Here is a 144,179-nt window from a genome sequence, read left to right on the forward strand (position 1 = left end):
TCATGTAGGCTATAACCGCACTGTATCTGCTAGCTGTTGGCTAGAGTGCAGGTGCCAATACCAGAGTGGGCACATTCACTATAGAACATTCGCTACATACTTCAGTAAATGTCCTTTTCTAGTTTGTTTTGTTTTTCAAGTGCTTTGAGATTCTTTCTGTAATGACAAGTGCTATAGAATAAATTCTTATTATTCTTATTATTAAAGGGATACTTTGGGATTTTGGCAATGAGGCCCTTTATCTACTTCCACTGAGTCAGATGAACTTGTGGATACCATTTTTATGTATCCATGAGTTCCAGTCATTGCGCTAACGCTAGTTAGCATTGGCTAGCGAAACTACCTCTAACTTCCTTCATACTGGACACAGAGACATAACAATTGTATTCACGACTCTGGGGAAGTAGTTAAAGGGCCTCATTGCCAAAACCCCGAAGTATCCCTTTAAAAGGAGCAGATAAGGGATGGCATGGATGGCATACAAAATAATATGCCAAGTACAGTAGTGTATTGTCCTTGACATGTTACAACCAATAATGTGTATAAACCCTTGATGACTGACAGGGGGCACTGTATTGAAGCCACCACGGAGCCATCTTGTAACTTTTTTTGTAACTTTGGCAAAAGGTAAAGTCTACAAAACTTAGTCCACTCTATTCATTACATATTTTAGTTTTGGGAACTGAAAACTGTATTGAGATCAAATGTTTAATCGATGAGAAGATTAGCAGAATGTCAGCCAAAATCCATCTCGTTCCATCTTCTCCCACTGCCGGCCACAAGCGGATGCTTCACATTTATACATCCAGTGAAATATCTGTCTCATTGTTCTATCTGTGATAACAGCCTCCACTCATCTGGGAAGGCTTTCCACTAGATGTTGGAACATTGCTGCGGGGACTTGTTTCCATTCAGCCACAAGAGCATTAGTGAGGTCGGGCACTGATGTTGGGCGATTAGGCCTGGCTCGCAGTTGGCGGTCCAATTCATCCCAAAGGTGTTCGATGTGGTTGAGGTCAGGGCTCTGTGCAGGCCAGTCAAGTTCTTCCACACCAATCTCGACAAACCATTTCTGTATGGACCTCGCTTTGTGCACGTGGGCATTGTCATGCTGAAACAGGAAAGGGCCTTCCCCAAACTGTTGCCACAAAGCTGGAAGAACAGAATTGTCTAGAATATTATTGTATGCTGTAGCGTTAAGATTTCCCTTCACTGGGCCCTAGCCCGAACCATGAAAAACAGCTCCAGACCATTATTCCTCCTCCACCAAACTTTACAGTTGGCACTATGCATTGGGGCAGGTAGCGTTCTCCTGGCATCCAAACCCAGATTTGTCCGTCGGACACCCAGATGGTGAAGTGTGATTCATCACTCCAGAGAATGGGTTTCCACTGCTCCAGAGTCCAATGGCAGGGAGATTTACACCACTCCAGCCGACGCTTGGAATTGCGCATGGTGGTCTTAGGCTTGTGTGCGGCTACTCGGCCATGGAAACCCATTTCATGAAGCTCCCGACGAACAGTTCTTGTGCTGACGTTGCTTCCAGAGGCAGTTTAGAACTCGGTAGTGAGTGTTGCAACCGAGGACAGATGATTTTTACGCGCTTCAGCACTTGGCGGTCCCGTTCTGTGAGCTTGTGTGGCCTATCACTTCGTGGCTGTGCCGTTGTTGCTACTAGACGTTTCCGCTTCACAATAATAGCACTTACAGTTGACAGGGGCAGCTCTAGCAGGGCAGAAATGTGACGAACTGACTTGTTGGAAAGGTAGTATCCTATGAAGGTGCCACGTTGAAAGTCACTGAGCTCTTCAGTAAGGCCATTCTTCCGTTTGTCTATGGAGATTGCATGGCGGTGTGCTCGATTTTATACACCTGTCAGCAATGAGCTTCTACTTCTAAAAATCCACCTTTCCAGAAATAAGTCTCTCACTGTTGCCGCTTGCTACAGACCCCCCTCAGCCCCGAGCTGTTCCCTGGACACCATATGTGAACTGATTGCCCCCCATCTATCCTCAGAGTTCGTACTGCTTGGTGACCTAAACTGGAATATGCTTAACACCCCGGCCAACCTACAATCTAAACTAGATGCCCTCAATCTCACACAAATGATCAACGAACCTACCAGGTACAACCCAAAATCTGTAAACATGGGCACCCTCATAGATATCATCCTGACAAATTTACCCTCTAAATACACCTCCGCTGTCTTCAACCAGGATCTCAGCGATCACTGCCTTATTGCCTGCGTCCATAATGGGACACTGTAAAGTCCATGGAGAATAAGAGCACCTCCTCCCAACTGCCCACTGCACTGAGGCTAGGAAACACTGTCACCACCGATAAATCTACAATAATCGAGAATTTCAACAAGCATTTTGCTATTTCTGGCCATGCTTTCCACCTGGCTACCACTACCCCGGCCACCAGCTCTGCACCCTCCGCTGCAATTGCCCCCCCCCCCCCCCGCTTCTCCTTTATACAAATTCAGACAGCTGATGTTCTGAAAGAGCTGAAAAATCTGGACCCCTACAAATCAGCTGGGCTAGACAATCTGGACCCTTTCTTTCTAAAATTAGCCGCCGAAATTGTCGTAACCCCTATTACTAGCCTGTTCAACCTCTCTTTCGTAACGTCTGAGATCCCCAGAGATTGGAAAGCTGCCGCAGTCATCCCCCTCTTCAAAGGGGGTGACACTCTAGATCCAAACTGTTACAGACCTATATCCATCCTGCCCTGCCTTTCGAACGTTTTTGAAAGCCAAGTTAACAAACAGATCACCGACCATTTTGAATCCCACCGTACCTTCTCCGCTATGCAATCTGGTTTCCGAGCTGGTCATGGGTGCACCTCAGCCACGCTCAAGGTCCTAAACGATATTATAACCGCGATCGATAAAAGACAGTACTGCGCAGCCGTCTTCATCGACCTGGTCAAGGCTTTCGACTCTGTCAACCACCGCATTCTTATTGGCAGACTAAATAGCCTTGGTTTCTCAAATGACTGCCTCGCCTGGTTCACCAACTACTTCTCAGATAGAGTTCAATGTGTCAAATCGGAGGGCCTGTTGTCTGGACCTCGGCAGTCTCTATGGGGGTGCCACAGGGTTCAATTCTCGGGCCGACTCTATTCTCTGTGTATATCAATGATGTTGCTCTTGCTGCTGGTGACGCTCGGATCCACCTCTATGCGGACGACACCATTTTGTATACATCTGGCCCTTCATTGGACACTGTGTTAACAAACCTCCAAACGAGCTTCAACGCCATACAACACTCCTTCCGTAGCATCCAACTGCTCTTAAACACTAGTAAAACTAAATGCATGCTCTTCAACCGAACGCTGCTTGCACCCGCCCACCCGACTAGAATCACTACTCTCGGCGGGTCTGACCTAGAGTATGTGGACAACTACAAATACCTAGGTGTCTGGTTAGACTGTAAACTCTCCTTCCAGACTCACATTAAGCATCTCCAATCAAAAGTTAGATTTAGAATCGGCTTCCTATTTCGCAACAAAGCCTCCTTCACTCATTCTGCCAAACATGCCCTCGTAAAACTGACTCTCCTACCGATTCTTGATTTCGGCGATGTCATTTACAAAATAGCCTCCAACACTCTACTCAGCAAATTGGATGTAGTCTATCACAGTGCCATCCGTTTTGTCACCAAAGCCCCATATACTACCCACCATTGTGACCTGTACACTCTTGTTGGCTGGCCCTCACTACATATTCGTCGCCAAACCCACTGGCTCCAGGTCATCTATAAATCACTGCTAGGCAAATCCCTGTCTTATTTTAGCTCACTGGTCACCATAGCAACACCCACCTGTAGTCTGCGCTCTAGCAGGTATATCTCACTGGTCATCCCCAAAGCCAACACCTCCTTTGGCCGCCATTCCTTCCAGTTCTCTGCTGCCAATGACTGGAACGAACTGCAAAAATCTCTGAATCTCTTATCTCCCTCACTAACTTTAAGCGTCAGTTGTCAGAGCAGCTTACCGATCACTGCACCTGCACACAGCCATTCTGAAATTAGCCCATCCAACTACCTCATCCCCATATTGTTATTTATTTTGCTAATTTGCACCCCAGTATCTCTATTTGCACCCCAGTATCTCTATTTGCACATCTATCATTCCAGTGTTAATACGAAATTGTAACTATTTTGCACTATGGCCTATTTATTGCCTTACCTCCATAATTTACTACATTCGCACACACTGTATATATATTTTCTGTTGTATTTTTGACTTGATGTTTTGTTTACCCCATATGTAACTCTGTGATGTTGTTTTTATCACACTGCTTTGCTTTTATCTTGGCCAGGTCGCAGTTGTAAATGAGAACTTGTTCTCAACTGGCTTACCTGGTTAAATAAAGGTGGGAGAAAAATAAATAATGGGTGTGGCTGAAATAGCCATATCCACTCATTTGAAGGGGTGTCCACATACTTTTGTATATGAAGTGTACATAATTGGTGACAACATGTCATGACCTAAATATAGGCCTATTGAATAGTTTCCATATTTTTTGCAGAGCCTGAAGTTCAGTTCACTACAATTTATAAAAACAAGCTCATTGATCAGATTGTGGTCTTCTTCTTCTTCTTCTTCTTACAGTAGGACACAATTACATTACAACAACACAGAACAGTACAGAGGCATGACTACTGTAGTGTTTTCAAAGCTCTATAACTCTCATGATCATCAATCATTGAAAATGACATGTCTATATGACATTACGTTTTGTGTCTTATCATTCTATGATGTATTTTCTACGACCAAGATTCTACAAATAAACATTCATGTTCAATATTCACACGAGGGCAGATTTGTACTTTTTCTATCCGTCCTGCTCAATATTGCAATATACTAATAGATCTGTGTAGCACAAGGAAACATCTCATGTTCATTTCAAGGGAATGCGACAGTCCTGATGTTGTAAAGACGAGTGCGCTTTTGGAGCAGCGTTGGATGCCGTCTGTTGTTCTTAAATACTACATTACCCAACATACAACGGATAAGTGCGCCTTCTGAGAACTGCCTGTATAAACGTATTTGTTTTTGTTAAAAATGTCACATAATACGCGCAGAATGTGTCCCAAATATATTTTATGTACCAATACATTACATTGAATAAGAAAATGTTGGAGATTTGGAATTTGTAACTCTGAGGCGTAGAGAGCCTCACATTCTAAATGCTGGGTTGAAATCTCAAACATGAACGATTTCCATTCTTAAAAGGCAGGGTCCTCACATAGCGTTTGCCATCTCGAACGGTGAGCTGTCCATCAGAAGTGAAGTTTTGACGAGCACTAACTGAACTAATACTTATCGGGAGCTTGTCTCTTTACGGAGTCAAAATCTAGAGTTGAAGGCAGCGGGAGACCATGGACGTGGGCCGGGTGTTACTGTGCCTGTTCTCGGTGCTGGTGTCTGAGAAGTTCCTGGTGGCCGCGTTCTCCCAGAGCCTGGACAGCGACTTCACATTCACACTCCCCGCTGGACGAAAGGAGTGCTTCTTCCAGACAATGAAGAAGGACGCGTCGCTGGAGATAGAATATCAGGTGCCAGAGGTTTATTATTGGTTTTACAAGGGGAAAGTGTGAACACAAAGTTGTACATGAGCACACTTGATAAAACTAATGTGGGCAGCTTTGTAGACGTCGCTCTACTCACATGACTTCACAAGAAGTCCCATGTTCTGTGCATATCTCATCATTGATTGTGGTTAGCGCTGTCGTATCCAGTGGTGGAAAAAGTACCCAAATTGTCATACTTGAGTAAAAGTAAAGATGCCTTAATAGTAAAAGTGAAATTCACCCAGTAAAATCCTATTTGAGTAAAAGTCTGAAAGTATTTGGTTTGAAATATACTTAAGTATCAAAAGTAAAAGTAATTGCTAAAATATATCAAATGTATTCAAATTCCTTATATTAAGCAAACCAGACGGCACCATTTTCTTGTTTTTTAAATTTGCAGATAGCCAGGGGCAGACTCCAACACTCAGACATAATTTACAAACGAAGCATTTAAACTCAGCAAAAAAGGTCTCTTTTTCAGGACCCTGTCTTTCAAAGATAATTTGTAAAAATCCAAATAACTTCACAGATCTTCATTGTAAAGGGTTTAAGCACTGTTTCCCATGCTTTTTCAATTAACCATAAACAATTAATGAACATGCACATGTAGAACGGTCATAAAGACACTAACAGCTTACAGACAGTAGGCAAATAAGGTCACAGTTATGAAAACATAGGACACTAGAGGCCTTTCTACTGACACTGAAAAACACCAAAAGAAAGATGCCTAGGGTCCCTGCTCATCTGCGTGAATGTGCCTTAGGCATGCTGCAAGGAGGCATGAGGACTGCAGATGTGGCCAGGGCAATAAATTGCAATGTCCGTACCGTGAGACGCCTAAGACAGCGCTACAGGGAGACAGGACGGACAGCTGATCATCCTCGCAGTGGCAGACCACGTGTAACATCACCTGCACAGGATTGGTACATCCGAACATCACACCTGCGGGGCGGGACAGGTACAGGATGGCAACAACAACTTCCCGAGTTACACCAGGAACGAACAATCCCTCCATCAGTGCTCAGACTGTCCGCAATAGGCTGAGAGAGGCTGGACTGAGGGCTTGTAGGCCTGTTGTAAGGCAGGTCCTCACCAGACATCACCGGCAACAACGTCGCCTATGGGCACAAACCCACCGTCGCTGGACCAGACAGGACTGGCAAAAAGTGCTCTTCACTGACGAGTCACGGTTTTGTCTCACCAGGGGTGATGGTCGAATTCGCGTTTATCGTTGAAGGAATGAGTGTTACACCGAGGCCTGTACTCTAGAGCAGGATCAATTTGGAGGTGGAGGGTCCGTCATGGTCTGGGGCGGTGTGTCACAGAATCATCGGACTGAGCTTGTTGTCATTGCAGGCAAGACATCCTCCTCCCTCATGTGGTACTCTTCCTGCAGGCTCATCCTGACATGACCCTCCAGCATGACAATGCCACTAGCCATACTGCTCATTCTGTGCGTGATTTCCTGCAAGACAGGAACGTCAGTGTTCTGCCATGGCCAGCGACGAGCCCGGATCTCAATCCCGTTGAGCACGTCTGGGACCTGTTGGATCGGAGGGTGAGGGCTGAGGGCTAGGCCCATTCCTCCCCAAAAATGTCCAGGAACTTGCAGGTGCCTTGGTGGAAGAGTGGGGTAACATCTCACAGCAAGAACTGGCAAATCTGGTGCAGTCCATGAGGAGGAGATGCACTGCAGTACTTAATGCATCTGGTGGCCACACCAGATATTAACTTTTACTTTTGATTTTGACCCCCCCTTTGTTCAGGGACACATTATTCAATTTCTGTTAGTCACATGTCTGTGGAACTTGTTCAGTTTTTGTCTCAGTTGTTGAATCTTGTTATGTTCATACAAATATTTACACATGTTAAGTTTGCTGAAAATAAACGCGATTGACAGTGAGAGGACGTTTCTCTTTTTTTGCTGAGTTTATTTAGTGAGTCCGCCAGAACAGAGGCAGTAGGGTTGACCAGGGATGTTCTCTTGATAAGTTTGTGAATTAGACCATTTTCCTGTCCTGCTAAGCATTCAAAATGTAACAAGTACTTTTGGGTGTCAGGGAAAATGTATGGAGTAAAAAGTACAGTATTTTTTTTAGGAATGTAGTAAAGTAAAAGTTGTCAAAAAAATAAAGTACAGATACCCCCAAAAAACTACTTAAGTAGTACTTTAAAGTATTTTTTCTTAAGTACTTTACACCACTGTTAACAAGTACCTTTGGGTGTCAGGGAAAATGTATGGACTAAAAAGTACATAATATATATATTGTATATACTGTATATATATTTATATATATATTTTCTGTTTGTATTTTTGACTTTATGTTTTGTTTACCCCATATGTAACTCTGTGTTGTTGTTTTTATCGCACTGCTTTGCTTTATCTTGGTCAGGTCGCAGTTGTAAATGAGAACCTGTTCTCAACTGGCTTACCTGGTTAAATAAATAAATAAATGTTCTTTAGGAATGTAGTGAAGTTAAAGTAAGTAAGTAAGTACAGATACCCCAAAAAACTACTTAAGTAGTACTTTAAAGTATTTTTACTTAAGTACTTTATACCACTGGTTGTATCTGAACTAGGAACTAGTTGTGGAATAGGTTGAAATAAATTAAATGTATTGTAAATTCATGAAACACTAATTATAGGCCTATGTGATTTTGAAATTATGCCATCATACTAGTTTAGAAACTTGTTTTTACCAGAACTGGCTTAAAAGTTCCTTTCTAATTCAGACATTCCATCCTAGGCTGTGGTCCCTGTTACTCCTGTTTCATTGGCCTAGCCCTAGATTGTGCTCTGCTGATGTGTTTAAAATGTTTCCAATTTAGTAGTGGCCCAGAATCACATATCTCAACACAGAAGTCTGGTAAAACCTCTATTTCCTATGAAATATCTTAACATTTCTGACATTCAGGGATTGTCATACCATCACAGTAGGACAGCCTAGCTGTAGCCTACTACCACCATAGACAAGCTATCTCTGGCATGCTGTAGCCCACCACTCTGCCCTTGGAGTGAAAACAACACTTTGATAATGTCCTTAGTTTGTGGAGACACTCATTTCTAAGTACTTCATGGTATCTGCTCAATGTCTGTGTTTTGAAATACTTGAATAACTAGTCATGAAAGTTTGGAAACCCTGTCATTCTTTGCTCCTGAGTAACAGAGGAGGCAGAGATATGTGGAAATGCTGAAACAGTAATGCAACTGTAGAGAAACAGTTACCAGGGACTGGCCTGTTCACTTATTGTCTTGAATGGACTCAATCCAACCATATTTCACTATTGAAAATGGGCCATGTTCTTGGACTGGACATTGTGAAGCCCTCTGCCTGTTGTACAACTTTTCAGCACCAGCTCTCCTCACCTCTTTCTCTGAGTGCGAATTACACTGACAATCGGGGTGGTCTCTTGGGTGAATTTTTTAAAGGGAATAATAATAATAATAATAATAATAAAAACGTCATTTAACTGTAAAATGAATGACCTTTTAATGTGGCATGAACACAACCAGTCATGGTTTTCATCTGATTCGTCATGCAAATCACTTAAAGTAGGCTACCTGTGCATGTTCGTCCACTCCAAAATAATTCCAGCATCAAAACAGTGCACTGCATGTACTCATGCCATTTGATGAATGGAAATGGACATCTGTTTCCAAAACACCAAGAAGTGTGCCTAATGACATTTGGCGATTGCCATTGATTAGGCCTACATTAATTGATGCGTCTTGCTGACAAATTAACATTATTTGTAGCCTGAAAAGTCAGGACACCTGAAATGGGGATGAAAATGTCCCGTGAAAAAACAGGATGGTCACCCTAACACACACGGTCAATTTACTAGACTAGGCTACAATGTGTTTTACCATGAACTTCAAAAAGGCCTACCGGTAGCCAGTGATGTAGTGGTAAAAAAGATAGGTGGGTAAACTGTAATTGTCGGTCGAGGTGAAAAAAAGTAACGTTCCCTATACTTTCAATGCATTTTTCTGAAAAAGGTGGGTAGACTGCGTTTACTTGCGTTTACCCTCCACTAGGCCAACACCACTGCCAGTAACCTACCCTCTCAGCCGAGGCAATTTTACACACATGAATACAGTGCCTTGCAAAAGTATTCATCCCCCTTGGCGTTTTTCCTATTTTGTTACATTACAACCTGTAATTTAAATTGATTTTTATTTGCATTTCATGAAATGGACATACACAAAATAGTTCAAATTGGTGAAGTGGAATGAAAAAAATAACTTGTTAAAAATTTTTTCAAAAAAATTAATAATGGAAAGGTGGTGTGCATATTTATTCACCCCCTTTGCTATGAAACTCCTAAATAAGATCTGGTGCAACCAATTACCTTCAGAAGTCACATAATTAGTTAAATAAAGTCCACCTGTGTGCAATCTAAGTGTCACATGATCTGTCACATGATCTCAGTATATATACACCTGTTCTGAAAGGTCCCAGAGTCTGCAACACCACTAAGCAAAGGGCACCACCAAGCAAGCAGCACCATGAAGACCAAGGAGCGCTCCAAACAGGTCAGGGACAAAGTTGTGGAGAAGTACAGATCAGGGTTGGGTTATAAAAAAATATCAGAAACCTTGAACATCCCACGGAGCACAATTTTTAAAAATCCATTATTAAAAAATGGAAAGAATATGGCACCACAACAAACCTGCCAAGAGAGGGCCGCCCACCCAAACTCACGGACCAGGCAAGGAGGGCATTAATCAGAGAGGCAACAAAGAGACAAAAGATAACCTTGAAGGAGCTGCAAAGCTCCACAGCAGAGATTGGAGTATCTGTCCATAGGACCACTTTAAGCCATACACTCCACAGAGCTGGGATTTACGGAAGAGTGGCTAGAAAAAAGCCATTGCTTAAAGAAAAAAATAAGCAAACACGTTTGGTGTTCGCCAAAAGGCATGTGGGAGACTCCCCAAACATATGGAAGAAGGTACTCTGGTCAGATGAGACTAAAATTGAGCTTTTTGGCCATGAAGGAAAACGCTATGTCTGGCGCAAACCCAACACCTCTCATCACCCCGAGAAGCAGCATGGTGGTGGCAGCATCATGCTGTGGGGATGTTTTTCATTGGCAGGGACTGGGAAACTGGTCAGAATTGAAGGAATGATGGATGGCGCTAAATACAGGGAAATTCTTGAGAGAAACCTGTTTCAGTCTTCCAGAGATTTGAGACTGGGACGGAGGTTCACCTTCCAGCAGGACAATGACCCTAAGCATACTGCTAAAGCAACACTTGAGTGGTTTAAAGGGAAACACTTAAATGTCTTGGAATGGCCTAGTCAAGATTGCTGTACACTAGCGGAACACATCCAACTTGAAGGAGCTGGAGCAGTTTTGCCTTGAAGAATGGGCAAAAATCCCAGTGGCTAGATGTGCCAAGCTTATAGAGACATACCCCAAGAGACTTGCAGCTGTAATTGCTGCAAAAGGTGGCTCTACAAAGTATTGACTTTGGGGGGGTGAATAGTTATGCACGCTCAAGTTTGTTTCACAATAAAAAAATCTTCAAAGTGGTAGGCATGTTGTGTAAATCAATTTTAATTTCAGGTTGTAAGGCAACAAAATATTGGAAAATGCCAAGGGGGGTGAATACTTTCGCAAGCCACTGTACACGCAGAACAGGTAGCCTACATTCAATATAATTGGCCTACATGAGATGAATCAAAACATGTTTACACCCTAGTTCATGAGTTGTCCATAATTCATTAGTTGAATGCTTGGAGTCTTCATAGATCACGTGACATAAAACACTACCTTTCTTTCCTTACATGAATGACATTTATGACAGTGTTATTTGTTATTATTAAACATTTAACAATTGAATTAGAACATTGAACTTAAACCCTGTATGAATCCTGGATCTTGGAGATCTCCGAAAGTGCACTATTTGTGTAACTATGCCTACGTAACATTTTCATTATCTTTCGCCGTGAAAACAGTTTTCATGGGCACACAAATCCAAAATAATGTAGGCGTATGCAATTGCAAAATGTAATGCTTGTAACCGAAAGAGCCAACTATAGGCCTACTGTCATTAACGTACACTGAGTGTACAAAACATTAAGAAAACCTGCTTTCTCTATGACCGACTGACCAGGTGAAAGCTTGATGTCACCTGTTAAATCCACTTCAATCAGTGTAGATGAAGGGGAGGAGACAGGTTAAATAAATATTTTTCTATCCTTGAGACAATTGAGACAATTAAATGTGCCATTTTAGAGGGTGAACGGGCAAGACAAAAAATGTAAGCGCCTTTGAACGCGGTATCTTAGTAGGTGCCAGGCGCAATGATTTAAGTGTGTCACGAACTGAAACCCTACTGGGTTTTTCACACTTAAGTTTCCCGTGTGTATCAAGAATGGTCCACCACTCAAAGGACATCCAGCCAACCTGACACAACTGTGGGAAGCATTGGAGTCAACATGGGCCAGCATCCCTGTGGAACGCTTTGCCCTGACGAATTGAGGCTGTTCTGAGGGCAAAAGGGGGTGCAACTCAATATTTGGAGGTGTCCCCAATGTTTTGTACACTGTGTATACTTGTTGGATGGATCAGATGCACATTGGTGTCTAGCTGTAGGCTAGTTGTCTAGTGATATTGTCGACCATCTGCTGATCAAGGAAAGAAAACAAATATTGATAGAAAACAATCAAGCTAAATAAATGGTCTACTTCTTTTGGCACAGAGAACACCAATACCCACGTGCACCTGAAAAACAAATCAATGACCACTATAAACAGCTGACTGACAAAAGCAAACAATAATGAATCAACGGATAAATCTAATGCATTGGAATAAAAGCATAGGCTATAAATGGTTTAAACCATGACATTTGGAAGGTTTTATTTTCATATTTACCACTGCATTTTAAACAAATAGGAGAATGGTTAAATTAGCATTATTTAGAGAGCCCCCTGAAAGTTGGACTTTTGTTGCATTTAGGGGAGCTAATGTCTCATTCAGGGGAGCTGACCCCCCCCCCCCCCCCCCCAGGTCCTCCGTAATTTGCACCATTCTCTCTCTCTCTATCTCTCTCTCTTTCAATTTCAATTGCTTTATTGGCATGATGTAACAATGTACATATTGCCAAAGCCTACTTTGGAAATTGATAATTCATTAATAATATCAATAACAACATCAATAAGAAATAAGAAATAATTAGTTTGCCATGGTGTACTGTCGATTTAGGGCCAGATAGCACTGCATTTTGCTTTGTGCTTGTGTTTCCCAATAGGTGATGTTGTTTTGTTTTGACTCTTTGTCTCTCTCTCCTCTCCTGTCTCTCCTTTTACCTGTCTGTCTCATATCATCCCACCTGTCTGTGTGTGTCCTCAGGTGTTGGACGGAGCAGGTCTGGATGTTGACTTCTCCCTGTTCTCTCCTACTGGACACGTTCTGTACAGCGACCACCGCAAGTCAGACGGAGTACACACGTAAGACACACACACACACACAACGCAAATGTGGAATACACACTCGCATGGAGTTGGACTCACTCGCTCTCTCTCACGCTCTCTCCCGGTATGTTTCTATTAGTGTAGAGACGGAGGATGGAGACTACATGTTTTGTTTTGACAACTCGTTTTCTGCGGTGTCGGAAAAGATAATCTTCTTTGAGCTTCTCATGGACAACATGGAACAGGAAGGGGAGGAGCCAGAGGACTGGAAGGAGTACGTCCATGGGACCGACATGTTGGACATGAAGCTGGAGGACATCATGGTGAGGGGGTGTGCTTACACTACATCTAGGCTATGTCCTGATTCTCCACCCTTCTCCTGAAGTGTGTACTTAAACTTTCTCACATGGATTTTACAATGGTGGAAACTCCCTCCAACAAATGCTTACACCAATTCTATGCTTTGAAATCCATGACAGGGAGTGTGCAAGTGCGTACTTCTGGAAAAGGGTGGAGCTGTAGTCCTAGCTAGGCCTGGAGGCATGCTTTGCTTTTACACGCACTATACATGTATGACATCATGGAGGGTGCGTTTTTATCGCACAACATCTGTAGCACATCATGCGAGGGGGTGCGATTTCACACACAACATTTCACAGAATTCACACATGTTCTTTGAAGATCTTGGAAAGTGATTCTGGATACTGGATAGTCAAAAGAGAATCCCTGTGGATAGATTGGGAAAATAAAATAAAAAATTCCTTGTGCACAATGACTACTTTTAGCAATTTACACTGAACATTTTACAAAAACACATTTACTGGAAGAACTGTGCAGATGCAAAGTTTGGTAACAGAATTTTTTTTAAATCTACCTCAGTTTTGCTCCCAATTAAGATTAAACGATGTCTGCAAAAATAATGGGGTGTCAGCTATGACATGACACATTGACTTTGAAAAACATTTTTTGGGTTATTGATCTACAGTAAGTGAAGTGGATTTACACCCGGTAACAGAATTTCACCATGGGTCCCTGATCTGTACTACACAGAAATGCGTAATTATGGATATAAATGTCATGCTCTTCATGGTGCTGTATCCTAAATGGGTACACAAAGGAATAACTATGCAATATCCTCATTATTTTAATGAGCTCTGCCCCCAAACAAGACCGCATTTGGCTGGACTGGACCAAATCTGAACCAATCATAGATGTCTATGTTTCACAAGTTTGGACATCAATGTAGAGTTCAGTACAGTAGAGTTTAGTACAGTACATTATAGTGTACTCAACTCTAGTGTGCTCTAACGTGTATTGTACTGAACTGTACTGTACAGTACTTTACTGAACTATACTTTTCTTTACTGTGCTGTCCAAACTTGTGAACCCAACTGTGATTTGTGACTACTATGATTTGGTAACGGAATTTCGAGTTTAATCACTTAATAATTCATAAAATAAAATGGATATCAGTAAAAACACTAATTGATAGGTTTACCTTTACTTTTTACTTCTGTGAACTCATGAGGGAGAGAAATTAGAAAATATCTTAAAGATATGTGGGTTTTTGGTAGCGGAATTTCAAGGCACAATTAAATGTTTCTTAAACTGACAGAAGGTAGGAGGGGTCTTTATTTGTAATAACTTTTGTAAGAAGTTTTCTGGTAGATGTTTTCTAACCCCTTTCCATCTGTTCCTAATTTTTAGGATGTAAAATGATTGAAACATTTTTTTAATGTTTCAACCATAAAGACCCTTAGCTTTCATAACGCCAAGGTAGTGGGTTCGATCCCCGGGACCACCCATACACAAAAATGTATGCACGCATGACTGTAAGTCGCTTTGGATAAAAGCGTCTGCTAAATGGCATATTATTATATTATATTATTATTTGACACCCAATTTGACATGCTCCTATGAACTTCACGTTGGTGCTCATGGGTCCTTTTACATGGAAATGAACATTAGAAATGGTAGAGTGGTTAAGTGTGTGACCAGACGGGCAGAAGAATCTGGCTCTTGTCTGAGGCCTGTTATCTGTTGACATTGGTGTCTGTCCTTTCTTTCTGAGCCAGTGTTGCACGGTATACCGAAATGTAGGTACTTGTTCGGTGCTAGAACCTAAAAAACGGTTCAGTACTAGAATGTTTGTTACTTTGGGTACTTCTGTCAAATGTGTCTCACGTCGTCTACTAATTGAGAGAGGATCAAGTCTGTATCAGCACAGCTGATGTCCCTTTATAGCGCGTGCCTAGGGCTGTTGCGGGTAATCTCTTTTTATGCACTCTGGACAACGCGTTAGTAGTACCCAACTTGCTAACGACCATCAGGTCGCTAATGTATTGGCCTTTATGGGAGTGTTCAACAGGGAGGCCTGCTTTTCAATGGACAACCTGGGGCACAATGGACACGTCTCTCATCACTGTCTGGGGCTGGTAACCCATCTTCATATGAAGAGGAATAGGAACTTTCTCATGTGTCAGCGTTATAGCAAGCATAAAATACCCCAATTGTGTATATACTCCAATAGATATACACTACTGGTCAAAAGTTTTAGAACACCTACTCATTTAAGTGTTTTTCTTTATTTTTTTTTACTATTTTCTACATTGTAGAATAATAGTGAAGACATCAAAACTATGAAATATCACATATGGAATCATGTAGTAACCAAAAAAGTGTTAAACAAACAAATCAAAATATATTTTATATTTGAGATTCTTCAAATAGCCACCCTTTGCCTTGATGACGGCTTTGCACACTCTTGGCATTCTCTCAACCAGCTTCATGAGGTGGTCACCTGGAATGCATTTCAATTAACAGGTGTGCCTTCTTAAAAGTTAATTTGTAGAATTTATTTCCTTCATAATGCGTTTGAGCCAATCAGTTGTGTTGTGACAAGGTATGGGGGGTATACAGAAGATAGCCCTATTTGGTAAAAGACCAAGTCCATCTTATGTCAAGAACAACTAAAATAAGCAAAGAGAAACGACAGTCCATCATTACTTTAAGACATGAAGGTCAGTCAATACTGAACATTTCAAGAACTTTAATGTTTCTTCAAGTGCAGTCGCAAAAACCATGATGAAACTGGCTGTCATGAGGACCGCCACAGGAATGGAAGACCCAGAGTTACCTCTGCTGCAGAGGATTAGTTCATTAGAGTTACCAGCCTCAGAAATTGCAGCCCAAATAAATGCTTCACAGAGTTCAAGTAACAGACACATCTCAACATCAACTGTTCAGAGGATATTGTGTGACTCAGGCCTTCATGGTCGAATTGCTGCAAAGAAACCACTACTAAAGGACACCAATAAGAAGAAGAGACTTGCTTGGGCCAAGAAACACGAGCAATGGACATTAGACCGGTGGAAATGTGTCCTTTGGTCTGGAGTCCAAATTGGAGATTTTGGTTCCAACCGCCGTGTCTTTGTGAGATGCGGTGTGGGTGAACGGATGATCTCTGCATGTGTATTTCTCACCGTAAAGCACGGAGGAGGAGGTGTTATGGTGTGGGGGTGCTTTGCTGGTGACACTGTCTGTGATTTATTTAGAATTCAAGGCACACTTAACTAGCATGGCTACCACAGCATTCTGTAGCGATACGCCATCCCATCTGGTTTGGGCTTAGTGGGACTATCATTTGTTTTTCAACAGGACAATGAACCAACACACCTCCAGGCTGTGTAAGGGCTGTTTTACCAAGGAGAGCGATGGAGTGCTGCATGAGATGACCTGGCCTCCACAATCCCCCGACCTAAACCCAATTGAGATGGTTTGGGATAGGCCTATATATATGAGCCCAAGTCCGAAAAATATACTGAATTAAAATGATTGTGCTGTTATACAATACATACCCTACCGTATATTACGCTTGGCAGAAAAACATTGAAAAAAAACTGATTTAAGATGTATTTGGTAATTGGTCTATCCAATACTCCAAAATTAGTAAAATTTGAGTAATCGCCTTTGAGTGTAGACTGTGTTATTATGGCGTAGTAGTGCAGTTGTGTTTTTATCGTATGTCTGTAAATAGCCTGTAAATACCCTATTTTTCTGTATTTTTCGTACATATTTCCATATCAGACTTTTCATCCTTCTACAAAATATACTTTCCTGCAACCCGCCTCACTCAATGTGGAACGGATTCTATTATTGACTTACCTTTATCTAGAATCTAGAATCTCCAGTTGAAACTAGCTAGCCAGCTAGCCAGCTAACTAGCTACTTGCTATTAGCCTCAGCTAGCGGTATTTCACCCAGAACATTGGATTTTTTCTGCGGGATTAATTTTAATCACTGGACATTAATCACCGGATATTCGGCCAGTCTGCACAGCGCGTTATCGACCCAGAACATATCAGTTTTTCCGCCGGAATCACTGAATCACTGGACCTTTAACTCCGGATTCATCGCTATCAGCTAGCTACAACAAAACGGACGCTGTGGTCTGGCTAATCATCCTGAGCTAGGCCCATCTCCCGGCTATCTACCTCTCTGTCAACCGGACGGGACCACCTAGTGTTGACACAGAGCCCCGCCGATCTTACACGACTGGTCTGCCGACGAAATCGTCTGATGTGGTTACGACGTTAACCACGAAGATTCCATCCATCTGCTAGCCCCGGCCCGCTAGCACACGCTAGCCGTGGCCTCTTACTCACTAGTTTACCACCGGACCTTATGATAACTCAGCTATACAGCTGATGTCTGCTGGACTGTTCCTTTTTACGGTACTACATCCTGTTTATGTTTAGCCTCAGCCCAAACATGGTTAGTTTATTGTTGTTTCGGTTATTTCTAATTTTACTATATCACTGTAGACCCCCCAGCCTAGCTAAACCTGCCTTAGATAGCTCCTTTGCCCCTCCCCCTATACACGTGGAAACCGACTCAATTGATGCCTCCAGCGATGCTATCTCTTTCATTGTTACCCAACGCTTAGGTTTACCTCCACTTTACTCATATCCTTCCATATCCTTGTCTGTACATAATGCCCTGAATCTTTTCTATAACACCCGGAAATCTGCCCCCTTTATTCTATGTACCCAACGCACTAGAAGACCAGTTCTTAAAGCCTTTAGCCGTATCCTTATTCTAGTCCTCCTCTGTTCCTCTGGTGATGTAGAGGCTAACCCAGGCCCTGCAGCCCTCAGTATCACTCCTACTCCCCAGGCGCTATCATTTGATGACTTCTGTAATCGCAAAAGTCTTGGTTTCTTGCACATAAATATCAGAAGTCTACTTCCTAAGTTTGAGTTATTCACTGCGTTAGCACACTCTGCCAACCCTGATGTTCTAGCAGTGTCTGAATCCTGGCTCAGGAAGGCCACCAAAAATTCTGAAATTTCCATCCCCAACTATAACATTTTCCGTCTAGATAGAACTGCCAAAGGGGGTGGAGTTGCAATCTACTGTAGAGAGAGCCTGCAGAGCTCTATCATACTATCCAGGTCTGTGCCCAAACAGTTTTTATTTTATTTTATTTCACCTTTATTTAACCAGGTAAGCCAGTTGAGAACAGGTTCTCATTTACAACTGCGACCTGAAAGTTTGAGCTTCTACTTCTAAAAATCCACCTTTCCAGAAATAAGTCTCTCACTGTTGCCACCTGCTACAGACCCCCCTCAGCCCCCAGCTGTGCCCTTGACACCATATGTGAATTGATTGGCCCCCATTTATCCTCAGAGTTTGTACTGCTTAGATGCCCTCAACCTCACGCAAATTATCAACGAACCTACCAGGTACAACCCTAAATCCGTAAACATGGGTACCCTCATAGATATCATCCTGACTAACATACCCTCTAAATACACCTCAGCTGTCTTCAACCAGGATCTCAGCGATCACTGCCTTATTGCCTGCGTCCGTAACGGGTCCGCGGTCAAACGACCACCCCTCATCACTGTCAAACGCTCCCTAAAACACTTTAGCGAGCATGCCTTCCTAATTGACCTGGCCCAGGTATCCTGGATGGAGATAGATCTCATTCCGTCAGTAGAGGATGCCTGGTTGTTCCTTAAAAGTAATTTCCTCTCAATCTTAAATAAACATGCCCCATTCAAAAAATACAGAACTAAGAACCGATATAGCCCCTGGTTCTCCTCAGACTTGACTGCCCTTGACCAGCACAAAAACATCCTGTGGCGTACAGCATTAGCATCAAATAGCCCCCGCGATATGCAACTTTTCAGGGAAGTTAGGAACCAATATACACAAGCAGTCAGGAAAGCAAAGGCTAACTTTTTCAAACAGAAATTTGCATCCTGTAGCACTAACTCCAAAAAGTTTTGGGACACTGTAAAGTCCATGGAGAATAAGAGCACTTCCTCCCAGCTGCCCACTGCACTGAGGCTAGGAAACACTATCACCACCGATAAATCTACAATAATCGAGAATTTCAACAAGCATTTTGCTACAGCTGGCCATGCTTTCCATCTGGATACCACTAACCCGGCCACCAACTCTGCACCCTCTGCTGCAACTTGCCCATGCCCCCCCCGCTTCTCCTTCACACAAATTCAGACAGCTGATGTTTTGAAAGCGCTGCAAAATCTGGACCTCTACAAATCAGCGGTGCTAGACAATCTGGGCCCTTTCTTTCTAAAACTAGCCGCCGAAATTGTCGCAACCCCTATTACTAGTCTGTTCAACCTCTCTTTCATAACGTCTGAGATCCCCAGAGATTGGAAAGCTGCCGCGGTCATCCCCCTCTTCAAAGGGGGTGACACTCTAGATCCAAACTGCTACAGACCTATATCCATCCTGCCCTGCCTTTCGAAAGTATTTGAAAGCCAAGTTAACAAACAGATCACCGACCATTTCGAATACCACCGTACCTTCTCCGCTATGCAATCCGGTTTCCGAGCTGGTCACGGGTGCACTTCAGCCACGCTCAAGGTCATAAACGATATTATAACCGCGATTGATAATAGACAGTACTGTGCAGCCGTCTTCATCGACCTGGCCAAGGCTTTTGACTCTGTCAACCACCGCATTCTTATTGGCAGACTAAATAGCCTTGGTTTCTCAAATGACTGCCTCGCCTGGTTCACCAACTACTTCTCAGATAGAGTTCAGTGTGTCAAATCGGAGGGCCTGTTGTCTGGACCTATGGCAGTCTCTATGGGGGTGCCACAGGGTTCAATTCTTGGGCCGACACTTTTCTCCGTGTATATCAATGATGTCGCTCTTGCTGCTGGTGACTCTCAGATCCACCTCTACGCAGACGACACCATTTTGTATACATCTGGCCCTTCATTGGACACTGTGTTAACAAACCTCCAAACGAGCTTCAATGCCATACAACAATCCTTCAGTAGCCTCCAACTGCTCTTAAACACTAGTAAAACTAAATGCATGCTTTTCAATCGAACGCTGCTGGCACCCGCCCACCCGACTAGAATCACCACTCTCGACGGGTCTGACCTAGAGTATGTGGACAACTACAAATACCTAGGTGTCTGGTTAGACTGTAAACTCAACTTCCAGACTCACATAAAGAATCTCCAATCCAAAGTTAAATCTAGAATCGGCTTCCTATTTCGCAACAAAGCCTCCTTCACTCATGCTGCCAAACATGCCCTCGTAAAACTGACTATCCTACCGATCCTTGACTTCGGCGATGTCATTTACAAAATAGCCTCCAACACTCTACTCAGCAAATTGGATGTAGTCTATCACAGTGCCATCCGTTTTGTCTCCAAAGCCCCATACACTACCCACCACTGTGACCTGTACGCTCTTGTTGGCTGGTCCTCACTACATGTTCGTCGTCAAACTCACTGGCTCCAGGCCATCTATAAATCACTGCTAGGCAAATCCCCGCCTTATCTTAGCTCATTGGTCACCATAGCAGCACCCACCCGTAGTCTGCGCTCCAGCAGGTATATCTCACTGGTCATTCCCAAAGCCAACACCTCCTTTGGCCGCCATTCCTTCCAGTTCTCTGCTGCCAATGACTGGAACGAATTGCAAAAATCTCTGAAGCTGGAGACTCTTATCTCCCTCAATAACTTTAAGCATCAGTTGTCAGAGCACCTTACCGATCACTGCACCTGTACACAGCCCATCTGAAATTAGCCCACCCAACTACCTCATCCCTATATTGTTATTTATTTTGCTCTTTTGCACCCCAGTATCTCTATTTGCACATAATCTCTTGCACATCTAGCATTCCAGTGTTAATACTATTGTAATTATTCTGCACTATAGCCTATTTATTGCCTTACCTCCATAACTTGCTACATTTGCACACACTGTATATATATTTTCTGTTGTATTTTTGACTTTATGTTTTTTACCCCATATGTAACTCTGTGTTGTTTTTATTGCACTGCTTTGCTTTATCTTGGCCAGGTCGCAGTTGTAAATGAGAACCTGTTCTCAACTGGTTTACCTGGTTAAATAAAGGTGAAAAAAATATATATATATACTGGATGATGGTTACCTTATGCACCAACATTTCTATCCATGAGTCTGGGAGAGAAAGTATAGCCCTAGGTGATGCTGTTGGTTCATTGATTGTGCAGCGCGGCTTACAGTTGGCCTATAAATATAGTGCATTTGTATTTGAATAGCCTATTAATAGGGAATTTTTTTATTTTCATAATTAATTGGGTGACACATTACCTTTTTAGCTATACAGAATATCTCACCACCATGCGTTTTCATCTCCTCTCTCTACTTTATTCCTTTATGTTAATTAATGTTCAATAACCGTGAGACCAGCACTATTTTGCATGACACGAACTGGCTGACGACATGTCATGACTGCCACAGCCCTAACCGTGCCTGCTCCACTTAGCCAGCCCTAACCGTGCCTGCTCCACTTAGCCAGCCCTAACCGTGCCTGCTCCACTTAGCCAGCCCTAACCGTGCCTGCTCCACTTAGCCAGCCCTAACCGTGCCTGCTCCACTTAGCCAGCCCTAACCGTGCCTGCTCCACTTAGCCAGCCCTAACCGTGCCTGCTCCACTTAGCCAGCCCTAACCGTGCCTGCTCCACTTAGCCAGCCCTAACCGTGCCTGCTCCACTTAGCCAGCCCTAACCGTGCCTGCTCCACTTAGCCAGCCCTAACCGTGCCTGCTCCACTTAGCCAGCCCTAACCGTGTCTGCTCCACTTAGCCAGCCCTAACCGTGCCTGCTCCACTTAGCCAGCCCTAACCGTGCCTGCTCCACTAGCCAGTCCTGAGGAACCACTGCACTCACTGGGAGTATGGGCTGCATCACCACATTGTTGTGACGTGACTTTCATTAATATGATGACTGTTATTTATCGAATCAACTAACTATGTTTAATTGTTACTCGATTAAATTAATCATGTAACAATTAACTCATTCGAATTTGGAGCACCACGGGATAAGTTGTTTCTAGAGTTACCATCTCCCAAATTAAACTCTAAAAGGTCTTTACCTATCACTATGTATAAAAGAGTCAACGTATCAATAATTACCTCTTATCAGTCTCATTCTGAACGTCGCATAATCCTTGAATCCGCAAGAACCCTAACCTTATTGATGAATAAGCAATACACAAATTGGCTTAATTATTTTACTAGCTAGCTAAATAATAACACAGAATACATAAACACACACACACGGTATAGGTTATTGATTACTAACATAATACAATGAAAACAGGTCCCTAGTGGACTAACAACAGCATGACTGCTTGGTTAGGGGAAGGAGGGGTCAATAGAAATAGAGTGAAAGGGAGAGACAAAGAGATTCAACTTATCGTTGTTACATTTGGAAACCACCGCTCATTCGGATAAGAAATGCAATGCATATTTAAGCGTAGCTGTCTTTGATCGTCGTCTCTCTGTTGAACCACTTTCTCAAAAAGGGTTTGAGTGTCCTATCCCACTTCGGTGAGACTCGGCTTGTCTTCGAATGGAGTGTTTGTTAGTATAGATACTTCAGATGTACCAACGGTTGTCTGAGATGGGATTGTCCTTCCCAACTTGTCTTTAGTGAAAGTTCTAGACTACTTTACATGCCAGCTGCAGACTGGTAATGCTACGGTCTAGTAAGAGATTGAGAGTTTGAGTTTCTCACCATTTCAATCATGTGGACTAACGTCTCACGTTTCCTAGTCTTAGTGTCAACCATTTGTAACGTTCAGCTCCCGCTGCCGGTAGCTTCCAGTTTTGTAGGCTAACTTTCCTCACTAGCTTACATGAAGCTAACATCAATTCACTACCCTATTACCTTTTTTGTGATAATATGCAAATCATAATGCCAAATATTGCTGATTGTCACCAAAAACTTTATTCATTCACTTCATCTCCCCCGCTTCACGTCTCTCCCAGTCAAGATGATGATGATGATTACAATACATTTTTTAACAATAATAAATCAATACAACAGTACACGGGGAACACAAGTATACATAAATAATATACAAAGGACAGTTGAGCTAGGGATGGGGCTAGGGTCTACAATAACACATTACACAAAGACCTTTAAGGGATATACACACATTTTATAATTCTGAGAGCTTTTTTGTTGGGAGTATTTCATTGTGTTAAAATATTGTTCAATTTCCTTTTGTAAGGTAAGAAAAAGGTCCTGCTGTAGCCATTGATTTACACTGAACAACAATATAAACTAAACATGTAAAGTGTTGGTCCCATATTTCATGAGCTGAAATAAAATATCCCAGACATTTTCCATACGCACAAAAGGTTTTTTATTTCTAAATTTGTGGACACATTTGTTTACATCCCTGTTCTTGAGCATTTCTCCTTTGCCAAGATAATCCATCCACCTGACAGGTGTGGCATATCAAGAAGCTAATTAAACAGCATGATCATTACACAGGTGCACCTTGTGCTAGGGACAATAAAAGGCCACTCTAAAATGTGCAGTTTTGTCACACAACACAATGCCACAGATGTCTCAAGTTTTGAGGGAGCGTGCAATTGGCATGCTGACTCCAGGAATGTCCACTAGAGCTGTTGCAGAGAATTGAATGTTCATATCTCTACCATAAGCTGCCTTCAACATCGTTTTAGAGAATTTGGCAGTACGTACAACTAGCCTCACAACCGCAGACCACGTGTAACCACGCCAGCCCAGGAACTCCACATCTGGCTTCTTCACCTGCGGGATCGTCTGAGACCAGCCACCCGGACAGCTGATGAAACTGTGGGTTTGCACAACCAAATAATTTCAGCACAAACTGTCAGAAACCGTCTCAGGGAAGCTCATCTGTGTGCTTGTCGTCCTCACCAGGGTCTTGACCTGACTGTAGTTCAGCGTCGTAACTGACTTCAGTGGGCAAATGCTCACCTTTGATGGCCACTGGCACGCTGAATCCCGGTTTCAACCGTACCAGGCAGGTGGCAGACAGCGTGTATGGCGTCGTGTGGGCGAGCAGTTTGCTGATGTCAGCGTTGTGAACAGAGTGCCCAATGGTGGCGGTGGAGTTATGGTATGGGCAGGCATAAGCTACTGGCCAACTAGCACAATTGCATTTTATCGATGGCAATTTGAATGCACAGAAATACCGTGACGATCCTCAGACCCATTGTCATGCCATTCATTCTCCGCCATCACCTCATGTTTCGGCATGATAATGCATGGCCCCATGTCGCAAGGATCTGTACACAATTCCTGGAAGCTGAAAATGTCCCAGTTTTTCCTGCATACTCACCAGATATGTCACCCATTGACCATGTTTGGGATGCTCTGGATTGACGTGTACGACAGCGGGTTCCAGTTCCCGCCAATATCTAGCAACTTCGCACAGCCATTGAAGAGGAGTGGGACAACATTCCACAAGCCACAATCAACAGCCTAATCAACCCTATGCGAAGGTGATGCCGTGCTGCATGAGACAAATAGTAGTCACACCAGATACTGACTGGTTTTCTGATCCACGCCCCTACCTTGTTTTTAAGGTATCTGTGACCAACAGCTGCATATATGTGTTCCCAGTCATGTGAAATCCACAGATTAGGGCCTAATGAATTTATTTCAATTGACTGATTGACTTATATGAACTGTAACTCTTTGAAATTGTTGCATGTTGCGTTTTATATTTTTGTTCAGTGTAGCTTCTGCTGTGAATAACAGGGATAAAATGTAGGAAGCCTCTAGACTTCTGATCCTTATTACATATTTAGGCATAACCATTACTATCTTATTTCACTGGAATACCAATATATGAGGGTGTCACACAATCTGTCACACAACCCATGAGTTCGCATGTATTAACGTTAAGCTGCTTTGTCAAGAGCATCTTTGATTGAGCCTTGAACTGACTGTGGTTCTTAAAGAGACAGCGCCGACTTTTATAAAAGAAGAGTGCTTATTTTATGCAAATGTTGTTGATCAGTACAGTAAAATAGGTCCCAAATGGAAAGGAAACTGTAGCCAAAACAAGGTCAATAACTCAATGCATTCACAAGCTCCTATTTAATATGCATTCACCTGTATTGTAAATAAGCCTACGGTACATCTTGATTAACCCAGTTTATTAATAGACCATTCAAATAAATGATTACCATTATGTTGTTATGTAGTTAGATTGGTAATGTGTCACCCAATTTTGTTTATATTTGTAATTGATTGATTGTATGATTTGTGTAATTGATTCATTAATGCATACATTTTTAAAATGTCAAATGTAATGATATTCAACTCAAAAGATCCAAGTGCCATTCTGTGACTTTGGCTAATACGCCTTCTTCTTTTCCCTTGGTATTGTTTTGATATCGTTTTGGTATCATTTTGGTATCGCGTATCGTGACGGTATCGAGGATCGTGATGGTATTGTGATATTAAACCTGGTATCAGTATCAAAGTCAAAATTCTGGTATCGTGACAACACTACTCTGAGGTAGAGATGCCTGGACTTACAACACGTCAGTTTACAGAGTACACAACTACAAAGGTGGTGTCACTTTGACCCAGCTCACACACACACACTGCCAATACAAAACACACACTGTCAACACAACAGCAGAAGGTCAGAGAGACTGAGCACCACAGCCATCAATGTCACAACAACACACACGCACCTGAGAGCAAAATGGTTTGATCTTTCTACCAGAACCCCCCCCCCCTCCCCCAGTATCAGTACACAGACACAGTCAGAGACAGGAAATGTAAAGCACAGCTGTGGTCCCTTGAGAGGACTCACCGACTTGGCGGCTTTGTTTACATGCACCCACCACTTCTCCATCCTGTCCTGTTGCCTAGGTCCCTTGGAACCTCTTTAGTAGACCGATACAATCTATTTTACTGTGTCATAGGTAACATTTATAATCTGCATGGTCCTGAAGTCTAGTCTACTTTCTGTACTCAGTATATTGCTTAATTCTAGTTCCAGGATGGTTCTAAGACTATCGCAATAACCCAAACTACTATCTCTCTCTCCCTCTGCTCTCCAGGACACCATTAACAGTGTTAAAGCCCGGCTGGGGAAGAGCCTTCAGATACAGACGGTGCTCAAAGCATTCGAGGCTCGTGACCGCAATCTCCAGGAGTCCAACTACGACCGGGTCAACATGTGGTCCATGACCAACCTGCTGGTGATGATGCTGGTGACGGGAGTGCAGGTCTACCTCATCCGTGCGCTGTTTGACGACAAGAGACACACGCACATGTAACATCCCGCCCACTGGGAAGGGCCAGGGAGAGACTGACAGCTCTGTCTACACCAGCCAGCCAATAGCGAGCAGGACTGGTGGTGAAAATGAGATTGTAACTCATAGGTTTCACACGCGCATGTAACACTCACACACAGAAAAGTTTATGGTCATACGCACATCCTTAAAAACATAGGTGCTGGGCTAATAAAGAATACTAGTATAGAACAAGAAGGCCCGCACACTGTTAAAGCTCCCAATTCACCACTTTATTGACAACGTTTCGATCCGAAACTGATCTTCGTCAGGTCACACACTCATACATTACGTCACACATCCTTACAGACCCAAATGCCCTACACGTCCAGTCTCTTCCTCTGCTTTGTTCTCCTCTGTCTAGCTGCTGTTGGTCAGAGGGTCTGTGTTGGTATCTGCTCTGTCTATCTAATAATCAGTGGAGGGTGAGACACTAGCCAGACCTTCAGTCATTGGTGTTTAAAAGCGAGCGTAAACGAACAAGTGTTTATCATTAATATGGTAACGTGACCTCAACTATTTCTTCCAGACACAGTTGTGTGACTGTCTTGTCTCTGTGTTACATCTTTCGATGTCTTTCAGTATATGACCCGTGAGTCATGTTGCGAAACACTTTATTGTAGAGTAGGTTATTGATACGCCTTATAGATTCTGATTTAGCTGTCTGTGCCCAAACTGCCAGAACTGTGGCCTTCCAAACACTGGCTGGAGTGGACAGCAACACTGGGGCAGAACACACACACACCCTTTCACTCTCTAACTCTCTTTCAAGAACACACACTCATTCACACACACACAATCTCTTACTCACAAACACTCAATAGAAAACTGCTGCTGTCTGCCAGTTCCCCTGCTGTCTGCCAGTTCCCCTGCTGTCTGCCAGTTCCAGCGAATGGAGAAGTGGAGTAGGGGAAGGGGAATGGTTCCATCTGTAACCCTCTAAATCCCTGCTGTTCTCTTCTACTCCCTCCTTTCAGTTCTCCTATAACTCTGTCCTGATGGTCTAATGTCAGACTTAGTGGCGACAGGAGAGTCGGGTTTCAGTCATACAGGCAGAAGCGATATTGAGCCTGCCCTGCCCCTTTCTCTCTATCTAACACACAGCTGTGTCACCACAGCAATCACACTCTGCACCTGGGGGGTAAGCGAGGCAGGGAAGGTTGCGGGAAAAGGGTTGCGGGGGACTGAAGGAGGTGGGTGTGGTTAGGAAATCGTCTAATTTACTGTTATTTAGCTTTATTTTATTGTTTTGTAGCTCTGTCATATACGCACTTGGACAAACATACATGTGGTTGATGCACTAAGATATGTGCCAACATCTTGGAGCAGCTGACAAGTTTGATCTGATTTCTCTCTCAAAATGCTCTATGTTACAAAATAGTTTTTCTATAAATACTCGCTGTGTTGATGAGTAACACCACACCGCCATCTTTTGGCTGGACACCAAGCTGCTCACGCAAAACAAAACATTACTAGCTCAGGTGCGCTAGGACTGAGGGGTATACTACAAAGCAGGCTCAATGAATTAGCCAGGTAACTTTGATAAATAACCAGAAATAACTATTGGTTTTCTGGTTCATTTAAGAAAGCTAAACTTCGATATGTGTTTTGGATTGTTGAGTCAATTAGACCATGCCCATTTCAACCAAAAAAAATAATAATTCTGAACATTCAGGCAAGTTAGCTGGATAATTCATTGAACCTGCTTTGTAGTAAACCCCTCTGGCTTTCAATCTATCCCTGCTTTTAGATATTAAATATTAAATAAAAAAAATGTTAAAAAAGCAATGCTACAGTGACGCAGTATCCACTCTCTTTCTCCTCTTTTACACTGGGGGAATAACTTACTAAAAGATAACAGGGCATTGTTTGAGGGGTCTTGCACTGTGCCATTATGAGCCCCCCGTCCCCCCGTCCCCCGTCCCCCCGTCCCCCCGTCTCAGTTACAGCTACTCTAAGCCAATTACAATGGGTTGTATTACCACGGTCTGTCTCTGCCCACCATTTTGTGTCAAAGTATTTTAGCTGATGCTCAGGCAAGCATCACCATGGGAGATTTAATCAATAAAATGAAATGTTGAATTAACAGAATGTCATTGATATTCTGTTCCAACCTTTTTTGTTCCTTTCTGCACAATACAATTATGGCCTCTTACTAAGAACAAACTCAATGTTCTGAACCTACAGACAAGTTGTTTAGGAGAAGGTGTCTATTTTACTAACCTGACGATGGAACGAGGAGAGTATATTCTGGGATATTTATCAGACTAATGTTCTATATATGTAAATGTCTCAATTTCTAAAATTCTGCTTTTCTGAACATGGTGTCCTGTTGTGTCCTTTGACTTCAAATGAGTGGTAGGAAATGAGAAGAAGCCACTGCCGACTACAGACAGCACTTGTTTTATCCAAAGATCTTTCATTTATCGGTGGTAATGAAGGAGAAGAGGTTAGGAAAGCAAAACATTTAAAAGTATTGAGTTTCAACACTCCTTGCAAATATCTTCACCGCTTGCATTACCCAATGTGGAAAAGTGACTGTATCACACTCCCACCACTTGGTGTCGTTGTCTCGGAATCCTGTCATTGTTGTGAATGCGTACACTTGGCCCGTTGTTTGAAATGTGTCTGTAGCCAACATGGCGGACGAGCTGGATGTTGATATCGAAGGAGACGAATATGATGCTAAATTGGGGTAAGAGCGTTTATCATTGATGGGCTAAAAGTAATTAATATAACGTTTAAACGATATTTGGCGATTCAGAGAACCAGAGCCACTAAATAACCCGTTGGACACTCAATAATTATGGCTAGCACGGTAACTAGCTGCTAACGCTAGCTGATGACAACAGGGTCGCTTGATCATTAGATTAGCTAGATAATTTAACATGTAATGGTCACCCCTTCGACTACCTAACAACGTCGTAGAGACACATTTCAAAGACATGGATGTGGCTCCCGGCATCTAACTGCCTCACATCCACGTGAAACCTGACACTCATGACACGCCCATTCCACTGTCTTTGCTGCAGCAGATCTTTTTTGATAGACCAGGGATGTGATTTTTTTTCCCTCTTCTGATTAATCAGGAATTCCTGCTTTTCTGACATTTATCCTCCATTCATATATAATAGCCAAAATTGAGAGTTTCCTTTGTTAGTAATAATAATAATATGCCATTTAGCAGACGCTTTTATCCAAAGCGACTTACAGTCATGCATGCATACATTTTTGTGTATGGGTGGTCCCGGGGCTTGAACCCACTACCTTGGCGTTTCAAGCGCCGTGCTCTACCAGTTGAGCTACAGAGGATTAGGATCCCCGTTAGCTGTTACTGAACCAGCATCTACTCTTCCTGGTGTCCACACAAAACATAAAATATGACATAATACAGTACATCTATGCCGCGTTCAAGTGCTAGTCGGAACTAGGAAGCTCGGACATTTCCGACTTGCTAAAAGGTTGTAGTTATATTACACACGTGCAGCGTTCAAGTTAGCAAATGTTGTAGTTCTGACTAGCACATGAATTCGGCACAATAGACAATAACAGTTCAAGGATTGAACTATTTTATTTTATTTCACCTTTATTTAACCAGGTAAGCCAGTTGAGAACAAGTTCTCATTTACAACTGCGACCTGGCCAAGATAAAGCAAAGCAGTGCGATAAAAACAGTTACATGTGGGGTAAACAAAACATCAAGTCAAAAATACAACAGAAAATATATAAACAGTGTGTGCGAATGTAGTAAGTTATGGAGGTAAATAAGGCAATAAATAGGCCAATTAGTTACAATTTCGTATTAACACTGGAATGATAGATGTGCAAAAGATGATGTGCAAATAGAGATACTGGGGTGCAAATTAGCAAAATAAATAACAATATGGGGATGAGGTAGTTGGGTGGGCTAATTTCAGATGGGCTGTGTACAGGTGCAGTGATTGGTAAGCTGCTCTGACAACTGACGCTTGAAGTTAGTGAGGGATATAAGAGTCTCCAGTTTCAGAGATTTTGGCAGTTCGTTCCAGTCATTAGCAGCAGAGAACTGGAAGGAATGGCGGCCAAAGGAGGTGTTGGCTTTGGGGATGACCAGTGAGATATACCTGCTAGAGCGCAGACTACGGGTGGGTGTTGCTATGGTGAGCTAAGATAAGATGGGGATTTGCCTAGCAGTGATTTATAGATGACCTGGAGCCAGTGGGTTTGGCGACGAATATATAGTGAGGGCCAGCCAACGAGAGCGTACAGGTCACAATGGTGGGTAGTATATGGGGCTTTGGTGACAAAACGGATGGCACTGTGATAGACTACATCCAATTTGCTGAGTAGAGTGTTGGAGGCTATTTTGTAAATGACATCGCTGAAGTCAAGGATCGGTAGGATAGTCAGTTTTACGAGGGCATGTTTGGCAGCATGAGTGAAGGAGGCTTTGTTGCGAAATAGGAAGCCGATTCTAGATCTAACTTTTTTGATTGGAGATGCTTAATGAGAGTCTGGAAGAAGAGTTTACAGTCTAACCAGACACCTAGGTATTTGTAGTTGTCCACATACTCTAGGTCAGACCCGCCGAGAGTAGTGATTCTAGTCGGGTGGGCGGGTGCAAGCAGCGTTCGGTTGAAGAGCATGCATTTAGTTTTACTAGTGTTTAAGAGCAGTTGGATGCTACGGAAGGAGTGTTGTATGGCGTTGAAGCTCGTTTGGAGCTTTGTTAACACAGTGTCCAATGAAGGGCCAGATGTATACAAAATGGTGTCGTCCGCATAGAGGTGGATCCGAGTGTCACCAGCAGCAAGAGCGACATCATTGATATACACAGAGAATAGAGTCGGTCCGAGAATTGAACCCTGTGGCACCCCCATAGAGACGGCCAGAGGTCCAGACAACAGGCCCTCCGATTTGACACATTGAACTCTATCTGAGAAGTAGTTGGTGAACCAGGCGAGGCAGTCATTAGAGAAACCAAGGCTATTTAGTCTGCCAATAAGAATGCGGTGGTTGACAGAGTCGAAAGCCTTGGCCAGGTCGATGAAGACGGCTGCGCAGTACTGTCTTTTATCGATCGTGGTTATAATATCGTTTAGGACCTTGAGCGGGGCTGAGGTGCACCCATGACCAGCTCGGAAACCGGATTCCGTTGCGGAGAAGGTACGGTGGGATTCGAAATGGTCGGTGATCTGTTTGTTAATTTGGCTTTCAAATACTTTCGAAAGGCAGGGCAGGATGGATATAGGTCTGTAACAAACAAGTAAATAAGAAGAATATAACCAAAATAGAACGCTACTGACAGTTACAGTGAGGGAAAAAAGTATTTGATCCCCTGCTGATTTTGTATGTTTGCCCACTGACAAAGAAATGATCAGTCTATAATTTTTATGGTAGGTTTATTTGAACAGTGAGAGACAGAATAACAACAACAAAATCCAGAAAAACGCATGTCAAAAATGTTATAAATTGATTTGCATTTTAATGAGGGAAATAAGTATTTGACCCCTTCTCAATTAGAAAGATTTCTGGCTCCCAGGTGTCTTTTATACAGGTTACGAGCTGAGATTAGGAGCACACTCTTAAAGGGAGTGCTCCTAATCTCAGCTTGTTACCTGTATAAAAGACACCTGTCCACAGAAGCAATCAATCAATCAGATTCCAAACTCTCCACCATGGCCAAGACCAAAGAGCTCTCCAATGATGTCAGGGACAAGATTGTATACCTACACAAGGCTGGAATGGGCTACAAGACCATCGCCAAGCAGCTTGGTGTGAAGGTGACAACAGTTGGTGCGATTATTCGCAAATAGAAGAAACACAAAAGACCTGTCAATCTCCCTCGGCCTGGGGCTCCATGCAAGATCTCACCTCGTGGAGTTGCAATGATCATGAGAACGGTGAGGAATCAGCCCAGAACTACACGGGAGGATCTTGTCAATGATCTCAAGGCAGCTGGGACCATAGTCACCAAGAAAACAATTGGTAACACACTACGCCGTGAAGGACTGAAATCCTGCATCGCCCGCAAGGTCCCCCTGCTCAAGAAAGCACATATACAGGCCCGTCTGAAGTTTGCCAATGAACATCTGAATGATTCAGAGGAGAACTGGGTGAAAGTGTTGTGGTCAGATGAGACCAAAATCGAGCTCTTTGGCATCAACTCAACTCGCCGTGTTTGGAGGAGGAGGAATGCTGCCTATGACCGTAAGAACACCATACCCACCATCAAACATGGAGGTGGAAACATTATGCTTTGGGGGTGTTTTTCTGCTAAGGGGACAGGACAACTTCACCGCATCAAAGGGACGATGGACGGGGCCGTGTACCGTCAAATCTTGGGTAAGAACCTCCTTCCCTCAGCCAGGGCATTGAAAATGGGTCGTGGATGGGTATTCCAGCATGACAATGACCCAAAACACACGGCCAAGGCAACAAAGGAGTGGCTCAAGAAGAAGCACATTAAGGTCCTGGAGTGGCCTAGCCAGTCTCCAGACCTTAATCCCATAGAAAATCTGTGGAGGGAGCTGAAGGTTCGAGTTGCCAAACGTCAGCCTCGAAACCTTAATGACTTGGAGAAGATCTGCAAAGAGGAGTGGGACAAAATCCCTCCTGAGATGTGTGCAAACCTGGTGGCCAACTACAAGAAACGTCTGACCTCTGTGATTGCCAACAAGGGTTTTGCCTACCAAGTACTAAGTCATGTTTTGCAGAGGGGTCAAATACTTATTTCCCTCATTAAAATGCAAATCAATTTATAACATTTTTGACATGCGTTTTTCTGGATTTTGTTGTTGTTATTCTGTCTCTCACTTCAAATAAACCTACCATTACAATTATAGACTGATCATGTCTTTGTCAGTGGGCAAACGTACAAAATCAGCAGGAGATCAAATACTTTTTTCCCCTCACTGTACATGCATACAATACATCAGTACATATATATTACATTTACATTTACATCATTTAGCAGACGCTCTTATCCAGAGCGACTTACAAATGTCGTCCTTGTTATCAAATAACATTTAATTGGTCGCATACACATATTTTGCGGGTGTCATCGCAGGTGCAGCGAAATGCTTATGTTTCTAGATCCAACAGTGCAGTAATACCTAACAATACAAAACAATGCACACAAATTCCCCCAAAATTTAAGAAATAAATTAAGAAATATCAGAACGAGCAATGCCAGAGTCCATATATATACATACATACATACAGTGGGGAAAAAAAGTATTTAGTCAGCCACCAATTGTGCAAGTTCTCCCACTTAAAAATATGAGAGATGCCTGTAATTTTCATCATAGGTACACGTCAACTATGACAGACAAATTGAGAAAAAAAAATCCAGAAAATCACATTGTAGGATTTTTAATGAATTTATTTGCAAATTATGGTGGAAAATAAGTATTTGGTCACCTACAAACAAGCAAGATTTCTGGCTCTCACAGACCTGTAACTTCTTCTTTAAGAGGCTCCTCTGTCCTCCCCTCGTTACCTGTATTAATGGCACCTGTTTGAACTTGTTATCAGTATAAAATACACCTGTCCACAACCTCAAACAGTCACACTCCAAACTCCACTATGGCCAAGACCAAAGAGCTGTCAAAGGACACCAGAAACAAAATTGTAGACCTGCACCAGGCTGGGAAGACTGAATCTGCAATAGGTAAGCAGCTTGGTTTGAAGAAATCAACTGTGGGAGCAATTATTAGGAAATGGAAGACATACAACACCACTGATAATCTCCCTCAATCTGGGGCTCCACGCAAGATCTCACCCCGTGGGGTCAAAATGATCACAAGAACGGTGAGCAAAAATCCCAGAACCACACGGGGGGACCTAGTGAATGACCTGCAGAGAGCTGGGACCAAAGTAACAAAGCCTACCATCAGTAACACACTACGCCGCCAGGGACTCAAATCCTGCTGTGTCCCCCTGCTTAAGCCAGTACATGTCCAGGCCCGTCTGAAGTTTGCTAGAGTGCATTTGGATGATCCAGAAGAGGATTGGGAGAATGTCATATGGTCAGATGAAACCAAAATAGAACTTTTTGGTAAAAACTCAACTCGTCGTGTTTGGAGTACAAAGAATGCTGAGTTGCATCCAAAGAACACCATACCTACTGTGAAGCATGGGTGTGGAAACATCATGCTTTGGGGCTGTTTTTCTGCAAAGGGACCAGGACGACTGATCCGTGTAAAGGAAAGAATGAATGGGGCCATGTATCGTAAGATTTTGAGTGAAAACCTCCTTCCATCAGCAAGGGCATTGAAGATGAAACGTGGCTGGGTCTTTCAGCATGACAATGATCCCAAACACACCGCCTGGGCAACGAAGGAGTGGCTTCGTAAGAAGCATTTCAAGGTCCTGGAGTGGCCTAGCCAGTCTCCAGATCTCAACCCCATAGAAAATCTTTGGAGGGAGTTGAAAATCCGTGTTGCCCAGCGACAGCCCCAAAACATCACTGCTCTAGAGGAGATCTGCATGGAGGAATGGGCCAAAATACCAGCAACAGTGTGTGAAAACCTTGTGAAGACTTACAGAAAACGTTTGACCTGTGTCATTGCCAACAAACGGTATATAACAAAGTATTGAGAAACTTTTGTTATTGACCAAATACTTATTTTCCACCATAATTTGCAAATAAATTCATAAAAAATCCTACAATGTGATTTTCTGGAATTTCTTTTCTCATTTTGTCTGTCATAGTTGACGTGTACCTATGATGAAAATTACAGGCCTCTCTCATCTTTTTAAGTGGGAGAACTTGCACAATTGGTGGCTGACTAAATACTTTTTTTCCCCACTGTACATACATACATACAGTACCAGTCAAAAGTTTGGACACCTACTCATTCAAGGGTTTTCCTTTTTTTTTTTTTACATTGTAGAATAATAGTGAAGACATCAAAACTATGAAATGACACATATGGAATGATGTAGTAACCAAAAAAGTGTTAAACAAATCAAAATATATTTTATATTTGAGATTCTTCAAATAGCCACCCTTTGCCTTGATGACAGCTTTGCACACTCTTGGCATTTTCTCAACCAGCTTCACCTGGATTGCTTTACCAACAGTCTTGAAGGAGTCCCCACATATGCTGAGCACTTGTTGTCTGCTTTTCCTTCACTCTGCCATCCGACTCATCCCAAACCATCTCAATTGGGTTTAGGTCAGGGGATTGTGGAGGCCAGGTCATCTAATGCAGCACTCCATCACTCTCCTTCTTGGTAAAATAGCCCTTACACAGCCTGGAGGTGTGTTGGGTCATTGTCCTGTTGAAAAACAAATGATAGTCCCACTAAGCCCAAACCAGATGGGATGGCATATCCCTGCAGAATGCTGTGGTAGCAATGCTGGTTAAGTGTGCCTTGAATTCTAAATAAATCACAGACCGTGTCACCAGCAAAGCACCCCTACACCATAACACCACCTCCTCCATGCTTTACAGTGGGGAACTACGCATGCAGAGATCATCCGTTCACCCACACCGCGTCTCACAAAGACACGGCGGTTTGAACAACAAATCTCCAATTTGGACTCCAGACCAAAGGACACATTTCCACCGGTCTAATGTCCATTGCTCGTGTTTCTTGGCTCAAGCAGGTCTCTTCTTCTTATTGGTGTCCTTTAGTAGTGGTTTCTTTGCAGCAATTTGACCATGAAGGCCTGATTCACACAGTCTCCTCTGAACAATTGATGTTGAGATGTGTCTGTTACTTGAACTCTGTGAAGCATTTATTTGGGCTGCAATTTCTGAGGCTGGTAGCTCTAATGAACCTATGCTCTGCAGCAGAGGTAACTCTGGGTCTTCCATTCCTGTGGCGGTCCTCATGAGAGCCAGTTTCATCATAGTGCTTGATGGTTTTTGCAACTGACTGCACTTGAAGATTGACATTTTCTGCATTGACTGACCTTCATGTCTTAAAGTAATGATGGACTGTAATTTCTCTTTGCTTATTTTAGCTGTTCTTGCCATAGAATGGACTTGGTATTTTACCAAATAGGGCTATCTTCTGTATACCAACCCTACCTTGTCACAATACAACTGATTGGCTCAAACGCATTAAGAAGGAAAGAAATTCCACAAATTAACTTTTAAGAAGGCACACCTGTTAATTGAAATGCATTCCAGGTGACTACATCATGAAGCTGGTTGAGAGAATGCCAAGATTGTGCAAAGTTGTCATCAAGGCAAAGGGTGGCTATTTGAAGAATATCAAATATAAAATATATTTTGATTTGTTTAACACTTTTTTGGTTACTACATGATTCCGTATGTGTTATTTCATAGTTTTGATATCTTCACTATTATTCTACAATGTAAAATTTTTTACAAATAAAGAAAAACCCTTGAAGGTGTGTCCAAACTTTTGACTGGTAGTTTATATATATACAGTCATGTGAAGAAGTAAGTACACCCTCTGGAAAGTTGTCTTTTTCTTTTTTTATATACATATTTGGACAGCTGAATATGTAATCTTCACTTCAACACTATTGACAGATAAAGGTAACCTGATTTAACAAATGACACTGAACGATTATACTTTGCAATCATTTATTCATCATAAATCAACAGAAATACAATTCCATAGTGCGGAAAAAATAAGTACACCCCTAGCTTCAATAGCTTGTGTTGCCCCCTTTGGCTGAAAGAACTTAATGTAGACATTTCTTGTAACTGTATATCAGTCTCTTACATCGACTGGGAGGAATTTTTGCCCACTCTTCTTTACAGTACTGCTTCAACTGTGTCATGTTCGAGGGCTTTCTTGCATGCACGGCCCGCTTCAAGTCCCCCCACAGCATTTCGATAGGATTGAGATCTGGGCTTTGACTCTGCCATTCCATAACCCTCCATTTCTTATTTTTGAGCCATTCTGTTGTAGCTTTGCTTTTGTGTTTTGGATCATTGTCCTGTTGCAAGATCCATGTTCGGTTCAGCTTCAGCTTTTTGACAGATGGCCTCACATTCTCCTCAAGATTTCTATGGTACAATATATAATTCATGGTTGACTCAATGATGGCAAGTTGGCCAGGCCCTGAGGCAGCAAATCAGTCCCAAACCATAATGCCACCGCCTCCATGCTTTACGGTTGGTATGAGGTTCTTCTGTTCAAAGGCAGTGTTTCGTTTTCGCCAAACATGGCTTCTGGCATTGAGGCCAAACAACTCCACCTTTGACTCATCTGTCCAGAGCACATTGTTCCAGTAGTTTTGGTCTCTACCCAGGTGTTGTCTGGCAAACGTCAGTTGTGTCTTGATATTCTTTTTTGAAAGCAGAGGCTTCTTCCTTCCTGACCTCCCATGTAGGCCAAGTTTGTGCAGTCTCTTTCTGGCAGTTTACTCATGCACTTCGACATTGATTGTGGCAAGAGAAGCCTGTAGATCCCTTGATGTTACTCTGGGGTTCTTAGAGACTTCTATGAGCATCTTTCAGTCAGCTCTTGGGCTGAATTTGGTGGGACGACCTGTCCTAGGTAGATTGCCAGTGGTCTGTAATTATCTCAATTTGTAGATGAGCCGTTGGACAGTGGAATGATGTACTTCGGATTACTTGGAAATTGATTTGTAACCCCTCCCAGACTCATGGGCATCAATAATCTTTCTTCTGAGGGCCTCGGGTAGGTATTTTGATCTTGGCATGATGTGTTACCACACACCCATATGGTTAAGACCAAACCAGACCAAGTTTCTAATCTTTATGGAAGGCTGGAGCCTCCTAAGGTTTTCTCTAATGATTTTCTAATCATTTGCACCTGTTTTGATGCACCTGATTCTAATTTTAGCCATTTTATGTGATGGTAAAGGTAGGGGTGTACTAACTTTTTCTGCATAAGGAAGAGTCATTTTTGTTTAATTTAATTGCATAACATTTGCATTATATTTTAATTTTTTTATTTGTTAAATTGGGTTATCTTTATTAATGAATGTGGTGGGAATTTAGCTCAAATATCCATGTCCAAATAGGTTTAAAAAAAAGACCACTTTCCAGGGGGTGTACTTACTTTTTCACATGACTGTATATAATGGTGTGTATGGACAGTATCTGAATAGAAAAGGTGTGTACAGCATTATCACATTCCTGCTGGAGTGAGAGATGCATAATAGCTATATCACTTCTATGTCAGGGGCTTTGGTGACGGAGCAGCGCTACTCCAGGACCAGTACCTGCAGTCAGCATGGAAGACCAATACTGGGGTCTTGGTAAGAAGTGTTGCTACCAAATCAATATGGCACGATGGAAGTTAGGTGGGTACTGTGTGTTGGTCTTCATGTGAGTGTTGACTCTCTCTTTCCCCTATAGCCGTGGGAACTAGACAGCTCTATCAGTGCAGAGAACAGAGAGGTGATCGAGAACATGCTGCTGGAAGAACAGTATCCTTCTCAAAGACCGTACACACACCCCTGGGATAGATTTTGATGTGTTTGTTTGTCTGTCTTTCTTGATATAAGATTGTTCTAGTCCTTAAGCACTTCTCTAGGTATTATTTGACAGGTAAAGAGCTGCCCAAGAGTGTGTGGGCCAACTCACCTAACTGCAAGCCTAAACCCAAAGTGAAGAAGTGAGTCAGTCGTCCCATTTGTCCTTGTGTTGATCTAAACCTCTTGTGAAAATGTTCACTTCCCACCCCTCTGATGTGTTGTTGCCTCTGACATAATACTGTTACTGCTGTGTTTTCACCAAGGTCTCCTGCCAAGCCTTCAGGTTCAGGCTCCTCTACAGCCACTCGCTGGTCTCAGCAGGAGAAGGAGCTGTTTGAGACAGGACTGGTATGACCCTCTCCTCTCCTCTCCTCTCCTCTCCTCTCCTCTCCTCTCCTCTCCTCTCCTCTCCTCTCCTCTCCTCTCCTCTCCTCTCCTCTCCTCTCCTCTCCTCTCCTCTCCTCTCCTCTCCTCTCCTCTCCTCTCCTCTCCTCTCCTCTCCTCTCCTCTCCTCTCCTCTCCTCTCCTCTCCTCTCCTCTCCTCTCCTCTCCTCTCCTCTCCTCTCCTCTCCTCTCCTCTCCTCTCCTCTCCTCTCCTCTCCTCTCCTCTCCTCTCTCAGATGACACCCTACTTTTTATACCCCCAGGCGCAGTTTGGCCGTAGGTGGACTAAGATCTCCAAGCTGGTAGGCAGTCGGACCGTTCTACAGGTGAAGAGCTACGCCAGACAGTACTTCAAACACAAGGTAACACTGTCCTCTAGACGACATCTCTTCGAGCTCAGCCAACCAGGATATATTTGAGAGATCCTACGGTCTCTGTCCTCTCTCACCATATCACTCTCCCTGTCCTCTCTGCCTACAGGCTAAATCAGAGGGCAATGCTATTGCAGTGGCGACCCCTACAGCCCCGGTGGTTTTAGGCCAGGTCACAGAGACAGGGTCAACAGTGTCCACCTCTGGCCTGTCTGTCCCCACCCACCTGTCAGCTCTGACTAACGCTGTCCGGATAGAGAGACTGGGGGACGAAGAGGAGGAGGAGGTGGACATCACTGACGACTTCAGCGATGAGGGTGGGAGTGGAGAAGGAAATGGAGGAGAAAGAAGGATTGAGGGGATTGGCGAGGACCTCCAGGCAGGAGTTAGGACTGAGACACGTGAGCCTGGAGCGCCAGAGGAGCTGGACAACCATGGAGAGACCCACCAGGTGCAACCCAACCAGACACACCCCAGGCTGGGAGAGACTGATCAGGAGCAACCTAACTGTAGCCCTCCATCTCCCCTCACAGCCCCCTGCCCAGCAGAGCAGGCCCCCAGTGGACAGTGTGAGGGGGGAACTGCTGAGCCCCTGAGGGAGTCTGGAGAGGAGACAGGGGGGTCTGGGTGGCAAGAAGCAGGGGAGGAACAAGGGGAGGAGTCTGAAGAGGAAGAGGAGGAGCTTACAGCCCCCGAGCAGGAAGTGGAGCTGGACCTGGCAACCATCACAGAGGAGGAGAAACAAGCTATCCCAGAATTCTTTGAGGGACGGCCATCCAAAACCCCAGAGAGATACCTGAGGATCAGGAACTACATGCTGGACCAATGGTAAACGCATACACACACTGGACCCCAGGAAGAGTAGCTGCTGCCAAGGCAGCAGCTAATGGGGATCTATAATAAATACAAATACAAAATACACACAACCACAACCAATCAGAGACATCAAGTTTTCACTTTCAACATGCTTTTTGTGTATGTTTGTCTCAGGTTGAAGAGTAAGCCCAGGTACTTGAACAAGACGTCAGTGCGTCCTGGTCTGAAGAACTGTGGAGATGTCAACTGTATCGGCAGAATACACACCTACCTGGAGCTGATAGGAGGCATCAACTTCAACTGTGGTAACTAGGACTCACTACTAGTCTGATTTTCTCTCTCTTTTTCTCAGTCTCGATCTTTCTTGGTTATGCTCATTTTTCTGATTTGTCTGATCTACCTTGTCTGTTCTCTCCACTCTTCCCCTCCAGATCAGGCAGTGTATAACCGTCCCAGGGTGGTGGATCGTTCTAAACCCAGAGAGAGCAGAGACACTATGGAATACCAGCTGGCCCAAAGACTACAGAGCATGGTGAGTCAACCTCTGACCTCTGTAACCTCTGACCCCCTACTGTACCCCAGAACCCTCTAGCTGGTCCAGATGATAGAGCATGGTGTGAGAACACCTATCTATGTCAGGTATTTGTCAGACGTAGGTTTGTCATTTATATTCGGTTTATTAAAGATTGAATCTGCATTTGGGGAAACAGCGCCACTGTTTGCTCAGAGCATTTGTTGTTGTTTTGTTGATGAAATGGAGGAGAGGAGCGTCCGGCAGCATGGGAAAAATACTTGCAGTACATATTGTGCTGTTGTATCCATAGACATTAAAACCAGTAGATAGTGATAGCGCGGACGTCATCCATGTATTCCTGTGGAAAACGCCCGATGGCATATGAAGCGTGCCATATTACTGAATGGGGCTGAATGGCAACAACAAGTCACTAAGGATCATGGTGAAAGTGGCCGTAACTAGCAAAGGATTATGGTCATTTAGGCGTTTTCATCCTGCCAGAGAGTCAACTCTACGCTGCCGGCCCATGATTGGTCTGTGTCAGCACGTGGTTCTGTGTGACGACAAATGTAGTAGTCAGAATGGATCACTATTTAATTAAATGTCTCGAATTGTAGCAAACTTTAAAATAATTCACAGTGGGGCTCGAACTTGATCATAATAAACACATTTTAGAGCCCAACATTTTTTGATTTTCGCCGTTCTGGCGATCGTAATTTACATAGGCTTTCTAGGGCAGACCAGGGCTTTTGGCACCGCTAGGTAGCTACGCAGTGGCCAAACAGCAGAGCTCGTGACTTCACGCTCCAGACCGGACACTGGGGATCTGGTTCTATTGCATGTGCAATGATGTAAGTGGGGAAAAAAACGTGTTCGTTGTTTGCAGTAACTTCTTTGTTGTTGTAATATCTCAAACGGACGAGCAGTTTCACAAAATAAGTATTTTATCTTTAAAGGTGCCTATACATGTCTATTACAGTACTATAATACTTCCATTACAGTTCTATATAAGGTTTATCATAGCTCTTCACCAGGTGTATGTAGAAAGTTTGTCACTGCACAAGTACAGTGAAATGCCTTTCTTTCTTGCATGCTCAAACCCAGCAATGCAGTAATCAATATAGCACTAAAAATAACATAAGGTAGTATAAAAACACACGAAAAATGGAAATAAGAAGAACACGAGAAAGTGAGAAGCTATATACAGGGTCAGTTCCAATACCATGGGACAGTGTGCAGGGATACTGGAGTGATAGAGGTAGATACACTATATATACAAAAGTATATGGACACCCCTTTAAATTAGTGGATTCGGCTATTTCAGCCACACCCGTTGCTGACAGGTGTATAAAATCGAGCACACAGCCATGCAATCTCCATAGACAAACATTGACAGTAGAATGGCCTTACTGAAGAGCACAGTGACTTTCAACGTGGCACCGTCATAGGATGCCACCTTTCCAACAAGTCAGTTCGTAAAATGTCTGGCATGCTAGAGCTTCCCTGGTCAACTGTAAGTGCTGTTATTGGTAAGTGGAAACGTAAAGGATCAACAACTGCTCAGCCGCAAAGTGGTAGGCCACACAAGCTCACATTACAGAACTGGTGAGTACTGAAGCGCGCAGTACGTAAAAAGAATCTGTCCTCGATTGCAACACTCACTACCGAGTTCCAAACTGCCTCTGGAAGCAACGTCAGCACAAGAACTGTTCGTCGGGAGCTTCATGAAGTGGGTTTCCATGATCGAGCAGCCCGCACACAAGCCTAAGATCACCATGCGCAATGCCAAGCGTCGGCTGGAGTGGTGTAAAGTTCGCCACCATTGGACTCTGGAGCAGTGGAAACACGTTCTCTGGAGTGATGAATCACGCTTCACCATCTGGTAGTCCGACGGACGAATATGGGTTTGGCGGATGCCCGTAGAACGCTACCTGCCCCAATGCATAGTGCAACTTTAAAGTTTGGTGGAGGAGGAATAATGGTCCGGGGCTGTTTTTAATGGTTCGGGCTACAGCATAGAATGACATTCTAGACGATTCTGTGCTTCCATCTTTGTGGCAACAGTTTGGGGAAGGTCCTTTCCTGTTTCAGCATGACAATGCCCCCGCGCACAAAGCGAGGTCCATACACAAATGGTTTGTCAAGATCGGTGTGGAAGAACTTGACTGGCCTGCACAGAGCCCTGACCTCAACCCCATCGAACACCTTTGGGATGAATTGGAACGCCGACTGTGAGCCAGGCCTACATCAGTGCCCGACCTCACTAATGCTCTTGCGGCTGAATGGAAGCAATGTTCCAACATCTAGTGAAAAGCCTTCCCAGAAGACTGGAGGCTGTTATAGCAGGAAAGGGGGGACCAACTCCATATTAATGCCCATGATTTTGGAATGAGATGTTCGACGAGCAGGTGTCCACATACTTTTGGTCACGTAGTGTATGTATAGGGGTAAGGTGACTAGGAATCAGGATATCTGATAAACAGAGCAGCAGCGTAAATTATGATTGTGAGTGTGTGTGTTTGTGTAGAGTGAGTAGAAATGTGTGTTCATGTTATGTGTGTGTGAGTGTGTAGAGTCCTGTGAGTGTGCATAGAGACAGTACAAAATACAAATAAGATACAAGAGGCAACTCAGATAGTCCATGTAGCCATTCTGTTAGCTATTTCTTTAGCAAATTCTGTGGTCTTCTGTAGCTCAGCTGGTAGAGCACGGCGCTTGTAACGCCAAGGTATTGGGTTCGATCCCCGGGAGCACCCATACACAAAAAAAATGTATGCACGCATGACTGTAAGTCGCTTTGGATAAAAGCGTCTGCTAAATGGCATATTTTTTATTTTTTTATTTAGCAGTCTTATGGCTTGAGGATATAAGCTGTTCAGGAGCCTGTTGGTGTCAGACTTGATGTACCGGTACTGCTTGCCTTGAGGAAGCAGAGAGAGCAGTCTATGGCTTGGGTGGCTGGAATCTTTAACAATTTTCTGGGCCTTCTTTTCACACCACCTGATATAGAGGTCCTAGATGGCAGGGAGCTCGCCCCAGTGATGTACTGGGCTGTCCGCATCACCCTCTGTAGCTCCTTGCGTTCGAGGGCGGTGCTGTTGCCATACCAAACAGTGATGCAGCCAGTTAAGAAGCTCTCAATGGTGCAGCTGTACAACTTTTTGAGGGCTCATGCCAAACCTTTTCAACATCCTGAGGGGGAAGAGGCACTGTCGCTCCTTCTTCACGACTCTGCGCGTGTGAGTGGATAATTTTAAGTCCTTAGTGACCCAGGAACTTGAAGCTCTCGACCTGCTCCACTGCAGCCCCGTTGATATGGATGAGGGCATAACTAGCCTTTCAAAGCACTTCATGATTACAGATGTGAGTGCTACAGGGTGGTAGTCGTTGTGGCATGAAGCCTTGTGAGTGTTGATCTGATTTAAAGACCTTACTCACGTCGCCCTCGGAGAGCGAGATCACCCAGTCCTCTGGGTCGATGGGGGCCCTCGCGCACGGTTCGGTGTTATTGTCGAAGTGTGCATAAAATTAGGTGTCTGTGACCCGTTATAGCTAGCTGTATGACATGTTGATTGGTTGTGTATTGTAGCGAACCAGGAAGCGTCGTGTGAGGGATGTGTGGGGGAACTGGCGGGACGCTAAAGACCTGGAGGGACAGACATATGAGCACCTGAGTGCAGAGGAGCTAGCCCTGAGGAGAGAGATGAGGAGACCGCATAAACCCTGTAAGGTCTCCAGGCACAGAGGGTGAGTGGTTGGTATATACAACCAATGATGCCTGTGTGTGTTGTCACGAAACACTGTGGATCCTTATAAATGTGTACTGTACCTTACATTCAATAAATGTCTCTCTCTCTCCATTGTCAGGTTGCTGGATCCGTTCCAGCTGATTCCGTGTCGTGAGTTTGGAAAGGAAAGACAGGAGCCCTTCCAGGTGATAGTATGTGCCGAGGCTCTCCTCATCATGGACATGGTAGGTACACACATCTACACATGTATTTAACAAAGCAACCATGTTCACACATGAACACACAGACAGAGATATCAGTGTGCGTTGTTTACCAAAGTCTTAGGGCTCAGTGTCTTTGTGTTTGTATTTTTACCCAGCATGCCCATGTGTCGATGGGTGAGGTCATCGGGCTCCTGGGAGGAGCCTACAGCGAGGTGGACAAGGTCCTGAAGGTGAAACTACCACTTCATGATGATGTTGACAAAGAAAATGCTGAAAACTAGTCTATCCTGTGTGTGTGTCTCTGTATCTACAGTGCATTCGGAACGTATTCGGACCCCTTGACTTTTTCCACATTTTCTTACGTTACAGCCTTATTCTGAAATGGATTTAAAAAATAATAATCCTCATCAATCTACACACAATGCAGCATAATGAAAAAGCGAAAACAGGTTTTTTTTGCAAATTAAATATTCAGACCCTTTGCTATGAGACTCGAAATTGAGCTCAGGTGCATCCTGTTTCCATTGATCATCCTTGAGATGTTTCTACAACTTGATTGGAGTCCACCTGTCGTAAATTCAATTGATTGGACATCATTTGGAAAGGCACACATCTGTCTATATAAGGTCCCACAGTTGACAGTGCATGTCAGAGCAAAAACTAAGCCATGAGGTCGAAGGAATTGTCCGTAGAGCTCCGAGACAGGATTGTGTCGAGGCACAGAGCTGGGGAAGGGTACAAAAACATTTCTGCAGCATTGAAGGTCCCCAAGAACACAGTGGCCTCCATCATTCTTAAATGGAAGAAGTTTGGAACCACCAAGACTCTTCCTAGAGCTGGCCGCACGGCCAAACTGCGCAATCGGGGGAGAAGGGCCTTGGTTAGGGAGGTGACCAAGAACCCGATGGTCACTCTGACAGAGTTCCTCTGTGGAGATGGGAGAACTTTCCAGAAGGACAACCATCTCTGCAGCACTCCACCAATCAGGCCTTTATGGTAGAGTGGCCAGAAGGAAGCCACTCCTCAGTAAAATGCACGACAGCCCGCTTGGAGTTTGCCAAATTGCACCTAAAGGACTCTCTTTGGCCTGAATGCCAAGCGTCACGTCTGGAGGAAACCTGGCACCGTCCCTACTGTGAAGCATGGTGGTGACAGCATCATGCTGTGGGGATGTTTTTCAGCGGCAGGGACTGGGGGACTAGTCAGGATCGAGGGAAAGATTAACGGAGCAAAGTACAGAGAGATCCTTGATGAAAACCTGCTCCCGAGCGCTCAGGACCTCAGACTGGGGTGAAGGTTCACCTTCCAACAGGGCAATGACCCTAAGCACACAGCCAAGACAACAGTCTCTGAATGTCCTTGAGTGGCCCAGCCTGAGCCAGGACTTGAAGCCGATCGAACATCTCTGGAGAGACCTGAAAATAGTTGTGCAGTGACGCTCCCAATCCATCCTGACAGAGCTTGAGAGGATCTGCAGAGAAGAATGGGAGGAACTCCCTAAATACATGTGTGCCAAGCTTGTAGCGTCATACCCAAGAAGACTCAAGGCTGTAATCGCTGCGAAAGGTGCTTCAACAACTACTGAGTAAAGGGTCTGAATACTTATGTAAATGTAATATTTTCGTTTTTTATTTTTAATAAATTTGCTAACATTTCTAAAAACCTGTTTTTGCTTTGTCATCATGGGGTATTGTGTGTAAATTGATAAGGGGGGAAAAATACAATTTAAACCACTTTAGAATAAGGCTGTAACATAACAAAATGTGGAAAAAGTCAAAGGGTCTGAATACTTTCCGAATGCACTGTATTGGTGTGTGTCTCTATGTGCTAGATTGTTGCAGCGGAGCCGTGTAACAGTGTGAGTACAGGTCTGCAGTGTGAGATGGACCCTTTGTCTCAGACTCAGGCCTGTGAGCTGCTGTCTAGCCTGGGCTTGGCTGTAGTGGGATGGTACCACTCTCACCCCACCTTCCACCCTAACCCCTCTCTACGGGATATACACACACAGGACCAGTTCCAGGTACGTACAGGTGTGTGTGTGTGTGTGTGTGTGAGTGACTGTGTTCTGACTCTCTCTCTTTCTCTCAGAGTTATTTCTCTCGAGGCGGAGCCCCCTTTATTGGGATGATTGTGAGTCCGTTTGACCCTGCTAACCCCTCCCCCCGCTCCCAGACCACCTGCCTGATGGTCAGAGAGGACCAAGGACCTGGACCACAGAGTATGACACACATACACCTCTAAACATGATCCCTTTCACAACCTCTGATCAACTTGGTAAAACAATAGATATAGTCTGAGCGTGCGTATTCATCCTCTCTCCCTCCCTCTACCTCTCTCCTTCCCTCCCTCCCTCCGTCTCTCAGAGCTGCCCTACAGGTTTGACTACCAGTGTTCCCAGCAGCAGCCTGACTGGAGCCAGCTGATGAGGAGGGCGGAGTGGATCATCCACAAATATAAACACGCCCATGGCAGTGTCCAGATGGACAGGCTGTTCCGCAGGGACTCTCATCTCACCTGTCTGGAGAAGGTAGGTCACCTTGTCTCTAGTCACTCTATCTTACCCTGTCTCATATTGCTGTCTCAGCCCTCCTTCTCTCTGCTTGCTGTCGGAGTCCTTTTTCATCTTTCTCTTTCATCCCTGCCTCACTTCCATTTCTCAACATCTGTCTCAACCTTGTATCCTATTCCTTTCCAATCCCTGTCTTGCTCTCTCTCTCCTCCCTGTCCCAACCTCCGTCTCTCTCTTTCTAGATGATGTCATCTTTAGGGAGGTATCTGGAGCCCCTGCTAGAGGAGGAAGGAGACCCCTTCCTCTCCCAGATCCACACTCTCTTCTTGTCACACTTTGTTACCGAGAAACCCAGAGACCAGGATGAGGGTGAAACCTCTGACTCCTCAGAGCCAATCAACACTCATGCCTTCCCCTTCGCTCAGCCAATCAACGTCCGAGGAACAGACGACACAGGAACACAGGAAAACTGGGAGAATGAATCGATCTCGCCAATTGATAATATAGAAACGCCTAATATAGAAAATACTAACTCACACACAGCTAATCAAGAGAATTTACATCCAATACAGTTTGGTTCTGTGTTGTTGACTGGTCATGATTATCTATTCTGAATCTAATAGATTTCTCTATTTATCCAGTTCGTAAAGCTGCAATCAGCTGTTGAAACAATAACAAAGCGTTTTCCCTGCCCCTGTTTCGGTAAAAAGCTGGGGGATGGGACTGGAGATGTAACCACTCCTAAATTCATAGACAGAGCTATGGATGCAAGAACTGACCATCCATGATATAAAAATGATCGTTTCAACCATGTTTTGAGGCTATATAGTGTTTGTTTGCACTTTGTTTACAAACATTGTAGTAAAACAAGTGTATATTTTGGGTTCTGATGGGGTACGACAGTTCAAGAATCAATGGGTACATATAAATAATTTATCATTCCAAAAATGGATGTGGCTCCAGATTGCCCCTTTTTTTAAATCCATTTTTTTAGGTTTGTTAGTAGGCGTACTTGATTTAGCTCGACTGGTGCACTATGTGGAGTTTGTTTCCAAAAGGGAAAACTCTGCCTACCTGTTGCACAAGGCAAGCTAAATCAAGTCTGGCTACTGTTTTAGAAGGCTTTATACTGTATTTAATGAGAAAAAAAACATTGCTAGAACAAGTAATGGACCAAGTTTTTACATGTTACTTTTCATACCATATGTATAGGAAGTTACACCATTCCACACCTTTGTGGAAAAAATTAATGAAAGTCTATCATTTCAATGTTTAGGTTTGCACATTTGATGTTCAAATGCTTTATGGTGAAGTTACCTTAAGAAAAACAGACAATAATAGTTCCTGTATAGAACCTGTATCACTGTCGATAATAAAATGTGTATATTTTGTAATGCATGTAATTTCAGTTTATTAACACTATGAATTTATCAAACATTATTAATATACACAGTCTGCAGAATGTTATATTTGACGAGACGGTCATTGTCGGAACGTTGTTCTTGCGCATGAAGTTGCAGCGGGATTTGTACTCACAACACGACTGTTCCTCCAAAGAGAGTACACTACAGTATGGTTTATAAACTCTGGTTCCTCCTTTGCCATGCAAATTTTGACTTGCAGAGGACTGTCAAAGTAAATGGAAAATGCATAAATCAGTATTTCTTTGACAAGATGGAGCCAAGGGGTTTGATTTGATTTATTAGGATCCCTATTAGCCGATGCCAATGGCGACAGCTAGTCTTACAGGGGTCCGAAGTATAACGAAAAGACATTACAAACAAAATACTTGACAATTTACATACATTAACATGGAATGTGTGTGTGCATCTATCAGTTACACATACATGTCAATACATACACACAACAAGTAGGTCACATGGGGGAGAGGCGTTGTGAGGTGTTAATGTATTTGTTTTTTTGAAACTAGGTTTGCTGTTCACTTGCGCTATATAGGATGGAAGGAAATTCCATGCACTCATGGCTCTGTATAATACTGTACGAATTTGTTCTGGATCTGGGGACTGAAAATACCCCTGGTGGAATGTCTGGTGGGGTAAGTATGTGTGACAGTGCTGTGTGTAAGTTGACTATGCAAACCATTTGGAATTTCTGTTTCTTATAAAAACAAGAAATGATGCAGTCAGTCTTTCCTAAACTCTTAGCCAATAGAGACTGGCATGCATATATTATTAGCCCTCAGAGGATCGATCATACAAAGGTAAAGTGTCGTTTATGCATGCCATTCTTACCGGTGCATTTTGCTTCAAGACAAGCTAGCTAACTTGCTAACGTTTAGCGCTGCTGCGCTTGAGTTGGGGAAACTGCAATGACATTGAATCTCTGTTAATATTATTAGCTATAAATAGAACTACATAACTCTACTACTCAACCAACACGTTGGAATCTACTGCAGCGCGAAACCACAGACTCAGTTTGTCAATTTCAATTGAGACTATCTTTGTCTCAGAGACTACTTTTCTTGTCTGAGAATGAACAGGACTTCTCCCAGTGGGGACCCCCCAGACTTGGCCCTCTTGTCAACTGTGTCTCTGTTATATGGCTGTCTCAGTGTGGACAGAACCTGTTCCATACCTCTGTTCCTTACCGCGCCCTGCCTTCTCCTTTAATATGTCTGGTACTCAAACCCCTGCAGAAGATAGTGACTACCATACTGCGCAGGTAAGACACACACAGATCTGAGTGCGGTCTCAGCCCGTCCATCTACATTGATAAGGTTTATGATGGTGAGATGAATCAGATGTTGCTGCTACATGGTGTTTTTGGTGTCCCAGTCTCTAGTAGTACTACATGGTGTTTTTGGTGTTCCTCTAGGAGTATCAGGAAGTGGTGGCTGGCCCTCCTGCGTCAGGATGCCTGACGCTGCGGTTGGCAGCTGGTGGCTGGGGGTATGGTTGCTATGGTGATCATGGCACTTATTCCTCACTAAACCTGGACGAATCGCCCGTCACGGGACGCACATGCCTCCTAGTGATCAGTAGAGAGAACTACATGGAGCTGGCTGCAGTGATCAGACTGGGTGAGACAGAGTGGGGAGATGGGTGAGAGAGGGGGGGGGGGGGGGGGGGGGTGGAGAGAGAGAGATGCTGTTAACCCTGTGTGGGCCATATAGAGCTCGCCAGCTTGTAGTCTTAAAAACAGGAAATGAATAACCTCTGGTTCGTTCAGCCATTCCTATGGAGGGCAAGAATGGGGTTTTGGGATAAATGCCGAAAATAAGGTCTGAGGCTAACACAGGTTTTGGAGATCTTATACGTTTTGTACTATGAGATAATATCAGTCAGTTAACATTACCTGTATTCATTATTGAGCCTTTATGTGCTTGTTTTGATTACATAAATGCTTCAAAATTCACAAAAGTGATGTTAGCTGATGAAGATTACCTCATAGAACAAAATGTATAAGATCTCCTAAGCCTGTGTTTACCACAGACCTCATTTGCGGCATTTATCCAAAAAAACCATAAATTTCCCCATAGGCTTTGTCTAACAAGACATGTTAGTGCCTACAAAAAGAAGCCATTACTATTGTTCTCTATTCAATCTAATAATGAAGATCATTATTTTAAACCATTCAGATAAACCTATTTATTATCCGATTAGGACTGAACCAAGCCTTGTTTGTCTCCCCAGTACATGGAGGAGTTTGCTGAGTTGTTGGTTCCAGAGAAGGACCCTCGTCACCAGGTGGTTGAGAGAGTGGTGCGTCACCTGGCCCAGAGGAACAAAGACATCCCAGAGGTCTCCTGTTCAATGGAGAGTCCACGTGGTCGACAGCCCTATCGTCAACGCCTTCGTACTGCCTGTGAGTCCCAGTCCCTGTGTGTGACTGATGTGTTTGTTTTATTCCCAGTACAGATCCATTCAAACCAGTAAGATAAAGGTGGATCACTTCAGCTACAGCAAAAGTTAACAGTTGTTTGTATGATACCTGTCTCTCTCTACTCTAGAATGGTAAGGTGTTTATGTTCACTGGGATGTTAGAGGTCGTAGCAGATGTTCATCAGCTCACATTCATCCTGGGACATGAGATGGCCCACGCAGTGACGGGACACTGTGAGCATACACCCAGGCCTTTCTGTTTGTCTCTCTCTAGTATGAGTGTGTGAGTTCTGAGTCTCTCCTCTTATCTCTTATTTTTCAGTTATTTCTCCACCTTCATCAGTATGTGTGTGTATGTGTATGCTTGGGGGCTACACAGAGTTATGTCCTGTTCTGTGCAGGGTGACTTATCAGTCTCAGTAATGCTACACTAGTACTGCTCTCCTCTCCACACTTTCATCCACATCACCTGACCTAAAGCTCAGAGCTCAGATCTGCTGCAGGTCTACAGAGAGGATGTCATTAATTGCAGTGGGGTTGCGTCATCAGCCATAGTTTTAAGAAGCTGGCAGACAGACAGACAGACAGACAGTACTTTAGAAGTCTGAGACACTGTTGTTGTTTCTGGACCGATGGTACAGCTATTTAAGTAGCAGAGAGACTCTAGTCTCAACCCTTTTCATTTAAATCAGAATCACTGACTGTTCTAATCTGATATTCTTCTTGCTCTGAGAGAAATATTTTGAGTTAGTTTCTGATAATTTCCTCTGAGAACTTCATACCCTCCAATACAGAGGAGAGTTTAATTAGATGAAGAAAATGTATATGGATTAATCAGTTCCAACCTCGCCCTGGGTGTCTTCTATTAGATTCACTGTTCCAAGTGTAATCTCCATATTAGGTCTGAATTAAAAAGTTCAGATGAAATAGGTGGGAACAATCAATACATTTACAGAGAATAGTTTACTTATTGCCTTTCTGCTCTCTCTTTCTCCCCTCCCTCTCTCTCTATTCCCCCTCCCCTCCCTCCCTCTCTCTCTCCCCCTTCTCTCTATTCCCCCTCCCCTCCCCTCCCTCCCTCTCTCTCTCCCCCTCCCTCCCTCCCTCCCTCCCCCCTCTCTCCCCCCTCTCCCCTCCCTCCCTCCCTCCCTCCCTGTCCCTCCCTCCCTCCCTCCCTCCCTCCATCTCTCTCTCCCCCCTCCCCTCCCCTCCCTCCCTCTCTCCGCCCTCCCCTCCCTCCCCCCTCCCCTCCCTCCCCCCCTCCCCTCCCTCCTCCAGGCAGAGTAGGCCAGCATGTCTCATCTGGTAGACTTCCTATCTCTGATCCTGCTAACAGCCATCTGGGCAGTGTGTCCACTAGACAGTCTGGCCGTACTGGGACAGTGGATACAGACCAACCTCATACAGGTAACACACACACACACACATATCAGGACATTTCATGTGGTGAAAGAGATGCTTAACTATTCTCTCTGTCTTTATCTCTCTCTCTCTGTCTTTATCTCTCTCCCTGTCTCTCTCTCTCCCTATCTCTCTCTCTCTCTCTCTCTCTCTGTCTGTCTGTCTGTCTGTCTGTCTGTCTGTCTGTCTGTCTGTCTGTCTGTCTGTCTGTCTGTCTGTCTGTCTGTCTGTCTGTCTGTCTGTCTGTCAGTTCATGTTTGATCGTCCCTACAGCAGGATGTTGGAGGCAGAAGCTGATCAAGTTGGACTCCAGCTGGCTGCCAAGGTACAGGATAGGACAGTAACTCAACCTCACTCTTGCATTCTGACTCTGCTGTATATCGTGACTAACCGGTCAACTGCCTACAGTGCACTAGATGGCGATGTTGTCAATAGACATTTTCTCTCTCTCCTCTAACCTTCTGCCTGTAGTAATGTATAGTCACCATTTCTATGACAACCAGACAGGCACTCAGGGTACACCTGTGTGTGTGCGTGCCCATATATGTGCGTGCGTGTGTGGGTGTGTAACCCTATCTGTGCCTTTCCCTCCAGGCGTGTGCTGATGTTCGGGCAGGGCCAGTGTTTCGGCAGTAGATGGAGATCAGTGACCAGCTGAGATGAGAACCGACCGTCCCTGAGTGGCTCTCCACACACCCCTCTAACAGGAACAGAGTTACACAGCTGGACAGGCTGGTCCACAGGTAACACACACACACACCTGAGATCATGGCTGGTCATGGCTCACATCAACACCATCATCCCAGAAACACTGGACCCACTCCAATTCGCATACCGCCCCAACAGATACACAGATGAGGCAATCTCTGTTGCACTCCACACTGCCCTCTCCCACCTGGACAAGGGGAACACCTACTTGAGAATGCTGTTCATTGACAGGGCTGTAGTGGAGCGGGTCAAGAGCTTCAAGTTCCCCGGTGTCCACATCACTAAGTATCTATCATGGTCCACACACACCAACACAGTCGTGAAGAGGGTACTACAATGCCTCTTCCCCCTCAGGAGGCTGAAAAGATTTGGCATGGGCCCTCAGATCCTCAAAAAGTTATACAGCTGCACCATTGAGAGCATCTTGACTGGCTGCATCACTGCTTGGTATGGCAACTGCTTGGCATTACTGGGGCCAAGCTCCCTGCCATCCAGGACCTCTATACCAGGCGGTGTCAGAGGAAGGCCCAAAAAATTGTCAGACTCCAGCCACCCAAGTCATAGACTGTTCTCTCAGCTACCGCACGGCAAGCGGTACTGATACATCAAGTTTGGAACCAACAGGACCCTGAACAGATTCTACCCCCAAGCCATAAGAATGCTAAATAGTTAGTCTGGGTAGCAATTAGTTAACCATTTAACTATCTGCATTGACCCTTTTTGCACCAACTCTTTTGATTCATCACATACACTGCTGGTACTGTTTATTATCTTTCCTGTTGCCTGGTCACTTTATACCTACCTATATGTACATACAGTATATATACAAAAAATTTGTGGACACCCCTTCAAATTAGTGGATTCTGCTATTTCAGCCACACTCATTACTGACAGGTATATAAAATCGAGCACACATCCATGCAATCTCCATAGACAAAAATTGGCAGTAGAATGGCCTTACTGAAGAGCTCAGTGACTTTCAACGTGGCAACATAGTAGGATGCCACCTTTCCAACAAGTCAGTTCGTCAAATTTCTGCCCTGCTAGTGCTGCCCCGGTCAACTGTAAGTGCTGTTATTGTGAAGTGGAAACGTCTAGGAGCAACAACGGCTCAGCCGCAAAGTGGTAGGCCACACAAGCTCACAGAACGGGACCGCCGAGTGCTGAAGCGCGTAGTGCGTAAAAATCGTCTGTCCTCGGTTGCAACACTCACCGAGCAGCCGCACACAAGCCTAAGATCAAGTTGCGCAATGCCAAGCGTCGGCTGGAGTGGTGTAAAGCTCGCCGCCATTTGACTCTGGAGCAGTGGAAACACGTTCTCTGGAGTGACAAATCACGCTTCACCATCTGGTAGACCGACGGATTAATCTGGGTTTGGCGGATGCCAGGAGAACGCTACATGCCCCAATGCATAGTGCCAACTCTAATGTTTGGTGGAGGAGGAATAATGGTCTGGGGCTGTTCTTTATGGTTCGGGCTAGGCCTATTAGTTCCAGTGAAGGGAAATCTTAATGCTACAGCATACAATTACATTCTAGATGATACTGTGCTTCCGACTTTGTGGCAACCATTTGGGGAAGGCCCTTTCCGGTTTCAGCATGACAATGCCCCCGTGCACAAAGCGAGATCCATACAGAAATGGTTTGTCGAGATCAGTGTGGAAGAACTTGACTGGCCTGCACAGAGCCCTGACCTCAATCCCATCGAACATTTTTGGGATGAATTGGAACGCCGACTGCGAGCCAGGCCTAATCGCCCAACATCAGTGCCTCACTAATGCTCTTGTGGCTGAATGGAAGCAAGTCCCCGCAGCAATGTTCCAACATCTAGTGGAAAGCCTTCCCAGAAGAGTGGAAGCTGTTATAGCAGCAAAGGGGGGACCAACTCCATATTAATGCCCATGATTTTGGAATTAGATGTTCGACGAGCAGGTGTCCACATACTTTTGGTCAAGTTGTGTATCTACCTCAATTACCTTGTACACCTGCACATCGACTCGGTACTGGTACCCCGTGTACAGTGCATTCGGAAAGTATTCAGAACCCTTGACTTTTTCCACATTTTGTTATGTTACAGCCTTATTCTAAAATTGATATATATATTTTTTACTACACACAATACCCCATAATGACAAAGCAAAAACAGGTTTTTAGTAATGTTTGCAAATTTTTTAATAAATTAAAACAGATACCTTACTTACATAAGTATTCAGACACTTTGCAATGAGCCTCGAAATTGAGCTCAGGTGCATCCTGTTTCCATTGATCATCCTTGAGATGTTTCTACAACTTGATTGAAGTCCACCTGTGGTAAATTCAATTGATTGGACATGATTTGGAAAGGCACACACCTGTCTATATAAAGGTCCCACAGTTGATAGTTCATGTCAGAGCAAAAACCAAGCCATGAGGTCGAAGGAATTGTCCGTAGAGCTCCAAGACAGGATTGTGTCGAGGCACAGATCTGGGGAAGGGTACCAAAAAATGTCTGCAGCATTGAAGGTCCCCAAGAACACAGTGGCCTCCATCATTCTTAAATGGAAGAAGTGTGGAACCACCAAGACTCTTCCTAGAGATGGCCGCCCAACCAAACTGAGCAATCAGGGAAGAAGGACCTTGGTCAGGGAGGTGACCAAGAACCCAATGGTCACTTTAACAGAGCTCCAGAGTTCCTCTGTAGAGATGGAAGAACCTTCTAGAAGGACAACCATCTCTGCAGCACTGATTGGGCACTGTGTGCCCAATCAGGCCTTTATGGTAGAGTGGCCAGACCGAAGCTCCTCAGTAAAATGCACATGACAGCCCGCTTGGAGTTTGCCAAAATGCACTTCAAGGACTCTCAGACCATGAGAAACAAGATATTCTGGTCTGATGAAACCAAGATTGAACTATTTGGCCTGAATGCCAAGCGTCACTTCTGGAGGAAACCTGGCACCGCTCATCACCTGGCCAATACCATCCCTACGGTGAAGCATGGTAGTGGCAGCATCATGCTGTGGGGATGTTTTTCAGCAGAAGAGACTGGGAGATTAGTCAGGATCGAGGGAAAGATGAACGGAGCAAAGTACAGAGAGATCGTTGATGAAAACCTGCTCCAGAGCGCTCAGGACCTCAGACTGGGGTGAAGGTTCACCTTCCAACAGGACAACGACCCTAAGCACACAGCCAAGACAACGCAGGAGTGGCTTCGGGACAAGTCTCTGAATGTCCTTGAGTGGCCCAGCCAGAGCCCGGACTTGAACCCGATCAAACATCTCTGGAGAGACCTGAAAAAAGCTGTGCAGCGCCTCTCCCCATTCAACCTGACAGAGCTTGAGAGGATCTGCAGAGAAGAATGGTAGAAACTTGTAACGTAACAAAATGTGGAAAAAGTGAAGGGCTCTGAATACATTCAGAATGTATTGTATATAGCTAAGTTATCGTTACTTATTCTGTATTTGTTCCTCGTGTTTTAATTTTTCTATTATTTATCTTTTTTTCTCTCTGCATTGTTGGGAAGGGTCCAAAAGTAAGCATTTCACTGTTTTCTACACCTGTTGTTTACAAAGCATGTGACAAATACAATTTGATTAGACACACACACACACAGAAAACAACACTGGTCCACATAAACCAGCATACTTTCACCCAGGGTCTGTGGTTGTCAAGTGTATGATGTCTGCGTTAAATCTTGTCATCAAGTCTCCCTGGTGTTGCTCATGTACAGAAGCATCTCCCATGCCCTGAGGACTGTGGTCTAAAATGAGTACTCTTAATAGAGCTGTAGGATGAGCAGAGAGTTGAATCTAACTAATGAGACACCTAGAGACTGTAGATACACACCTGCAGACATGGAGAGATGTGGATGGAGGGAGTTGAGAAACACATGGAGACATAAGGAGCTGAAAGAGCAGGGAAGGAGGGGAAACGTTTACCGTGTGGGGTAGAAGGGGATGGATGTGGGGGGCTGAGGCCCAGACATGGCCAGGACTGAAAGCAGTAAGAGGGGGCTAGGTGAGGCTTTTGATGTACTGGGGCCTGTAGGTGCTGAGCTACTGTACAGATGCATTATAACAGGAGCACATTGAGGAGCTCAGTTGGCACGTTACTGAGCTCTCCTGGGTGGCAGGTAGCCTAGCGGTTAGAGAGGCGAGCCAGCAACCGGAGGGTTGCCATTTCCAATTTCGGGTCCGACAGGAAAAATCTGGCAGGAGGTGAGCTGGCAACCGGAGGGTTTGTTGTATCAAATCCTAGATGCCATTGCCTACCTTTGTGCCCTTGAGCAAGGCACGTAACCCCCCACAACAACAGCCCCCCGCACTTCTCCAAAACCTGTATGTCAGTGGTCACCAACCTTTTCTGAGTCAAAATCACCTTCGCAGTCAAAAAGCAAGTCGAGACCTACTGCTCCGATAAAAAAAAGCATCACTTAAATTTTTTTACATGAACATAATAAAAACAGTTCTGTAGGAATGAGGTTTGTGCAGTAGGCCTAATACATTATCACAGCATATTGGCTATATGCCTGGCCTGCCAATATTGTTCTTGTCAGACCATATTATATTTCAAAACTCGAGCTTTGATAACAAAATAGATCAGTTCAATGATGTCATGATTTGACCTCGGAGATTTCAGAGTTCCCAGTTGTTTTGAACATGGCATTAGTCTCAGCGGAGGGAGAGAGAGAGAAGCAGAGGGTCCACCTCTTACAGTCCCTGCTCTCTCCTTCCTTTCCTCCGGTGAAACTGACCAGAGAGCGGGGACACAGTCTTCCACCTGATGGCAAAACTCAAGTCGCATCGCATCTGCCTCAGGCACAAATTCATGTTGTTCCTATGACCAGAGAAAGTGAAATAGCCTACTCCTCAATATTAAAATATACACTACGAGCTGCTAATAATAATAAAAACGCAGGGCTATCGATACACTTGGCTACTTATGCATTGCAGCGCGAGTGAAAGTAGAGAGAAGAGCGTTTAATGTTTTGTAATAGTGCTGAATTAAAACAGTGTTGACAGTTCTGGATAAAACTTAAACATTAACTCACTCATATAAACAGCAGTTCTTTGCTGTATTCTTTGACAATCTCTCTCTGGTCATGGTTGTAAAAGTTATGAAATCTCACGTAGGCTAGTATCACACTTTGCTGTGGCCGGGGTCGTGGAAGCTGTAGGTAGGTACCAGTGGAGGATCCTCAGAGGAGGAAGGGGAGGACCATCCTCCTCAGCGAATTGCATAAAAAAAAAGTAAAACATTTACAATTTATCCTTTTCAGATAAAGCTATACTAAATATATTAACTTCACCAAATAATTGATTAAAACATACTTTTTTGCAATGAAGGTCTACAGTAGCCTCAACAGAACTCTGTAGGGTAGCACCATGGTGTAGCCGGAGGACAGCTAGCTTCTGTCCTCTTCTGGGTACATTGACTTCAATACAAAACCTAGGAGGCTCATAGTTCCCACACCCTTCCATAGACTTACACAGTAATTATGACAACTTCTGGAGGATGTCCTCTAACCTATTAGAGCTCTTGCAGCATGAACTAACATGTTGTCCACCCAATCAAAGGATCAGAGAATGAATCTAGTACTGAAAGCATAAGCCACAGCTAGCTATCACTGCAGTGCATAAAATGTGAGTAGTTCACTCAAAGAGAGAGAAAGACAATAGTTGAACAGTTTTTAACAAATTAATTTCTTCCAAAATGAAGTTGAAGCAAGAGAGATATAGAGAGAGTGTCATTTTTTTCAGTTTCACTTACTTAGCTAGCAAATGCAGCTAGCTAGTTTAGCCTACTCAAACACCCTGCTCAAACAGAGGGATGCTATGTTAGCTAGCTGGCTATGACTATCCAACACAACACTGGAAGTCGAGGTAAGCTTTTGGTTTTACTAATTTATTGCCACTGGGGCCTGCCGGTGTAAGTGCTAAACTGCTTACTGACTGTACACTGTAACGTTACTGAATGATTGTAGCGGGTTTACTAACTCATTAGTTCTAGTAGCTATGTTGACTATTATTTTACTTTAGCTAATATGGTGACAATGATGTAGGTTGTGTGTAACGGTTATGATATAGTTTGGCTTGGAAAGGTTTTTTCACCTGGTCACATACAGCTGATATGTTGTGCATTGAAGTCCACAAGCGAAGGGAAAAGGTGAGAGGAGGAGAGCGCATAGATGCGAGAAGGAATACAACGTGGCTGCTATGAAAGTGAACTGTGTTTACGCGTGATCACGGGTGTGTTCATTCCGCTGATTCTGTTGAGAAACGTTTCTTAAACGGAAGCAAATTGAACGAAACAGGGATAAACATTCCTGAATTTGTCAAATATAAACTCTCGTTTGCAACTGTTGGACTAATGATTACACCCTAAACCAGCTAGATGCAGGCAAGAGTGTGCAAGGCAGTATTGAATGTGTCACTGTCTGTCCATGTGTCACTGTCTGTCACCTCAAATTTTTTGTCACTTGACATGAGTCATCTCTGAGTTTGGTTCCTGGTAACAGTTGATCCACGTGTCTCCTCCAGATGATGTTCTCCGGTGTGTGAACTGTGCAACAGTGGCCTGTTTGTGCGACCACTGTTGCTGGTATCCACTTTGGACCTTTGCAGTAGTTCCAAGCAAGAACTCTCTCTCCAGCTCTGAAGCTTCTGTCTTTCGCTTTGCTCTCTGTTGTGTCTGTACAACCTGTTTAGTCTTTGGAGGTCTCAGGAGGTCGAGTCGCGTGCGAAGCTGTCTTTTCATCATGGCTGACGTGGGTGCCACTTTGGTTGTAGCATGGAGGGTGTTTCTGTAGGTCAACAGGAAGGTGTTTAGGCGCCTATTGAGGAACCCGTTCCCTTGTGATTATTTTAAAGCTTGCTTAATCGTCTGGACAAATCTTTCAGTGAGGCCGTTCGTTGCAGGGTGATACGGAGCTGACTTGATGTGCTGAATTCCATTTGCTTCCATGAATGACTAGAACTCTTCAGACACCAGTTGACGGCCATTATCGCTAATGAGTTGCGTTGGCAATCCGAAGCGACTGAAGATTGACAGTAGCTCTTCGACGGTTTTCTCCGCTGAGCCATTTGCTGTGTGCGTCGACTACAACTAACAACATACGATCCTCCAGCGAGCCTGCATAGTCTATGTGGACTCGCTGCCAAGGCTCCTCTGGGAAGTCACATGGGTGTAGTGGCACTAGCTGAGGCATGTTCCTCATCTTTTGACATGCAGAACATGACTTGGCCGTGTCTTTGATCGCTGAGTCCAAACCTGGCCACCAAAAGTAGCTGTGTGCAATCTCCTTCATTCGCACCATGCCACAGTGCCCTGAATGGAGTTCTTCAAGCACCTGCCTTCTCAGTGGCGGCGGTATGATGACTCGAAATCCCCATAGCAAGCATCCAGACTGAACTGTGAGTTCGTTCATCCTCACCAGGTAAGGCATTATGCTGTCCGACAGCTCTCCTCCTTTCCCACGAGTGACAATGTCCACCTCAGAAATCACTGGATAAGTGTAGGTGAACTTTTTCACTTGGACAGACGTAACTCTGGCCTGGGAGTGCTCAGTGTGTGCAACAGGTAAGGGAAGCCTTGAGAGGCCGTCTGCATTGCAGTGCTGCTCAGACCTTCTGTACTTGATATCGTACTGGTGAGCAGATAACAGTAATGCCCATCGCTGCTGGCTGCGGGTGACGGAATGCCAGTGTGGGGACCAAAGATGTAGGTGAGGGGTCTATGGTCCGTCAGCAGTGTGAATAGTCGGCCAAACAGAAACTGATTAAAATGTCTTAACTCCGAACACGATGGCGAGTGCTTCACGCTCTATCTGTGCATAATTGCTCTCTGCTTTACTTAAGGTCCGTGATGCGAAAGCAATTGGCCTTTCTTGTCCTGATGGCATGATGTGTGAGACAACAGCACCAACGCCATAAGGCGCTGCATCACATGCCAACTGTAATGGCAAGTTGGGGTTGAAGTGGGTGAGGGCCTCTGACTGAGCTAAGGCTGTTTTCACTTTCTGTCTGTCCACTTCCACTGTGGTTTTGTAAAAAAATTCATGCAGTGGCTTTAACATGTTAGCTAGGTTCGGCACAAACTTGGCGTAGGACATCAGTAGTCCTAAGAATGATCTCAGTTGACTCACGTTCTGTGGGGATGGAGCTTCCGCGACAGCCTTCACCTTCGATGGCGCCTTGTGGTGCCCCGAACTGTCAATGACGTGACCTAGGTACTCACCAGAAGGCCGGAAAAACGTGCATTTGTCCTTCCGGACCCTCAGACTGTACTCCTCCAGTCTCTGTAGTGTAGAGTCCAGGTTTCTCAGGTGCTCCTGCTTGTCTTTGCCGGGGATGAGTAGATCATAGAGGTAACATTGGACCCCGGTGAGCCCACTCAGTATCTGGTTCATAGCTCTCTGAAACAAGGCCAGAGCTGAGGTGGTTCCAAAAGGAAGCCTCCGGTACCTGTACAGTCCTTTGTGAGTCACTATGGTTAACAGTTCTTGTGACTCTTGGTCCACATGCATCTGTAGATAGGCCTGACATAAGTCTATCTCACTGAATTTCTGTCCTCCAGCTAAACCAGAAAAGTGGAAATATTTTTGGGGGATTAAGTTGATTTTCATGGCAAAGAGGGACTTTGCAATTCATTGCAATTCATCTGATCACTCTTCATAACATTTTGGAGTATATGCAAATTGCCATCATAAAAACTGAGGCAGCAGACTTTGTGAAAATTAATATTTGTGTAATTCTCAAAACTTTTGACCACGACTGTACAGCATCAGACAGCAAATATACGGCTGCTCCAGTGTCCACTTGCATCCGTACTGCTTTGTCTGAAATGAACAAAACATGCAAAGATTCTTCCCCTTCCGACAGGGTATCACTTTGTTCATCCTCTGTGTGCTCCATTTTATGCACTTTCTTTTTGTACTTCCTGAATTCGCTTTTCCTTTATTCAGTACTTTTGTTTGATTGTGTCTTTTTGTTTTTACATGCACGTTCGATGTGACCCTTTTTTCCACAACTTCTGCAGTCGAAGTCTTTGGACCAACACTCCTATGCTATCGCTGGTTTCCCACAGCGATAGCATGGTTTGCCACCTACTGCCTTGTTTTTTAAATCCGAAGACACCTTATGCACTTGGGTCGATGCACTTAGCTGCTGTGCATCTTTATTTGTCATTTCCATTGACATACTCACTTCTATTGCTCTCTGAAATGTTAAGTTACACACAGTCAAAAGGCATTTCTGAATTGCCTCGCTGCGCATGCCACACACTAACCTATCATGTATACTGTCATTCAGTGATCGCCCAAATTCACAGTGTTCAGATAACTGTTTCAATACAGCCACAAACTGTGAGATTGACTCCCCCTCCTCTTGAATTCTCTTATGAAACCTGAATCTCTCAGAGGTGTCCACATCACCAACGAACTATCATGGTCCAAACACACCAAGACAGTCGTGAAGAGGGCACGACAAAGCCTATTCCCCCTCAGGAGACTGAAAAGATTTGGCATGGGTCCTCAGATCCTCAAAAAATTCTACAGCTGCACCATCGAGAGCATCCTGACTGGTTGCATCACCGCCTGGTATGGGTAGTGCGTACGGCCCAGTACATCACTGGGGCCAAGCTTCCTGCCATCCAGGACCTCTATACCAGGCGGTGTCAGAGGAAGGCCCTCAAAATTGTCAAAGACTCCAGCCACCCTAGTCATAGACTGTTCTCCCTGCTACCGCATGGCAAGCGGTACCGGAGTGCCAAGTCTAGGTCCAAAAGACTTCTCAACAGCTTCTACCCCCAAGCCATAAGACTCCTGAACAGCTAATCATGGCTACCCAGACTATTTGCACTGCCCCCCCACCCCATCCTTTTTACGCTGCTGCTACTCTGTTAATTATTTATGCATAGTCACTTTAACTCTACCCACATGTACATATTACTTCAACTATCTCAACTAGCCAGTGCCCCCGCACATTGACTCTGCACCGGTACCCCCCTGTATATATAGCCTCCCTACTGTTATTTTATTTTACTTCTGCTCTTTTTTTCTCAACACTTTTTTTGTTGTTTTATTTTAACTTTTTTTGTTAAAAATAAATGCACTGTTGGTTAAGGGCTGTAAGTAAGCATTTCACTGTAATATCTGCACCTGTTGTATTCGGCGCATGTGACCAATAAAATTTGATTTGATTTGATTTGATTATTAGTGGTTTGGAAGAATAATGTCCTTTTAAGGTAGCCACAATTTCATCATATGATTTATCACCAGGTTTTTCAGGCGTTACTAGGCTGCGCAGTAGATTGAATGTTTTTCCTCCCAGTCAAAAATGTTGGCACAACTACTTCTGCTTTAATTCCATTTGCCAACACAAAGTACTCAAAACGTTCTGTGTAAGAACTCCATTGTTCCACAGATTCATCAAATGTTCCTATATTTCCAACCAGTGCAGACATTTTCAGTTTATTATTTTTCTTTCTCACACTTTTTAGACGGTCTCTTACTCCCAGCCCTTTTAAAAAATACATATACACTGCTCAAAAAAATAAAGGGAACACTTAAACAACACAAGTCAATCACACTTCTGTGAAATCAAACTGTCCACTTAGGAAGCAACACTGATTGACAATACATTTCACATGCTGTTGTGCAAATGGAATAGACAACAGGTGGAAATTATAGGCAATTAGCAAGACACCCCCAATAAAGAAGTGGTTCTGCAGGTGGTGACCACAGACCACTTCTCAGTTCCTATGCTTCCTGGCTGATGTTTTGGTCACTTTTGAATGCTGGCGGTGCTTTCACTCTAGTGGTAGCATGAGACAGAGTCTACAACCCACACAAGTGGCTCAGGTAGTGCAGCTCATCCAGGATGGCACATCAATGCGAGCTGTGGCAAGAAGGTTTGCTGTGTCTGTCAGCGTAGTGTCCAGAGCATGGAGGCGCTACCAGGAGACAGACATCAGGAGACGTGGAGGAGGCCGTAGGAGGGCCCAAGGAGGAGCAGGAGGAGCACTGCCAGAGCCCTGCAAAATGACCTCCAGCAGGCCACAAATGTGCATGTGTCTGCTCAAACGGTCAGAAACAGACTCCATGAGGGTGGTATGAGGGCCCGACGTCCACAGGTGGGGGTTGTGCTTACAGCCCAACACCGTGCAGGACGTTTGGCATTTGCCAGAGAACACCAAGATTGGCAAATTCGCCACTGGCGCCCTGTGCTCTTCACAGATGAAAGCAGGTTCACACTGAGCACATGTGACAGACGTGACAGAGTCTGGAGACGCCAGGGAGAACGTTCTGCTGCCTGCAACATCCTCCAGCATGACCGGTTTGGCGGTGGGTCAGTCATGGTGTGGGGTGGCATTTCTTTGGGGGGCCGCATAGCCCTCCATGTACTGACTGCCATTAGGTACCGAGATGAGATCCTCAGACCCCTTGTGAGACCATATGCTGGTGCGGTTGGCCCTGGGTTCCTCCTAATGCAAGACAATGCTATACCTCATGTGGCTGGAGTGTGTCAGCAGTTCCTGCAAGAGGAAGGCATTGATGCTATGGACTGGCCCGCCCGTTCCCCAGACCTGAATCCAATTGAGCACATCTGGGATCACATCTCGCTCCATCCACCAACGCCACGTTGCACCACAGACTGTCCAGGAGTTGGCGGATGCTTTAGACCAGATCTGGGAGGAGATCCCTCAGGAGACCATCCGCCACCTCATCAGGAGCATGCCCAGGCGTTGTAGGGAGGTCATACAGGCACGTGGAGGCCACACACACTACTGAGCCTCATTTTGACTTGTTTTAAGGACATTACATCAAAGTTGGATCAGCCTGTAGTGTGGTTTTCCACTTTAATTTTGAGGGTGACTCCAAATCCAGACCTCCATGGGTTGATGAATTTGATTTGCATTGATAATTTTTGTGTGATTTTGTTGTCAGCACATTCAACTATGTAAAGAAAAAAGTATTTAATAAGATTATTTCATTCATTCAGATCTAGGATGTGTTGTTTAAGTGTTCTCTTTATTTTTTTGAGCAGTGTATATAACTCAGTGGCTGCGTTTCAAAAGTAGACAGCCCTCGGCCCTAAACCCTTAGCCCTTGAGTTATGTTTTACATCGTCACATCCGAGTGTACCTTAAATGTCCCTTGCCCAAGCGAGGGAGAGTGATGATCGGAGAGGCAACGTCCTTGGTGGAAATCTTGAAGTTGAGCTTAAAAACAACCATCCTAAAGCTATTCATGTACCTAGTAAGCTAACATATCTAGCTAGCACTCCTGTCAGGTAGCTAACGTTAGCTACAGTTACCCATAGCTGGTTAGCTAGTTTTATAGTTTGGTCATTTATTCCAATACATTTCAGAATTCTGAAAAATATGTTTATGAATCTAGCTACGTTTTATAGGCTCCTCACTACGAGACTAAGTAAATTTACCAATGCTAAAATCAATGTCTATATATATTTTTTAGCAAGCTAGCTTCATACTTTTTTCTGACATGAAAATGCAGCCTTGTTGATTAAATTTGACACTTCGCGGCCACCAGAGTTTGACATGTGATATAGTTTGCATTGAATTGTGGGTCATATCAACCCTGCAAGTGACCAAAGTTGTTCACTCGCTCCCTCAAGCTAAGTCGAGGGCCGAGGGGGCAACGTTAGTGAATTGGACCTCCACTTAAGATGGCAATCAAACTGCATCCGGTTTCGACGGGAATTCCCCCAAGGGAAAGTGGCTAGCGCAAGGGCTGAGGGGGTAAAAATAACGTGTTTGGACTGCAGCCATTGATTTCACTTTCTCCTGCAGCAAAACTCTTCCTCTCCCTCGAGGCTCTCGTTGCTGTGACATCAGAAGCTAGCTAGCATCACTGGACTGGCTAGCTCCACGTTTTCTTTGCGTCTTTCTACAGCGAAAAAATGAATTAAACTCAGACTTTCTACCGAAAATAATTAACACAAACGTGAGAACGTTTCTTCCTCGTCGCCAGTTTTTGTTGTATACCACACTGTATTACTTATACAACTAATATAAGGACAGGACATGAGACGGGGGTAGAAACTAACGTGGGCATTGTTTAATGCGTTTCGCAGGACAAAACATTACAAGCATTCCAATGTATGTTAGCAAGGGGCGGTGTTACAGGTGCCCTAAAGGGACAAACTAGAATATCAATACACAACAGTTGGGTTAAAAGCGTAAATAACATTTCGGTTGGACTTTGTGTGCAATTGACCAATAAATGATCTTAATCTTAATCTGTTGAATCCCTGACTGGTACATTGACCTGTAGAAGCAGTGATCTGGATCAGTACAGTTTAGGGATGGATTTACTCACATCCACTGTGTGTATAAGAGAGGAAACACACCAGAGTAATAGAAGTCCGAGGGTACTTAAAAGCAATGGGTGGCCGTCCTATCGCATCTGACCACAGAACGTCAGCCGTCACTTTCAGTTCATTTCCTGGCGATTCTACATGTTGAAATGCCGCTGTTCGTCGACACTCAGCAGGTGATCACTAACACACCACCACCACACGCTGCTTTCAGCCGTTCGTCTTTCTGGTGTGTTTCCTCTATAACCCCTCGCCCTCTCTCTCCCTCTTTCTCTATCCTCAGTACCTGGAGCTGAGGTAGAGCTGTTCCTGTCCTGCCCTCCCTGCCACAGACCCCAGAGCTGTCTTCTCTCAGAGTGTCAAAGTGCTTCTGGACACAGCCAGGCACCAAGGGAGGACGGAGGGGGGGAGACTGAAGCCACTGCCCCAGACCCCAACCACAGACCACAGCAGGGCTCCAAACACAGGGGGACTGGCTACTGCCCTGCTAGCCTCAGCCTCAGCAACAGCCCTTGCGCTGACTCTAGACACTGCTACCCCCCTGACCCAGACCTCTAACCCCCCAGCCACTGCTGGAGTGGTGTAAAGCTCGCCGCCATTGGACTGCAGTGGAAACGCATTCTCTGGAGTTATTAATCACGCTTCACCATCTGGCAGTCTGACGGACAAATCTGAGTTTAGCGGTTGCCAGGAGAATGCTACCTGCGAGCCAGGCCTAATCGCCCAACATCAGTGCCCAACCTCACTAATGCTCTTGTGGCTGAATGGAAGCAAGTCCCCGCAGCAATGCTCCAACATCTAGTGGAAATCCATCCCAGAAGAGTGGAGGCTGTTATAGCAGCAAAGGGGGGTCCAACTCCATATTAATGCCCATGATTTTGGAATGAGATGTTTGACAAGCAGGTGTCCACATATTGTTGGTCATGTAGTGTATCTTTGGTTACGCCTAAATATTACAAGGTTATCATTCTTGGAGATCTAAACATTCATGTGTGTTGCCAAACTAATACACTAGCTGGGGAGTTTCTTAACCTGTTAGAATCCTGTAACTTTGTGCTACATGCCACAGGGCCTACATACAACAAAGGCCATGCTCTTGATCTTGTGCTGTCCTATGGTCTGAATATTGATAACTTGGAAACTATTGATGTGTGTGTGTCTGACCATCTCAGTATTGTTTTTTAAACGCTTTCTCCTCCTAAAAGTGTCTATCCCCACTCGCTCTTGCATTATTAACTCCACAACTGCTGGTAAATGTACTAATTATTATCCTCTACTACTCATCCTGTTCTTTGTCATCACACTGATGATTTGCTGATTTCTTTCAATGACATATGTCAGACTACTTTAGACTCAGCAGCACCAGTTGAAACCAAGAATAAACTGTCTGCCAGAGTCTCACTTTGGTTAAATGACCACACTTATGCCTTAAAGTGAACTTGGAAAGGCTGAACGTAAATGGAAGGCCTGCAAACTTCAAGTATTCTATGAGATAATGAAGGATCTGATGAGAAATTACAACGTTGTGGTTAAAGATGCAAGAGCAAACTACAGTACATCTCTACCCTGATCTCGGAGAACTCCCACAACTCGAAAATTCTGTTTAAGACAATTGAGCGTGTTGTTGGTGCCCCCCTAACAGTGACATGCTCGCATCCCCTGATCTCTGGGAACAGCTTTTACGATTCTTTACAGAAAACATATAAAATATTACATCCCAGATTGACAGTAGCCGACACCATTTCTGGTCAGTAGGCACTTGAGGCTGCTTTCTTTTTCTCCTTTGAGAAAATAATATCCTTTGAGTCCCTACTTGATACTGTAGATCACATGAATACCACCTCCTGCCCCTTGGGTGTGATCCCTATCAGACTACTTAAAGATGTTATGCCTACTCCAGTGGAGGTTTCCTCAGAGGAGGAAGGGGAGGACCATCCTCCTCAGTGAATTTCATACAAATCTAAATAGTGAATCATTAAAAAAGTTATCCTTTTTAGATAAAACTATACTAAATATATTCACATCACCAAATAATTAATTAAAACACACTGTTTTGTAATGAAGGTCTACTGTAGCCTCAGCAGCACTCTGTAGGGTAGCACCATGGTGTAGCCGGAGGACAGCTAGCTTCCGGGTACATTGACTTACCTAGGAGGCTCATGGTTCTCATCTATTTTAAGATGTACGTGAACCCATAGAAATGTGTAGTTTTGTACAAACCATGTATGGAACAAGCCAGAGGACATGTATTTTCTATACTAGAATGTACACCTTAGAACCTGACAATCCAAAAATGAATGGGTTTTGAGGTAAAACTGCTCTAATTGTGGTTTGTCTTTGTAACGTAAGTGTGAATGTCTGGGTTCTAACCTTGGTTGACTGTGTTAGCCCACTGATTTAAAGGCATTTGCTCATGGGGCTTGCGCAAGTCTTCACTGTCCTTTCCTTTCTGGTCGAAGGGAATCGTATGAGGCAGAGCTGTAAGTCACACACACAAATACATGTACAGGAGGGTGTGAGAGCGTGGTCCCAGGGGAAAGAAGCAGAAGAAACTCATTATCTTGTGATAGAAGCTGCTTCCTAACACACACTACCCAGTAATATACACACACACATAAACTACCCATTACTAACAGAGAGAGGTGGAATAATTAACACAGAGAGAAGAGGGAAAAAGAGTGGTAGATGAAGCGAAGGATGCAGATGAATAAAGGTCCCTCCACATCTGTGGGATGAAAAGAGAGGGTGTGTATGCATACACTGCATTCGGAAAGTATTCAGACCCCTTGACTTTTTCCACATTTTGTGACTTTACAGCCTTATTCTAAAATGGATTAAATATTTGTTTTCCCTCATCAATCTACACACAATACCCCATAATGACAAAGCGAAAACAGGTTTTTAGACATTTTTACATAAGTATTCAGACCCTTTGGTATGGGACTCGAAATTGAGCTCAAGTGCATCCTGTTTCCATTGATCATTCTTGAGATGTTTCTACAACTTGATTGGAGTCCACCTGTGGTAAATTCAATTGATTGGACATGATTTGGAAAGGTATACACCTGTCTATATAAGGTCCCACAGTTGACAGTTCATGTCAGAGCAAAAACCAAGCCATGAGGTCGAAGGAATTGTCCGTAGATGTCACGTACGTTGAGAGACGGGTCAGACCAAGGTGCAGCGTGGTATGCGAACATGTTTATTTAACTCACTAAACAAACAAAACAAGAAACAACGTAACGTGAAGTCCTCAGGCTAAACACATACAAGCCTAACACGGAACAAGATCCCACAACTAAGGTAGGCCAACAGGCTACTTAAGTATGATCCCCAATCAGAGACAACGAGCGACAGCTGTCTCTGATTGGGAATCACACCCGGCCAAACATAGACACACAACCTAGAACTGCAACATAGAAAATATAACATAGAAACTCATGCCCTGACCAAACCAACTAAAGACAACAGGCCTCACGGCCAGGGCGTGACAGTAGAGCTCCGAGACAGGATTGTGTCGAGGCAGAGATCTGGGGAAGGGTACCAAAACATTTCTGCAGCATTGAAGGTCCCCCAAGAACACAGTGGCCTCCATCATTCTTAAATGGAAGAAGCGCTCAGGACCTCAGACTGGGGCAAAGGTTCACCTTCCAACAGGAGAACGACCCTAAGAACACAGCCAAGGCAATGCAGGACTGGCTTTGGGACAAGTCTCTGAATGTCCTTGAGTGGCCCAGCCAGAGCCCGGACTTGAACCCGATCTAACATCTTTGAAAATAGCTGAAACTCCCCAAATACAGGTGTGCCAAGCTTGTAGCGTCATACCCAAGAAGACTCGAGGCTGTAATCGTTGCCAAAGGTGCTTCAACAAAGTACTGAGTAAAGTGTCTGAGTACTTATGTAAATGTAAAACAACAACAATTTAATCAATTTTAGAATAAGCCTGTAACGTCTGAATACTTTCCGAATGAACTGTATGTGTGTGTTTGTGGTGTATGCCTCTATTAGGCATTAGAAGCTCCTTGATATAAGACTCCAAGGAACAGCCCAGTCAGACTTGTCTCAGTGTCCATATAGACATGGAATAATGCAGAGTACTGAGAACAAGTGAAGCATCTCTTTACCTGTTCACTAAACCACCACACAGAGACACATCTGGACCAGGCAGCTTTTCTGCACTGAGTGAAATTGAACATGAGTGCATTCAAAGTAGGCAAAACACACGCTATATAATTGTAACTAACACACATACACACGTGGAAGGTAATTGTAAGTCTAGACTGAGCCTCTTCAGGAACAATTAGGAGAGAGGGAGCAGAGACAGAAAGAGAGAGGGAGGAATAGAACCATGGAGCAAGGGAAGAAGGAAAATAATGGGGAGAGAGGGAGGCAGAGAGGGAGAGATAGACATGCTGAGAAAGGCAGAGGGGGCCAGAGAAAGGAGATATGTTGAGCTGTCTTAGGCTGCTGTCAGAAAGAGGAATAAAACCTCTGGCTGTGTTTATCTGACCTGGTTGGATGGAAGAGTCAGTGAAAGAAGGAGGGGAAGCTCAAGAGGCAGTGAAAGAGAGACATGGGTTTGGAGGGTACTGAAAAGAGCGATGGAGAAAGGGAAACACAAAAAAAGAGAAAGAGGGTATGGCGGGAGAGAGATGGAGAACTCTATTTTAATCCAGAAAACAGTGCAGCCCTAAACTCAATCCACTCTCTGCCACGCGTCACCCACATTGTAATGTTCTTACATCGGTGTGAATGTGTCTCTTTACCTCCATTTCCCCCGCTCTCAGTCCCTCCATCTCCCTCACCCTGTCCTCCCTCTCCATCGCCCTCTCTCTCCTGTTGTTAGGTTGTTACTGGGTCCTACAATTTTAATCCCACTCTTTAATAACTCTCCAGATCAGGGCTCCCAGCTCCGACTAATCTCACACAGAAATAGATCTTCTCTCTTCCTCTCTCGCATGTGTGTGTGTGTGCTGTGGCCGTATGCATGTATTACTGTTGGGCTGAGTGTAGTACTGGCTCTCTGCTCTCTCTGATGCAAATGCAAATTACCCACAGTACGGAAACAGCGCTGATGGCTAATTAGCATATAGCATCACTATAGAGAACCAATAGCACTGATGCCGAATTAGCATTTCACCATAGAGAACCAGTAGCAGTGATGGCTAGGCTAATTACCATTTAACATCACTATTTGACATAGGCATACCACAGAGCAGTGTTGTAGTACTCGAGACTGGTCTCCGTCTCAAGACCACATATTGAGTGTCTTGGTCTTGTCTCTTTGTGGGATACATTTGTACTCTGTCTTGACTCGGTCTCGGACAGTGAGGACTCCTAATTTCTTCCCGAGACCAGTGGAGTAAAAAACTCATAATTATCAGCTTCCCTTCAGTCAGCGCATAAAACCGCTTCTCCAGGCCAAATATATACACACATTTCTTGAAACATAATTTTAACAGCCTTTATAGCTACAGTATTATAGACATGTTTGCTCAGTGGCGAACCTATAGGCCTTCAGTGTGTGACATGTTCGTGATTCTGAAAGGACGGCAACCATGTAGGAGAGTGCACTTTATGTAAAACACAAAGGGCCAGTGGTGTAGTGGAGGGTATAAGCGGTATACCCACTTTTGTTTCAGTGGGCATTGCGTATACTCCTTAATCCCTACTGATGCGTATCAAAGTAGTGTAGTGGAGGTATACGACTTATCAATGATGTAGTACAATAGAGAAATCATGCACAAAGTAGCCTACACAATCGCAAAGCACGTGAAATATATTCACGTGCATGCCGCACACATAGCCTAGTTTCAGCGGAATATCATCTGCAAGCAGCAAGAGTGTGCAGCTCTCAACTGGTTTTGGCATGGAGCAGCGCACAGAAGAATGACATTGGTAGCCGGTAGGGTAGGAAAGACGTTTCAACTTATGAGATCTACCAGTAAATACTTACTAGGCAACAATGGGTATGCAAACCAGGTATTGAAAAAGTTTAGTCCGAAGTGTTGGTTGGTAGGCTATTTGTGATGCGCAATTGTCATGATGTGCTGTTTGCATCAGGGGCGTAGACATGGATGGGCCTGGGTGGACAGAGGCCCATCCACTGGGGAGCCAGGCCAACCCAATCAGATTGATGTGGTTTAAGCATTGTTGTGGATTTAGACCATTAAATGTTCGTTTTTTTCCATTTAAAAAAGTGTGATTTTGAGAGGGACGTTTGGGAACTTTTTGGCTAAATTAGAGTATACCCACTTCTCCAGGCACCACTACACCCCTGCATAGTGCCGATGGAATGACAGCAGTCACACACAGCATGATGGGGCGGCAGGTAGCTTAGTGGTTAAGAGCGTTGTGCCAGTAACCGAAAGGTCGCTGGTTCTAATCCCCGAGCCGACTAGGTGAAAAATCTGTCGATGTGCCCTTGAGCAAGGCACTTAACCCTAATTGCTCCTGTAAGTCGCTCTGGATAAGAGCGTCTGCTAAATGACAAAAATGTAAAATGTAAAAAATGTTAAATCATACGCAGTCCATAAACTCTGACATAATAAGGTCCCAATCAAAATAATACAAAAACACAACTATTAAGCATTTCCCAATCGAAATGTACAACTATTACCTCTCATTGCAAAAAAAACATTTCACATTTAGCACACAAAGTAACCAGTGACCTAAAGTTTAAAGTGGAACTGGCAGCATTTTGCATTTTAACTACTTTGCAAATATGAAACAAACAGACAATCATTATATCAGTAAAAAATATGAAATTCCCAGTTTATGCTACAAAACCTACTTTAAAAGAGGTTTTATAAAGAGGTTCTATTTGACTCAACGTTCCATGACATGCACTAAGGCATTGTTAGCAGAATAGATGGATGAAGTTCAATGTATGATTAATATATTTCACCAATACATTTCTTGGTAGTCCAAAAAATCTTGCTATCAGGTTGTAAATCACAGCTGGCCTGGTATATTGTTTGCTGCCTCCATTCGGGATGCACTGTTTCAGTTTCAATGTCTCAATATTCTGGACAAAAACGGACGAATGTAACTAAGGCTGGCTCACAAGTTAGTCATAACATGGCTAATAGACTAGCATATCTATTTATGTAGCAAGCTAAAAAAACACGGAGCCTAACGGTAGCTAGATAGCTGCTAGGAGGATGCCATGTCATGCCATTGGAGGAGTGGGTGAGTGACTGACTTTTTCCCCTCATATCGTTTTTCGGTGGCTATACACAGCTAGAGATGCAGGTGTCATTTGGTTAGCTAGCAAGAACTTCAACGACTGTTATCCAGTTAGCATATCTCTTGCGTTTGCAAATTCACTCAGAGCACTCTCGTCTGAGTGTCACGGATGCCGCCGAGGCTGCTCCTCCTCCTTGCTCAGACAGGCTTCGGCGTTCGTCGTCCCCGGAGTACTAGCTACTACCGTTTGATGTTTTCAATGTTTGTTTTGTCATGTCTAGTTAGTGCACCTGTTTCGTATTCTGTATTGATTATGTCACCTATAAGTTCCCCTATGTTATGTTTGTATTTTGTGTGTTATTGTCCGCCTGTCATGAATGTATAGGTTCGGTACCTTGGCATTTCGTGTGATTTTACGCACTCGCGTATTTGTTTCGCCTCTTGTGTTTTTGAGGTCGTTTATTTGTGTGTACCTATAGAGGTGATTAGTAAAGTCGTCTTGACTTATTCCTCTGTGTCCTGCGCTTGACTTCACCACCGCATCCACATCAGCATCTTGACAGAATAACACACCACCTATGGAGTCAGCAGGAGCAGCGGCGGTGACCGAGTCACTGGAGGATCGGGTCAGCAGCCAGGACGCCATGATCCAGCGACTCGGCTCCGCCATGCAAGGCGTCATGGACACTCTGCGCCGATGGGAAAGAGAAGGCCTGCCCACACCTCCTCCTACCTTACCACCACCATCGGCCAGCCCCATCATACCAGCTCCGGAGTCCAGTGGGATTCGGCTCTCGCTCCTGAGAGCATATGATGGCACCGCAGCCGGGTGTCAGGGGTTCCTCCTTCAGGTGGAACTCTACCTGGCAACCATACACCCGGCGCCCTCGGGATACGAGAGCGTTTCCGCCCTCATCTCCTGTCTCTCCGGCAAGTCTTTGGAGTGGGCCAATGCCGAATGGAGGGGAATAGACGCCGCCACCATCAGCTACGCGGAGTTCTCCCGCCGCTTCAGGGCTGTTTTCGATCATCCCCCAGAGGGTAAAGCGGCGGGGGAGCGTCTGTTCCACCTCCGACAGGGGAAGAGGAGCGCACAGGAGTTCGCCCTGGACTTCCGGACTCTAGCGGCGGATGCGGGGTGGAATGAGAGGGCCCTCATCGACCACTATCGGTGCAGCCTGCGAGAGGACGTTCGACGAGAGTTGGCCTGCAGGGACACCAATCTAACCTTCGACCAGTTGGTGGACATATCAATCCGTCTGGATACCCTGCTGGCTACCCGCGGACGTCCGCAGTTGGGGCCGTCCATTCCATCCCCCAGCACCTCCGAGCCGAGCCCTATGGAGCTCGGGGGTGCTGGTGCTAGAGAGAGGAGGAGAGAGATCCGGAGGGAGGTCGTCCCCTGCACCAACTGTGGCCGTAGAGGACACACTGCGGTTCGGTGCTGGGGAGGGCCTCCAGGGGATCGAGGCAGCAGGTTACGCACTGGGGAGTCATTCCAGGTGAGTAGACACCCAACTCACCCAGAGCTCTCTGTTGTTCATCTGTTTATACCTGTAGTATTTCCCCAGGTTGCATCTCATTCCCAGCATAAGGCGCTAGTCGATTCAGGCGCAGCAGGGAATTTTATAAATCATACTTTTTGTGTTAAGTTAGGGATTCCCCTCCTACCAGTAGATGTGCCTTTCCCTATTCATGCCCTAGATAGCCGTCCGTTGGGATCTGGTTTGATTAGGGAGGTCACAGCACCACTAAAGATGAAGGCGCAGGGGGGTCATGAAGAGATCATTCAGTTATATCTGATCGACTCTCCTGCGTATCCCGTGGTGCTGGGGCTTCCTTGGTTAATCACCCATGACCCCACCATTTCGTGGCAACAGAGGGCTCTCAAGGAGTGGTCTGACCAGTGTGTTGGGCGATGTCTAGATGTTTCCGTAGGGGCGACCACGGTGGAAAGTCCGAACCAATTGCCCGCACTGCACATTCCTCCTGAGTATGAGGATTTGGCACTCGTGTTCAGCAAGACTAGGGCGACGCGATTGCCACCTCATAGACAGGGGGATTGTGCGATAGACCTCCAGGCAGGCGCTGCACTTCCACGTAGTCATGTGTATCCTCTGTCTCAAGAGGAGAAGGTGGCTATGGAGACATACATAGCCGAGTCTCTGAGACAGGGATACATACGGCCCTCCACTTCCCCTGCATCCTCGAGTTTCTTTTTTGTGAAGAAGAAGGATGGAGGGTTGCGCCCGTGTATTGATTACCGTAGTCTCAATCAGATCACTGTGAAATACAGTTATCCACTCCCTCTGATTGCGAGTATGACGGAATCATTACACGGAGCGCGTTTCTTCACAAAACTGGATCTCAGGAGCGCCTACAACTTGGTGCGCATTAGGGAGGGAGATGAATGGAAGACAGCATTTAGTACCACCTCGGGTCACTATGAGTATCTCGTCATGCCATACGGGTTAATGAATGCTCCTTCAGTCTTCCAATCCTTTGTGGACGAGATCTTCCGGGATTTGCATGGGCAGGGTGTAGTAGTGTATATTGATGACATACTAGTTTACTCTTCTACACGAGCCGAGCATATAGCCCTGGTGCGTCGAGTGTTGGGTAGGCTGTTGGAGCATGACTTGTATGTCAAGGCAGAGAAATGTCTGTTTTTCCAGGAGTCCATCTCCTTCCTGGGCCATCGATTGTCCGCGTCAGGGGTGGAGATGGAGATTGACCGCGTTTCAGCCGTGCGTAATTGGCAGACTCCAACCACGGTTAAGGAAGTGCAGCGGTTTTTGGGTTTTGCCAATTACTACCGGAGGTTTATCCGGGGTTTTGGACAGGTAGCAGCTCCCATCACCTCCCTGCTGAAGGGGGGCCCGGTGCGTTTGCAGTGGTCAGCTGAGGCGGACAGGGTGTTTGGTAAACTGAAGGACCTGTTCACCTCTGCTCCGGTGCTGGCGCATCCGGATCCTGCTTTAGCGTTCCAGGTGGAGGTGGACGCGTCAGAGGCCGGTATTGGGGCTGTACTGTCTCAACGCTCAGGCACGCCCCCTAAACTCCGGCCCTGCGCTTTTTACTCTAAGAAGCTCAGCCCGGCGGAACGTAATTATGACGTGGGGGACAGGGAGCTGCTAGCCGTGGTTCAAGCCCTAAAGGTGTGGAGGCATTGGCTTGAGGGGGCTCAACACCCTTTTCTCATTCTGACTGACCATCGTAATCTGGAGTACATCCGGGCAGCTAGGAGACTGAACCCTCGTCAGGCTAGGTGGACCATGTTTCTGGCCCGGTTCGTGTATAAGCTCACTTACATCCCAGGGTCCCAGAACGGTAAGGCCCTGTCCCGGCGATATGACACAGAGGAGAGGTCCATTGAGCCCACACCCATTGAGTCTTGTCTGGTGGCACCGGTGGTGTGGGAGGTCGATGCGGAAATCGAGCGGGCGTTACGCACCGACCCTACTCCTCCAGAGTGTCCAGTGGGGCGGACGTACGTTCCGCTCGAGATTCGGGATCGTCTCATATATTGGGCTCATACGTCACCCTCCTCTGGACATCCTGGTATTGGCCGGACAGTGCACTGTCTTAGCGAAAAGTACTGGTGGCCAACATTGGCTAAGGACGTGAGGGTTTATGTCTCCTCCTGCTCGGTGTGCGCTCAGTGTAAGGCGCCTAGACACCTGCCCAGGGGGAAGTTACAACCCCTTCCCGTTCCACAACGGCCGTGGTCTCACCTCTCGGTAGACTTTGTCACGGACCTTCCCCCCTCCCAGGGGAATACCACCATTCTGGTCGTTGTGGATCGGTTCTCTAAAGCCTGTCGTCTCATCCCAATGCCGGGTCTCCCTACTGCCCTACAGACTGCTGAGGCTTTGTTTACCCACGTCTTCCGGCACTACGGGGTACCCGAGGATATAGTGTCTGATCGGGGTCCCCAATTCACCTCTAGAGTCTGGAGGGCGTTCATGGAACGCTTGGGGGTCTCGGTTAGCCTTACCTCGGGTTTCCACCCTGAGAGTAATGGGCAGGTGGAGAGAGTGAACCAGGATGTGGGTAGGCTTCTGAGATCCTATTGCCAGGACCGGCAGGAGGAGTGGTCGGGGTATATCCCCTGGGCGGAGATTGCCCAGAATTCTCTTCACCATTCCTCTACTAATCTGACCCCTTTCCAGTGTGTGTTGGGGTATCAGCCGGTTCTGGCACCATGGCATCAGAGCCAGATCGAGGCTCCTGCGGTGGATGAGTGGTTTCGGCGCTCGGAGGAGACATGGAACGCTGCGCATGTACATCTGCAGCGGGCTATCCGTAGGCAGAAGGCGAGCGCCGATCTCCACCGCAGTGAGGGTCCAGTGTACGCACCTGGAGATTGAGTCTGGCTCTCGACTCGAAACCTGCCCCTTCGCCTGCCCTGCCGGAAGCTGGGTCGGCGGTTTGTGGGGCCATTTAAAGTCCTGAGGAGATTGAATGAGGTATGTTACAGGTTACAACTGCCTAATGATTATCACATTAACCCCTCGTTCCATGTGTCTCTCCTCAGGCCGGTGGTAGCTGGTCCACTCCAGGACAATGAGATACGGGAGACTCCTCCGCCCCCACTGGACATCGAGGGGGCTCCGGCGTACTCAGTCTGGTCCATCGTGGATTCGAGACGTCAGATGGGGGGTCTGCAGTATCTCGTGGAGTGGGAGGGGTACGGTCCGGAGGAACAGTGCTGGGTGCCGAGGAGGGACATTTTAGATCCCTCCCTCCTGACGGAGTTCCACCGGAGTCATCCCACGCGCCCTGCTCCGCATCCTCCTGGCCGTCCCCGAGGCCGGGGTCGGCGCACGGCTGGAGCCGCGTGTCAAGGGGGGGGGGTACTGTCACGGATGCCGCCGAGGCTGCTCCTCCTCCTTGCTCGGGCAGGCTTCGGCGTTCGTCGTCCCCGGAGTACTAGCTACTACCGTTTGATGTTTTCGATGTTTGTTTTGTCATGTCTAGTTAGTGCACCTGTTTCGTATTCTGTATTGATTATGTCACCTATAAGTTCCCCTATGTTATGTTTGTATTTTGTGTGTTATTGTCCGCCTGTCATGAATGTATAGGTTCGGTACCTTGGCATTTCGTGTGATTTTACGCACTCGCGTATTTGTTTCGCCTCTTGTGTTTTTGAGGTCGTTTATTTGTGTGTACCTATAGAGGTGATTAGTAAAGTCGTCTTGACTTATTCCTCTGTGTCCTGCGCTTGACTTCACCACCGCATCCACATCAGCACCTTGACACTGAGTGTGCCAGAGCGCAGAACAACTGATGAATTTACGAGCACGCAACGCACGCTGAATATGACTGGTGTCAGAAAATGTAGGCAAAAAAAGTAATAGTTAGTCAAGAACGCTCTAGATAACATGTAAACAGCCTAACCAGCTCTGCTACGATGAGTAAAATGGTCAGAGTGAGGTGTTCTCATTTGTGTCTAGAAGTAGCTAGCTAGCAAGCTAGCCAACTTTAGCCAGTTAGCTTGGGTGCTTGATTGGGACAAGCATGCATTAGCAGGCAAGCTGCAGAAGGACGAGGTGGCTACAATTCCTCATCGTTTATCAGTGCAATTTTGATGGCCAACTAGCTGAAAAAGCTTGAGAGGGTATATCTAATGTTCCTTCATTAGATTTTAGCTCATCTTGCTCTGGCTAGCATTAGTTGTTGAACTTGTTGTTGATGTGCAAAGCTGAGGGGGAGAGAGCCTACCTTTTCATGGTTGTTTGATCAATAGGATTGTAAAGTTCCCAAATGTAAGAGGACTCCCGTGGTGTTTACATACAGTATTTGCAGAAATCCATTCAGGTGTATTTTGTGGCTTTTGGCGAATGCGTTCTAATGATCTAAAGTCGCGCTGTTGCAACTGCCTGTGAACACACAGTCCAGTTCAAAGTGAATGATGGCAGGCCCGTGTGGCAAATGGCTTGTTTGTATAAAGGCCTACTGTAGCTCTGATTGGCTATAGCGCACCGGTCTGTGTAGACTCCGGTCCTGGACAAGACAGATGTTTTTATTTGGTTTTATTTACTGCTGTGTCTATTAATTATCCAAACGCACAGCCACTTTCCCACTCTATATTTCTATAGAATTTTCACAAATGCCTTTAGTATACGTCATTCCCAAACATTCTATGAATTTATGAAAACGTGAAAATGACCATATCTAACTGGTCGCTTGTCAGAAAATGTTTTAAAAAGTGTCATTCTTCCTGGGGGTGTATATGAACAGAGTTTAATAAGATTTCATATTGCTAAAATGCTTTCAGTTCCACTTAAAATGCAACAATATTTCAAACACAAGTTATTTTCAAAGAGATGGCTAACAACAGCAAGTGCACTGCAATAAAAAAGACAGTTCCTCTCACCAGATGATGATCATTTGAAACTTAAATTGTTGTTGAAAGTAATTCTTGAAAAGGGAGAAGCTATCCTCTTTGATAACACCTGTGCTGCAGCCGCTGCAAACTAGCCGACAACAAAATCTAGCTAGCTAGAGCGTGGAAAAACTACTACTCACTATTGCGCAGTGACCTGTTGGCCTTCAAAAAGGCAGAAGTTGCTATACGTTTTTGTAAAAACGGTCCCACCCATTAAGTCAAAATGTGATTGGTTGATTCCACTGTCACTCTAAAAATGTTGCCCTAATACAGTTGAATGGCAGATGCTTTTATCTAGCTTCTAATAGCCTAGCCAATGGCTGACTTAGCTAGCTAGACTTATCTCCCCAGAGACCAGCAGTGTTTCCTTTTCAACAAAAACTGAAGAGAAAATAATATTATAGTTATCATTATTATTATATTATTATAATCATTATTTTATAAATCCTCAGCCCTTTTCTGAAGGCGTAGAAGGCCCATTGTTCCCCACTGTGTTTGGGTTAGTAATAATTTGTAGAGTGGCTCTATTTTCCCTCAGCATGCATTTTTTCACTATTCTGAATGTCTAAAGAATCCATATGTTGTTCTGAAATATGAACACAGAAATACTGGACATGTTGAACTCTTATTATGTGGTGATTTGACAAAATTCCAATTATGGTCTTGAATTGGACTCGCATTTTTCTGGTCTCGTCTTGACTTGGTCTCGGACCCCTTGTCTTCCTCCCGGTCTCGGTCTTGACTCGGTCTCGCCCCCCTGTGGTCTTGGTCTTGACTCTGACTCGATTTTCTCTGGTCTTGAATCAGTCTCGCTTTAGGTGGTCTCGAACACAACACTGCCACAGAGCAAGCCACACACGCTCACATTGCTCACTAAACACCCACATACACAAGCTGACGGACGCTTACTAAGGCTTTTACCAAACATAACTTCTCTCATACTCAGCCACCACCACCCGTTGTCATGCTTGTGTGTGTGTGTGTGTTAACGAGAGGGTGCCAAGGACACACACACACAGATGAGACAAGGTGTCAGAGTAACTGTGATCTGGTAAATGTCATCTGACTATTTAATTTAGTGTTGTGTGTGTGTGTGTGTGGTACATTAGTTTCAGTCTCCTTGGCCTACATAGGCCTATTGTAAGTAGCACAGTGAGCAGCTCCTTTCCCAGTAGACCCAGCTGAATAATACATGCTCTCTCTCCCCCTCCCTCTCACCCACCCACCCTGAATAATAGAGCAGTGTTGGGGCTGCTGGGTAATAAGATACACTGGCTCTGGAATAACTTGCTGGACAATGTGACGGTGTGTGAGTGAGAGCTCATCTTGGTAATGACTGCTATTATCCTGCGGCTTTGGTACCAAATACACACAAGCGCAGCCTGTTATATGAATGTGTGTGTCTGTGTCTGTGTACTATTATTCCAGGCATTAGAGACCAGGCACATGCATGGCCTGTTATGTTAGCCTATGGGCCAATGGAGAGCTGCTCAGAATAACATTATACGCATCTCTTTTTCTTTCTTTCTTTCTTTCTTTCTTTCTTTCTTTCTTTCTTTCTTTCTTTCTTTCTTTCTTTCTTTCTTTCTTTCTTTCTTTCTTTCTTTCTTTCTTTCTTTCTTTCTTTCTTTCTTTCTTTCTTTCTTTCTTTCTTTCTTTCTTTCTTTCTTTCTTTCTTTCTCTTTGTGTGTGTGTTTGTGTGTGTGTGTCAGGGGGTTGGCTTTGTGACTTTCCTAGATTGACAGGAGTGCTCCTTATTATAGCCCAGACTCTGAAGTGTGTGTGTCTCTTAGTATGCTGTCCCTGTCCTTCTCTCCACTCTCTTTCTTTCTCCTGTTATCCCACCCCCTCACCCCTCCTCCACTTTAAGCAATAGTAGTAGTCTAATCTTCTCATCCCTCTCTCTCCTCCAGCATAATTTAAATTCAATGAATACTTAATGACCCAGAATCCTACCTGAAACCCCCTCACCCACTTCCCTCGGCACAGCATTGTCCAATGAGGTTGTGGGGTGAGCCCAAGCATGTGCATGTCTTTGTGCACAGCTGCAAGGGCTCAAGAGCCATTACTGACGTAGTACACAACTTTCAGGGACACTATTTGGCTCTTGGGCGCTGCTTTCAGAACTACTGGCTAACTACTGGTAGTCAAGTCAATATGATATAAGAATATTGCAGCAGTAATTCCCTCCTGGCTGGTTCAATTATTAATCCAGCCATTCTGGCTCTGAGACCAGCCCACTGTCTGTACCAGCATAACATCCCCACTCCCTTCACAGTTTAATATACTTCAGAGAGAGAGAGAGAGAGGGAGAGACAGAGACAGAGATAGATGATGGATAGACAGATAAATGAAGTGCTACAGGCAATGGTGGAAGTTGAATCGCCTCTGTGATTTTTTTACATTTTAGTCATTTAGCAGACGCTCTTATCCAGAGCGACTTACAGTTAGTGAGTGCATACATTTTTCATACTGGCCCCCCGTGGGAAATGAACCCACAACCCTGGCGTTGCAAGCGCCATGCTCTACCAACTGAGCTACAGGGGACATCACTTTGGTGTCATCACTCCCCAGGCATCCTTGCTAGGTGCTAAATCACGCTGTGATGCTGCTCTCAAATCTCTTACCTTGGAGATTAGGTTCTGCTGTTCTGTTGCTGTGCTCCTGAATATACCCTCCCCAGCTGCCAAGCTGCCCTGCAGAGAGACACCAACACAACCGTGCAGGACTAAACTGACTGAAAATAGAAAATAGATGGAAAATAGATGGCAAGGCCATCTGCCCACTGCACACACACACACACACCTGTCCACGATCCACAGTCTCAGGGCTGACCTTGTCAAGCAGAGAAAGGTACAGTATATAAGGGTGCCTGGCACAAATTTCTAACAAGCAATTGTCTATTTCACAATAACCTGTGATATTGTGTTGCTCCCCTCCTCCCTAACAGCAATATCTGTTCCTCCCCTGAGTGTGTGTGTGTGTGTCTGCGTGCAAGCTTGCGTAAGCATTACTCCTGTGGGAGTAGGTTATACATCAGGTACATTTCCACAGGGAATGTTCACTCTGCTGAACAATAGATGGGTAGGTGTATGTGTCTGTCTCTGTAGGCAGAGAGGGGACGACTGGCAGTGACAGTTTGGTCAGAAACTATTCTTTCTGAGCTGACAGGCTGGTGTTGAGTGGTCTGTAACTACAGACTGGTCTGTAACTACTCTACTCTCTCCCTGTGTGTGCTAAATCAGCACTTTTCTCTGGGACATGGATCACACTGGGAGAGAGGGAGAGAGAGAGAGAGAGAGAGAGAGAGAGGGAGAGAGAGAGGGAGAGAGAGACAGAGAGAGAGAGGGAGAGAGGTAGAGAGTGAGAGAGAGAGAGAGAGAGAGAGAGAGAGAGAGGGAGAGAGAGAGAGAGAGAGAGGGAGAGAGAGAGAGTGTGTGCTGGCATAGAGCTCCCTCATCAGAGCTGCAACATTGGGTCCTCAGGCTCTACTGGAGCTCAGCCAGAATTACACGGCAACACCACTACTAACCTCTCTCTTTCTTTCCTTCTCTCAGAGTATCTTTAACTACCTTCATCTGTTCTGACTGTGACTTTACGGTGTGGTCCAGCTGAAATGGACATGTTGGTATGAATGCCAGTGTTGTTGCAGGCAGGGAAACTGAGCTGGGTCATTCACTAGAGTGAAGACACATTGTAGACCTGACCTTTATAAATCCATTCCTTTAGTAATTTCTCTCCATCTGAGCAAGAGAGAGAGAGAGAACAGGATTTAAGGGGACAGTATGATTTGTCATAAAGCTGCTTTGTTGGTTATGTGAAATGAGGAGTTGAGCGAGGGTTGTTACAGTGTGTCCTTATAGTGCAGAATCTTTTTCTTATTATTACTGCAATGAACCCTGCTAGCAATTCTGTTACTGTTGACAAAACCAACAACAATAGGTTTATTTCTGGAGTAATATGATTATATTTGCATGGAAATAAACAGTGGGTCGCTTGAAGGACAGTGCACCAATATCAACACAGTGTTTTCTAAATGGATTTTGGACTTTTATATGAAATGGAAACAAACATTGTTCTGACATTGTCCCTTGCGATACCTTTTCACATGCCACGCAGAAAAGACTTGGGACCCTGAATTAAGATCCTATATCTGTACACATATGCACCCAGTTGTCTGCACACACACAATCAAATAGATATTCTCGCTGCATCTCTACTCTCGTCACGCCTCCCTGACTCTGTCATTGTCTACCTTTTCACATGCTACGCAGAAAAGACTTGGGACCCTGAATTAAGTGTGTGTGTGTTTTGTTCGAGGTGAGGGCAGAGTAGGAGTGTACTGAAAAGGGCAAGCTCAAGTGATAAGACGGCCGTGTCACCACGAGTGTGTGTGTGTGGGTCACCCTGTGTGACCCTCACATTGTCGTGGTAATTAACAGGTGACCTTTAACGAGACGTGGGCGTCGCTGGCCTTAACGAGCCTTAACAAGGAAAATGTTGCGCTTAAAGAGAAGGAGACAAGGACACCCACACACACAGAGCGAGACAAGACACGACAAGGTGTCAGAGTAACTGTGATCTGGTAAATGTCATCTGACAATTTCATTTAGTGTTCTGCTCTCTCTCGCTGTGTGTGTGTGTGTGTGTGTGTACCGGTATGTGTGTTCATGTTTGGAAGTTTCGTATGTTTCAACTTGATCAGTTGGGATGTAACCTAAAGTATATGAGTGTTGGGAGATAACTGGCAGGGTAAATCTCCAATAACACCAAATAAGAACGAAGCAATAAGACAAGCATAAGGGAAAGCTCTCCTCCTCCCACAGACACACACATACACCTTGTCATTGTCTCTCTCCCCCCCCCCCCCCCCCCCCCCCCCATCCTCTTCCTCTCTGCTCTTTGTCTGTCTGACTCTGAGCCTAGAGGTTTGACAGCCCATTTATGGAGAGAGAGATTATGTGTGTTGTACGGCACAGTGAAAACACACACGCTCACGCATGCACGCATGCAGAGTTATCCAGGTGTTACTCAGAGGAGCTGTTCATTGTAATGAGTGTAAAGTAGAACTATACTCTCAGCACCAGCTTGGTAGTTAATTATCTGTGCTGTGAATTGTTGTTGAGAGCCAGTTGGATCAGGTGTACTACAAATAAACCAATATGTAGAATGGCTCAGGGGGGAGGGGCGAGGTCGGACTGGGTTAAGAAACACTGGTATGGTACTGCTAGACTGGTATGGTACCACTAGACTAAAGCACTCCCAGTGACATGTGAAACCTGTACCTCTTGCTGTCTGGGAAAAATAACATATGTGGTTAGTGTCTGGGAATTCATAGCTGCAGTCTTATGAATGGAAGAGGTACGAACACACACAGGCACGACATACAGATATAGGATCTTAATTTGATCACTCTTTTGTTGCAGAGAATTTTCCTGCACCGTGGGAATTCACTGAAAGCCCACACTTACACACAGTTATATTAAGAGTATTGCACTTTTCATGTAGCCTACTTTTGGGCAGCTAATAGCCTAACCACCGATCAAGCATCATTATTGACTAAATGTTCAAATCCAGTTGCTGCAGCATTACTTTGCTGTGACAATAAAGGTCAAATTAAGATCCTATATCTGTACACATATGCACCCAGTTGTCTGCACACACACAATCAAATAGATATTCTCCCTGCATCTCTACTCTCGTCACGCCTCCCTGACTCTGTCATTGTCTGAAGCAACACACACCACTAAAATTATACCAGACACACAATAGCGTTCTCATTTTGGTGGGAAGACAATTTGTTCAGCATCTGTGAAATTAGACAAGGTTTTACAATGTAGCGCTTTCATTATTGATCACTGTCATACACAGTATGTGTGTGTGTGTGTGTGTGTGTGTGTGGGATGAAGCTCCTTTGTATGTGGTTCTTTTGTGGGCTGTGAAGTGCATGCTGCAGCTGTTTAACTTGTATTCATGCAGCAGCCCTTTACAGAGTCATGAAAGTATATGTGAATGTATTTGTATACAGTGCCTTCAGAAAGTATTCATGCCCCTTGACTTATTCCACATGTTGTTGTGTTACAGCCTGAATTCAAAATGGATTAAATATTAGTTTTTCTCTCTCCGGTCTACCCACAATACCCGATAATGACAAGCATTATCGGGTGACAAGCATACCTATAACTTGATGCAGCCACCACCATGTTTGAAAATATGAAGAGTGATACTCAGTAATGTGTTTTGTTGATTTTGCCCCAAACATTGCGCTTTGTATTCAGTTAATTTCTTTGCCACATTTTCAGCAGTTTTACTTGAGTGCCTTATTGCAAAGAGGATGCAAGCATTATGGAATATTTGTATTCTGTACAGGCTTCTTTCTTTTCACTCTGTCATTTAGGTTAATATTGTGGAGAAACTACAATGTTGTTGATCCATCCTCAGTTTTCTGCTATCACAGCCATTAAACTCTGTAACTGTTTTAAAGTCACCATTGGCCTCATGGTGAAATCCCTGAGTGGTTTCCTTCCTCTCCGGCAACTGAGTTAGGAAGGACGCCTGTATCTTTGTAGTGACTGGGTGTATTGATACACCATCCAAAGTGTAATGAATAACTTCCTAATGTTCAAAAAGATATTCAATGTCAGTTTTTGTTTTGTTTTACCCATCTACCAATAGGTGCCCTTCTTTGCGAGGCATTGGAAAACCTCCCTGGTCTTTGTGGTTGAATCTGTGTTTGAAATTCACTGCTCGACTGAGGGACCTTACAGATAATTGTATGTGTAGGGTACAGAGTTGTGGTAGTCATTCAAAAATCATGTTTAACACTATTATTGCACACAGAGTGAGTCCATGCAACTTATTATGTGACTTGTTAAGCAAAGTTTTACTCCTGAATTTATTTAGGCTTGCCATAACAAAGGAGTTGAATACACTACATTACCAAAAGTATGTGGACACCTGCTCATCGAACATCTAATTCCAAAATCATGGGCATTAATATGGAGTTGGTCCCCCCTTTGCTGCTATAACAGCCTCCACTCTTCTGGGAAGGCTTTCCACTAGATGTTGGAACATTGCTGCGGGGACTTTCATTCAGCCACAAGAGCATTAGTGAGGTCGGGCACTGATGTTGGGCAATTAGGTCTGGCTCGCAGTCGGCGTTCCAATTTATCCCAAAGGTGTTTCGATGGGGTTGAGGTCAGGGATCTGTGCAGGCCAGTGAAGTTCTTCCATACCGATCTCGACAAACCATTTCTGTATGGACCTCGCTTTGTGCACAGGGGCATAGTCATGCTGAAACAGGAAAGGGCCTTCCCCAAACTGTTGCCACAAAGTTGGAAGCACAGAATCGTCTAGAATGTCATTGTATGTTGTAGCGTTAAGATTTCCCTTCACTGGCCCGAACCATGAAAAACAGCCCCAGACCATTATTCCTCCTCCACCAAACTTTGAAGTTGGCACTATGCATTGGGGCAGGTAGTGTTCTCCTGGCTTTCGCCAGACCCAAATTCATCCGTCGGACTGCCAGATGGTGAAGCGTGATTCATCACTCCAGAGAACAAGTTTCTACTGCTCCAGTCCAATGACGGTGAGCTTTACACCACTCCAGCTGATGCTTGGCATTGTGCATGGTGATCTTAGGCTTGTGTGCGGCTGCTCGGCCATGGAAACCCATTTCATGAAGCTCCTGACGAACAGTTATTGTGTCGACGTTGCCTCCAGAGGCAGTTTGGAACTCAGTAGTGTGTGTTGCATCCGAGGACAGACAATTTTTACGCGCTACGCGCTTCAGCACTCGGTGGTCCCGTTCTGTGAGCTTGTGTGGCCTACCACTTCGCGGCTGAGCCGTTGTTGCTCTTAAACGTATCCACTTCACAATAACAGCACTTACAGTTTACCGGGGCAGCTCTGGCAGGGCAGAAATGTGTAGAACTGACTAGATGGAAAGGTGGCATCCTATGACGGTGCCACGTTGAAAGTCACTGAGCTCTTCGGTACAGGCCATTCTACTGCCAATGTTTGTCTATGGAGATTGCATGGCTGTGAGCATGGTTTTATACACCTGTCAGCAACGTGTGTGACTGAAATAGCTAAATCCACTAATTTGAAGGGGTGTCCACATACTTTTGGATATTTTAGTGTACTTACTGAGTCAAGACTGGTCTAAGGCACTGCGCCACTAGAGATCCTGGTTCGAATCCAGGCTCTGTCGTAGCCGGCCGCGACCGGGAGACCCATGGGGCGGCGCACAATTGGCCCAGCGTCGTCCAGGGTAGGGGAGGGAATGGCCGGCAGGCAGGCTCAGTTGGTAGAGCATGGTGTTTGCAACTCCAGGGTTGTGGGTTCGATTCCCACGTGGGGCCAGTATGAAAAAATAAAATAATGTATGCACTCACTAACTGTAAGTCGCTCTGGATAAGAGCGTCTGCTAAATGACTAAAATGTAAAAAAAAAAATGTAAATGTAAGACATTTCAGCTTTTCATTTTGAATTAATTTGTAAGCATTTAAAAAAATTAAAAAAACATAATTCCAATTTGACATTGACACAAAATCTCAATTTAATACATTTTAAATTCAGGCTGTAACACAACAAAATGTGGAAAAAGTCAAGGGGTGTGAATAATTTCTGAAGGCAGTGTATCTGTATATTGTATGCACATTGTGTATGGAGCTAAAACATAGTCATCCTAATATAACGTACACTATATGTAATGTATATGTTTAGAGCTGGATTGGATTTCGCTGCAGTGGGTGACTTCTTCTAACTTTGCTGTATGCACAAGGGACTGCACTGTTTGAGGTTGTGACAGGGGGGTGAAAATGGATATGGAGACAGGGAAACTGCACACTGTGTTATTAAAAGAAGCCCAATTAGATACCTGATCCTCAGTGTGTATTTAAGCAGTCACGCGTCCGTCCCCCCCATACCCCTTCTCTCTCTCCATTATAATATAATATTAGCAGATGTAAATATTGACGTCTAAGTGACGTCTGAGATTTATAACACACACTTCACTATGCTCTTTAAAACAATATTTCAACGCTACGCTGTCTGTGTCGTGTGTACTAAGATCAGATCATTAGGGCCTCCTGTAGTGTGAGATCATCAGTGAACAGAGAGAGAGAGAAAACAACAGACAGTTTAGAGAGGGTGAGAATCAAACATCACACATGGTGCTCCTCACTGTCTGGAGGGCTGCACACACACGACACAGACAGCGGAGCCGGTGAAATATTGTTTTAAAGAGCATAGTGAAGTTTGTTATAAATCTCAGATGTCACCTAGAGGTAAATATTTACATCTGCTAATAAACCTCATTATAATGGAGAGAGAGGTGGGGCATGGGGGGAGGACGGGGACGCGAGACTGTTTAAATACACACTGAGGATCAGGTATCTAATTGGGCTTCATTTAATAACACAGTGTGTAGTTTCCCTGTCTCCATATGCGTTTACAACCCCCTGTCACAACCTCAAACACAGTACAGCCCCTCTCTCTCTCTCGTCTCTGTCTCACTCACACACACACACACACACACACACATAATTCAGTGCTATCGTCAGAGAGAAGGATGGAAAGAGATATAAAGAGAGTGAGATAGTAAAATATGGAGAGAGCCATTGTCAGTCTTTAAGTCTCTCCTCTTCCTCCTTTGTGTTCCCTTTGTCTCCATCAGTTTTTCAGAAACTTTAGATTGATTAGAATTGTGTTTATATAAATCATACTGTAGCTGTGATAGGCCAAAATGGTTATAATATTGTACTGCACTAATTACCATTGAAACCACTCACCCAGATGGTGAACATCTGAATTGAGTGTGTGAGAAAGAGAGATCTCCAAAATGAGATGAATAACAAATCAAACAGCAGCGTATGCTTCAGTGCCTGGGTCTCTCTAAAGACCAGTGGTTGAGACTTTTTATATGTCTGAGTCTCTCTGCACAGGCACATAGCTACAGTACATTATGTATGTTTGTGTGTGTGTATAATCCCTCAGTCTCTGATGTGTTATCATGATGTGTGAATATAGGGTCTGTCGTGTGTGTGTGTGTGTGTGTGTGTGTGTGTGTGTGTGTGTTTGGTCTAATCTGAGAAGCATATGTTTTATTCATCCAGGGGTTTACCACTCACTAATGGAATTGAAGGGAAGGGAAAGGGGATACCTAGTCAGTTGCACAACTGAATGCATTCAACCGGAATGTGTTGTCTGCATTTAACCCAACCCCTCTGAATCAGAGAGGTGCGGTGGGCTGCCTTAATCGACGTCAACGTCATCAGCGCTCAGGGAGCAGTTGTTGTTGGGGGTTAACTGCCTTGCTCAAGGGAAGAACGGCAGATTTTTCCAGCTTGCTGGCTCGGGGATTAAAATTGTTTTGGTTACTGGCCCAACACTCTTAACCGCTAGGCTACCTGCTGCCCCATGAGGTGTGGAAGGGGAGGGTAGGGGAGAGTAGGGGAGGGGAGAGGAGCGGGGGAGAGTAGAGGGGAACAGGAGAGGTTATTTGTATTGATTTTGATGGGCTACTGGTTGTTGGTTGTGTGTGTGAAAGTGTGAGTGGGTTGATGGTTGATCATGATGCAGAAATATTTTAAACAGGGTGTATCTCTTAAAAACCCATTTCTCACTCTTATTCCAAATGAAACGAACACCCCCATCTCTCTGTCATGGTTTAAACCAGTGAATTGGTTTAGGTTCTTTCAATCACATTCATCATACTGTTCTTCTGGCAGCAGGAGTTTCAGGCAGGTCACCCATCATACAAGTCAGTATTCGACGTCCATCCATGTCTGAGGACGTCGGGAGAGGATGTGGAAACCGGCCCCTAGGGGCAACAGTGATGAATGGGGATGGTGGATGGGCATAAGCATCTGCCTCTGGTTCCAATGGTTGCATGTTCGAATCCAGCGATAGTGTTGCTTTCAATATTTTTGTTTTAAGCCTATCCCAAACTTTAACCCTTACCTTGACCATTCAGAGTTCATGCCTAACCTTAAGAATTCGAAGTTAATGCCTAACCTTTAGAATTCAGCGTTAATGCCTAAACTTAACCTTGGAACGATACAGAGAAGTAACCAAACACTTAGAAATTTGACGTTTGGTACAACTTAGAAATTTTACATTTGAGAAACATGGATGAACGTCTAATTCTGACGTGAGACTGTGAGAGCTAGTTGGGATAATATGTTGGCAGCAGGATCACAGATTTATTTTTCTCACAGTAAGAGTCCCCCTACAAAGACATGCTAAACTTTGGGAATATCTAAAAAAAAATTGCACTCTAGTGCAGTACAACTGCTTTTCACAGCATTGCAACCACTTTTAAAGAAACAAATGGATAATTTGACGTACTTTTATTTTTTATATTGTATTATTTATACCATCTTTTCTTTAGAAAGTTTACACCAATACTGGTATGTTGAAAGCTATTGTGTAGGCTATATATAAAGAAATACACTTTTAATAAAGTACAAATATATGTAATTGGAACTACTCAAGAGTCTACAAAACTTCAATTGGTCTATTATGCTGGGCAACTGGTTTAATACAGAGCGCTTATGACTCCTTACTCCACCTACTTCATTCACTGCAATGCAACACACTGCATATTAATTACATATTGGCTTATAGAGAACAAACTACTCTATGTGCCGATGTAAAAGTGGGGTTGGGATTACTTAGTAGGCTCTGTAGAATCTATATATGGTGTTATTTATTGGGGGACTGAGGTCTACATACCCAGCAGCACTATTTACTATTTACTCCACCCATTCCAGTGGTCCCAATGCAATACATTGTAGGCCTATAGATTACATATTGGCTTATAGAAAAAAATATACTATGTGCCAAAGTAAACGTGGGGTTGGGAGTACAAAGTAGGGTCTGTATAATCTATATATGGTGTTATTTCATTGCTGGCCTTTCACATTTTTCCATGAATTCCTTCTTGCATTTGCTTATAAGCACAATACAATTCGTCATCGACTAAAATGCAATATCTTTTGAATGAGTTATCCACCTTGCAATGTTTTGAAATGCTGGCTTTTATTTTGAAGGTTTCGTCATTACCATTGGAAAGTGATGTCATCGTTAGTGCTGCTAACAGAATAGTAGTATATACATCCCTGCTCCGCAGTGTTGCCAACTCAGCGACTTTGTTGCTATATTTTGCGAGTTTTCAGACCCCTCTAGCGACACATTTATTTTCAAAAAAGCGACTAGCGACAAATCTAGCGACTTTTTCTGGTGTTAATGGAGACTTTTAGAGACTCTGACGTGAAAGCACGTATCGTTCTTACTCTTCTCAACAAGCAGCGGGTGCTTTGTTACCCCCATCCCAAAGCACTCACAGGCGGCCCAGTCCTCGCGCAGCAGTCCCTCCCAGCTGCAGTCAGAACAGGAGATGTTCACCCCTCCACGTCCAGACTGCAAATTAATTGCGCATGTGGGAAGCCGCCGCTGGCTGATCCCGCCCTGGCTTACATTCAGGGCGGGATGTAAATGTAGGGCGTTTTTTACTCACTTTTTGTCTCTCCCACGATGTTATTCCTCTCTCCTACAGCGTCCATCACAATTACATGCACATGGTAAATTATGCAAATTAGGTGATGACGTCATTTAGCGACTTCTAGCGACTTTTAGGACAGCCAATAGCTACTTTCCTTACTGAGGAGTTGGCAACACTGCTGCTCCGCCTGTCACCTGTCGCATCTCTCTCTGTCTGTCTGAGCTTTCGCTAGAAAACTTGCAACATTGTGTCGACTGGGTTCAGCATGTTAGCGAACTTGCAACACTGTTTCAGACACACACAGCTGTATGTATTTGCCTCCAGTATTTCAGCCCATTTCCAGGTGTCCCGACTTTTTTTAATCTTTTTTTATTTTTTATTTATTTTTTTACAAAAGGTCAATATTTCAGCAAGAAGCATTAATTAATTCAGGCTACAAGCATGTAGGCCTAATTAACTCACAGAATGTCATTACACTTTTTGGTGTTTTGTAATGCCGGCATACACTACACGAATTCACCAGGTATTTTCTGTCCCAGGCTAATTTTCATGATGGGGTGAAATCCTATGAATTTGGCAGGGCCGGATTAAGAAATAATGTTTTTTAGCATGATCAGAAAAAACACATTTCTTGCATCATTTACATGACAGAAGACATTAGCTGAATATTTTTTTTATACCACACAAATGACCGAAATGAGGCTACTCTGACAAACTGAGATCAATCTGGTCTTGAATTCAAACAAACAATAGCCCAGGCCAATGAAGCGACACACAGATTGTACAATATTAGGAGGCAATATATGTACAGTATATATATCAGGCTACTATATACAATTTCCAGTGGCAACTGACTCACCTAATGATGAAGATGAAGCCATAGGCTACTCACAGTGATGGCCGATGCGCTTGTCATGGCAATAGCCTATATCAAGATGAGCAACATTGAAAAACAGTACTGTTGTTTGCTACAAATTGGGAGTTGTTGAGAAAAAAATGTTTCTATTGATTCTACATATAGATTACTATTCTCTTTTTAGCAGTAGGCATTTGCTTTCTAAACTGTACGTTTTTCCAGTGATTGTATTTTGAAATCTGCAAAAGGCAAACCTACAGCTGCAACCAACCATATAAATATAATACATATATGCGGTTCCCATTCAAGTCAGGACTGACATCCATTGCTAGTGTACCCATGAGTTTAACAGTCAAATTGCCAGGGTAAGGGGTTACAAAACCCTTCTGAGTGGCGCAGTGGTCTAAGGCACTGCATCGCAGTGCTAACTGTGCCACTAGAGATCCTGGTTCGAATCCAGGCTCTGTCGCAGCCGGCCGCGACCGGGAGACTCATGGGCGGCGCACAATTGGCCCAGCGTCGTCCAGGGTAGGGGAGGGAATGGCCGGCAGGGATGTAGCTCAGTTGATAGAGCATGGCGTTTGCAACGCCAGGGTTGTGGGTTTGATTCCCACGGGGGGCCAGTATAAAAATAAAAAATAGTATTCACTAACTGTAAGTCGCTCTGGATAAGAGCGTCTGCTAAATGACTAAAAATGTAAATGTAAAATATGTCTATGGCCACAATGCAACAAGCTGTAGCCTATATTTATCATGCATGCTGCCCAAACTGCGGCTTTCCTGACTGTAGGCATACTGGTAACTGCTAAAATAAAGGCAACACTTGAGTAAACAACGGATTCAAGTATATGTTGTGGTGTGGGGTGTATTTTACTGGCATGGTTTAGGTCCACTTGTAGAATCTATGCCAAGACACATTGAAGCTGTTCTGGCAGCTCGTGGTGGCCCAACACTCTTTTAAGACACTTTATGTTGGTGTTTCCTTAATTTTGGCAGATACCTGTATCTGTATGTGCTTGTGATTAAAACTTAATCCACAGTTATTTTTTATAAACTATTCATCCTCTGTGACTAAATTATGCTCTCTGGTGTATTTTGAACATTGAGTGAGAGCTCCTGTGGTTGGATAAAAAATTATAAGAATTAAAATAAATTCTTAATGTTTTGCCTCTTGGGCCCCCTACGGGCTTGGGCACAGCCCCTGACTCACACAATTGGCCAGTCACAATGTATTATGCAGTTTATAAAAAATATATATACAGTACCAGTCAAGGGTTTTTCTTTATTTTTACTATTTTCTACATTGTAGCCACCCTTTGCCTTGATGACAGCTTTGCACACTCTTGGCATTCTCTCAACCAGCTTCATGAGGTAGTCACCTGGAATGCATTTCAATTAACAGGTGTGCCTTGTTAAAAGTTAATTTGTGGAATTTCTTTCCTTCTTAATGTGTTTGAGCCAATCAGTTGTGTTGTGACAAGGTAGGGGGGTATACAGAAGATATCCCTATTTGATAAAAGACCAAGACCATATTATGGCAAGAACAGCACAAATATGCATAGAGAAATGACAGCATCATTACTTTAAGACATGAAGGTCAGTCAATACGGAACATTTCAAGAACTTTGAAAGTTTGTTCAAGTGCAGACGCAAAAACCATCAAGCACTATGATGAAACTGGCTCTCATGAGGACCGCCACAGGAATGGAAGACCCAGAGTTACCTCTGCTGCAGAGGATAAGTTCATTAGAGTTACCAGCCTCAGAAATTGCAGCCCAAATAAATGCTTCACAGAGTTCAAGTAACATACACATCTCAACATCAACTGTTCAGAGGGGACTGTGTGAATCAGGCCTTCATGGTCAAATTGCTGCAAAGAAACCACTACTAAAGGACACCAATAAGAAGAAGAGACCTGCTTGGGCCAAGAAACACAAGCAATGGACATTAGACGAGTATACATTTGTAATTTGGTCTGGAATCCAAACTTTTGATTGGTACTGTGTGTATATATATATATATATATATATATATATATATATATATATATATATATATATATACAGTGGGGGAAAAAAGTATTTAGTCAGCCACCAATTGTGCAAGTTCTCCCACTTAAAAAGATGAGAGAGGCTTGTAATTTTCATCATAGGTACACGTCAACTATGACAGACAAATTGAGAGAAAAAAATCCAGAAAATCACATTGTAGGATTTTTAATGAATTTATTTGTAAATTATGGTGGAAAATAAGTATTTGGTCACCTACAAACAAGCAAGATTTCTGGCTCTCACAGACCTGTAACTTCTTCTTTAAGAGGCTCCTCTGTCCTCCACTCGTTACCTGTATTAATGGCACCTGTTTGAACTTGTTATCAGTATAAAAGACACCTGTCCACAACCTCAAACAGTCACACTTCAAACTCCACTATGGCCAAGACCAAAGAGCTGTCAAAGGACACCAGAAACAAAATTGTAGACCTGCACCAGGCTGGGAAGACTGAATCTTCAATAGGTAAGCAGCTTGGTTTGAAGAAATCAACTGTGGGAGCAATTATTAGGAAATGGAAGACATACAAGACCACTGATAATCTCCCTCGATCTGGGGCTCCATGCAAGATCTCACCCCGTGGGGTCAAAATGATCACAAGGACGGTGAGCAAAAATCCCAGAACCACACGGGGGGACCTAGTGAATGACCTGCAGAGAGCTGGGACCAAAGTAACAAAGCCTACCATCGGTAACACACTACGCCGCCAGGGACTCAAATCCTGCAGTGCCAGACGTGTCCCCCTGCTTAAGCCAGTACATGTCCAGGCCTGTCTGAAGTTTGCTAGAGTGCATTTGGATGATCCAGAAGAGGATTGGGAGAATGTCATATGGTCAGATGAAACCAAAATAGAACTTTTTGGTAAAAACTCAACTCGTCGTGTTTGGAGGACAAAGAATGCTGAGTTGCATCCAAAGAACACCATACCTACTGTGAAGCATGGGGGTGGAAACATCATGCTTTGGGGCTGTTTTTCTGCAAAGGGACCAGGACGACTGATCCGTGTAAAGGAAAGAATGAATGGGGCCATGTATCGTGAGATTTTGAGTGAAAACCTCCTTCCATCAGCAAGGACATTGAAGATGAAACGTGGCTGGGTCTTTCAGCATGACAATGATCCCAAACACACCTCCCGGGCAACGAAGGAGTGGCTTCGTAAGAAGCATTTCAAGGTCCTGGAGTGGCCTAGCCAGTCTCCAGATCTCAACCCCATAGAAAATCTTTGGAGGGAGTTGAAAGTCCGTGTTGCCCAGCGACAGCCCCAAAACATCACTGCTCTAGAGGAGATCTGCATGGAGGAATGGGCCAAAATACCAGCAACAGTGTAAAATATCAGCAACAGTGTGTGAAAACCTTGTGAAGACTTACAGAAAACGTTTGACCTGTGTCATTGCCAACAAAGGGTATATAACAAAGTATTGAGAAACTTTTGTTATTGACCAAATACTTTTTTTCCACCATAATTTGCAAATACATTCATAAAAAATCCTAAAATGTGATTTTCTGGATTTTTTTTCCTCATTTTGTCTGTCATAGTTGACGTGTACCTATGATGACAATTACAAGCCTCTCTAATCTTTTTAAGTGGGAGAACTTGCACAATTGGTGGCTGACTAAATACTTTTTCCCCCACTGTATATATATATATATATATATATATATATATATATATATATATATATATATATATATATATATATAGTGGGGAAAAAAAGTATTTAGTCAGCCACCAATTGTGCAAGTTCTCCCACTTAAAAAGATGAGAGAGGCCTGTAATTTTCATCATAGGTACACGTCAACTATGACAGACAAAATGAGGAAAAAAAACCAGAAAATCACATTGTAGGATTTTTTATGAATTTATTTGCAAATTATGGTGGAAAATAAGTATTTGGTCACCTACAAACAAGCAAGATCTCTGGCTCTCACAGACCTGTAACTTCTTCTTTAAGAGGCTCCTCTGTCCTCCACTCGTTAACTGTATTAATGGCACCTGTTTGAACTTGTTATCAGTATAAAAGACACCTGTCCACAACCTCAAACAGTCACACTCCAAACTCCACTATGGCCAAGACCAAAGAGCTGTCAAAGGACACCAGAAACAAAATTGTAGACCTGCACCAGGCTGGGAAGACTGAATCTGCAATAGGTAAGCAGCTTGGTTTGAAGAAATCAACTGTGGGAGCAATTATTAGGAAATGGAAGACATACAAGACCACTGATAATCTCCCTTGATCTAGGGCTCCACGCAAGATCTCACCCCGTGGGGTCAAAATGATCACAAGAACGGTGAGCAAAAATCCCAGAGCCACACGGGGGGACCTAGTGAATGACCTGCAGAGAGCTGGGACCAAAGTAACAAAGCCTACCATCAGTAACACACTACGCCGCCAGGGACTCAAATCCTGCAGTGCAATACGTGTCCCCCTGCTTAAGCCAGTACATGTCCAGGCCCGTCTGAAGTTTGCTAGAGTGCATTTGGATGATCCAGAAGAGGCTTGGGGGAATGTCATATGGTCAGATGAAACCAAAATATAACTTTTTGGTAAAAACTCAACTCGTCGTGTTTGGAGGACAAAGAATGCTGAGTTGCATCCAAAGAACACCATACCTACTGTGAAGCATGGGGGTGGAAACATCATGCTTTGGGGCTGTTTTTCTGCAAAGGGACCAGGACGACTGATCCGTGTAAAGGAAAGAATGAATGGGGCCATGTATCGTGAGATTTTGAGTGAAAACCTCCTTCCATCAGCAAGGGCATTGAAGATGAAATGTGGCTGGGTCTTTCAGCATGACAATGATCCCAAACACACCGCCCGGGCAACGAAGGAGTGGCTTCGTAAGAAGCATTTCAAGGTCCTGGAGTGGCCTAGCCAGTCTCCAGATCTCAACCCCATAGAAAATCTTTGGAGGGAGTTGAAAGTCTGTGTTGCCCAGCGACAGCCCCAAAACATCACTGCTCTAGAGGAGATCTGCATGGAGGAATGGGCCAAAATACCAGCAACAGTGTGTGAAAACCTTGTGAAGACTTACAGAAAACGTTTGACCTGTGTCATTGCCAGCAAAGGGTATATAACAAAGTATTGAGAAACTTTTGTTATTGACCAAATACTTATTTTCCACCATAATTTGCAAATAAATTCATTAAAAATCCTACAATGTGATTTTCTGGATTTTTTCTCCTCATTTTGTCTGTCATAGTTGACGTGTACCCATGATGAAAATCACAGGCCTCTCTCATCTTTTTAAGTGGGAGAACTTGCACAATTGGTGGCTGACTAAATACTTTTTTCCCCACTGTATATATACAGTGCCTTGCAAAAAGTATTCATCCCCCTTGGAATTTTTCCTATTTTGTTGCATTACAACCTGTAATTTAAATGGATTTGATTTGGATTTAATGTAATGGACATACACAAACTAGTCCAAATTGGTCAAGTGAAATGAAAAGAATAACTTGTTTCAAAAAATTCTAAAAAAGAAATAACGGAAAAGTGGTGCGTGCATATGTACTCACCCCCTTTGCTATGAAGCTCCTAAATAAGATCTGGTGCAACCAGAAGTCACATAATTAGTTTTTAAAAGTCCACCTGTGTGCAATCTAAGTGTCACATGATCTCAGTATATATACACCTGTTCTGAAAGGCCCCAGAGTCTGCAAAACCACTAAGCAAGGGGCACCACCAAGCAAGCGGCAGAGCTGGGCTTTACGGAAGAGTGGCCAGAAAAAAGCCATTGCTTAAAGAAAAAAATAAGCAAACACGTTTGGTGTTCGCCAAAAGGCATGTGGGAGACTCCCCAAACATATGGAAGAAGGTACTCTGGTCAGATGAGACTAAAATTGAGCTTTTTGGCCGTCAAGGAAAACGGCCAAAAATGTCTGGCGCAAACCCAACACCTCTCATCACCCCGAGAACACCATCCCCACAGTGAAGCATGGTGGTGGCAGCATCATGCTGTGGGGATGTTTTTCATCGGCAAGGACTGGGAAACTGGTCAGAATTGAAGGAATGATGGATGGCGCTAAATACAGGGAAATTCTTGAGGGAAACCTGTTTCAGTCTTCCAGAGATTTGAGACTGGGACGGAGGTTCACCTTCCAGCAGGACAATGACCCTAAGCATATTGCGAGTGGTTTAAGGGGGAACATTTAACTGTCTTGGAATGGCCTAGTCAAAGCCCAGACCTCAATCCAATTGAGAATCTGTGGTATGACTTAAAGATTGCTGTACACCAGCGGAAGTCAGCCAACTTGAAGGAGCTGGAGCAGTTTTGCCTTGAAGAATGGGAAAAAATCTCAGTGGCTAAATGTGCCAAGCTTATAGAGACATACCCCAAAAGACTTGCAGCTGTAATTGCTGCAAAAGGTTATGCACGCTGTTAAGTTGCGTCAATTCAAATCTGGTATTGGAACAAAAAGAGGTCAATTCACGTCTTCTACTTTAGTCTAGTATTTTAATTAATGCAAAACACTTCAATGGTGAATATGATGTTCGTATATACGGGTCCACTGAAATACCACGCAGGGCACTCAGAGAACTGGTCCATTGTTATAAGTTCTTCTTTAAATACTCTGACAGAGATAGTTCCTGCTCCCTGCTGGCCTATCAGAGTAGAGACTGAGCGTGGTTTAGACTTACTCAGCCTATCGTTGGCGCACAGGCTGGTCCCAGTCCCTTGGCGCTTCACTGTTGCCAGGCATCAGTTGTTTTGCAACTTGTCCAGAGAGTCAGCACCCATAGACACAGTTTTCCTGTACTTTCCCACTCTAACTGTACTCTTTGTACATATGTCCTTGGACAGTTCAACAAAGAGGCAGTGTGAGTCACAAGCCTTATCTCACCCTACTCCCTAACAGCTCCTCACATTAATCACAGCCTGTTATGTTAAACAATCTATGTCAGTACAGCACAAACCTATTATGTTTAATCATTAATGCTTTCTTATTAAGCTAACAGCACATCTAAAATATAAGAGAATCATTTCCCACAATCCCCCTTTTCACACCCACTGGGTGTGAACCCAAAATAAGAAAACCCAAAATAAGAAATTTCAGGGAAATTTAGGATTCCCCCTTTTGACACCCACTTTTGGGTGTCACTCATTAAAATACAATACAAACAAAAAGAATCACACTTTTATTAATAGGCAACAATGATAATAAAAAGGCCTTCAGTCCTTCCATCTACACCCAACTTGTACTAGGTTGGCTACCAGCCACCCAGGAACTTCAAACCTTCACATAAGGAAAGACAAACATTCACAATGGTTAACTTGATTAATAAAGCATAAAACATAAACAGGGAAGTAAACTTTGGCCCCCTTTAGACACCCTCTAGGGTGTCACTCCACCACCTCACCAATAGCAAACCAAGGGTCATCTTTTGTCAACCCCATCTCAGTGTCTGCATCCCCTTCTTGAGCCCCTAGGAGGGGCATCATACCAGCCGTATGCACGACATCTGTAACAGACTTTCTCAGACAAGGAATTACACAGGCAGTACAGCACATTAATATTAGAAACACAACTACTAGGGTCAGAAATCCAGTAACCACCAATGATGCGAACTTACCAAACCACTCCCCCAACCAGGAGAACAGTCCGTTTCCCTCCATTCCAGCCATGCTCTTCATTTCAGCTGATAGTTTATCTAAACCAACTAGGGCTTTAGAGATACTCCCGTCAGGACTGGTATTGTTAGGGATAAACGTACAACAATGGCTTACCATTCTATAGACACCACCCCTTTCTGCCTGATCTAGAGCCAACCTCTTTTTACTAAGTCATAAGAGTGAGATGGCGGATAATTGTTCAAAAGATCCCTTCCGTTGCATCCCTAGTCCAGCCAATAAATCGTTGTTGGTCGTAATAGATATAATTAATCCAATTCACAATTTGGTTTATTGTCACCCACCAAAAGAACATGGTAGTAAACCCTTCCCCTAATTGTTTCATAGCTCGGTATCCATCCGATACCCCCCTTGGTATCCCAATCGCATCCATCTAAATAGGGCTATTCTCCTTCTTGTTAAAACTCCTCCTACATCTGTTTAATCCTTGGTTCCTGGTGACTAATTCTAACTAGTTGAACCAGTATAACCAGGGCGCATGTATCTAGCCACCCCTTTTGGAATTCTCTGCCTTACACTGCCTTTACTGGCACACACCCACCACACATCGGTTACAGGGGCTGTAAGGTTCAGAATTCTCTCCTGTGCTTCCGAACTTAAATCTCCAATTGATAATTGGTGATGTCTTTATTTCTCTTTACCCCCCATCTGGATGTTCAGTCCCCCTCGGTCTCATATCCCCATCCCCAAGTGTGTTTAAACGCTTGAGTCTAGGAACAATCCGCCGTGGGGGCCGAACACGAATATAATAGGATTTTATAATCCCAATTTGCTTATTGACATGTACCCCACCCGTTGGCTACGTCCCTAACCCTTATTTTGAATCTGACAGTCTGCCCTTCTCTGACTCCCATTTTGTAGGCCACTCGTCCTTGACGGTCAGTATGTCGGGTCGCTTCTCTTCTCTTTTACTTCTTAACAATGGTAAGGGCATAGCACAATTGGTGGTGGATCTTGACATACAGGGGGGGAAAAAAGTATTTAGTCAGCCACCAATTGTGCAAGTTCTCCCACTTAAAAAGATGAGAGAGGCCTGTAATTTTCATCATAGGTACACGTGAACTATGACAGATAAAATGAGAAGAAAAAAAATCCAGAAAATCACATTGTAGGATTTTTAATGAATTTATTCGCAAATTATGGTGGAAAATAAGTATTTGGTCAATAACAAAAGTTTCTCAATACTTTGTTATATACCCTTTGTTGGCAATGACACAGGTCAAACGTTTTCTGTAAGTCTTCACAAGGTTTTCACACACTGTTGCTGGTATTTTGGCCCATTCCTCCATGCAGATCTCCTCTAGAGCAGGGATGTTTTGGGGCTGTCGCTGGGCAACACAGACTTTCAACTCCCTCCAAAGATTTTCTATGGGGTTGAGATCTGGAGACTGGCTAGGCCACTCCAGGACCTTGAAATGCTTCTTACGAAGCCACTCCTTCGTTGCCCGGGCGGTGTGTTTAGGATCATTGTCATGCTGAAAGACCCAGCCACGTTTCATCTTCAATGCCCTTGCTGATGGAAGGAGGTTTTCACTCAAAATCTCACGATACATGGCCCCATTCATTCTTTCCTTTACACGGATCAGTCGTCCTGGTCCCTTTGCAGAAAAACAGCCCCAAAGCATGATGTTTCCACCCCCATGCTTCACAGTAGGTATGGTGTTCTTTGGATGCAACTCAGCATTCTTTGTCCTCCAAACACGACGAGTTGAGTTTTTACCAAAAAGTTCTATTTTGGTTTCATCTGACCATATGACATTCTCCCAATCCTCTTCTGGATCATCCAAATGCACTCTAGCAAACTTCAGACGGGCCTGGACATGTACTGGCTTAAGCAGGGGGACACGTCTGGCACTGCAGGATTTGAGTCATAGTTGACGTGTACCTATGATGAAAATTACAGGCCTCTCTCATCTTTTTAAGTGGGAGAACTTGCACAATTGGTGGCTGACTAAACACTTTTTTCCCCCACTGTATCAAGACCATTGCCGAGACTATGATGCAACTCAAGTTATCCATATTCCCAAAAACCGCCAACCCTCTCCTGTCCTCAGTCTTTCTGCTTGGTACTACCCCATACTCACACCCTGAGAACACACTACAGTGATGATATGTCGGGGTAGGAGATCTTCGTTAACAGAGGTGATCCCCAGACCCTATTGGCAAGTTCTTCTCTCTAACTCTGCATGTGTTCAATGGTGCTTGTATGTGTTCTTACCTCTTTGCAGTGGGTAACGTGGACCCAGGTTGCTCTTTCTGCTATTCTAATGGCAAAGGCAGTGACCAATATAACCTGATAGGGCCCTTCCCAACAGGCCTGCTTCCAGTTTTTCTTCTTTAGGGACTGGATGCTCACCAGTCACCTGGTTAGATAGAGTGGGTCACCTTCTCCTTTAGTTCACCTGTGGGGCACAAAACCTCTGACATACGGGTGTGGTTAATAAACTATCTTCACACGTGTTCAGCTCTCAATTTCTATTTCTGACTGCATTCTCTTTCTAGACTGTATCTAAAAATATATATATATATATTTTTTAAAGTATTTTGTCCTCTCCTTCGTATATATGTATTATTTAATCCTACCATCTCCTATAATCCTACCATCCCCCTTTTGACACATGGTTTGCTCATGTGTCAATATTACCACCTACCTAAACAATCACTTAGGTAATATTGGTAATTTATCATCCAATTGCCATCCCTTATTTATTTTTGAGACTGTCCCTTGCTTCTTTATTGCTCCTATCTTCCTGATCTCATTACTAAATAAATGATCTAGGTAATAGCTGTTTCGCATTAGATTGTGCTTTCCTCTGATTACTGCAGCTCATTGCATTAATTTAGTTTCAAATACCAACTTGTTGTTTATTAAAGCATACTAAAAATGAAATTTAAATGACAACATTTGATAATACCTCAATTTACTTCTATCCCGTAAAAGTAATCCAAGATTAGTACAATTGACTAGCAACAGGTATCCCTCATTCAGGGAAAACTCTCTCTCTTCTGTTATTTTATGGTTCAAATCATATATATTATTACCAAATTATAATCTTCTTCACACTTTTCACAGTATTATAAATTACCCTCAACTTAGTAAAATAAACTATCTTAAAGTCCTCCTCTCATGCCTTTAGAATTTACTAGTGTGGATGATTAATTAACACCAGAAAGTTAAAACAGAGTTCAGAGGCAATTGAAATTATTCAACAAACTGTTCCATCCCATAGTATACCAAACATTACCATTATTCTAAATATTTCATAAATGTTACTTATCCCAAGTGTTCATTAAGTCCTCATGACATTCATTCTCATAAGAAATCATATATACCCCAAACTCAGCCAAAACCGAAAAACTCCATAAAATTCACTGTGCGTGCTCCTCCAATACCTATCACCCTTGACCTGCTGAAAACCCCCCAAAATTGAAACAACAAGGCTTTATAAACATCATACTAGGTGTGTTGTTTTTTGTTTGAAAGACCCAATTTGAAAAACAACAACCACAAATAGCCAGGCCCCACTTAAATACTGCCTAACTTCACTACTGCTCCCCCTAGCCCTGGGCAACATTCCAATGAGATAAGCTAATTCTCTTTCTCCTGGTTATAATTTTTGTTAACCTTCAATTACCATCAGTAATCTAAAGATGGTAGTACACACAAAACATGATACAGATATCCCCAGTCCTAACCCATCAATAATTGTTTGTATCAATCTAATTCCTCATAACTAATCCATAAAACCACTCAAAATTCCTCGAGTATACAATGATTATTTAATTGATTACCCTAAATCTGCTACATGTGATCTCATCTCAAATGATCCATTATCAATTATTTGATCAACCCCCTAGGAAAATCTGTCTCCCCTTCTATTGTTCCTGTCCCCCCTGTAAATGTCATATTTCATTTTTTAGCCAATACAATCACGGTTACATCAAATGTTCCCTCCTTTGGCCATTTAGTTTGCTACTGGTGATCCTGCCATCTCTACTTCTGGTGTGGTCTAATGTCTATATTAGGGTGTAAGGTAAATTGTTCCTGTTGTCTTTTTCAGCTAAACGTTTTATATCCCTCAGTTAATGGTATTTTCTCCCTAATATATCTTCATACTCTTCCTCTTTCCCTAAATGAGATTTAATCCCTTGCCTTTCCTCTACTATCCTTCTATCATTACTGGATCAATGATAATAACTGTAATAACTATTAATAATAATTGTAATAACTATTTCACATTAAATTGTGCCTTTTTCTGATAATGTTATAATTGTAGCCTATTGCATTACTTTAGTTTAAAATATAAGTTTGTTTATTTAACAAATCTAGAACCCACTATAGGTTGGTGCTATTCCCTCAGCATAATAGCTAAAGCTACTTGCATCCCCTGGTCCCCGTAACTAAAATAAATTATCGTTCTAGAATTCACCAACTATTTGCATACACTAATAACAATTAGAATTTATCAAAGCACTGCCTTTCAGTCAAGTATTCAGACCTCCACTTGAAATCTTACAGCTCAATCTAACTCGCTTGACTGTCTCTATTATTATTATTATTATTTTTTTTCGCTAACCAGAGCCATAAATTATCCTCCTTTGTCCTCAACTCAATTTTCACAGCTCTATTGCCATTTCAGTTCGCTATTCAATTTATTTAACTGTTCTCTCTGATTAGGCCCTAATTAATAAAACAAATACTTGCTATCGTTGATAAGCATACATTTAATTATATTCCTATCATTTGAACTATCTCTCACCCCTCCCCTTGCTCCTTCCTACACAACGGGGAAGGCGCGGGGACCTTGTAACATATTTTCATAGACCTTACTAGAATACTTCTACTTAAGCTATCTAATTCAACCTTTCACATTTCTCAATCCACGTAGTAATCTAGGTCTATAGCCCCAATGCGAAAGCTTTACCCACTGTTCCTACCTGTGTTCGAACCAGGGACCCTCTACATACATTGCCAGTCACTCCACACCATCTGCGATTCTCTTAAAGCAACTACTTCCAGTTCATAGAGCAAGTGACGTCACCAAATGAAAACCGCACGAGCTCTCACCTCATTCAGCAACACACCAAATACTCAGTAGTATCCGGTTACCACCCATACCAGCCGTTGAATTCACTCATACACACAGATTTCACCTTATGCCATTGAAATGCCAAATAAAACATAATAGTTCAATGGAGCCCCCTATTGGCTCTCCACTATTTATACATTACTTCCATAACCACACCAGTCATGGTCCGATCACCCATCAAACCCCATCACATGATCAAACAACGGTACAACCTTAAACTCATATTCTCTACTTTCTCACCCATTACGTACGTCTACGTTCGGGTGAGCAAGTTCATACGTATATATCGGTATAGATTTATAGGTACCTCTCAAATAATCGTTTCGTGGTGTTTTTAGCCAATTCTTAATCGACACAAATCACTTCTTAGTCTTTCCTGACTCTCCAAAAGCCATACTCTCGCTGTCTCTAGCCCCTCCCCTCGCGGTTCTCCCTCCTGTGTCCAGTCGGAACAGGTTTTGTCTATTTTTCGTTTTAATTTGTAATATTCGTCCGTTATTTAATTATTTAAAGTACGTCTATCTATTTATTTAAATCAAATTATTCCCACCTAATTAGTTAAAGTCGGTGCATATTTATATTTCAACGATAAACCAAATTATTTCAGTCTAATTATTTAACCAGTATTTTGCAGGGTCAAACGTTAAATTAAATAATAAACCAAATTGCTTCAACTTAATTATTTAAAACCAGTATTATGTTATTTCAAACACCAACGTTACAGTTTAATTATATCAGTTCAATACATTTCACTTTAGTTATGTTGACTATTCATTATCTTTACCTTTACATTGTCAAATTCAACCTCGCCTACTATCCTCCCCCCTATCTAAAAAATACTCAGCTGAACCTAGCCGTACCCTCGCAGTTACGGACCTTGCCAGTCGCTAGTATTATCTAAAATTTCCCGAACCTAGCCGTACCCTCGAAGTTACGGACCTTGCCGGTGTAATTCTTTGAACCTAGCCGTACCCTCGTAGTTACGAACCTTGCCGATAGCAATTACTAAGTCAATTATTCCCTGTATCTTCGAACCTAGCCATACCCTCGCAGTTACGGACCTTGCCGATAGATTTCAGTATTTTCCCCGAACCTAGCCGTACCCCCGCAGTTACGGACCTTGCCGGTAGAACAATACTCTATGGTACCATGGTTTAACATCACATTCACCAAAGGTTTGCATGTCACAATATGGTGCTTATCTACTCATAATAATTCATAATTTAGTTCACTTACATCAGACAGGTGTTTCACAAAATTAATTTGGATAAAGCCAATGTGCAGAACTTTAGTTATATAACAATAGGTGTCTGCTTACCTGTTTTTAGTAGTCCGGACTCTTTGTGAAACACACCGTCCAACGACAGCGATGTCCAATGGGCCGGACAATACCCAGCGAAGTCCCTTTACCAGATCACAGTCGGAGGTCACCAATTGTTAATTTGCGTCAATTCAAATCTGGTATTGGAACAAAAAGAGGTCAATTCACGTCTTCTACTTTAGTCTAGTATTTTAATTAATGCAAAACACTTCAATGGTAAATATGATGTTCGTATATACGGGTCCACTGAAATACCACGCAGGGCACTCAGAGAACTAGTCCATTGTTATAAGTTCTTCTTTAAATACTCTGACAGAGATAGTTCCTGCTCCCTGCTGGCCTATCAGAGTAGAGACTGAGGGTGGTTTAGACTTACTCAGCCTATCGTTGGCGCACAGGCTGGTCCCAGGCCCTTGGCGCTTCACTGTTGCCAGGCATCAGTTGTTTTGCAACTTGTCCAGAGAGTCAGCACCCATAGACACAGTTTTCCTGTACTTTCCCACTCTAACTGTACTCTTTGTACATATGTCCTTGGACAGTTCAACAAAGAGGCAGTGTGAGTCACAAGCCTTATCTCACCCTACTCCCTAACAGCTCCTCACATTAATCACAGCCTGTTATGTTAAACAATCTATGTCAGTACAGCACAAACCTATTATGTTTAATCATTAATGCTTTCTTATTAAGCTAACAGCACATCTAAAATATAAGAGAATAATTTCCCACAACGCTCAAGTTTTCTGTTTTTTTGTCTTATTTCTTGTTTGTTGTCACGATCGTCTATGAAGTAGGACCAAAGCGCAGCGTTGGTAGCGAACATATTGACTTTAATGCAATACACGAGAATACAAAACAAAACATGATCATGAAGTCCTCAGTGACAACGACTGAACATAGAACAAAAACCCACAACCCCAAGGTGAACAATGACAGTTTAAATATGGCTCCCAATCAGAGATAACGAGCCGACAGCTGACACTCGTTACCACTGATTGGGAGTCACTGGACCAAACAATGAAACAACCAATAACAACCCAACTAATCCCCAAACACAACAAAAATGAACACACCCTGGCTCAATAATACAAAGTCCCGGAGCCAGAGCGTGACAGTACCCCCCCCTAAAGGCGCGGACTGCGACCGCGCCTCAAATAACCCAAATAGGGGAGGGCTGGGTGGGTGTTGCTCCTCGGAGGCGGCTCCGGCTCTGGCTCCGGGCTAGACCACCATCCTACATCCATCCCCCCGTAATGGCCCCGGTCCGATCCAACCCAGCTGGCTGGATCCGGACTGATGACGCGCACCCTTAGCTTGGCGCGTGAGGCAGGGACGGACCGGACCTGGCTGACGATACGCATCCTCGGCTTGGTGCGTGGAGCCGGAACGGACCTCCTCAGGCTGACGACTCGCCTCCCTGGCTTGGTGCGCGTAGCAGGAATAGGCTGAACCAGGTTGACGACTCGCCCCCTTGGTTTGGTGCGAGTAGCCGGAACGAGCTGACCCAGGTTGACGACTCGCACCCTTAGCCTGGTGCGAGTGGCAGGAACAGTCCGGGTTGGGCCGGCGACGCACACCGTAGTTTTGATGCGTGGAGCAGGAACCGGCCGGGCTGGGCTGGCGACGCACCCCTTTGGCTTGGTGCGTGGAGCAGGAACCGGCCGGGCTGGGCTGGCGACGCACCCCTTTGGCTTGGTGCGTAGAGCAGGGACAGGCCGGGCTGGGCTGGCGACGCGCACCATTGGCTTGGTGCGGGGAGCAGGGACGGGCCGGACAGGGCTGACGAAACGCACCACAGACTTTGTGCAGGGAGCAGGAACAGACCGAGTCGGGCTGGCGGCGCGCACCACAGGCTCCATGCGAGGAACAGGAACAGACAGGACCGCACTGAGGACACACACCCCTGGCCCTACACGGGGATCAGGAACGGGCCGGACCGGACTGGTAACACACCCCAGTACCCTTCGCCGTGCCTCCACACCTTCCTTCCCCTTCGTGACCAGTGGCCCCCTTAACCTGGCGGCCTTTTCTGCCAACCTACTGCACTCCTCTAACCCGTACTCCTGCTGCCCCGACGTCGTGAGCCCCCCCCTAAAAAATTTCTGGGGGTCTCTCCTCTCGGTGGACCAGGCCTCTATAGTCCTCTCCCAACCTTCGCTCTTCTGTCTCCACCACTCGTCATCCAACTCCTGGAACCGCTGCTTGGTCTCGTTGTGGTGGGTTTTTCTGTCACGATCGTCTATGAAGTAGGACCAAAGCGCAGCGTTGGTAGCGAACATATTGACTTTAATGCGATACACGAGAATACAAAACAAAACACGATCATGAAGTCCTCAGTGACAACGACTGAACATAGAACAAAAACCCACAACCCCAAGGTGAACAATGACAGTTTAAATATGGCTCCCAATCAGAGATAACGAGCCGACAGCTGACACTCGTTACCACTGATTGGGAGTCACTGGACCAAACAATGAAACAACCAATAACAACCCAACTAATCCCCAAACACAACAAAAATGAACACACCCTGGCTCAATAATACAAAGTCCCGGAGCCAGAGCGTGACATTTGTTTCACAAAAAAAATTATTTTGCATCTTCAAAGTGGTAGGCATGTTGTGTAAATCAAATGATACAAAAATCTATTTTAATTCCAAGTTGTAAGGCAACAAAATAGGAAAAATGCCAAGGGGGGTAAATACTTTCGCAAGCCACTGTATGTATAGAGCATACCCGTGTTTTGGCTGTAGGCTGTACAGTCTGTGGTCGAAGCTCTGGTTCAGATTATTCTCCATCATCCTGGTAATCCAGGAGGGGAAGAGCTTCTGCAGCAGTCTGTCCAATCGTGAAGTGCCCACCAGGTCACCTGGAAGGCCCCCTGCCCCCACCCTGCTGACCACCCATGCCCCCTTCCGCGTGCTGAGGTACACCTGTAGACCAGAAGAGGAAGGGTTAATGATCTTTGTCAGAGATGGCCTAGTCTCATTACACACCGACGATATCTTACTTTATCTAAACAATGTATCTCAATACCTCCCAAACGCTTTGAAGATCATAGACAAATTCAGCACCATCTCAAGTTATAAAAGAAATCTAACCAAATCTGCCCTACTGCCTCTCAAGACCCCGATGAAAGACTCCATCTCTACTCCATCATTTCCCATTTAAAAAATTGGGAATAAATATATTTCCTTCTTTAGATAAAACCATTTCCAGAAACTTTAACAGAACACTCAAATCAATTCAATACGACCTCAGTAGATGGACTGACATCCCAGTTGCGTTAATTGCCACGGCTTAATTTCTGTACCGTGCCTTCAGAAAGTATTCACCCCCCTTGACTTTTTCCACATTTTGTTGTGTTACAGCCTGAATTTCAGGGGAAATTAAAAATAAAATAGGAAAAATGCCAATGGGGGTGTGCCTTGAATTCTAAATAAATCACAGACAGTGTCACCAGCAAAGCACCCCCACACCATAACACCTCCTCCTCCGTGCTTTACGGTGGGAAATACACATGCAGAGATTTTTGGTTTCAACCGCCGTGTCTTTGTGAGACGTGATGTGGGTGAACGGATGATCTCCGCATGTGTATTTCCCACTGTAAAGCATGGAGGAGGAGGTGTTATGGTGTGGGGGTGCTTTGCTGGTGACACTGTCTGTGATTTATTTAGAATTCAAGGCACACTTAACCAGCATGGCTACCACAACATTCTGCAGCGATACGCCATCCCATCTGGTTTGGGCTTAGTGGGACTATCATTTGTTTTTCAACAGGACAATGACCCAAAACACACCTCCAGGCTGGGTAAGGGCTATTTTACCAAGAAGGAGTGATGGAGTGCTGCATCAGATGACCTGGCCTCCACAATCCCCCGACCTCAACCCAATTGAGATGGTTTGGGATGAGTCGGACCGCAGAGTGAAGGAAAAGCAGCCAACAGGTGCTCAGCATATGTGGAAACTCCTTCAAGACTGTTGGAAAAGCATTCCAGGTGAAGCTGGTTGAGTGAATGCCAAGAGTGTGCAAAGCTGTCATCAAGGTAAAGGATGGCTATTTGAAGAATCTCAAATATAACATATATTTTGATTTGTTTAACACTTTTTTGTTTACTACATGATTCCATATGTGTTATTTCATAGTTTTGATGTCTTCACTATTATTCTACAATGTAAAAATAAACTTTTGACTGGTAGTGTATATTAGGCAGAAGCAGGCAGCAGTAGGCTGTCTACACTCATTGAGAGCGGGCTACTGAGTCTTCCTGTGATTGGCGGTGCAGTGAAAAAATAAAATATATACACAATGCAAATAGTCCGGGTAGCCGTTTGATTAGCTGTTCAGGAGTCTTATGGCTTGGGGGTAGAAGCTGTTAAGAAGCCTTTTGGACCTAGACTTGGCGCTCCGGTACCGCTTGCCCTGCGGTAGCAGAGAGTACAGTCTATGACTAGGGTGGCTGGAGTAATTGACAATTTTTAGGGCCTTCCTCTGACACTGCCAGGTATAGAGGTCCTGGATGGTAGGAAGCTTGGCCCCACTACCCTCTGTAGTGCCTTGCGGTCAGATGCCGAGCAGTTGCCATACCAGGCAGCGATGCAACCAGTCAGGATGCTCTCGATGGTGCAGCTGTATAACTTTTTGAGGATCTGAGGACCAATGCCAAATCTTTTCAGTCTCCTGAGGGGGAATATGCTTTGTAGCGCCCTCTTCACGACTGTCTTGGTGTGTTTGGACCGTGATAGTTTGTTAGTGTTGTGGACACCAAGGAACTTGAAGCTTCGATGAGAATGGGGGCGTGCTCGGTCCTCCTTTTCCTGTAGTCCACAATCATCTAATTTGTCTTGATCACGTTGAGGGAGAGGTTGTTATCCTGGCACCACACGGCCAGGTCTCTGACCTCCTCCTTATAGGCTGTCTCATCATTGTCGGTGATCAGGCCTACCCCTGTTGTGTCGTCGGCAAACTAAATGATGGTGTTGGAGTCGTGCCTGGCCATGCAGTCATGGGTGAACAGGGAGTACAGGAGGGGACTGAGCACGCACCCCTTAGTGGCTCCCTTGTTGAGGATCAGTGTGGCAGATGTGTTGTTACCTACCCTTACCACTTGGGGGCGGCCCGTCAGGAAGTCCAGGATCCAGTTGCAGAGGGAGGTGTTTAGTCCCAGGGTCCTTAGCTTAGTGATGAGCTTTGAGGGCACTATGGTGTTGAATGCTGAGTTGTAGTCAATGAATAGCATTCTCACGTAGGTGTTCCTTTTGTCCAGATGGGAAAGGGCAGTGTGGAGTGCAATAGAGATTGCATCATCTGTGGATCTGTTGGGGCGGTATGCAAATTATGTGGGTCTAAGGTTTCTAGGATAATGGTGTTGATGTGAGCCATGACCAGCCTTTCAAAGCACTTCATGGCTACAGACATAAGTGCTACGGGTCTGTAGTCATTTAGGCAGGTTACCTTAGTGTTCTTGGGCACAGGGACTATGGTGGTCTGCTTGAAACATGTTGGTATTACAGACTCAGTCAGGGACAGGTTGAAAATGTAATTGAAGACACTTGCAAGTTGGTCAGCACATGCTCTGAGTACACGTCCTGGTAGTCCATCTGGCCCTGAGGCCTTATGAATGTTGACCTGTTTAAAGGTCTTACTTACATCGGCTGCGGAGAGCGTGATCACACAGTCATCCGGAACAGCTGATGCTCTCGTGCATGCTTCAGTGTTGGTTGCCTTGAAGCGAGAATAGAGGTAATTTAGCTCATCTGGTAGGCTTGTGTCACTGGGCAGCTCGCGGCTGTGCTTCCCTTTGTAGTCTGTAATAGTTTGCAAGCCCTGCCACATCCGACGAGCTTCGGAGCCGGTGTAGTACGATTCAATCTTAGTCCTGTATTGACGCTTTGCCTGTTTGATGGTTCGTTGGAGGGCATAGCGGGATTTCTTATAAGCGTCCGGGTTAGAGTCCCGCTCCTTGAAAGCGGCAGCTCTACCCTTTAGCTCAGTGTGGAGGTTGCCTGTAATACATGGCTTCTGGTTGGGGTATGTATGTACAGTCACTGTGGGGACGACGTCATCGATGCACTTATTGATGAAGCCAGTGACTGATGTGGTGTACTCCTCAATGCAATCGGAAGAATCCCGGAACATATTCCAGTCTATGCTAGCAAAACAGTCCTGTAGCTTAGCATCTGCGTCATCTGACCACTTCTTTATTGACCGAGTCACTGGTGCTTCCTGCTTTAGTTTTTGCTTGTACAGTGGCTTGCAAAAGTATTCACCCCCCTTGGCATTTTTCCTATTTTGTTGCCTTACAACCTGGAAATAAAATAGATTTTTATGTGGTTTGTATCATTTGATATACACAACATGCCTACCACTTTGAAGATGCAAAATATTTTTTGGGGTGAAACAATAAATAAATAAGGCAAAAAAACAGAAAACTTGAGCGTGCATAAATATTCACCCCCCCCAAAGTCAATACCTTGTAGAAGCTACCTTTTGCAGCAATTACAGCTGCATGTCTCTTGGGGTATGTCTCTATAAGCTTGGCACATCTAGCCACTGGGATTCTTGCCCATTCTTCAAGGCAAAACTGCTCCAGCTCCTTCAAGTTGGATGGGTTCCGCTGGTGTACAGCAATCTTTAAGTCATACCACAGATTCTCAATTGGATTGAGGTCTGGGCTTTGACTAGGCCATTCCAATACATGTAAATGTTTCCCCTTAAACCCTCGAGTGTTGCTTTAGCAGTATGCTTAGGGTCATTGTCCTGCTGGTAGGTAAACCTCCGTCCCAGTCTCAAATCTCTGGAAGACTGAAACAGGTTTCCAACAAGAATATCCCTGTATTTAGCGCCATCCATCATTCCTTCAATTCTGACCAGTTTCCCAGTCCCTGCCGATGAAAAACATCCCCACAGCATGATGCTACCACCACCATGCTTCACTGTGGATGGTGTTCTCGGGGTGATGAGAGGTGTTGGGTTTGCGCCCAGACATAGCGTTTTCCTTGACGGCCAAAATAAAAATAAAGAATAACCCTTCTGACTGGTACTGTATATACTACATATATAATATATACTGTATATATAATGTATACAGTATATATTTCCTGGTGCTAGGATCAGTAGCCTACATCAGGACTTGTATAGTTTGAGCAGGTCAAGGAAGCACCGATGATGGCTGTTCCAATCTCTCGACCCCTGTCGGATGTTCAGATAATGTCCCTAATTTTGGTCATGCATCTTGTATTATGAGCAATGCTACAATGCGATTGGGCAAGGACTTGCCTATGAGCACTCAGCATTAAAAGACCAAAACAATGATGGTGAAGAGAGCATCAACACCTTGCATCATGTGGACCAGTGGAGGCTGGTGGGAGGAGCTATAGGAGGATGGGCTCATTGTAATGGCTGGAATGGAATTAATGGAACGGTATCAACCACATCAAACATATGGAAACCACGTTTGACCCCGTTCCATTAATAATTCCATTCCAACCATTACAATGAGCCCTTCCTAATATAGCTCCTCCCACCAGCCTCCTCTGGTGTGGACTGAGGTGATGGAAGACAGATAGGTGGAGCTGTGGAGAGAATGCAGCTGCCTTTTCAATATTTAACATTGTATATTACCTCCAATTCTCTCTATTGAATAGAAAGTCAATATTGTCCACGTCTGACCAACCATTTGCGGGTCCATGTTCTGCGCCTCTGTCTCTTTTTTAATGTTTATGAACATAATAATTGTGCACACGAATAAAGCAGCTCGCTGTTTGCGCTGTGGCTTTTCTTTTCTACGTCAGCCAGCCATGAAACGCAGGGCAGGATCAACTAGGGAATCATTGTGTAATGTGAGCACGTCCAAGTTGTTACAATTTTAGAAGTCATGTATGCCCAGCATAACATACGTTTCTTTCCATTCATCCAATGGCTGGTGCACAGTGCACTGTTTGGATGCTGGGAATTATTTTAGAGTGGATGAACGTGCGCAGGTAGCCTACTTTTTGAAGTAATTTGTTTGACAATCAGATGAAAACATAATGGCTGGTTGTGTTCATGCCACATTACAAGGTAATACATATTTACTGTTAAAATCTTTACTATTAGGCCCATAAAAGAATCGCCCGCACAAATAGGAAGTCCTGTGAAAAAAATATACCCTGAATGATTTAAATTTAACCATAAACTTAAATGAATGCCTATTTTGACTTTGTCCCTGTGGTAACTAGTGACAACCCCCCGAATGTCACGGTATAATTCGCACTCTGCATTTAACCCTTTAACACAGTCGAAACAGCTTCTGTCTGCAGATCACAGCAGTGCAGACACCGTGATGGAGAGAGATAGCGATGGAGGGTGGGAGAGATGGCGGGAGGTAGGGAGGGATGGAGGCAAAGAGTAAGGGTGAAATTCTGCTAAATGGCATATTATTATTATTATTATTAAAGTGGGGTGGAGGAGGATAGGACTACATGAGTCCTCGATTAACCAGTGAATTTTGATCGAGGATATACAGCTACATATTCCTATGAAACGTTATAAGCAACGTTTTAACCGAGACCTCTTGGTATACTTGTCTATTGAATATTTATCTGTTTCATGGTGACTCAGTCACTATAGAGCAACACTTGAATCCTATTGAGTGTTTGGCAGTTTGCTATAGTGTTAGATAAGTGAGTATGTTAACAGAGTAGAGGAGATAGACTAATGAGGAATTGATAGCTGAACAATGTTTAGTAAAATAACCCTGAGATGCTCCTCTGTCACACTGGAGCTGAAACACATACATGCAAGCACACACACTAGAGCATATCATTAAAGATATTTCATTATCAGAGTTTCAAACCCTGAATAACAACAACAGAATACCTTCAATTTCCAAACAAATTCATGTCTCATATCTCGCCTCCCCTCTCTCTCTTTCTCTCTCCTCACTCTTTATTTCTCTCACTCTCTTTCTCTCTCTCACTCTCTCTCTCTCATTCTAATTAGTGCAGAGAAGAGTGAAATTATTAACTCCCATTTACTGATGAATGCAGGCTGCTACTGTGTGTGTGTGTTTGCAGGTTATTATATTTCCAGGCAGTGTAGGTGTGTGTGTGTGTGTGTGAATTCCATTCTTCTTATCCAATCCTGAGGCTTATCAGATCACAATGTAAAAACCTCATTAATTACACACCGTGACCGCTGCCAACACACTGGGAGAGGAGGGGAAGAGGAAGGGATGGAGGAGGGGGGTGAGGTAGAGGAATGAGGAGAGGGGTGAGGGAAAGATGGAGGAGGGAGTTGAGGTAGAGGAATGAGGAGGGGGTGAGGGAAGGATGGAGGTGAGGTAGAGGAATGAGGAGGGGGGTGAGGGAAGGATGGAGGAGGGGGTGAGGTAGAGGAATGAGGAGAGGGGTGAGGGATGGATGGAGGAGGGAGGTGAGGTAGAGGAATGAGGAGGGGGTGAGGAAAGGATGGAGGAGGGAGGTGAGGTAGAGGAATGAGGAGGGGGGTGAGGGATGGAGGGAGGTGAGGTAGAGGAATGAGGAGGGAGGTGAGGGATGGATGGAGGAGGGAGGGAGGGAGGAGAGAAGAGATGGAATATCAGCGATGTCAGCAATGAGTGGTAATTGAAAAGGTTTCCTTTGTGTGTGTGTGTGTGTGTGTGTGTGCACGCAAAGTGAGAGCATTAGGGATGAGCCTGTCAGCAGACAGAGGTTTGGGGGTTATAGGGTAAATGCTGCAGCCTACCTATGTTGATGAAAGCTAACACACACACACACACACACACACACACACACACAGTGTAGAGTGAATGTGTGCAGTTAGGTTTATTGCTGTGACCATAGCAATCAGGAGTCCAGATGGAAATGCCATGTTTAAGGGAGGGAGGGAGGGAGAGAGCGAGAGAGAGATCTCCATCCATCCTCTTCCATCTCCATCCTTGATTGATTGGAAAATTGATATGAAATGGATTATTGTAAAAGTGTCTGTAGAGATTTTAACCCAATGAATCCCAAACTTTCTCAAAGTTTCACCATCATTGTAAAGCCCTAGTTATTTTGAAAATATTATTATTTATTCATGGGATTAGTGATTTATTAATTTGCCATTTCAGATGTGCTCTCAGTGTTGTGAATACGTTGTTGTATTCCCTCCTGTCTGCAGGCTCACAGCTTCAGCCTGTTGTAGGTGTCACGATCGTTATAGGAACCGGACCAAGGCGCAGCGTGATAGGCGTACATCTTTTAATGAGTACTTTACATCAACAACAAAACGATACGTGAAGTCTAAAGGTTCACCAACACAAACCTATACAGAACAAGATCCCACAAATAACTAGTGCCAACAGGCTGCCTAAGTATGGTCCCCAATCAGAGACAACGAGAATCAGCTGCCTCTGATTGGGAACCACCCTGGCCAACATAGAAAACACGAACTAGAACACACATAGAACATAGAAAATCACACATAGAAAATCCACACCCTGGCTCAACATATAAGAGTCTCCAGACAGTGACAGTAGGGTAAATGTTGTTCCCATCCCATATATTCTCCCGTCTGTCTGACCTGTCTGTCTGTAAATACTGTGTCTGAGCTAATAGCTGTATTAGGGAGGGTAAACTAAGCCTGTCTTTGTCAAGGCATTAGACGTGTAGAGGTGTGTGTGTGTGTGTGTGAGGTGTCTGTGTGTTATTTGTGTGTGTGTGTGTGTTAGAGAGATGTTTATGTGTATGTGTGTGCATTACGCATAGAGGATGAATACATTAAAGGATAAACGGATTAGGATTAATCTACCCCTCCACTCCTCCTCCTCCTCCTCCTCCTCCTCCTCCTCCTCCTCCTCCTCTTCTCCTCCTTCTCCTCTTCTTCTGAGGAGGTGGATGAGGAGGGATGACTCGTCAGAGAAGAGGAGAGGAGAGAGGGATGCTGCTATTAGGAGGAATGTGGTAGTGGTGAGAGAGGAGAGGAGGGGAGTGGGAGAGGGAAGCTTAATGCTGAATAGGTGCTGCTTGCTAGCCTCTGTGCTGCTGTAAGTCTATAGCTGCAGCTAGCTTGACCGGCTAGCGCTGTAGAGCTGTAGTAGGAGAGTAGCGTAGCGTCACTCTGCCAATCCTCTGCTCCCTGCATTAGCATTAGCCACCACTGCAGGTGGAGCCTCTGCACCAGGCAGCATCAGCCCTTCTAGTGCCATACAGAGCAGAGCTGCTGTTAGATAGCAGTGTCTCTCATACAATTGTAGTACAGTGAGCTGTTGTGGTCTTGTGGCTCCAGGCTGTCTCTCTCACTGTCTGTCTGCTTTCCTGTTTGTCTGCCTGCCTGTCTGTCTGCTGAGGATTTCCGTCTCCTTCCGGGATACCCTCTTTATCGGGGACCCAGGAGGACAGAGGAAGAGGAAGAGTGGTTTCAGAGCGAGGGAGAAGAAGAAGGAGAGGAACGGGCGAGAAGAGCAGAATCCATCAGGTGTGTACGCCGCAGAGGAGGGAGAGAAAGAAGAGTAAGGAAGGAGAGAAGGAGAGAGAGAACGGATGAGTGTGGTCTGGGGTGAGTGTGTGTGTTTGTGTGTGTGTATGGGGAGGGGGTGTAGTACATCAGATACATATCTTTTGTAATCTTTTAGCTGGCAAAATATTTGTCATTTCTGTGATTTTGTTTTGCAATGGTAAAACTGGTTTGCTATTTTTCTGACAAGCATGCATGGAGATTGATATATTTTACAGAGGGATAGGTGGAGAGAAGGGACATACAGTTCAAATAGAGAGCTCTTATAAAGATATTTAGAGATGGATAGAACGATGGATAGAAAGAGGTACAGATTGATAGAGAGAGCTAGAGATGGATAGAGAGAGAAAGATGGATAAAGCTAGAGAGAGATGGATGGATAGTGCTACAAAGAACAAGGTGTGTGTGTGTGTTCTGGGCCGCTGTAACAGTTGTGTGTAGCAGGGTATCAATCACCATGGCTGGGCGCTGCCTCAAGGCTGCTCCATACCACTGCTTTCTCTCTAGTGTGTGTGTGTGTTTGTGTGTGTGCGTGTGCGTGTGCGTGTGTATCCATTGTATATGGTAGATGTATTGTGTTGTGTCAATGCATGGATAATTAATTACTGAAGGAATTTATAAAGTATCGTATTGTGATGTATTGCATTATGTCTTGTGTATAAGCTGTACATGTCTGCTCTATAAGTGATCTGATAAACTCAAACTGCCAGTCTTCCCCTCTCTCTCTCTCTCTCTCTCTCTCTCTCTCTCTCTCTCTCTCTCTCATACACACACCCACACACACACACACACTCACACCAGGCTAAGGCCTCACACACCATCACACACGCAGGCAAGCACGGGGCAGCACTAGCAGGGATGATGACTAGAATGTGAAATGGGGAAAGCAATTAAATCCACTGAGAAGAAAAAGACGCAAGTCATTCCATCTGCACGGAGCCAGCCCAGAGGAAGCCTGTGTGTGTGTGTGACTCTCGCTCTCTTTCTTTCTATGCCTCTTTCTCAATCCCTTTTCTCTCCCTCCCCCCGTCTCTGTCTCCCAGACACACACTAAGACATCCACCCACAGTTGTAGCCAGTGTGCCACAGGTCTGAATGCTAAATCAGCCTCATGCTGGTTCTCAGCCCACCGCCAGCCACGGTCTGTCTGAGTCTATGAGGGTTACAACACGGCCATTGCAGCAGTCTATCTACTGCAGTAGTGGTGGTCTCTGTCTCTATCTGCAAAACTGTGTGTGTGTGTGTGTGTGTGTGTGTTTGTGTTTCAGACCATTTTTGGGGGGGGACAAATAATTACTTTGGAGGTGACTACAACTATTTAAATATACATCCCATATTTCTTTGGTACTTTGGAGGTGAGTACAACTACTTGAATACAGATCTCAGGAAGTGACTGCTTTTCAAAAACGATTGGATTGGACGCCTTAAACTAAAGGCAGGGCTCTATCAGGAACTGCATGTTGCAGATAGAAATACATTGGAATAGAACACAATTTCCTATACTATTCCAATCTATCTGACAGAAGATCATATTTGATGTACACAATACATTTACTGTATATCTAAACATTCTGTAAATGTCCATTCTCCTGAACAGGCTCCAGGTGTAGATAATCAAGTCAAACCAACTAATGATATTTTGTACAGATAGGTATAAATAAGTTGTGAGACTCAACTACTGTTTGAGTCATGTCTTTCAACATGCAACTGAAAAGGTCGAAAGCTGCTATTCATTTTATGATACCTGAAATTCAAAGCCATTTGCAAACACGAAGTTGGATGCTTAGCAAAAACTATTTTGAACCTCCATCTGAGTGTTCTTGTTTCAAACACACACTATACCATCTTTAATGGGATCGTTTACTCAGAATACAAATTAACATGATTTTCCACCAAACTTGGCTGTAGTTGGTTCAAGAAGGCAGTTTTTGAATATTTAGTTCGCTTAGAAACATAACCCTTTACACTCGTGGGAATTGGCCTATATGGATAGGGCTAAATTGAAATGTTTCTTACAGAAGGAATATGAAAAGCATATGCATAATCATGGTAGCAATTGAAAGGGAGATTATGGGAGAATTATGTGCATTTTACATTTACTGTGCTTTTTGACACATTTGCTAATAACGAAATCTGAAAATACTCTGGATACATTCAGTAACATGATAAGAATATTCCTGGAAAATGTGTTGTAGGTGCAACATAAAACAAAAAAATTACAAGGGATTGAGTGAGAGGACTAACTGGTGTCGGCCACACACCTCTCTAAAGTGTGCACAGTTCCTAAGTAACTTCAATGCACTTCTATGACTCAAAGAAGAGTCTTCAACTACAAGGTGCTGTTTGAGCTCTCCTAGCTGTGCCATTGAGGAACTAGAGCAAGCACACTTGTAGTTGTTTTGTTTGGAACACAACACTGCATCCCCACCATCACACATTTACTGTTGTTTACGCAATCCAAAAACGGCTCATTTTAAATTGCAATTTGAATCAGGTGGGCATCATTTGAAAGCTTGTTCTATTGCCAACATGACTAGCTAAGTTATACAATACGATCTTAAGTGTTAGGCTTTCACAAGACAATTCAGAGAAACGGATCGTCATTTTGGTGCAAATAGAAAGGAGTCATGAGTGCATTTAGGTGCGTGTTCAGCGGCAAAGTTTCTTCACAATAGACAAACATAGGCTCCTTCTGTTCAGAACAACCCAAGGGTATGACGCCATGCAGTGGCGACCCGTCATTCAGGGCAGGTGGGGTAGAAGTACCCATCCAAGAAGGCTCAAGGTCATTGGCCACAGATAAAATGACGTCAAAACACGTTATATCTACCGTAGCTTTGATTGGACTGATCATGTCAACATCATACTTTCAAAATCTTAGCTAGCAAGTTTGCAGTTATCATCATGAATCAAGTCGAGAATCTACTGGCAAATAATTTTCAATCCTTTTCATATGAAGAGAAATTATAGATAAAACGTATCAGTTCTCATTGGTCATTGGACATAAACATTACACAACAAGTTGGAAATTGCAAATTTAACAATGAGTGGTTTGGAAGGAATCAGTGGCTAACTACAATCATTGCAAAGCAATCACTAGCCTGGTATTCAGTGGAGTGGATGTGTGGTCCAAGTCAAGGTGAGTCCATAAATGTGTTGTATGCTGCTGCATAAATTATGTAATATGTCAGGGAGATATGTATACTGTAGCTAAGAAAGTAATACTAAGTGTATGTTGTGTAGTAAGCTGTTAGTAGCCCATGTGCCTCACCCTAATAATTTGGTCCCTTTCCCCCTCATAATTTAGCCTACTGTTCTGACTTGGTGGTGCACATGTAGCCTATAGCCTGTTTTAGAGAAATGTAATCATTGAATATTGTAAGAGCTTTCATTGTCTGCTTATATGCCCCCTTTATTTATCCTACGGTTCTGACTTGGTGTACAGGGAGAATACTGTAAGAACGGCCCATGTTCTGAGTTCTGTCACTGTACATTTAAAAAGTGCTGAACAAATAGACTACATCTTTCCTAGCTCGCTCATTAATGTCTTAATCGAAATTACGGATTGCCTCTTATCTGCTCGTCGTCCCCCTATGCCATACTTTGTACATCTCAATTGTCAGTAGAAACCACATTTGTTTAAGCAAGTCAGCCATATCAGCTATGTTTTTTTTAAAGGCAGTACATGAGGCTGAATTAACTGTTTCGCTGCCAGACAAGGATCCGCTGATAGCCAGGTGTAGCTGTGGTAAGGATTCACTCCATGGTGCTGAAAAGAAAGATCTGCTGTTGGGACAGCTTTATGTAGGCCCTAACAGTTTGTGGGCACTGTTTGTCACCATTATAGTGCAATGAATGTACGTTTAGTGTTGTGTTGTGTAGTGGCTTTGCTGGCATGCATTAAAACAAAAATTTGGGAGTTTGCCCCACCAAGATTTACATGCTAAAATCTCCACAGACGCCATGTCATCTTGTAACTGTACATCAAACATAGTGATCATAAACCTTGACACTGTATATGACATGAGTTTTATGATATGTAAATGTGAAATGCACATTTGGACTCACAGGTGTTTGGCTTGCTTGTATGACATCAAATCAGGATTTATTATAATCAATAATACATTGAGGCCTCTTAATTTACTGCATTACCCTCACTCAGACAACAACAAAAATTCAAAAGTTGACCAATTAGCTAGAGGGATGGGGGCAACTACTTGTCGCGTGCGGTGCTAAAGTTCATATCAGCCAGTCAAAACCCATACAGCACTGTGATGCACAGAGCCTGAGCTCAGACGTCATTCATAGCGTATTACTGTTCAGCCACTGCACCCAAATGTGCTATTTTCAACCCGTATACGGGTACGCGTGTAAAGGGCTAATAGCCTAAATGTAACAGTTACTGTTAGCATTCTCAGTAACATTACAGTCCTTGTGCCTGTGTAATAACACTGTAATTAATTTTAGAGCAACATTTTATTAGCATGATTAGTCATATGTATCAACAATGTTGCTATTTTAGTAATCACAAAGTTACTACATATGTATAAGAACTTGATGTCAAGTGTTACTTTATTAGGGACTGTACTTTATTTATAATGAAGGATACCTGGAGAATATCTGACCTCTCTGAAATGAAAATGGATGGCCTTCCCTTCAGTAAAATATATTTTTACCCGACCCTCCCTGAACGCTTGAAAAAATAACAAGTGACCCTCCCCTATACCCAAAATAATAATAAAAACATAAACTGAATAGCAGAGAACATGCCTACCATTTACCCTCACTCCTAGGACAGACCAGAGCATTAGATATGCAGTTTTAGAAACTGTTCTTCGTTTTTTAAGCGTTACATGGCAAAGTAGCCAGAAGGTTAAGGATTCGCAGACCACAGCTGACAAGGGTAGGAGTGAAAAGATCTCCATTAAAATAAAAGCACTGCATGAATATATAATCTTATTTGTGGTCCGAGAAAAATAGCCTTTTATAAAGGCATTTCATGCAATGCTATGTCATTTTACATGACTGGAGACAAGCAGAATCTTTCTTAATACCACAACAGAGCATGACAAGGAATGAGCGCATGCTGCAGCACTGGAGACATTTTGATTTCTATTCAGGCTATTGTTAAGAAAGAGGATAGTCTACAGTGAGGGAAAAAGGTATTTGATCCCCTGCTGATTTTGTACGTTTGCCCACTGACAAAGAAATGATCAGTCTATAAATTTAATGGTAGGCTTATTTGAACAGTGAGAGACAGAATAACATCAAAAAAATCCAGAAAAACGCATGTCAGAAATGTTGTAAATTGATTAGCATTTTAATGAGGGAAATAAGTATTTGACCCCTCTGCAAAACATGACTTAGTACTTGGTGGCAAAACCCTTGTTGGCAATCACAGAGGTCAGACGTTTCTTGTAGTTGGCCACCAGGTTTGCACACATCTCAGGAGGGATTTTGTCCCACTCCTCTTTGCAGATCTTCTCCAAGTCATTAAGGTTTCGAGGCTGACGTTTGGCAACTCGAACCTTCAGCTCCCTCCACAGATTTTCTATGGGATTAAGGTCTGGAGACTGGCTAGGACACTCCAGGACCTTAATGTGCTTCTTCTTGAGCCACTCCTTTGTTGCCTTGGCTGTGTGTTTTGGGTCATTGTCATGCTGGAATACCCATTCACGACCCATTTTCAATGCCCTGGCTGAGGGAAGGAGGTTCTCACCCAAGATTTGACGGTACATGGTCCCGTCCATCGTCCCTTTGATGCAGTGAAGTTGTCATGTCCCCTTAGCAGAAAAACACCCCCAAAGCATAATGTTTCCACCTCCATGTTTGACGGTAGGGATGGTGTTCTTGGGGTCATAGGCAGCGTTCCTCCTCCTCCAAACACGGCGAGTTGAGTTGATGCCAAAGAGCTCGATTTTGGTCTCATCTGACCACAACTCTTTCACCCAGTTCTCCTCTGAATCATTCAGATGTTCATTGGCAAACTTCAGACAGCCCTGTATATGTGCTTTCTTGAGCAAGGGGACCTTGCGGGCGCTGCAGGATTTCAGTCCTTCACGGCGTAGTGTGTTACCAATTGTTTTCTTGGTGACTATGGTCCCAGCTGCCTTGAGATCATTGACAAGATCCTCCCGTGTAGTTCTGGGCTGATTCCTCACCGTTCTCATGATCATTGCAACTCCACGAGGTGAGATCTTGCATGGAGCCCCAGGCCGAGGGAGATTAACAGTTATTTTGTGTTTCTTCCATTTGCGAATAATTACACCAACTGTTGTCACCTTCTCACCAAGCTGCTTGGCGATGGTCTTGTAGCCCATTCCAGCCTTGTGTAGGTCTACAATCTTGTCCCTCACATCCTTGGAGAGCTCTTTAGTCTTGGCCATGGTGGAGAGTTTGGAATCTGATTGATTGATTGCTTCTGTGGACAGGTGTCTTTTATACAGGTAACAAACTGAGATTAGGAGCACTCCCTTTAAGAGTGTGCTCCTAATCTCAGCTCGTTACCTGTATAAAAGACACCTGTGAGCCAGAAATCTTTCTGATTGAGAGGGGGTCAAATACTTATTTCCCTCATTAAAATGCAAATCAATTTATAACATTTTTGACATTAGTTTTTCTGGATTTTTTTGTTGTTATTTTGTCTCTCACTGTTCAAATAAACCTACCATTAAAATTATAGACTGATCATTTCTTTGTCAGTGGGCAAACGTACAAAATCAGCAGGGGATCAAATACTTTTTTCCCTCACTGTAAGTTTGAAACAGTGCTAAAGTTGTCTATCAACTGTAACAGAACCAGTTACAACTGAATTATCTGATCATCAATGAATTGGAGAAAAAGCCATTTGGTAGGTAGGCCTATATGCACTTGTAACTTTTTTCATTTAGGAAACTATCATATTCTAATTTATTCTATTTTATTCCATGATATTGTTTTTACAAAATAGATGTTTTGGTGACTGTGATTAGGGCAATGGAATATAAAAGCATCTGCTAGGCTAAATCAACAAACTAGGCATGCATAGCTCACTGCATGATCCTCAAATAGGTCTGTTGTGGTCATGAAATTTTGTCAACCGGTGATTGTCAATTTACTGTTAATTAACATAAACAACTCAAGCAGCCTATGCATGCCAGTTAGGCTATACACCGGTTATAAAGCGGATTAATGTGCTTAATTTTAAGAAGTTATTTGGCCACTTTAGTTGTGATACAAACCTTATCAAAACATATAGGCCTATGGGCTAGGCTACATGAGGTGTGCGACTATGATTTGAAAAAGTCGCAAAAAAAACATGGGTTTTCTTGCCTTACTGCACAAGCTGGGTATCATTCAGAAGTGATAATACATCATTCACAAGTGATAGGCTAATATTGTCACACATCAGACTATTCTTAATTTAATGTTGTCTTTACATATACTAAATAATATATGTGTGAAATTAGTTTTGATTTAGAATGGACCATTATCATGCACCTGAAAAAAATACATGTCATCTATGCACTTAATTAGCGAATGCAGGATGCTTTTTCCATGGTTCATTTTCTTGCAAGCCAGGTAGGCTATACTCCTATTGTAAAGCGGAACAATGTGCTTAATATTAGGAAAGTTGATAAATAAATATAGTAGGCCTCCTCTTTTTAATAGAGGCCATCTAAACTCTGTTTTTTCACGTAATTGCATAGTCTATATAGAAATGTTGTGCAACATGAGCTCATGGGCTCTCATGAAGTGTTTGATTAGATTTTCAATTACATTTGCATTGATGTCAGAGTGTTTAGAGGGACAATAGAGTGCTGAGTGCCAGGCAGTTAGCAAGTTTGGTAGGCTACTAATGACCATCAGCAGCATCAGAGCTTGGAGAAGACTAATCATTTTTTTACATTTTAGTCATTTAGCAGACGCTCTTATCCAGAGCATACATTTTATTTATTTATTTATTTTTTAATTCACTGTGACTAAACAATGACGTGGAATTTGACTGCCATCAAGACTCATGACAGCCGGTGTAATATGCCATTTAGCAGACGCTTTTATCCAAAGCGACTTACAGTCATGTGCGCATACATTTTTACGTATGGGTGGTCCCGGGGATCGAACCCACTACCCTGGCGTTACAAGCGCCATGCTCTACCAACTGAGCTACAGAGGACCACGTGTGGCAGTAATACGGTCACCATAACAGCCATATCCTCAAACCTGACTGGCCAAACTGGTATTTCTAAAAGTGAATTGAAAAGGCACTGTAGAATGACTATATAGCATAATAAGGCATTTTTATTTTCGTTATAATTAAATTGTAAGTAATATTTTTTTTACATTTCATTTTATACAGCCTAAATGCATAATGAATAGACATGTTGTTGAAGTGCTGTTGTTGATGTGTTGTTGAAATGCTGAGTGCTCCTGCCAGCCTGTAGTGTGTCACAAATGCTTCACAATGTATTTCTTACATGGCAAACTATAGCCTTGAAATAATAATAATGTAGCCTAAATAATACATTGTTAATTCCTTCTTAGGCTACCTGGCTTGCTCCTGATTGATTTAGAGTTAGTATGTTGTTTAACAGCCTGTTGAAATGTTGAACGTCAATTGATAGTGACAGAATAACACATTACTTCCCAAGCAAAGTAAATTATTTGTCTCCTTGGCTATAGAAGGTTGTAGCGCAACCTCTGAATGTCATAGAGACAAACCAAAGATAGCCCATATGCATCGGAGTCACGTCTTTCCCCGGCATTTTACGGCTTGTTTCTAGCATAAAGCATTGCTGACTAAAGCGTTATTATAGATCGCTTTATATAATCAGGTCCATTTAATTTTCTCACCAGGTCTGGAGTGTGCGTGTGTGCGTGTGTGTTGTGCTGAGTCATGGTGGCTGCTATGGTAACGGGTTGATATTCCAGATTCCAGTCTGGTTGTCCAGAATGTGGCAGACAGAAACAGAATATTGACGTCTGTTTGCAAGCTGGCAAGTAGCCAGCTGACGTAATGTTATAGGGCAGAGATGGAAGTAATATCTAAAAGTGTTCTTCAATAGTGTGTCTGTCAGGTGTGTGTCTTTGTGTATCTGTTTGTGTGTTATTCCCCATTGTGTGTGTCTGTAGGTGCCCTGTGATGCTTGGAACATCCTTTGCCTCTACCAGTTCAATAATCATCTCTGAATATGCGACGGAGTCTTAACGGCACACACACACACACACACACACACTGAGAGGCAACAAGGTATGCCAGTGTCAGCCTTTTCATATCTCTGATTTTACAAATATCTTCCAATCAAAAAAATTGTCAGAATGCACATTAATTGGTATCCATTTGCCTTTTCCATTCAGCTGCCGTATGTATGTGCAGAGGCGGGTGCACCTGTGTGTGTTTGTGTGTGTGTGTTTGTGTGTGTGTGTGGCTGTGTTATCCATGTGAAGGTAAAAGCTTTTTGCTGATAGATTCCGACTGAGGGAGTTCCATTATCTGTGTAGGCGTCTGCAAGCGCTCCCCTTGGAACACAAATCAAATCAAATGTTATTGGTCATGTGCACATATTTTGCAGATATTATCGCAGTTGCAGCGAAATGCTTGTGTTTCTAGCTCCAACAGTGCAGTAATACCTAACAATACAAAACAATACTAACAAATCCCCAAAATAATGGCAGTCCTGAATATAAATACAGTACCAAGCAGAAAGACTGAGGACAGGAGAGGGTTGGCGGTTTTTGGGAATATGGATAACTTGCATCATAGTCTCGGCAATGGTCTTGATACAGTGGGGGAAAAAAGTATTTAGTCAGCCACCAATTGTGCAAGTTCTCTCACTTAAAAAGATGAGAGAGGCCTGTAATTTTCATCATAGGTACACGTCAACTATGACAGACAAATTGAGATTTTTTTTCTCCAGAAAATCACATTGTAGGATTTTTTATGAATTTATTTGCAAATTATGGTGGAAAATAAGTATTTGGTCACCTACAAACAAGCAAGATTTCTGGCTCTCACAGACCTGTAACTTCTTCTTTAAGAGGCTCCTCTGTCCTCCACTCGTTACCTGTATTAATGGCACCTGTTTGAACTTGTTATCAGTATAAAAGACACCTGTCCACAACCTCAAACAGTCACACTCCAAACTCCACTATGGCCAAGACCAAAGAGCTGTCAAAGGACACCAGAAACAAAATTGTAGACCTGCACCAGGCTGGGAAGACTGAATCTGCATTAGGTAAGCAACTTGGTTTGAAGAAATCAACTGTGGGAGCAATTATTAGGAAATGGAAGACATACAAGACCACTGATAATCTCCCTTGATCTGGGGCTCCACGCAAGATCTCACCCCGTGGGGTCAAAATGATCACAAGAACGGTGAGCAAAAATCCCAGAACCACACGGGGGGACCTAGTGAATGACCTGCAGAGAGCTGGGACCAAATTAACAAAGCCTACCATCAGTAACACACTACGCCGCCAGGGACTCAAATCCTGCAGGGCCAGACGTGTCCCCCTGCTTAAACCAGTACATGTCCAGGCCCGTCTGAAGTTTGCTAGAGTGCATTTGGATGATCCAGAAGAGGATTGGGAGAATGTCATATGGTCAGATGAAACCAAAATAGAACTTTTTGGTAAAAACTCAACTCGTCGTGTTTGGAGGACAAAGAATGCTGAGTTGCATCCAAAGAACACCATACCTACTGTGAAGCATGGGGGTGGAAACATCATGCTTTGGGGCTGTTTTTCTGCAAAGGATCAGGACGACTGATCCGTGTAAAGGAAAGAATGAATGGGGCCATGTATCGTGAGATTTTGAGTGAAAACATCCTTCCATCAGCAAGGGGATTGAAGATGAAACGTGGCTGGGTCTTTCAGCATGACAATGATCCCAAACACACCGCCCGGGCAACGAAGGAGTGGCTTCGTAAGAAGCATTTCAAGGTCCTGGAGTGGCCTAGCCAGTCTCCAGATCTCAACCCCATAGAAAATCTTTGGAGGGAGTTGAAAGTCCGTGTTGCCCAGCGACAGCCCCAAAACATCACTGCTCTAGAGGAGATCTGCATGGAGGAATGGGCCAAAATACCAGCAACAGTGTGTGAAAACCTTGTGAAGACTTACAGAAAACGTTTGACCTGTGTCATTGCCAACAAAGGGTATATAACAAAGTATTGAGAAACTTTTGTTATTGACCCAATACTTATTTTCCACCATAATTTGCAAATAAATTCATAAAAAATCCTACAATATGTTTTTCTGGAGAAAATAAAATTCTCATTTTGTCTGTCATAGTTGACGTGTACCTATGATGAAAATTACAGGCCTCTCTCATCTTTTTAAGTGGGAGAACTTGCACAATTGGTGGCTGACTAAATACATTTTTCCCCCACTGTATGTGATGGTATACAGTGAGGGAAAAAAGTATTTGATCCCCTGCTGATTTTGTACGTTTGCCCACTGACAAAGAAATGATCAGTCTATAATTTTAATGGTAGGCTTATTTGAACAGTGAGAGACCGAATAACAACAAAAAAATCCAGAAAAACGCATGTCAGAAATGTTGTAAATTGATTAGCATTTTAATGAGGGAAATAAGTATTTGACCCCTCTGCAAAACATGACTTAGTACTTGGTGGCAAAACCCTTGTTGGCAATCACAGAGGTAAGACGTTTCTTGTAGTTGGCCACCAGGTTTGCACACATCTCAGGAGGGATTTTGTCCCTCTCCTCTTTGCAGATATTCTCCAAGTCATTAAGGTTTCGAGGCTGACGTTTGGCAACTCGAACCTTCAGCTCCCTCCACAGATTTTTTATGGGATTAAGGTCTGGAGACTGGCTAGGCCACTCCAGGACCTTAATGTGCTTCTTCTTGAGCCACTCCTTTGTTGCCTTGGCCGTGTGTTTTGGGTCATTGTCATGCTGGAATACCCATCCACGACCCATTTTCAATGCCCTGGCTGAGGGAAGGAGGTTCTCACCCAAGATTTGACGGTACATGGCCCCGTCCATCGTCCCTTTGATGCGGTGAAGTTGTCATGTCCCCTTAGCAGAAAAACACCCCCAAAGCATTATGTTTCCACCTCCATGTTTGACAGTGGGGATGGGGTTCTTGGGGTCATAGGCAGCATTCCTCCTCCTCCAAACACGGCGAGTTGAGTTGATGCCAAAGAGCTCGATTTTGGTCTCATCTGACCACAACACTTTCACCCAGTTCTCCTCTGAATCATTCAGATGTTCATTGGCAAACTTCAGACGGGCATGTATATATGTGCTTTCTTGAGCAGGGGGACCTTGCGGGCGCTGCAGGATTTCAGTCCATCACGGCGTAGTGTGTTACCAATTGTTTTCTTGGTGACTATGGTCCCAGCTGCCTTGAGATCATTGACAAGATCCTCCCGTGTAGTTCTGGGCTGATTCCTCACCGTTCTCATGATCATTGCAACTCCACGTGGTGAGATCTTGCATGGAGCCCCAGGCCGAGGGAGATTGACAGTTATTTTGTGTTTCTTCCATTTGCGAATAATCGCACCAACTGTTGTCACCTTCTCACCAAGCTGCTTGGCGATGGTCTAATCTCAGCTCGCTACCTGTATAAAAGACACCTGGGAGCCAGAAATCTTTCTGATTGAGAGGGGGTCAAATACTTATTTCCCTCATTAAAATGAAAATCCATTTATAAAATTTTTGACATGCATTTTTCTGGATTTTGTTGTTGTTATTCTGTCTCTCACTGTTCAAATAAACCTACAATTAAAATTATAGACTGATCATTTCTTGTCAGTGGGCAAACATACAAAATCAGCAGGGGATCACAGTGGTAGAGTCGTCGGGTGAGGTTGTGTCTCTCTCTGGCGGGAGGTAAGCTTGGCTTATATGGCTTATATGGTGTCGAGTAAAGCTTAAACCATGTATTTAGATTGTAGTTAGGTATTGTAGGTAGTTATCATAGGTTATTGTAGTTATCGTAGGTTATTGTAGGTAATTATTGTAGGTAAGTATTGTATTCGGCTCAGCCCGGTGAAACACGAGGCTAGCTAACCCACTACCTGGACTAGCTAGCGGGTAGCTACTGGTAACTATTTGCAACTGTGGATAGTTGTTTTACGCTTGAGAGTACCTGTAATTATGCCAGCTAGCTGCCTACCATTCAGCTGTTTTTCTAACCTCATTGTCTGAAACGTTGGCGTTAGGTAGTTAGTAGCTACTGTGCTCGAAATGTAGCTAGCTTGTTGCTACCTGGATAGCTAACTAAACAATAGCTGGAACGACCTAGCAAACAGACGCGAACTGGCTGAGTCGATTCAGTGGCTAGCTTTGCACTTGGCTGGCTAACAGTAGCTGCTAGGGGTAAGTTATAACCTACATTTGTGTTTTGTTTTTACATACTGGTAACCAGAGTTGTTCAAGGGAATTCGGGACATGGGTGACTAGTTAACGTTAGCTTGGCTCTCTCTGTGTGTTCGTGCCGTGGGAGGAGGGGTTTTTTCGTTGGCAGAGAGCAATGGCTAGCTAGTATGAGCGATAAAATGATTGTAGTATGTTTTCAGTACCTTTGATCAGCCACGGTAAGTGTCCATGTGTTGTAAATGTCTCTCTCTTTTTCACTGATCCAGAGGAGCAGGTAGCTGCACTTTTCCTCTTCTCCTCTTTCCTTCAGAGGACCCGTGAACATTAGCTCCACATGCTGTATGAACTTACGCCATGCATCGGGTAGATTTGTAGACCACTTATCCATTCGAGGTGAAGGAACTCCAGCAAAATCCATCTTTTAGTCCTTTTACTCTGACACCATGTCTTGTTTTGTATGCTTTGTACAAAATAATAAAATGCAGGACGACAGGATCTTTATAAACGTAGCGCTTTATTAACTAGCTAAAACTGGCATGTTCATGTGTCTCCGGCCATGATCATCTTGAAGATGACCTCACCACCTGGGTGGTCTTAACCAATCATAGCGCAGTATGATACGACGGTAGAATGCATCCAATTACAATTCAGTATGCTGACACATATGATTATTACAGGGTGGAGCTTGGGTGGTGTGCCCGAGCGTTGAGATAGGACAGTGCCTATCCCTACCTCGGACGCATCCACCTCCACTACGAACGGTAGTGATGGATCGGGATGGGCCAGTACCGGGGCTGAGGTGACCAGACCCTCAGGTTACTGAATGCCCTGTCAGCCTCAGCAGACCAGCGGAGCCGGGACACCCTTCAACAGAGATGTAATGGGAGCTGCGACCTTGCCAAAGCCCCAGAGAAACCTCCGATAGTAGTTGGCGAAGCCAATAAAGCGCTGCACCTCCTTAACCGTGGTTGAAGTCGGCCAATTACACACGGCTGAAATGCGATCTCCCTCCATCTCCACACCTGAGGTGGTAATGCGGTATCCGAGGAAGGAGACGGACTGTTGGAATAACAGACACCTTTCTGCCTGGGCATAAAGGTCATTTTCCAACAGTCGGGCCAGCATATCCCGAAACACCTCGTTCACAAAGGACTGGAAGACGGATGGAGCATTCATCAAACCGTAGGGCATCACCAGGTATTCATAATCAATGCAAGGGCGCAGACCACCGTCTTTCTTCTTCACAAAAAAGAAACTTGAGGAGGCGGGCGAAGTGGAGGGACGTATAAACCCCTGGCGCAGGGACTCTGTGACGTATGTTTCCATAGCCTCCGTTTCAGCCTGTGACAGGGGATACACATGACTCCTGGGAGGCACAGCGTCTACACGGAGGTTTATCGCACAATCCCCCGTCTGATGGGGTGGTAACTTGGTCGCCTGCGTTTTGGAAAACGTGTGCGCCAAATCGAGGTATTCGGGGTGAATGCACACGGTGGAGGTACTGTCTGGACTTTCCACCGTGGTTGCACCATTGAAAACACTGAGACACCTACCCTGACACTCTTGCGACCACCCCGTGAGAACCCTCTGCGGCCATGAGAAGGTGGGGTTGTAGAGTGCTAACCAAGGAATACCTAGTACCACAGGGAAAGCAGGAGACTCAATAATAAAAAAAAGTGACTTGCTCGCGATGAGTCTCATGGGTAACCATAGTGACTGGTGCTGTAACTTCCCTAACAAACCCGGACCCTAATGGTCGACTGTCAAGTGCTCTGATGGGGAGTGGAATGGATAGGGGAACCAATGAAATGCCTAGACTGTGTGAGAATGCCCTGTCCATAAAGTTCCCAGCTGTGCCTGAATCTACTAGCGCCTTACACTGGGAAACTACAATTTGATCAGGAAAGTGGATGGGTAGGGTACAGTGCGCAGCAGAGGGCTCTGAACGAGTGTGGGTGTTCAATACCTGGGGTGCCCTGCCTGCCGCCTCCAGACCCAAAAGAACACTGACGACATCGTGCGAAATGTCCTCTCGTGCCACCAGAGTGACACTGGCGCTGTCGTCCTCCGCTCTCTCGGATCGCCACTCCACCCAGCTCCATCAGCTCGTGATCCAAGTCAGGCGGGGTTGGAACGGGCAGACCCCCTCCAGGACGTCCTCTGGCCGCCAGCAGATTTTCCAAGCGGATGGCCATGTCACCAGTTGTGAACTCCCATGGTCGGGATATCTGGATCCCTCTGGGTGCTGGGGTGTGGGTGGCTGGATCCGGTCGCCCAGCTGGTCTCGATCCATCGCTTCTCCCAAGCTGGCTAGCGTCGTCGAATGCTCCTGGACCCGTGCCACGACTCCAGGCATGCGCTCCTCTCCCGCTGACTCCATAGTTGGTTGGTGATTCTGTGATGGGTGATTTGAAGGAGTCAGGCGCAGGAGGGTAAATCACAGAATACAGAGTTTATTCCGGAATACAGAGTTACGGTACATAGCGTCAAACAGTCCAGTGCGCAAAACAGGCGCACTGGAACAAAACAGGCACACAGGGAAAATATACCCCGGCAATACAGAATACATGTAGCTCAACCGAGCTACTCTCTCCTCACATTAAACAATCACCCACAAGGACAAGGGGGCAGAGGGAACACTTAACACATACTAATGAGGGGATATGAACCAGGTGTGTGTAATAGACAAGACAAAACAAATGGAATGATGAGAATGAGATGCGGCAGTGGCTAGAAGGCTGGTGACGACGAACGCCGAAGCCTGCCTGAACAAGGAGAGGAGGCAGCTTCGGAGGAAGTCGTGACACAAATTTTATTTGATGCCTCCTGTCCTCAATGGCATATCATGTGTGAGAGAGGGAGAACAGTGAGGGATAGAAAGAGGAGAAAATGAAAGAAGGGATGAATACTGTAGATGAGAAGGCCTACCCCTCCTCCTCTCTCTTTCTCTCTCTCTCTCTCTCTCTGTCTCTCTGTCTCAGTGCTGTGGGTCTCAGGGCTGTAATGAAGTCACATTTATCTCCATCCCAACAGAATAGAGCCAATCAGCTCTAATAGCATTAGCTCCTAGCAGCTCCTACCATGGCCTGAATGGAGCAGGGTGGTCTACTCTGTGGGTGTACCTTGGTGTGTGGCTGTGTGTATGTTTTCTGCTCTCTATTCACCCCACAAACAAAGCAGGGACGTAGTAGTAGCTATAGGCTGAGCTGAAGCACCTGTTGACATAGATCAGCACTTATAGAGAGAGGGATGTCTGGAGTAGTGATGGATATAAAGCATCTGAAGAACAGGGGAAAGAGGTAGCGAAGGAAAGGAGAAGAGAAGAGGATCTGTCAAAGAGGAGAAGAGAAGAGTGGAGAGGAGAGCAGAGGAGAGGAGAGAGGAGAGGAGAGGAGAGGAGAGGAGAAGAGAAGAGTGGAGAGGAGAGCAGAGGAGAGAAGAGAGGAGAGGAGAGGAGAAGAGAAGAGTGGAGAGGAGAGGAGAGCAGAGGAGAGAAGAGAGGAGAGGAGAAGAGAAGAAAAGAAAAGAGAGGAGAGGAGAGGAGAGGAGAAGAGAAGGGGATCTGTAAAAAGAGATAAAGGGTGAATAATGACATCACAGTCCTTATCCTGCAGTTCTGATTAAGAGTCTCTCTGAGCGTGCCCAGACGCTGCACGGCGATAGGCCAAGGTCACAGCGAATCACAACGTTGTGCAGCAGATTGATGCTGAACTCGGACAGGAAGCCCCAAACACACACATACACACACACACACACACACACACACACACACACATACACATGCACACACACACACACATACATAGAGTGGAAGTGTTTGAATCTAATTTGGCCAATGGGCTTCCTCTCTGCTCCAGATGAAGAGGACGATTCCCCTATGCCCTCAGGGTGTGTGAGTGTCTGACTGTTTGTGTGTGAGAGTCTGTCTGTTCCAGTGTGTGGGACATGTCGTACATTTGTCACAGGGCGGTTAAGGAAGCGCTGTGTGGGTGAATGACAGCTTGTGATATTAGTTTGGTAATAATGTGAGAGTAATAACTTGGTTGAGTCTGCCTCCAGAGAGAGTCCCAGGTAATCACATCACTCGAACACCGTGTCATAAACCAACACACACATTTACCCACCGCCACAAGCACAAGCTCTTTTTCATTTCCTTTTATTAATGTCATGAGCTGTAATATAAGTGTGTGTGTGTGTGTTTGTGTATGTGTGTGTGTTTGTGTGTGCACTAGACAGATGAGTGCATTGCATAGAATACAGAAAAAAGAACAGGAGATGGAGAGAAAAGAAAAAAGGTGGAGAGAATTGAGGGCATTCCAACAGGGCGTTTCACATGACTGACCTCACAGTGCTGCAGAGAGGGAGAGGAGAGAGGATAGAGGGGGAGAGAGAGAGGGAGCAAGGACTGCATGCTGTTGGATCAATAGCAGACTTTCTGATCCAGAACATATTAATAGGTGAGAATGCATCATTACTGCTAAGACATGTCAGGGCACACACACGCACGCACGTGTGGGCGCATGCACAAACACACACTTCTGAGTGCTGGGGAATTTAGCGCTGAGCAAAGGTGAGGGACACAACACTGCAACCGGGCACACTGCCAGAGAACAGCTCTCAGCCTTCCTCTCCTCCTCCTGTTCTCCGCCTCTCCCTCCCTTTCCCCTCTTCTCATTCCCATCTATAAAGCTGACTCTCCTCTCCTCTCCTCTGCTCCCCGTCTCTTCACTTGCTCCTCTCCCTCTCTCTCCATTCCATTTGCCATGTTCATGTGGTGATTGAAGTCAGCACCTCTCATTGTGCTAGTTAACCAGCTGCTGAACCACTCACTGCACACTGCACACATTTCCTCACACACACTAACACACTGTACTACACACTCACACTAACACACACACACACACCTGGAAACATGCTAAACAACTAGTTGTATGAATTTTGCAAAGTGCCTTGCTCAGGATGATAGTCTGTGATGCAGGAAATGTGTGCTGCTCTCTCTGTGCTGCAGTGAATCCCAGCATGTTGTTCCCCAAACTCCTGCTGTAGCTCAGCTTCACACCCAGGCAGATCACTCAAGATTGACTTCAAAATCTGACATTTGTCCATGTCCTTAGGACGTTGGGAAATGCCTTCAAAACCGGCGACTAGGGGCAACAGTGAGCGCTATTACCATCAAGTAGGCTTGGGTTTCGCTAACGGAGGGCCGAGCACACCCCCATTCACATAGATGGGGCTGTAGTGGAGCGGGTAGAGAGCTTCAATTTCCTCTGTGTCACTAAAGATCTATCATGGTCCACGCACACCAACACAGTCGTGAAGAGGGCACGACAACGCCTCTTCCCCCTCAGGAGGCTGAAAAGATTTGGCATGGGCCCTCAGATCCTCAAAAAGTTCAACAGCTGCACAATTGAGAGCATCTTGACTGGCTGCTACACCGCTTGGTATGGTAACTGCCTGTCATCCGACCGCAAGGCGCTACAGAGAGTAGTGCGTACTGCCCAGTACATCACTGGGGTCGAGCTCCCTGCCATCCAGGACCTCCCATCCAGGCGGTGTCAGAGGAAGGCCCTATAAATTGTCAAAGACTCCAGCCACCCAAGTCATAGACTGTTCTCTCTGCTACCGCACGGCAAGCGGTAGCGATGCACCAAGTCTGGAACCAACAGGACCCTGAACAGCTTCTACCCCCAAGCCATAAGACTGCTAAATAGTTAATTAAATAGTTAACCAAATAGCCACCCGGACTATCTGCATTTACCCTTTTTGCACTAACTATTTTCACTCATCACATACGCTGTTGCTACTGTTTCTTATCTGTCACTTTATTCCTAGTTATATGTACATATCTACTTCAACTACCTCGTACCCCTACACATCGACTCAGTACTGGTACCCTGTGTATATAGCCAAGTTATTGTTACTCATTATGTATTTATTGTTACGTGTTTTACTTTTCTATTATTTCTCAATTTTCTTTCTCTCTGTATTGTTGGGAAGGGTCCGTAATTAAGCATTTCACTGTTCGTCAACTACACCTGTTGTTTACGAAGCATGTGCCGGATAAATTAGATATGTGTTCAATCCCAGTGGTGGACACTCATTTTTTAGTTTGTTTAACCCTATCCCAAACCCTAACCCTTAACTTTGAAATGTGACTTTTGGAGAAAAGTGCAAAGACTTCTCCTATGATTAGTGGGCTTTAGCCGTGTGTGGTGTTGTTGTTTTATTGTGAAGAGTGTGAGGTCCTAATGCAAGGCAGCGGTTTCTCTCTCTCTCTCTCTCTCTCTCTCTGTCTCTCCAGGTGGTACAGACCCTCACCTGGGATGTCAGAGTTCTGGCGGGGGATGTCAGAGTTCTGGCGGGCTGGGAGTTCGGCCAATCTACCACCATGGTTACCAACAGAGCAAAAAATATCCTGGTTCCTCTGGGGTGGGGTGGGGTGAGGTGGGGTGGGGTGTGTGAGTGAGTGAGTGAGTGAGTGAGTGAGTGAGTGAGTGAGTGAGTGAGTGAGAGAGAGAGAGAGAGAGAGAGAGAGAGAGAGAGAGAGAGAGAGAGAGAGAGAGAGAGAGAGAGAGAGAGAGAGAGAGAGAGAGAGAGAGAGAGAGAGAGAGAGATGGGTAACAGACACATGGGCATTTACTGTCAAGCTCTAACTTATATATAAATATATAAAGAGCCACAGCTGAGCTCAGCATGGAGAGAGAGATAGTGTGTGTGTGTGAAAGAGAGGGAGAGAGAGAGGGGGGAAAAGATGAAGAGAACAGGACCCAGTCCCTGCCTCACCACCTCTGACATGTACAGATAGGCCTGTATGCACTGAAACAAATGTTACAAACTGCTGCAGAGAGGGTGTATGTGTACACAGCAGAGCAGGGTAGAGCTGGAGAGAGCAGTAAATTACAGACAGTTTCACCAGTGATGTCAGGTAAGCAGATTGCTGCGGTCTTTCTCTCTCTCTCTCTCTCGCTCTCTCTTTCCATCTCTCTCTCTGCCCCACTCTCTTTCCCTCTTCCCACTGCGGTTTGTGAGCGAGGGAAGATGGGGTGGTTTATCAGACAGAGTTCATCAGAAAAGGAGGGAATATTTGCGTCTATCTGAAAGGTGTATTTTTCTCTTGACTACAGCCTTGCTACCAGCTTCTCCTTGACTCTCTCTATAATATCGCACTTTCTCCTCTCTCCTTTATTTTCATACCATTTTTCTCACTATCTCAGCCTCTTCCTTTCCCTCCCTCCCTCCCTCCCTCCCTCCCTCCCTCCCTCCCTCCCTCCCTCCCACCTTTCTTCTCTCTCTCTCTCTCTCTGTAGGACAGCTCAACAGCAGTGATATTATAGTACAGTAGTCAGTGTATTACAGTGAGTTATATTACAGTGGTATTACACCGCTGAGAGAACTATTTAATAAAACTCTGGAATTAGATCAAAACAGTTGTCTGGATGTAGTGAACAAAACGAAAGACCATCACACAGACACATTCAGACACTGGTCTCAAGGCGTTGGTTCTCTTCAGAATGCTGATATCAGACAGCTTCCCCCTGGCTGGCCACACCCCAGGCCTGGATGTGCATCTCATTTGAATCTCATTACAGATTAAATAATGGAACTCTGTCTGTGGTGACGATGAAGATGGAAGGGAGGATGAAGACTTTAGGAGACAGCAAATACCTCTGAGTTTGTGTGTGTGTGCAGACATATACACACCAACAGATTTTATTCCTTGTGTTGTCTCTCTCCCCTCTGCTGCCTGCTGCGTTATAGCTGAAAGGAAGAAACTTTTCAATAGGCTTCGATCCCTCTTCTGAGCCCGTAGGCCTTTATTCTGATGTGTGTGTGTTCTTATTTGGTAACCTATCTAATTTCACACTTGTTAAGTTTCCATGTAAGAGGCAGCCTTTAGAGAAGAGTCCTGGGGATGGGTGTATGTCATTAATAGCACAGGGTGTGTGTTGCAGGTGTTTGTGTGTTGCAGGTGTGTGTGTGTTGCCAGGTGTGTGTGTGTTTCCAGGTATGTGTGTGTGTTGCCAGGTGTGTGTGTTTCACCAGTGTGTGTGTTGCCAGGTGTTTGTGTGTTGCCAGGTGTTTGTGTGTTGCCAGGTGTGTGTGTGTTGCCAGGTGTGTGTGTGTCGCCAGTGTGTGTGTTGCCAGGTGTGTGTGTGTCGCCAGTGTGTGTGTTGCCAGGTATGTGTGTGTGTATGGGCAGAGAAGATTGGAGCACGATGGCTGGGGGGAGGAGGTTTTGAGAGGTGAAGGGAATTACTATTCATGATTTAGGAGAATGGGGGGGGGGGGGGGGTGCTGTGTGTTTGAGTTTTGAGGCAATAGTAGTGTGGAGGTTGGAAGTTGAGGTTTGTGTTTTGTGCGTGTGTGTGTTATTATAAGGTGGTTGTGGGGTGTTATCATGCATTAAGATGAGTGTGTTGTCAGTGGTAGTAAGTCATCAGCTGAATCTCCTCAGGTTCTAGTCCCAACCTAATTATCACAGCCACCAACACTCTCATCTCATCTCATCTCACAACCAAATGAGAAAACCACACATCTGTGGTAACTCATTCTAGACCCCCTGTGGACCCAGCATGTTACCTATAGTGGTGAATCTACTGATAATATTTCTACTGGGTTTTCTCATCTGTCTGGGTTATGACTATATTGCTGTTGCAGCGTTACGAACGGCAGGTGTGTATTCAGTGAGGTGAAACGTTGCAGATAGAAGTGTAGTAAATAGGGTTGACATGATTCCGTTTTCTACTTGACAGACAATCATATCTGTTCTATACAAGGCATTTCTATGCGCGTTGCACCCTCCTGAACAGACCCTTGCTGAAAGGTCCACACATGATGTTGATAGCGTGAGTGTGTGTGTGATGCTGATAGTCCAAAGATGGCATTTAGCTAAAGAGCAGCAGGGCTGTTAGCCTCTCCTCTCATCGAATCAATCTCACTAATGAAACTACTGTTCTCTCTGCTCCCTCGCTCTCGTTCTCTCTGCTCCCTCTCCCTCTCGCTCTTTCTCTCTCTCTCTCTCTCTCTCTCTCTCTCTCTCTCTCTCTCTCTCTCTCTCTCTCTCTCTCTCTCTCTCTCTCTCTCTCTCTCTCTCTCTCTCTCTCTCGCTCTCTCTCTCTCGCTCTCTCTTACCCCCTTGCTCTTTCTCTTTCCCCCCTCTCTCTGCCTCTCTCTCTACCCCCTAGGTCCCCCTCTCTCGCTGCAGCCTTTCTCTGGCCCTGTTTTGTGGTAATCAAATATCTTAGAGGGTTTCATTTATCCAATCACACAATCACAAACACATCAGCTGTTAACCCAAGGAAAGAATGGAGGAATTAAAGGGAAGGGAGGGGGTCTGTGGCTCCACCCTGTCAAACAACCATACCCTGGTAGATAAGGAGGGAGGGTCTGTGCTCCAACCCTGTCAAACAACCATACCCTGGTAAAAGGAGGGAGGGGTCTGTGGCTCCAACCCTGTCAAACAACCTTACCCTGGTAGAAAAGGATGGAGGGTCTGTGGCTCCAACCCTGTCAAAAACACCAGTACCCTAGTAGAAAGGAGGGAGGGGTCTGTGGCTCCAACCCTGTCAAACAACCATACCCTGGTAGAAAGGAGGGAGGGGTCTGTGGCTCCAACCCTGTCAAACAACCATACCCTGGTAGAAAGGAAGGAGGGGTCTGTGGCTCCAACCCTGTCAAACAACCATACCCTGGTAGAAAGGAGGGAGGGGTCTGTGAGGGCTCCAACCCTGTCGACAACCATACCCTGGTAGAAAGGAGGGAGGGGTCTGTGGCTCCAACCCTGTCGGACAACCATACCCTGGTAGAAAGGAGGGAGGGGTATGTGGCTCCAACCCTGTCGACAACCATACCCCTGGTAGAAAGGAGGGAGGGGTCTGTGGCTCCAACCCTGTCGGACAACCATACCCTGGTAGAAAGGAGGGAGGGGTCTGTGGCTCCAACCCTGTCAAACAACCATACCCTGGTAGAAAGATCGAAGGGGAGGGGTATGTGGCTCCAACCCTGTCAAACAACCATACCCTGGTAGAAAGGAGGGAGGGGTCTGTGCTCCAACCCTGTCAAACAACCATACCCTGGTAGAAAGGAGGGAGGGTCTGTGGCTCCAACCCTGTCAAACAACCATACCCTGGTAGAAAGGAGCTGTTGGTGTTTCAGCTCCATGGCCGGATCCTCCATTACAGCTGAATCAGCCCCCTCTCCTCAGAATAGACGTGGATTGACCCAGTTAGGGTGAGAATGGGTATTGTACTGGGTATTATTATAATAATTCTACTAGGGAGAGAAGAAGCTATGTTGGGTTAGTCTCACTAACTTGGAAGGGAATAGGTACAGTGGCTTGGTAGACTGTACCAGAGTATTTGTGGTATATTGCAAGATTGCTTTAGTGTGTATATTCAAAAGTGTAATGTGTTGCTACTGATTCAACAGCTAAATCCTAAGACCTGATGTACAGAAGAGCTCTGGTCTGGTGGGAGAGAGAGAGACAGAGAGAGAAAGAACAACAGAGTGTCTGAGCATTGCCCTGGGGTTCTCGCTGTGTGTCTGTAAGCCTGAGGGTGTTCGTTCGGCGTGTGTGTAGGCCTGGGGGTGTTCAGGTGTGTTGGACAGAGACCCTGCAGAGAGCCTTTGTAGAAAAAACTGTTCGCCACAGCAAGGTCTCTATCACTCTCTCGCTCGCTTTCTCTTTCACTCACTCACTTTATCTCTTTCTTTCTCTCTCTGTAGATGTTCATCCTCCCTCCCTCCCTCCAGCTCCTGTGTGTTTAGTTGTCCACCATTCTTTGGCGCTGCCTGTCAGGCATGAAGCTGGTCACTCTGCGTTCAGAATGTAAAGTAGAACACATATCTGACATCAGTCCGTAGTCTCTCTCTCTGTGTGTGTGTGTGTGTGTGTGTGTGTGTGTGTGTGTGTGTGTGTGTGTGTGTGTGTCCACTGGGTGATGGGGCTGATTATAATACACAGGTAAAGCAGAACTGTGTCTTTGTGCTGGATATAAATAATATGTCCATGTAGCACACATACAGTACATGTCGAGTCATGTGTCCAGAATCTAGATGGAACATTAAGCTTTTCCAAACCTATCTTCCAGTACCCCCAGGCATTCATCTATTGTAGTACCAGAACACCTGATTCAACTGGTCAAGGTCTTGATGGTTAGTGAGCACTGAAAAAAGTTGAATGGTTGGTACACAAGGACAGGTTTGGAAAACATACTTTATTCCAAACACCTCCATGTGATGTGCAGGTTACAGAGATAATTTGATCGTGTCCTAGACTGTTTGATGTAAACCCAGTCTCTGGGGGCTTGGTTAGGTATGGTGACAGGAACTGTGTGTGTGTGTGTGTGTGTGTGTGTGTGTGTGTGTGTGTGTGTGTGTGTGTGTGTGTGTGTGTGTGTGTGTGTGTGTGTGTGTGTGTGTGTGTGTGTGTGTGTGTGTGTGGACTGTGTGACAGTGATACCGTAATTTCCAGCTTTCCTTTTC

The 144,179-nt window shown here is 44.4% G+C and overlaps 2 protein-coding genes and 1 pseudogene across 3 annotated transcripts; all 3 read left to right on the forward strand.

Moving 5' to 3' along the window:
- Positions 1-5,255: 5,255 nt before the first annotated feature.
- On the forward strand, positions 5,256-28,735 carry LOC311131428 (transmembrane emp24 domain-containing protein 5-like). The gene is made up of 4 exons (XM_084164414.1): positions 5,256-5,567; positions 12,945-13,042; positions 13,146-13,329; positions 26,406-28,735. The coding sequence occupies exons 1-4, from the start codon at positions 5,391-5,393 to the stop codon at positions 26,622-26,624; spliced, it is 678 nt and encodes a 225-aa protein (XP_084020540.1). The 5' UTR covers positions 5,256-5,390; the 3' UTR covers positions 26,625-28,735.
- A 516-nt stretch (positions 28,736-29,251) lies between these two features.
- On the forward strand, positions 29,252-48,992 carry LOC311131320 (histone H2A deubiquitinase MYSM1-like). The gene is made up of 16 exons (XM_084164226.1): positions 29,252-29,334; positions 38,760-38,835; positions 38,936-39,006; positions 39,114-39,194; positions 39,318-39,402; positions 39,702-39,800; positions 39,919-40,637; positions 40,800-40,930; positions 41,057-41,157; positions 44,729-44,886; positions 45,007-45,112; positions 45,247-45,321; positions 46,923-47,111; positions 47,180-47,309; positions 47,455-47,618; positions 47,843-48,992. Exons 1-16 carry the CDS (start codon positions 29,279-29,281, stop codon positions 48,212-48,214), a joined length of 2,613 nt encoding a protein of 870 aa, XP_084020352.1. The 5' UTR covers positions 29,252-29,278; the 3' UTR covers positions 48,215-48,992.
- A 999-nt stretch (positions 48,993-49,991) lies between these two features.
- On the forward strand, positions 49,992-67,449 carry LOC311131050 (metalloendopeptidase OMA1, mitochondrial-like; annotated as a pseudogene). Its single transcript has 8 exons — positions 49,992-50,282; positions 50,436-50,640; positions 51,254-51,425; positions 51,571-51,723; positions 52,730-52,849; positions 53,094-53,168; positions 53,438-53,586; positions 67,147-67,449. The product of its transcript is annotated as a metalloendopeptidase OMA1, mitochondrial-like (transcript).
- Positions 67,450-144,179: the final 76,730 nt, after the last annotated feature.

This window comes from Coregonus lavaretus, assembly GCF_964263955.1.
Source record: "Coregonus lavaretus genome assembly, chromosome: 6".
NCBI classification, from domain to species: Eukaryota; Metazoa; Chordata; class Actinopteri; order Salmoniformes; family Salmonidae; genus Coregonus; species Coregonus lavaretus.

Bases quoted from the DNA above. Each gene is read 5' to 3' on its own strand.
- LOC311131428 (XM_084164414.1), top strand. From the start codon at position 5,391: ATGGACGTGGGCCGGGTGTTACTGTGCCTGTTCTCGGTGCTGGTGTCT. The intron at 5,568-12,944 runs GTGCCAGAGGTT...GTGTGTCCTCAG, and splicing joins CGCTGGAGATAGAATATCAG to GTGTTGGACGGAGCAGGTCT. The intron at 13,043-13,145 runs GTAAGACACACA...TGTTTCTATTAG, and splicing joins AAGTCAGACGGAGTACACAC to TGTAGAGACGGAGGATGGAG.
- LOC311131320 (XM_084164226.1), top strand. From the start codon at position 29,279: ATGGCGGACGAGCTGGATGTTGATATCGAAGGAGACGAATATGATGCT. The intron at 40,931-41,056 runs GTAACTAGGACT...CTTCCCCTCCAG, and splicing joins AGGCATCAACTTCAACTGTG to ATCAGGCAGTGTATAACCGT. The intron at 47,310-47,454 runs GTATGACACACA...TCCGTCTCTCAG, and splicing joins CCAAGGACCTGGACCACAGA to AGCTGCCCTACAGGTTTGAC.